The sequence below is a fragment of the Centroberyx affinis genome, unplaced genomic scaffold (genome assembly GCF_046629955.1).
Source record: "Centroberyx affinis isolate AG114_WGS23_722 - 3 ecotype Tasmania unplaced genomic scaffold, CSIRO-AGI_Caff_v1 ptg001952l_1, whole genome shotgun sequence".
Taxonomy (NCBI): Eukaryota; Metazoa; Chordata; class Actinopteri; order Beryciformes; family Berycidae; genus Centroberyx; species Centroberyx affinis.
In genome coordinates, this window is record NW_027280309.1 from 19,022 (window position 1) to 143,107 (window position 124,086).

Genomic DNA, 124,086 nt, shown 5'->3' on the forward strand with positions numbered 1-124,086 from the left:
GCAGCTGGTATGTCGGCTAATCTGGGTCCAGTATTGTGACTGTTCTGCCTGTGCGGATTTAGTCTTTCAGTTCATTCATTATACACCCTTTTAAATCAGCTAAATTTATATGCAAAACGTCATGAAGAACATTATTGTTGTGCTGAGCCATAGTATATTTGAAAATAGCTCCATAAAAATTTAATAATATAGGACCTGCCAGTGTGGCTATGGGACAAAGCTAGTGTTCTGTTGGCTTGGCAGAAGATGTTTTGATGTTTTTTTCAGATTTTTTTTTTCCCTTTTTTCTTTTATCTAATGCAGTTGGTCTCAGAGCCAAACAACAGATAGTGCTGATGTGGCAATATTGTTCTGGTACTATCTCTTCACAGAGAAACGGAGATGAGGAACTCTATATTGGCTCAAGTTCTAGACCAATCCGCCCGTGCCAGATGTAAGTACGCTCTCAAATTTGTTATTGTTTAGGTTATCAAAAGGGGAACACTTTGGAAATCAGTGCTACTCTTGTGGGAATACAATATGTTAGAAAACACACTGACATACAGCGTAAATGCTCTGCTAGGTTGTAGCATCATTACTGTATAAAGCCAACTCACAGAACCACTACAAAATTTGCTGCATAAATAAATGTCCTATGACCCCATTCCCTATGAGTTTTGCAAAAATTGGCTGATGTTCCCTTCAATTTATATCATGTAACATCAGATAGAAGGTACCTAATCAGTGTGCCTGTTCACAATCACAAGTTGGTACAATTATCTTCTTCCCTTTTCAGTGAGCAATCTTGCTTTGGTGAAGCCAGAGAAGGCCAACGCAGTTGAGAACTATCTCATTCAGATGGCTCGTTTTGGGAAGTTAGGAGGAAAGGTGAGAGAATAGCCTCTGATGCTTGGAATATGTTTGTTGATATTCCTCCATATACACTCGATGCAATGAATGGATTTCCTCCTCTGTCAGATTTCAGAGTCGGGCTTGATCGAGATCCTAGAAAAAGTCAGTCAGCAAACGGAGAAAAAGACAACTGTCACAGTAAGTACCACGGGAATGTCACATTTGATTCATTATCGTTGACTAGGCCATCTTGCATCATTTGACGCTCTGTACTTTTCAGTTCAACAGACGGAGGGTGATGGACTCAGACGAGGAGGACGATTACTAGCACTCTGAACGGGCGCCTTGAAGTGAGCCAGGCTGGTTGACAGCAGAATTCAGGAGAGGAGGTGCTTTAGTGGGACTCTGTTGATAGAATATTTGACCAGTGATTTCCCCTTAGTTGAATCCTGGGATGCCACGCCAGCTTCGGTGTGGTTCTGGAAACTACATACCAAGAAGGAAGAACAATTTGGGTGGGGTTGATATTGTGGCAATGAGTCATGGAGGGGTATAATATGCACAGTGCGATAAGTGTGCTTTTGCAGTCTCTTTTCAAGCAAGACGCTACAAATTTGCACTGCATGTGTTGTACCCCTGACTGACCGTAACAATCCTTTAGTGCTTCTCTATAGTTAGCTACTCCTTTTCTTTATTTTCACCATGGTTGACTTTGGTTGTTCAAACACAAGAAGCTGGACAAAATGCAAAACAGATACTGTTGCAGATGCATTTTATCTAGACTGCTTTGTGAATACTGTACATTATTTTCTGTTCAATGCTAGCATCCCATGAACCTTGGATGTTGCACTTTGATATGTTCCTTTTTTTTGCTGGCATGTATCTTAAAGGTTTACATAAAAAAATAAAAAAAAGCCTTAAATTCAAATGTTTGTTTTTACACTGAACCATCACTAAAGTTACCGATTGTTTTAAGAATAAGGGTTCACTCCTCTTGAAAATTTTACAGTTTTTTCATCTTTACACAAGTTGGTGTTATATTTAGTCAAGGCACCGGTTTCTTTTACTTGTGTCTATGTTCAATGCAAGTACGGGACAGCTGTGCCACATCATCAGACATTATCCTCAGCACCTCGGGAAGAGTCGGCTTACTGCGTCTGTATGAAGAATTTCCTCCATTCTTTTTTTTTTTTTTTAAAGGAACCACAATTTCAATTTTTTGAAAAAATAACAGTTACTGATTTGCCAAATGTATTATATCCACCCAACTTTAAAAATAAAAAGCATAAATGAGAAACACGATTTTATTTTCACCTATAAATAATGCAATGCCTTTTTGTTTATCTAATTGAGTCACCATGTGTGTTAAATTAATATAGTAGGCCATCAAGGAGGTTTTTATAGTCTCAACTTCTCTATACCAGTGGTTCATCAACGTGGGGTCCGGGGACCACCGGCGGTCTTTGAGGGGGTTCCAGGGGGTCCCCAGCAAAGTGATGAATTGTTATATCACCATTATTTAATTTACAATAAGTTAAAGCAATTCGAGAATGTAGAAGAATGACTATTTTGATAATAGTTTCACTGTTATCTCTCTACCAACAATTCAGATAGTGATGGAATTCTGGACAAAATCATATCTAGCAATAAAAATGTTCTCAGATTTGGGTCCGAGAGACAAAATGTCATCAAATGGCGGTCTGTGGCTCTAATGTGGACTAAATTCGGGGTCGTTGATTTGAAAAAGGTTGAGAATCACTGTTCTGTACACTCTGTATCAGCTCTGTACACACTCCCTCCATGTGGGACGGTCCCCTGACCTTGCCCCATTTTCGCACGACTGTGGTCAGATGGTTTCTTATTGGCTATCGCGATTCTTTAACAAAGAGGGTTTCGCTCTGATTGGCGGTGGGCGTAGCCACATGTTCAACCCCAACCAATAGGGAGAAGCCTCGGGGAAGCGCTACGGTTGTGTGCAGACATTACTATAGTTAGCCATACCATAGCCACTGAATACTACAACAGGGTCGTACGGTGTATTTCAGAATATCCAGGTATCAAACAATATTTTTATCAGCTGCAATAGACAACTATGCCTGAAGACAATGTCGACAAGCCAAACATGGCTACATGCACCGCTCCTGTCAATATAGCTGTCATCAAATACTGTGAGTATCACCTAGCCACACTTTAGCCTTGTGTAGGTGGTGAAGGTAAGGGCTTAAGGCAAACCAAATAAGCCTGTTAAATGGATATTACATGCACTTTTTGTATGGAGACATTATTGCCTCCTCATTGAACACTGGGCAGTATTTAACGCGGTTATTTAACGTTAAGTGTCGTGTATTTAATCGTAGTGTCGTGTCGTTGAGGATGACATCTTTAACAGTCATTGATACTAGTTGGTGTCTACAAATATTATTAACAGTATCAGATATAAAGAATAGATAAATGGAAGGTGTAGCCTGTTTATGAAACTTGTTATTATTTCTCAGGGGGGAAGAGAAATGAAGATTTGATTCTACCCATCAACTCTTCTTTGAGTGTCACATTGCATCAAGACCAGGTATACAGCTTAACAATATAGTCAGTCTTTTGTTCCTGTCCACGCTTGTTGTATTGTCAATTTTGTGTATGCAATGGCAAATGTAAACAGTAGAGCCTGCTTCCTCAACGTCCTTGATTTTCAAAATAAAATCCCTCATTTGCAAAGCAACTAAACATTTGTGAGCAATTTCCTGCACTGACCCTCATACAAAATACCCCAAAAACAGAACTGCTAATGAAATGTAAATGAGGCGAAATTTGGTTACAAGCACTGGTTTTCTTTGCATGTTTGAGCATATTTTAAATGAAGATAATGTAGCTGTGGCTTCACATCTGCTGCAACAGTTCCTTTCAGGAAAACGTGATGCATAAACATTGTGAAATAATACTAATAAAAACATGATGAGAATTATGTAAAATATTGTCAGTTTGTGGTTCTGATGCCTGGGATGTGCAATATGGCTGATAGCTATGGCTTGACGTAGATCTGCCTTGTCCCCCTCTTTCCATTTAGCTGAAAACAACCACAACAGTTGCATCTAGCAGATCATTTCAGGAGGATCGAATATGGCTCAATGGCAACGAAGAAGATATAAGCCATCCACGACTACAGTCCTGTCTGAGAGAGAGTGAGTCTTTATGTTTTTTCCTCACAAGAGACACAAACAGCAGCAAAATAACGGGGAGTCAAAGAGAGTGTGGGCCAATATGCCAATATCATTCTTTTGTGTTCTGCGATGTCCCGCCTTAGTTCGCCGACTAGCGAGGAAGAGACGCAGTGATGGGGAACCTGGTGTGGATACGACCTGTTTGTCTCATAAAGTCCACATCTGCTCCGTCAACAACTTCCCCACCGCTGCTGGGCTGGCCTCCTCTGCTGCTGGCTTCGCTTGTCTAGGTGAGTGTATGTGTGTATATGTCTGTGTGTGTACGTGTGTGTCTATGAGAGGTATGTCTGTGTGTGTGAGAGGTATGCACCTGCTGTAAGCTGTTGTCCCAATGCATGACTGAAATTATACTGATGGCACTTTAGTACCAATATAAAATCATTATTAGCCATAACAGTTGCTTTTACACATCACAATAAGAAAAGTTTGAACTGTATGAAGTTGCGTGAAACAGCCAGTACCTTACTGTTTATTTAAGCACAAATACTAAATAATAAAACAAAAATTAAATGGTCTACTAAAAATGTTTGTCAGGAAACAATGGTGTGGCCCTCATTAGCTTTTGGGGCTTTAGAATAAAAATGCAACTCTGCAAAAATGGGTTTCCTGCTCTCTCCATATCTCATGTTTGATATACAGTATATCCATGCTATCCCAATCTTCCCTGGTCTTATTTCCTCTGTCCTCACTCTGTTGCAGTGTACACACTGGCTCGGGTGTTTGGGGTAGAAGGGGAGTTGTCTGGGATCGCGAGGCAAGGCTCGGGCAGCGCCTGTCGGAGCATGTACGGGGGATTTGTCCAGTGGATCATGGGACGCAGAGAGGATGGCAAGGACAGTCTAGCCCAGCAGGTGGAGCCAGAGACTCACTGGCCTGAACTCAGGGTCCTTGTGCTAGTGGTAGGTCTGTGTGTGTGTGTGTGAGAGAGAGAGAGAGAGAGAGAGAGAGAGAGAGAGAGAGAGAATGACATGAGTCAGTTTTATTCTGGCACTTGTGCACTCTAGTGTGAGAGTGAGTGCATCACATACTTTAAAAATATATATAAATGTAATTTTCTGGGGGAGAAAATAGATACATATACAGCAGGGGTCTTGACTTGTGTACAAGAACAGACTTAACATGCTGTGCTCTGTTTGTTATAGGCCAGTGCTGAGCGGAAGCCAGTAGGCAGCACCTCCGGCATGCAAACCAGTGTACAAACAAGCTGCCTCCTGAAGGTACTTTGTTCACCCTCCAACATGCATGATTCACCTGTGATTACATATGAACATTGCTTTTAATACTGTAAAGTATTGGGCTGAACACAACTGACTTTCTGAGATTGGATGCCTCTGTTGAAGCTGATAGATCGTTACTAACCTCAAGGCCTGTGCCCATCCTCCCTCTCTCTGTGTAGCACCGGGCTGAGAGCGTTGTCCCAGGCCGAATGGAGGAGATGATTGAAGCAGTGCGCAGGAAAGACTTCACTACATTTGCTGAACTGACCATGAAGGACAGTAACCAGTTCCATGCCACCTGCCTCGACACTTATCCTCCTATCTTCTACCTCAACAGCGTGTCTCGTCAAGTCATCGGCTTGGTGCATCGGTATAACAGGCACTACGGGGAGACAAGGGTGAGCAACATAATGACAATATACTTCAGTGGTAGTTCCATTTCTGTACTGATGCTTATTTGCCTTGCTTTTTCCTATTTCCATTTGTCCCTGGAAGTGTGCGTCCATCTTTTATAGTGTGTAGCTGTGGCCTGCCTACTTCTGTTTTACTAATATCGAGAGTTCTTTCAGGGGTCTGTGTTGGAAACTTGCAGCTGTTCATGTCATTGAATTTCTGAGATGGTGTAATGAAGATGTGAAACTTGTGAGGTGGTTTTACAACAGGAAATGTGTCCATCTTGGTATAACAGCGGCAGTTGGTGTGTCTTTGTTTCCCTATAGGTGGCCTACACTTTTGACGCAGGGCCAAACGCTGTGATCTACACTCCGCAGGAGCATGTTGCTGAGTTTGTCCAGGTGGTTCGCCATTTCTTTCCCCCAGAGACCAATGGAGGACAGTGAGTTCATTCACCAGACCTACTCAGCTTTTATGCATAGTCCTCTGCAAAATGTTGCTGGTATGCAAGCTAATAGGTATATCTGAAACATACAGTACATTAAATGGATATAAATAGGTAGTTTATGGCTTGAACTACATTCCAAGTAAACACTATTACAATATTTTGTGTTTAGGTTTGTTTTTCTCTCAACCACCTTGTAACATGTCTCTCCCTCCTCTACAGGTTTATAAACGGTCTTCCAGTTAATAATGCTGTTCTTTCTGAAGAACTGAAGCAGGCTGTTGGTTTTGAGCCCATACCCAAAGGAATTAGCTACATTATCAGCACCAAGGTACACACACACACACACACACACACACACACACACACACACACTCGTTGGCACAGAGTGTGGGAGATTTTGACTCACCAGAAGGCCCGTGTAGGCCTGCATGAATGTTTAATTAGTATGATAGGTATACGGGAAGTTGATGATTATAGCAAACAAGCATATGATGTCAGTGTTCATAATGAGAATTATATTGACACCATTATTTGATTGTGTACATATGTCTAGATTAAAGCTTTTTTATTGAATGTTTGAAATCATGAAGACACCATTATTTTTATCAGAATTTGAGGTTACGTTGACACCAAGCAGAAGTAGCAATTAAAAATAATGGTGTATTAAGATGAAGGAAAGTTAGGGGAGTTTTTGAAGGAGGTATCTGTTATTAAGCTCCACAAAAGGTGGAGCGTATTAAAGAATATAAAAGGATGTACAACAGAAACCAAATCAGTTGCACCATGGTCCAACTCGGATTGTTTGTATCTGTGTTGATTTTTCAGTAAACTTTTATCATATTGAACTCTACTGCACTTGTTTGAATTATTGGATGACAGTATTTGAGAATTGTGGCTGAGGACCTGAGGACATCTGGCCCAACTGAAGGTTTTCCTCCCACAAGAGCTAATGTCTCCATGAGCCACTTCACCAGCGACTCGAATGAGATGCAAAGGACACAAACTGAACTATTTATCGCAATGACTTTTACAGGAGTCTATCATGGACATTCTCTCCAAAAAATGATGTTATTTCTTGCTCATATAACCCAGTAATATCTAATTTTCCTCTACGTACTGACCCCTTATTCTTTTATGGCTTTTTAAGCTATAACTTGATTATATCTTAGCCTGTAAATTGGTGATTTTTGTGCAGCAGTTGTCTCGTGAAATGTTATTTTAGCTGGAGAGCGGCTCTTCTTTGTTGAGACAGGTATTTTTGTGTCTATTTTAGGGCTACGCAGTATGGAAAAATATGATATGGCAATTGTTTTGTGAGATTGCAATATAACTTGCAAAATGGGTCTCCATTTCCTTTTAACATGGTTTTACCTCACATTAAGTTGCCCTACTACAATTGCAGATTGCAGTGAATATTATCACATAGTTTCCTGCTGTGCTAATCTAGATTCTGATAATCTAGATCATTATTATCTAGATCTAGACAAATTTAGTATATCTGAGGTATTTGTAGCTGTGCAAATGGCATGGTAAGCATGGCAGTAGTGCAAAAGAGTCATTAAAGTGCAGAAACGGGGGAGAGGGGGCAGAGGGGAGGGATCAGGGTGTGAATGTTGGTAGGTGAGAGAACATGGAGGAAAGTGTGTATGGTGTGTGGTGTAGGGTTCAGGGGGGGCTCAGCTTGAAGAAGAGAGGTGCGCTGCGTTCCAAATCGCATACTTTTTCTTTTTACTACACTACGTACTACATCTGCCCTTAGAAAGTATGTACTGTGCATGTAGTAGGCAGACAATTGGGACATACTATTTCGTCATCACATTGCGTCTTGAACTTTGACCCTCTTGCTTATATATCCGTCGCAGTAATACGGTTGCAGTTTGTTTGTTTTGTTTTTTTGTTTTTTTTTGGCGGCTGGTAGTGCGATCTCTGAGACTCCTGTAGCGCCTCCCAGAGGGCAGGAGGGAGAACACGAGATTGTTGGAGGTGCAGCATGATGTGAGGTGCAGGATCTCGTCCCTGTAGGCCGTCTCATCGTCGTTTGTGATTTGGCCTACAACTGTGGTGTTGTGTGGCGAACTTTACTATAGAGTTTGAGTGGTGAATTGGCAAGCAGTCGTGGGTAAAAAGGGAGTAGAGGAGGGGGCTCAGAACACAGCCTTGAGGGGCACTTGTGCTGAGGGCCAGGGTGGAGGAGGTGAGGTTACCTAACCTGTTGGTCAGGAAGTCTAGGGTCCAGTTACAGAGAGAGGGATTAAGGGCGTTTTCACACCTATAGTTTGTTTGCTCTGGTCCGAATCAGTTGATGAGTTTGTAAACTTGGAGCGTTTTCCCCTTGGTTCGGTTCTTTTCACACGGAGAACAATCCAAGCGAACCAAAATGCATCAGTACAAACCACGTGGGAACGTTCACTCCGCTTATTGGTCAGATGTGTCTGGGGCAGGAGCAAGAAAGTAAATACAGGAAGAAGGTCCTGTGTTCTGGACTAGTGCACATTGCTATGCAACATGTAGCAACGGCAGAGTTGGCATTTGCTCATAACTGTTGTAATTATCTGGGCAATATACCAGGCAAAACTGTACCAGCAGAATGCCGAATGCACTTCGAGGAAACGTCTTGAAAATGCTATACTGGCTATACCTACTATACCTACTATACCTGCTATACCTGGCTATACCTGGCTATACCTGGCTATACCTGGCTACAGGAGCCGTTTAGCTCAAACTTGCGGAGTAAATTGAGTTCACCTGGTAGTTGGGTCGGATCGAGGTCAGATCACGTTCCCACCACAAACGAACCGCTCCAGAGTTTGTTTGGGACCGGACCGAGACCACCTCCTCTAAAGGGTCTTGTGCGGTTGTTTTGGTCGGCACCCGAGTACGATTACTGTTCACACCTGCCCAAACGAATCGCACCAAGGGGGAAAATGAACCAGAGTCCGATTTAACCGGACTAAAAGCGCAAGTGTGAAAGCGCCCTAAGTCCAAGGGAGAGGAGTTTGGTGGTTAACTTGGAGGGGATGATGGTGTTAAAAGCAGAGCTGGAATCTATGAACAGCATCCGGATGTATGTGTTTTTGTGTTCCAGGTGGGTCAGGGTAAAGTGCAGGGCAGTGGCAATGGCGTCCTCTGTAGACCTTTTGGGACGGTAGGCGAACTGATGTGGGTCGAGTGTGGGGAGGATAGTGTCTTTGATGTGACCCAGGACCAGTCTCTCAAAGCACTTCATGGCAATAGTGGAGTGCTATGGGTCGGTAGTCATTCAGACATGTGGGTGATGATTTCTTGGGGACGGGGATGATAGAGGTGGTCTTGAAGCATGTAGGGACTGTGGACTGGGACAGTGAGAGGTTGAATATTGTAGTGAAGACCTCAGCCAACTGGTCGTGCAGCCAACTGGTCATGCAAACAAACACAAACACACTTAACAAGGGATGAGTCTATTCTTTGGCGGTAAACCTTAAGCTTGACCCTGACCTGATCCTTTCTTGTGTGCTGTTCCAGGCTGGCCCAGGCCCTCAGGTTGTGGACAACCCCGACCAGCACCTGCTTGGATCTGATGGGTTTCCTAAGAAGAGCATCTGATGCCTCTTGGCCCCCGAAGGGACAAAGTTCCCTTGAGCAATGGGAATCTCGTTTGGCAAAGATATAATTGGTGTTAGACATTTGTAACTTGGCTTTTATAAATCATAGTAAAACCAGGCACCTTTCTTACCGTTATTGATTAAGAATGCTCATATCTCTCTCTCCATTCCTCAATCTGTTTTGGTCTATCTCTCTTTATATCAATCTCTATATCTCTCTCTTTATATCTATATTTCTATATCTTTATATCTAGCTCTCTACATATCTTGAAAACTCTATTTCTCTCTATAAGCCTACACCTGCCTCTCTCTTGAATAAACAAGTGAAAAGTGAAAGTAGAATGAGTGTGAACAATCCAAAAAGTGTCCAGTGCTTGAGGTAGGAGGCTGATTAATGGGTTCAATCCTCAACATTATCGGCAGGAACTAATCCAGCTGGTGACAGAAGGGTGCAAAACACTGGCAATGTGCCCTAGAGCAAGGCACTTAACCACAAAAACGGGTCACTGCACTGCAGCTGACCTTGTATTCTGACCTAACAGAAGAAATGCATGTGTATAGGAGGTTATGTATCTATGCATAAAGAGGTATATGCAAAAAGACCTATTACATTTTCCTGGTGAAAAAAGGCCAATTTAGTAATTATCATTTCCTCTTGTGAAAATGTACCAAGAGATTTCAAATGTACCTATCGATTACATTCAACTTCTGTATAATTTAATAAAATATATTTTAGTCTATATAACTGATGTAAAGTCTTGTTTTGTGGGTGGTCATTTGGAGATATTTCTAACAATGTAGGTTATCTGTTGCTTTTTGCCAATGACAGATTAGAGTTTTATCTTGGAAGATACATTTTTCAGGAACAAAAGTTTATGATCAATGTAAAGAAATTGGAAAGCACATCAAAAGCAATTTACCCAACTTTTTAGTTGTGTAAAAGTTGACCTAACTTTTTAGACATGGATGAGCAGTATATTAGTATAAATTTGTTTATATATGTATGTGTGTATTTTGTAATGGTGGTGGTAATGCCTTATGATGATCACCTCCTGTAGGTCATAAATTACCCACCTTCCTATTCATCACTGCACCACCGCTTAGCACCTAACAACCAGTTGTGTGTCCATCACAGTAGGAACTGAAGGATTAAGCCCCGCCCCCCTCGCGGCAGCCCTTCACAGTTCGGAAATGACGAGTGATTTGGGGACTGGCCAGCACGTCGGCCCGGCCTCCCGTGCACATCTTTGTCTTAAATACATCTTCTTCCTGGTAATAACAATCAGATTTGACAGTCGCTGTCGCGGAGTTTCAGCAGTCAGCAGCAGGGCTGTTCAGGTGAAAACACTATGGGGAAGATAGAGTGGGCGATGTGGGCCAATGAACAGGCGCTGGCGGCGGGACTCAGTGAGTACAAAACTTTGTCTACAGATATGCATGAACTGAGTTTTATAGTGGAGTGAATGTTTGGGTAATTCACTGGAGTGTCTCTTTATATCTATAATATTTTCAGTTGAAATTAATCTGTTCTGAACTGTATTCACCAGTTTGTCAACGGAATAAAAGCAGTTCTTATTATTTATTTTTTTATTACTGAAATGTTTGGGTCATTTCGACCAACTGTAAATTCAGCTGACGAATAGAAATTAATGTGTGAAAATGATGAAGAACTGAAAGACAGTGTTATAGCTTGACATGGGCTTGTCTCTTGTAGCTAGGGACTGATGTTTGTTTTTTTTTCTTCCTGCTTCCTTCTTTCAGTTCTCCTTACTGGTGGCATAGTGGGGGTGGCTGGACAGTTCAGAGGCTGGCAGTTTGCTGCTTATGGAGTGTATCCTTTGATCTTCACATATACTTCACAATAACTACAAGACTTTTTGAACTAAAGAAACAACACTCAAGCTGTCAAAATTTTCATAATGTAATTTCTACCAAGGAAGCCTCTGAGTAAATCTTTGGTATGAGATTTTCACTCAAATCCTCATCTGTGTGGAAGCAAATTGTAGCTAAACACTTTGCTTTTGTTGTTACATATACCTGACAGTCTCAAAATACAGTACTGTGCTGTGAAAGTATTCATAAATTCCAAAAATGTATACTTGAGGTTGACGGGCATTCATGGAAATTAAAACATTTTCTGTAGCTAATACAGTTTTAGAAGTATGACACATTACACAATGTAGGGGTAAGTTGAGCATGGCAAGGACATGGCAAGTTGACACTTAAACCTGACCTCATATTGTACCTTATTAAGCCTTAAACTAATATATAATAAAGCTTCACATGTATATGCTTCCATTTAGATACAAGAATTACAATATCTTTACCATGATGAAATACTTGACATACTAGAAATTATTTTTTTGACCTGGCTCTCTTACCACTTTCTCCATCTGCTCTCCTCCATCACAGATTCAAGGAAATGAATTATTCTTTCTGAATCTGTGATCACATGATTCATTTTGTGTATGGTTGCCTAGAAACAAGGGGTGGCTCATCTTGCCCTGTTTCCCCCTACTACTTCCATTTATTTTGAGTAGCTTTGATGCCCTGTCGGTGTTTATATTATGTGACTTAGAGAAACCTGTGAGCTGTGTTGCAGCCTTGACAGATGCTCAGAGCTGCTGGGGTGTTTGTGTGTCTGCTGGAGTATCCAAGAGGCAGGAGGAACAAGGGCACCAGTGTGGAGAGGACGTAAGTGATGCCATATAAGTCAGTGCTTTTGTAACAAGCAGTAAACTCTGTGATGATCACCATTATACTGTTCAGTCAAGACACGGAAGCTTCTATCCACTCCTTGTTTCTTATCTCCCTCAGGGGTCAATACTGTTTCACTGTGTGTGTGAAATCCTTTGGGCCACTGACCAGGAACTACTATGTCAGAGCGTTTCTATATGCAGGGTGAGTTCATTAGAACCTGCCAGTTTTGTTTGCTAGACAGCATTCTTTTCATTCACCCAGTCTCTGCGACACACTGGCAGCTAGATGTTTTTGTCTTTTGTTCCCTCAAAAACATTCTTTCTTTCTTTCTTTCTTTCTTCCTCAGGGTCTGTGTTCCTGGGGGCTTCATGCTTGCTACTGTCCTCGGGTGTGTCTGCCTGGGCATCGCCAGCCTCATCTACCTAGGAGTAAGTTAATGGCCTTCTCCACTATAGTTTCCACCCTTAGTATATAATACATCATGTTATATATTAGCCACAGTAATTCAGTTGTTAGCTATTGGAGGACGTGAGCAGTTGATGGAAACAAGGAAATGGTAACAAGGAAGGGTTTGTTCCATTCCTGGTATCTCTATTGAGACATTGAGACACTCTGTAGTTATGAAATCTCACCAGTCAGAGGTATGACTTGGGTATTTTGAACTTGAACCAAGATTATATGCTTTCCAGGCTGCACAGTCTGTATAATTATGATTATGGATACAATCATGATTCTACAAGATGAATTAAACTGATTTAATTAAACTGATAATGTTTACTCATCACTCCTCAGTTGTTGGGATTTTAAGGTGAAGGTACTGGAGGTAAAAGATAAAATTGGAAAGAAAGTTTCCACACACTATCTCCATTTCAAATTTCACATTTATTGGCAAAACTTTGTCCGTTCAGAAATGAACAACAACAATGATACATCTTTGGCAGACCAGCCAACTATCACTAACTTGTATTCGTGGTCATCTGCTTGCTTCCTAGGCAGCTATCCGAGGTGAACAGTGGGAGCCCATTCTTCCACGGAAGGAGACCCGAAAGCCAGTTGGAGAGAGTATCAAGAACCCGCCTCAGAATCCTCCACCCAGACCGCCGGCAGAGATGCGCAGGAAGCGGGCAGAAGACCTGGAGGGAGCCGCCTATGTCAACCCCATCTCTGTCACTGCCAACGAGTGACCAGTCCTCTATACCCCCCCCGCCCCAATTAAAATGATAGAGGGAACTGAAGATGGATGCAGTAAATTATTGGTAACTGTTGCCAGATAATTTGATGTAGTGAGTAAATATGTTTTATTTGTGAAAAAGAAGTTGTATTCAGTTTTTGCACAGCTGCAGGTGATAAATGGAACTCTGTTATATCCGTAATTCACACAAATTGACTTAACTCTTGAATAATCTAGTATCTCTAGGTCTAACTTGGAGTTACTGACTAAAACAGCATGTTGTACCTGCTAGGTGGCTGCAGGATACCTTAGAAACTAGCAAAGTCTATGAGGAATGTGGGTGCGGTCGATATTTTTACAGAGGGCACAGTAATGGGTGGAGGTCAGATTTTGCTATGCAAAGTTGTTAATGCTGTGATGAATGTCTTAATCAAATACACTCAATGTTTTCTACTGTCCTCTCCAATGCACTTGATGCCATTTTTCAGTCATAGTGGAAAATAAAGCATGAACACTGTAACCTCAGATTATATGGCTTTAACCAATTTAGGGCGGACATGACAATCTTAGCAGCTCATGAGTTAGTGTTCTGTTACCCTATAGGTCTTCAAACTGTATTTGTTTTCTTACTTTAAGTCAACTGATTACATTGCTGTAGACTACATATCAATGGCCAATATTGTACATGTTTGCTAAAACTGATTAATTGGTTTTACACTGAATTTTGGTTTGGTTTTTCACATTATTTTAGTGCTTCATTTCAATGTAGAGTTGTGCCAACAATAAATCTCTGGGGGAAACACTGAATCTTCTTAAATTTTGAGGAGGAATTTTTATTTTATTTTTTGCCATGAAAAAAAACATATCAGTCAAACCCCAATGTTTACCTTTAAAATTGACAAATTGACCTACTTACCTTCTGTACTTTTGATGTGTTGTAAATAAATCCCTTGTGCCCCAGAAATGCCATTATCTGTCATTGATTTATTGTCAGGCATGTAGATGTGACACGTTGTCGGTGTCTCTGGTTTGCATTTTGGAAGATTTTTTTTATGTAGTGGTGAAATTCAACTTCCTTCTTACATCTAATTTCGATACATTGGATTTCCCTCTTTCATCTCATGTTCATCTACTTTTGCTTTCTTTGTCACACTACCCTACATTGTATTATGATGGAAAAATGTTCACTTAATAAATCTTACATAACTGTTGGTTGTCAGACAAGTTCTGCTTGTTGGTGACTTGAAGAGACATCTTTATTTTCCCACAGCTATTTCTCCTTGTTAGCCATAGCTGACCTGTTCAGCAGCTGGACTTGGTGTGGAAACCACAGAAGTGGCCTACACTTCCTTATTTTAATTTGAACCACAACAGCAACAGGTCACAGTGCTTCCAGATTTTAGTGAGACCTAGTGTTAGACCTTCATGTATCTTATGAATCGTTCCATGTAACATTCCTGTAGTTTCACATCACAGTCAGATTACTTACCAGTGACTAAAACAATAAGATCTAGCATATATTTTCTAACTAGTTCACTGGGGAAGTCTTGACAATAAATATTACAAAGGCTTGCCACTCTTGTTCAGGCGGTTGTACTTAAGCCACTGCTGCCACCTCCTGCTGGATGACAGCACTACACACTGTAATATAAATATAATCACTTACCCAATGTATAGCATTAACTTAAAATGTGTCAATTTTCAGGATTGCCTATGACATACAAATGTTAATCTTGAATCATGAGGGTTTTGTTACTTGTGTAACAAAGTAAGTTAACCTGGTTGTTAACCTATCAACCTATTGAACATACTATATTGTTATTGTGTGTGCGTGTGTGTGTGTGTATGTGTGTGTGTTTGCAACACCAATGTTAGCAAAAAAAATCATTTGAATCATTTAACATGTTAATGACATCACAGCTTTAAGGAATTCTACTGGTTTCTGGCTTTTGGAGTGAGTGGCTTATGTTCAAAATATTGATTGGAATAGGAATAGGAATAGGAGGAACAGAATATGAGGAGGAATAGTCGGTGGAAGATGAGGAGAGGGTAGGCTATACAGTTAAATCTGAAACAGATGCTTTAGAGGCAGTTTTTAAATTCTGCAGGATTGGAAAAAAAATATTTGAGTTTGTTTTTCGTTTTGTTTTTTTGTTGTTGTTTTTTTAGTTTATTTCCTCGATTCATACTCCTATCCAGTTTGTGGCAGTAATGCACCATAAAGTTGTTTGCCAACCGCCGTAAAAGAAAGAAGAAGAAGCAGGAGTAGCAGAAGAAGAGTTTTCAGCCAATGAAATTTACCCTCACTCTTGTCGATAGCCTACTGGTTTCACAAATTGTCAACATTGCTCTCCGTATCGTCAGCTAACTGACAACTATAACGACAGCTATTAGCTAACTAGCTAACGTTAGCTAAATATTAATCGCAAGTAGCTAAGTGTGTGGACAATGTCGAGCCGGGCTCTGCGGAGGCTCAAAGGGAAACAGCGGGGTCAGGAGGCTCTGGACCTCGGGGAGCTAACTTTAGGTGACGGTCCGGAGGAGCAGGCTGACGCGGCTAACGTTACTGTCCAGTCAAACAAGAATAGCAGCAGCCGAAAAGCAAAGAAGAACAAGGCTCAGAAAGACCTCAGCAACATTTATGAGCTGGTAAAGTAACTTAACGTCACGACTTTGTAACAGCATGCAACGGTAACATGTAATCTGTTTCTCACTGACAAGTCTATTCAGTGTTGTTAATGCTCTTTCATATGAATCGTGCTAGCGCAAGTGAAGCTAGCTTTATGGCATTAGCCCATTGCCTCGGTCATGGATCATTCTTGGCTTATTCAAGCCCCAGGTAAACCCAGGTACACGTTATAACGTCACGGTGCTGTCGAAGAGAAAACCACTAGGAAGCAGCTAACAGCATCAGTTGTAAGACTCATTGAGAGAAAATTGCACAGCTCGTCTTCTTATTTGTGTCGTCGATATGATATGTATGGAAGCGTAGGCTATTGCATTCATCTTGGGGAAAAACGCGAGGTTTTCTAGTAATATCGAGATCCTTTCCCATTAGTATGAGATCTCCGGAGGAAATTATCACGTAATATCAATACTTTATCTCTTTATTATGAGAAAAAGGCTGATGTTTGTTTCGATTCGCCAGCTCCTTATTCGCGAGCTAAATCGTAAAACCTAGACTCCAAAAATCTCACTCTAAAGTTGCTGCTACTCAACGTTTGGGAATGACATTTCATTCTTTTGGTCACTTTTGGCACTGCTTTATCCAACAATATGTCTTACCAATTGTTCAAACGCATTTTAACAGATATGTGATGCAGAGAATGAGGCAGAGAAATTGTCAGCTGATGAAGATGCAGAGAAGCCAGATGGGAGTGAAGATGTTGACACGGGGAAGAATGACAACAGAGACATTGAGAAGACTGGTCAAAAGCAAGAAGAAAAGTCTGCAAAGGTAAAGATAAAGACAGTGAGAGAGTGTGGAGGATGTCTATATGTCTATTGTCTATATTCTGTTAATGTAAATGTGAATATTCATCTTTGTGTTCTATATCAGTCTTTGTCTGGAGACAAGGTTAAAAAGAAGAAGAAAAAGAAGAAGCCAAAAGTGACCTCAGAAGATACACAGGTACAGCTGAGTAGGGATTTTAGATCTGTCTTGGCAATACAGCTGCAAAACTGTGGCCAAAATGATAATCTCAATTATTTTGTGAGCTGTTCTGAATTAAATTATTATTCATGCTTAATAGTTTTGAGGATCACATGCATTAGTCATGAGGATCAAAATTATTATATTGCCAATTGACAATATCTAGCTCTACATGACAAACATCCTTAAAGTGTTCAAGTATGGCAAGTAGCAACATCTTGCGAGTTAAAAACTAATGCTGGTACTTTTTTGGTACTGTTTTCATACACTTTACACCATTAAACGACAACAGTGATGTTTTGTTTCACTTAATTTGCTCTTATTCTGTTAACTGACTCCTCTGGCTGCAGGAGGATGCGGCAAATGATGATATTGATGCATTGCTGGAGACCCTAGAGCAATCCAATGGTCTGACGTTGCAGAATGAGGGTTGTGGTGGATCAGACAGCAGGCCTGTGATATATGTGGAGCACAGGTGAGGAGGAGGAGGCCCACAGTTCGCAGTCAGATAAGAGCAATAGCACTCTTGTTGTTGTTTTTGTTGTTGTTTGTGAGGAGGAGGATTTTGAAGGTTGGTAAAGAGTTACCCTCTAGCCACATCCGCTAAAACAAAAAAAAATCTGTGATTCCAGATTGCCACCATGTGATGGCGCTAGGCTCACATAAGAATGGCTAATCATTTGGAGGCTGTTTGTCTCAACCCTCCCGGTCACATGACGGGCAGAAGCCAGCCAGGGCAGAGCGTTCTGTAATAATCGAGTGTATAAATCGCTTGTTGTGGCAGCAAACAGCCCGCCTCTCTAAACATGACAGATGGAGTGAGAAGAGGAGGAGTGGTGTCACTCATTGATAGTGATGCAGATGCAGAGTGGGCAGGTTGGGCGCCTGCCAGCGGGAGGGCTTGTTTTATACAGAGTGCAAACTCCACCCAGCCGGGATGTCATTGACCGACCAGGGGCCCATAAACAAGTGCACCCAATGAAAATCCACTGGGATGTTTAACACTGAGATGCACATTCCTACCTCCCAGAATCTATAAGCGTGGGATGACTGGGTACCACACTGGTATGTTTTTCCCACTTCCCACATCACTCAGTATGGTTACCAGCCAACTTTTCAAGACCAATGTGCGCTTCAAAATCATAAGAAAACAATATCAGACTTTCACTCTCATATTCTGGATTTCTATAGGAGAGCCTTATTAACAGTATAGGACATCCTAAACTCACTTTACTTTCTGCTGTTTATCCATGTTCATGGTAATCTTATAATTAAACACATACATCCTAGTCATAATCTTGACATTGTACTGCATAATGTTTGTTTTCTGGATTTTGTGTGAAAACCCCAGCTTTGTATTGCCATCTTTTGGATTTTTCGAAATTGCGCAGTAGGCGGAGAAAGGCTAAAACTGACAATGGCTTATCCCTTTAAGGCTGACTTGCACTGTGAATCCAACCTAAATCAAACAGACCTTATGGGTTCCTTGGAATGCGTTGTCTTAATTGGTCCACATTATCATTTTGCCTCCCGTGATTTGAAAGACGATCTGTATTTATTCATTAGGAATCTGAATCCAGAGACGGAGTTGAAGAGGTATTTTGGGGCTCGAGCTGTTCTTGGAGATCAAAGGTAAAGGGGATTTGTTTGTATGATTGTTTGGGTTTCGGTGGCCCAGGGCCTGTGTATGTATGTTCACGTGTGTATCTATTATTTTTTGACAGACCGCGACAGAGACAGAGGCAGTTTCATCGTAGCACCTGGATGACTATTCCTAAAGACACCTGGCCTCGCTTCAGCCGCCCAGGTAGCCTCTGCTTCACACTCATTTGTGTTAATTCAGTGTTTTCATTTTCAGCCGGTGACTAACGTCTTTGCCTGTTTTGACATTTGGGAACTGTCCTCACTGTACAGACTACCCTACATGTTAACAGCTGACTGCTGAAATTTCATACTACCTAGGGCTATTTAAATGTCAGTTGTTGAATGAAGACTTTTATTCCACCATTTAAAATATGACACCCGGTTTGACACAATGACCGCTCTCATTAAAGTAAAACTAGTATATTTTGAAGTTATTAGATATCTTTAGCCTTTCACTCAGAAAGTAATAACATTTTAGAATAAGTATTCATCTGTAATATTTATATGTTGCGGAATGAATATCCTTGAATATTTTATATTGAGCAATGAAAAGTGTTTTGGAAAGAAACACTTCAAAAGACCCCCCCCCCCCCCAATGTACAAATATTTGCAGGATATAATTGCACAGTTATTTGTTTGTTTATTTATTGAGTTATTGTTCAACGCTATGCAATTGTCAATATATGCCAGTTCCACATGTCGGATTTTCACCAAAAGTTAATAATTTCTTGCCACATTACCAACTTGTTTCACATCAGGAGATGCACACATTTTCATGACTGGACCTGAAATGGGACATGAAATCTGCCTGTTTAAATTCTGGCCACTTTTAAGCATGGTAGCAGATTATCTTAACACCACATGGCCAATCAGCTCTATATCTGTTCAGTGGCCATTAGTGCTGCCCTTCTTACCACTGGACCAAGTTTTGGAAAAATTAGCAGTGCGGTTATGTCTAAACTGGAAGTGAGCTCTCCAGTGCCCCTATGTTGTTTGATTGGGTCAATAATGGAGGGTTTACCTCTTCTTATGTCTGCTGATTGGCCACAAAGATTGATGCTGTTACCTGAATCAGTTTGTAAGTTATAGCCACTGCCAGGCCCCCCATTGGCCAATCGGTGCGAAAAGTTAATCAGTAATTATTTGCCCCATGACCAACATTTCCATAAAGTTTCCTTGTGTTTCGTGAATCCATTCGGAAGTTATGTGCCTTTTAATGAGAAGCCACACCCCTCTTTGGCCAATCTGTTCTTCCTTGTCCCATGACCTGACTTTCCACAAAGTTTCATGCAAATCCGTTCATAACTTTTGGAGTTATCCTGCTAACAGACAAACGGACAAACAGACAGGTGAAAATATAACCCCTCCGTTGGCAGAGGTAATTAAATCTGGCAAGTACACAAACAGCCCTTAGCACTGCTGGATGTTTTGCACCTTGTACTGAGGGGGCAGCACACCCAATAATGTATCATGTAGCCTCAAACTACTTTAGCAGCTATAGATATATTTGGAGCGATCACAACAGAAGATACATTCAGCCTACATTACATTTCCTGTCATCATGATAAAGACCGTCTAATCATCCTGTTTGCACCAACTGAAAGACACCATTGATATATTTGTTTAATCCCTCTGTTCGCTGTTTGAACTGTGGTTGAACTTGATTTTTCCTCAAATTTCCTCTTAACTAGTTTTAAAAGTAACAAATCCAGCCATATCTGTACCCAAAGTACAGCGTCACACACATTTATTGACTGATTCTGACTCTTCATAATATATTGAGCAATATATTCAGACCTAAGACACCGTTTTTTACAGCCGTGCATCTCACTTTTACATCACCACTAAAAATTAGGATGTCTTACAAGTTGTGTGAAGGCTCTAGAAGTACTAGTGTCTGTTGTATCAGCTGTTTTATCTACATTAACACACTGGCAGCTGACTGAAACTCCTTGTTGTTCCCAAGTTGTCCCAGATGGCACAGTGGCTTATAGTCTACCTTAATCATATATCTGACATCTATTCTGTTATTTAAGCAATAAGCCACCAAAAGCAATGCTTCAGAGTGATTTTAGTACATCCAGGAGGCGTTGTTAGGCACAGCATGAAGAGGAATATATAATGGTCGTCTTTTATTTTTAATCTATAATAATTAAGTAGCAATAATTAAATTAAATTCTTATGCCAAGCAGTGTAGTTCTTGACCAGTAGCTAAAGAAAATGGTTGCTAAAATATCACAGAAGCACTGGTATAAGTGGTGATTTTCAGTAAACGCTTAAATGTTAAAATTATTTGAAGCTGTGCAGTGTGCGTTTTACAATAGCTGCAAACATGACAACTGAAAACTGGAACTATCAGTTTTATAATTCAAACTTCTGTACACGGATATAGCATTTTTTACGCTATGATATGGGATGCTAGGGCTTGTTTAGGAATGAATTGCCTCATTGAATCATCTTGTTATGTAGTTTAGCATACTCCTCACGTAATTCTCTAAATATCATAAAGATCACACCTTCACACTATCACACTAGTATCACACTAGTTGCTTTACCTCTGAGACATGTCTCTGCAGGAATCTCAATGACCCTCCTGCAGTCAAAGGACGGCCTGCAGCACTTCACCTTTGAGCATAGTCGGGACTACCAACAAGTACAGTTCAAGTTCCTGGATGCGGTGGAGTCCTTGGATCCCAACAACATTGTGGTAAAAACTTCCAACGTGATCTCATAAAATTTTGTGACATGAGCACCAAATCTGAAATGCAGATTACGTGTTGTGCACGCGAATTATGTGAAGATTTCATTCCTCCACCAAGAGTTGGCGTCTGTGACAACAGCACAAATTGGACACGCCATTTTCACCTGAAGGTTGGCTAATGTTTAAGTTTAGGCAAATACAATAACTTTGGGTAAGGTTACGGTTATGTTTAGGCAACTGAAGCAACTTAGTTAAGGTTAGGGAAAGGAAAAGGCTTTGGTCATGGTTAAATAAGAAAAACTTAAGATACAAATTAAAATTTCAGTCACAGTAGAAATTATTGTTTAATGAATATCCAATCCCTAATATTTGTGAGTTCATAATACCTCTTTGTCCATCTGTGTCTCCCTCACCCTCCTTCCTTCTCCGTGTTCCTCTAGACTCTGCTGCAGATGAACCCCTATCACATTGATTCCCTGCTGCAACTCTCTGATGTCTGTCGCATACAGGAGGACCAGGAGATGGCCAGGGACCTCATTGGTGAGGATCAGTGGCTACTTAAAGAGATTAAAACTCATTCTTACCTGAGATGAGATGGATCATTTGTTTTAGGGCCCAGCAGTGACCCAGCTGTCAAATCTGTAAGCAACGTCTTATCAGTGTATCCAGAATAAAGACTACTGGGATCCACTATACTTTCCCATAACTGCACTTCCCCTATGTCAAACTTCCATTTCCTGACATTTTTGTCTATATCTGAAAAAATAGTACCTAAAAACGGTTGCCAGATAGCTGGTTTAGGCTATATGGATTTTGAGCTGAATGCAGGGTTTTTCCTGGCTCAGAAAGAGGCTTAGGTGGGGCCTCAGTGTCGTCGTTCTGGCTTTGCCATCGCAGCCAACTTACCACCCATACCCCCTCTGTTTTATGCCTTTTATAGACACCAGTTTCTGGCATAGACTAACATACCACTGTCCTGTTTGAGACATTCTTTAGCTTTTTAAATCCAATGTTATTCATTTATTCATGGCTGAGAGAACCAGAGCAGGTACATAAGTTTGTCAATATTAATATATCACTTAATTTGTTCCCATCAGGGATCTTTGTAAGTTGTTGGGATCTCTTAATTTGATTACTTGGAAGATAATTGGCATTGCCTTCCCTTCTCAAGCATTGCTTATTTTATGACAGGTTTAGCCCAATTTGTTAGCTATGATTAATACATTTTTTAGATTAAATTAGATTACACTATTCATTAAACTATGTTAAATCAGACGTATAAAATGTATAACATCTTTTAACCAAAAAAAAAAAACAACAAACAAAAAAAAAACAAAGTTGAGAAATGTGATTGTCATTGAACTGGAACTTTAAGACGGTGGTTTTCAATCGGCGCCCTGCTGGTCAGGAGATTTTCTGTGAGAAGAACATGACTGGCGCAGCCATTTTTGCATTCAATTCTTGGTTTGTATTGGTCTGTAGCTAGAGGCATTGTCTTCGTGCCATAACTACTTTGCCATGGGGTTCTGTGGGGACAAGATTACTTTCCTGTTGATGTGGACATAAATTAAGTATTTAGGTTTGGTTTCTTTTTCAGAGAGGGCCTTGTACAGCTTTGAGTGCGCTTTTCACCCGTTATTCAGTCTGACCTCAGGGACCTGCAGACTTGATTATCTCAGACCAGAGAACAGGTTGGTCTTTCCTACATCTGCCAGACTCTAGGCGATGGTTTCTAAATTAAATTGTGGTTTTTGTCTCTATCAGTATGCTGTAGTAAAGAATAACACACAGCACGCTTTAATAATCTCTGTTTGCAGGGCATTTTATTTGGCTCTTTATAAGCACATGATGTTCCTGGAGAAGAGAGGATGCCCACGGACAGCGCTGGAGTACTGCAGACTGATCCTCAGGTACACAGGGAGACACACAGCCAAGCTGATCAATAGCATAGCTTTGCCCTCAGAATCAGTCATTACAATACAAGGCAAACAGACACAAGGCTCTCTAAGACTCAACTGTGCTGCCATTATCTCAGACCGCCGCTCTGCAGGCAAACAGGCAAGAAAGGAGGCAGGCAGTTTTCACTCTCTTGTGTCCATTATACTGTGATCATATTTTCTGATCATGGCCTAATGAAAACTGTAAAGTGGATACAATAAACTAGTTGACTGGCTAAATCACCTGCCTGTATAAAATATAGTATGAAACCTGCATCTGCATCTTTAATTTCTTGTAAAAAGTTATTTCATTGACTAAATATAAATCAATTCATGAAGTTACATATTTCACTATTTACATTACTCCAACCTACACTGACAATATGGTAAACTACGCTGCAGATATGGTTCATTGAGGCACCGCACAAAATTCTTGGTAATTCTTGGTGGTAAAAAAAAATCTCATGTATTTTGAGTTCAGTGGCTCTATTCCCAATCCCAAACATATGCTCTGCTATTGACTTTGCCTTAAAGTTCATCCATTATCTAAACAAACAATACAATAATCAAATTTTATTTGAAAACAAAATCTCTACCAGTTTAGCAGGAGGTTCATATACTATTTACCAATTATTAATTGCACAACAATGGAGTAGTGTAATACACAGAGTACAACATGTGCAGTACCTACTATTATATAATGTATATGACCAATATAGTGTACAGTAGATGACCGTAAAGTCCAGAAAAGGTCTGATCTCATTACAGAATATAAAATCGGACATGAAACCGAACATAAGACCGGTTGTATGTTCTGTAATGGCTTAGACACACTAACATGGCTGCTGATCACACTCGCCCATCACTCTGCCATGGTTTATCTGTAATTTTCATCAAGCTCTGGCTTCCTGACCTCATAACAGCTGTGCTCTGGTCCTTTTATGAACAGCAGTGCAGGAATACGCTCTGACGTCTGCCGCCTTCCAACTGACTGTGTCTAAATCACTGTCAGCTTAACATGGCAAGGTAGTTGATAACAGAATCATAATAAGCACTGACTGAAGCAGTGTTTCACGCATATGATACCCTCTTAATACCGTCAAGCCATTTTACAGCAAGGAACCAGTCATTATATTGTGTCACTTACTGTCTTGAATCCAGAAGATATCCAGTCTCACTGTTAGTCAGATTGTAGCCATCGCTGGGGTATCTTTGGATAATGATAAAGTTGTGGTAGGTAAGTTTGAAGGAAACCAGGAAGACAAACGCTCTTACCCCCCCTCTCCCCTCCCTCAACTACACACTAGCCAATACTAGCAATCGGCACACAGCAGGTTGACAACTCAGAGCGATGCCCTTCAGCTCCACGGTTACTTCAATTTGTCAGATGCCTGAGCTTAAAAATGTACATTGAAAGCAAATAGCAGAGCTATGGCGCTGTCAATATAGGCGGGATTTTGACATATTATCTTACTCATTTGTGCTCACCCAACATGAGGATTACTTTGCTGAATTCAAACAAAATGTCAACTGATAAAACCTACCTACACCGGCTTTAAATGTACTTACAATCACATATTTGGTCTGTTTTTAGGTCAAGCATTTGTTATAGTAATCTTTTTTTTGGTCTTCTCCTCCATCTCTTTATCAGTTTGGACCCAGACTCTGATCCACTTTGCATGTTGCTGCTCATTGATTTCCTGACACTGCGCTCCAGAGAGTACCACTCTCTCCTCCGCTTATACCAGGACTGGGAGGTGAAGTGTGCGTGTGTGTGTGTGTGTGTGTGTGTGTGTGTGTGTGTGTGTGTGTGTGTGTGCATATACATGTGTTTCTGACCTGAAGTTACTTTAGGCTGTTTTTTTTGTTATTCTGACAAAACAAAGCTTACTGGAATGGATTTGTTTTTGTGTCTCAGGAGCACAGAAATCTATCCCAGCTGCCAAACTTTGCATTCTCCATTGCACTTAGCAATTTCCATCTCAGCCAGCAAGAAGACATGGATCCTGAGGAAAGTGATAAACATAGACGCAAGGCTGACCTGATGCTGCAGAATGCGCTCATCATGTTCCCTGGAGGTTAGACACATGCATATCAGTGCATGAGCGTTTAAACTCTACTATCACTTCACATGGCTTATCATGACTAAAAGCTTTCCACAAAAAGTAGTGTTTGTAGTCCAGACATAAATATGTGTTTTCACCTGCTGGGTGTGCTGTTTGTGTGTTTTCCTCAGTGTTGATGCCTCTACTGGATCTGTGTACTGTGCAGCCAGATGCCGCAGTCTCATCACATGCCTTCTTTGGCCCAAAGAGTCAGATGGGGTAATGTATCCTGCTGGGGCTGGAAGATACTGGCAAAAAATCGAATTTGCGGTTTAAACTGCGATTTATATCATCACAAGTTTTTCTTGTTGTAAATTTTTTAGAACGTTATTATTGTTTGAAGAAAAGTGATTTTGTTAAAAAATAGATGTCAGTGTGCACGATTTACTGAGTTTTAGTATGGTGAAAGGTTTTTACCTTTTTAGAAATCCATTTTGGACCCTTAAGCAATTAATTGCAGCCTCTGCAATTTGGAAATTACATAAGTTCATATTGCGATTTCAATTTTTATTTTTTTGTTATTATTTATTATTATTAATTGTTCAGCTCTATATCCTGCCTTTATTCTCCCATCCAAACAGTTTTCTATGTCAGTCAGGAAAATAAAAGTAACTTAGCATTTATTGCCATGAAATTGAACTCCACTGTACCAATGTAGCATACCAATTTAATTAACTAAGACAAATGGATAAATCTTTTTCTGGCCTGTATTTTTTTCCCCCATTGCTCTTTCTTTCTTCCCCTCCCCTCCCCCAAACTTGTATATTCATCCTATCTTCTCTGCCTTCTGCATCCCTCTCTCTAGACAGTCCCCTGCCCTGGCTGAGCTAATTGGACTGTATGTGGGGCGGACCCACGTCCTGTGGAGAGAGGGAGGAGTAATGCTCTGGCTGGAAGAGTGTGTGAAGCAGGTGTTGCATCGAGTCGATACCAACGACCCTCTGGTGGAGGACTCCCAAAACAAGTAAGATCCCAGTGAGCTGCTCTGCTACCTTTGGTCCAGATCTCTGGTAAACTTTGTTGGTTTGCCAGCAGTAGTTTCTAGAAGACAGTTTTACGTGTTTCTTATTGAGACATTAATGACATTGAATATAAGCCAACTAAAAAATGGTAAATTAAGGAAGTGTACTAATTTATGAAGACTTTTGAGTTGAACCTGGCAATAAGTTGAAATAAGGGTGAATATTTACAGTGCATTTGAATCTTCATAGACTGGACTCAAATACCATCCATAAGTGAACTACATATCTTATAATGTACTTGCGTGTCCTGACATAGAGTCCCCTCCCTTTTCATTAACAAGAAAGATAGATAGAAAACTCCTGAAATGGAAATATTGCTCAAAACGTACAAAGGCAAGTCTGGGTAACATTTTCTATGAAGGTCGTGTTTATAGGACATTATAAGTATAGCTATAATACTCTGCAGATATTTTTATAATGTCTTATGGCATTATCTACACTATCTATCTTTACTTAGAGCAGCTGGGAAGAGAAAAGAGGAAAGGTTAGTTGTAGCCTGAAAAGACTGAAAGAAGAACTGGAGTGAGAGCAGGCAGCAGAGAGCACAAACTGTTCCTTTATGCAGACGATATTCTCTGGCTCGCTTCGGACTTCGCCTCTTCTGTTCCCATTTTGATATATATAATTGAAATATGTTCACAGATATCTGGCTATAAAATGAACTGGCATAAGTAATGCCGGTGTCCAGAGTGTGTCATCCTACAACTGTTAGTGCACTTCAGTTTAAATGGATAGCATCTGACATGAAGTATGTAGAGGTAAAACTGTGTCCACACATTGACAACATAATGCAGATTAATATGTTTCCATTTCTTCAGAAAATAAAGAACAATCAGGATAGGTAGAAATCAATTAATCTCACCCTCTGGGGGAAGACCTGGACTCTGAAAATATAGTAGCTAGTGAAGGATGGCCTCTTAGAGATGCATTGGGTAAATGTATGCATTATAAACTCATCCATGCACAAGTTAAACTAAGAAAAATGGGAATACTACATAATAATTTATGTTGGAAGTGTAACATGGAGGCACGTACATTCCTACATGCAATGTGGAATTGCCCATTTGTTCTTTCTTTTTGGAAACAGCTTATCAATAAGCTTGGAGAATAGTTAAAAAACCTTTGCCAGAATCTCCTCAACTCTATCTATTCATTCATCATTTCATCACTGCAGCTACAATTATCCTTTGCCATTGGAAGAGTCAGGGCAGACCAGAATACAGGGAGAGGGTGAAATCAGTGACAGATAATGCATCTTTTGAATTAATGATTGCCAGAATACATGATTGTAGGGGAAATTTTTACCAGGTATAGCACCATCTCCTGATCTATATAGTTCTGTATGCATTTGGACAGTTGGCATTGCTCTTTGTTTTGGCTCTATACTCTTATTGGGATGTGGAATTACACACTAAGACGGGTATAATTGGGGAATTTTCCTGTACTATGTAATGACAGCGATTTCATTACCACCAAAGATGGTGGAGACAACAGTTAACAGTGCTTATGGGGTAGGAAAGGATGGACTAACACAGGACTTACTGTTCTCTCTCACTCTGCATTTTGCATGGAGAACAGACACACACAAATAATGTGTATGGCAAGAAAAGCCTCTATCAAGATCAGCATGTAATTTTCTTTTTCTGTTCTAGTATATAAAGGTCCTTGTTATAATACACATGACATGAATTGTTGTGCAATTCTAATATGTGCAAAATGCGAATAACATTCATTGGTCAGGGCTGCTGTTTTGTATAGTTTTAAAATAGTACTGTGACTCTGTCTAATGTCATAATTTAGACACCCTATATTGCTCTGCAGATAAATATCATGCATGAAACCTTGCAACATTGAATAAATTAATTCACCCAGTATAAAGAAAGATGTTTTACTTATTTGTTCTTAGCTGATGCTCTTGTCCAGAGCGACCTAACATGACTCAGTTTAGTGGTCTCAGTGTCTTTCCCAATCACACTTGCATAGCCCACATGGCTGCTGATGGACACACATTGGCTGTTGGAGGGATCAGTCCTGTGACCTTACTATAATGGAGCGGTTTCCCTGACCATTGGGCCACCTTGACACCCAGGTGTAAATGTCCTCATCAAGAGCCAGCTGCAACCTGCATCATGATATGCATGGTTTACAAAATAGTTGAACACTGACTGAAATGCTAAGCGTTGATTAAATGTACAATATCATACAACAGCTCTATAATTTACAGATTCAGGGCTAACATCTTATTCAGTTGTAATACATACTACTGATCATCATGAAATCCATTTTACATTATCCATTTAAACTTCCTCAGTATTGACTACACCACTCTAATGTGTATTTTTCTTTTGCTCAAGGCCATGAGATGCATAACCAATCTGCAGATTTAATTATAGAGTATATTAGACTATAATATTATAGACTATAATAGTTAGATCGACATGAACCACATGACTAATATGGCATATCATTTCTGTGGAAACTCAGAATAGATATGTTGACTAGTTTGTTCCACACAAACTGATGTGGCCTGAATTCTAGGCACATGTCCAGTTTACCCCAAGGGCAGTGTGTGATCTTTATTTTTTTATTTGATTTATTTTTATCTATATTTGTTTTGACCTTTTGAACAAACTGAAGATAACTGGTGAAGGCCTGGTGTATATTCTGGAACCACATGCCTGTTGGCCTGTAACCTGGTTACAGGTTACATATCCACAATCTCAATAAAGAAAATAATTATTAGATTTGGCCTGCCTACTCCCCTTTAAAAATACTAATTTTTCTAGATTTCTGTCCTCAAAGCCTTCACCCTGAACATGTCATTCTGTCACAGGAGAAAGCAGAGGTACCAGAGTGCCCCGCGGAACATCCATCGCCACGTCCTGCTGTCTGAGATCAAAGAAGCCACCTCCACCCTGCCTCTAGTGAGCAGCCACACTTTAACATCCGCAATGTGCTCAATGCAATCACCAATAAATTCTACAACAGTGATGGGTGATCCAGTGATGCATCAATAGGATTTTATGCATTTCAATGTCAATTCTGATTCTTCTAGACAAATTCTTGATAATTCTCTAAGAATTTCCAGTCTGATATAGTGTAACTATAGTCTAATATAATAGTTCTCAATCCTGTTCTGCGTGACACAGAATACTGCTAGTTTTCTTACTTACCACGTAATTAAAGGAAGAGTTCGGTATTTTGAACCCTGGGCCCAAATAACATGTTTTCCGTCATGATGAGCAGGCGGCTAGCGAAGTTATGGTTTCTACAAATAACACCTAACTATCCCTTTAATTCAGGGTTCCTACGGGTGCTGGAAATCCTTGAAAACACTTGAATTTTAATGTGGTGTTTTCAAGGTTTGAAAGGTCCCGTTTATTTCCACTAATACTATCTCTGGTATTAATGGTCACTACATAATCGTTACAGCAGGGGGCGCCCTGGTGGTTCACCGAGTAGAGTGCGTAGCATAAGGCTCAGTCCTTCCTGCAGCCACCCGGGTTAGAATCTGGCCTGTGGTCATTTGCTGCATGTCCTCCCCTCTCTCTCTCCCATACCTTCCTGTCTGTCTCTCACACTGTCTCTATCAATAAAGCGTAAAATGCCTAAAATAAATCTTTAAAAAAATAATAATAATAATCGTTATAGCATTGCTGTCACAAAACATAATTTTGGTTGTTTATAGCATAATAACATCTGATTTAATGTGATGAAGAAGTGAAATAATCATTTTGAGTGTATATATATGTATATAAATATGTAATTTACCACAGCTGTAAGGTGCTGGAAAATGCTTGAAAAGTGCTTGAATTTGACTTTGGAAAAGGTGTAAGAACCCTGTTAATTGCATCACCTGGCATCCCAGGTGTAAAGCAGCCCCTGATTACATGGCTGATTTACACCTGCTTAAAACTGAGGGGCTCATCAGGGATTGTCTTGTATGTACATTACCTATAGCAACTATTTACTATGACAGCTTCATGGGACGTAAAAGAGTGAGCTTAGGTCAGGTGACCATTCCCCAGCTCCTGAATATGTGGCAACCATAGCACCTTTTTTGTTGAAGGTTTTAAGGTCCGTAAATGAAGATAACCATGATGATCAGCTCTGGTATCTGAAGTCATGCATTCCTCAAGAGGCCTCTCCAATCTTGCTTATTTGTTGTGTCCCCTCAGGAGGTGACCACTCAGCCTGTGATGGGCTTCGATCCTCTCCCCCCACTGGACTCTGTGACATCCTACATTCGACCGGAGAGGTAAAGGATGACTTGCAGATCTCAGTACATAAAATTGCATTGTAAAGTCATTGTACAATTGTCTGAAACATCTACATTGTATAAACAAGATGCAGATATCGTGTTTAGAAAAGAAAGGACGTAAATTACTCAATTTACTTTTATACTTGAATAATAATATTTGTGTGTGTGTGTGTGTGTTCGTGTGTGCGTGTGTCTATGCATGTGTTTATGGCCAATCTGTGAATGCGTACAGGCAGCGCATCGGAGCCACCAATGAGAGTACATTGTCGCTGTTTTTCCGTTCTTTGCTGCCAAACTTCAATCTCCAGGTGAGCTGAATGGAGCAGGAGGGTAGTTAGTGCTGGCAAAATGGATGAATAGATGGGGGGTTGTATAGTGCATGAGGCAGAAAGTGAATAATTGTTAGGCCAGTTACAGGTGAAGAGACTTGCGCTCACACAAATAGATCAGATAGTTACGTAGTTGTTTTTTTCTTTTTCTACGAAATCAGATTATGCACATTTGTTTCAAGCCAAGGCTATCTAGCACAAGTTGTCTTGAACAAATGATTTGTTGTAAATAAATAAATAGCACACACACACACCAGACAAATAAGATGGTGGTGGGATGTTACAGTCCTCTGACTGCCCTATTTCAAGACAGTAGTGCTGTTTGTGAGAAAAAGGCAGTCAATGTGAGAATGTTGAAAAGGAGGACACTGCTCAGGGCAAGAGCTAGAAAGGCAGAAATGGGGTATTCGATCAAATTCTCCAAATTTGTGCTGTCTGGTTGGATCTGATTAAAATCTCTTTCTAATTCTAATTTCTAATTCTTGTTGTTGTCCATTTTAAAAAAGCAACACGCCGTCCTCCAGCATTACCGTCCCTGAAAGGGCCTCAGAGGTACATCCATATAATAGCAGGGCCTTCCAGGGCCGGGACAGATCAAAGTGTAAAAGGGAAAACATCTGAACATTCCCTCCCCATAAGTCCCCATAGTTCCCTTTAGGGGATGACAAATGAAGAATATCAAAGCTGTGAAGGCATATGACCTCGTTACACATGGCCATGTAAAAAACAGTTTAATTTCATCCACCATTTTCCATTGGCTCAACAATGACAACATTCATGAAATGTGAAGAAAGTCGTCTGCAGCTTTGGCTTTGCTGTCTCTTTCCCAAGAGCAATGTTAGACGCTTAATATTATACTTTGCTAAAAGCAAAGCTTCTAGGACCAGTAAATTATTGTAACCATTAATGTGAAAAAACAGGATATTAAAACATCATAAATATAATTGGTAATAGAATACAGACTTCTGACTAGTATTCATTGTTTAGTTTATTTGTAGAGATCCATTCTTTTCCAGTGAATTCAATTCTTCATTTTTATGTGAGATAAGTGGGGGCAGATTCCTCAAAATATCTTAAATGAGATAAAACTGAAGCTTGGTCTCAGCGCACGCTTTTTCGGGAGGGTCGGTGAGGCATAAATTAAACTATTGCAGTCCTTGAACAGGCGCTTGACTCATCCCTACTCCATATCATCCTCAGCAACAAATGAGTGTTTGCTCTGTCCGCTTCATTACCCCACATTATTCCCATACACCTTGGTCCCTCAGAATGGGCTGTAGTTTGCCCGAGATTGTGAGACTGAGGACAAAAATACAGAAAGACCATATGGCAACACACCTTGATATGGAGGATGACAGCTGAGAGGCAGAATTCTCATCAGTCCAAGTCTAATGGTACCTGATGGCTTCAGTTCAGCTTGGGTCAGAGAATACTTTGTACATATTTTATCTCATCCATATAATTCTTTGCTATCTCAACCTCCCCCTGCATAAGTGCCTCAGACTGTGCACAGTCGATAATCATAACACATTGGTCTGGCAGATAAATTTATGTTTGAGTTTTATATGTGCAGCTTATTTAGGACTTTACATCCACTCATAACCTAAAAATGGACTATGAGACCGACAGAAACATTTCATACCATATACATACAGTAAATACTTAGGGTATGTATTACAGTGTACTAAGCAAAGTAATAGATGTGGAGGCATTTGACCAGGTGTTTATTAGAGACGGAATATTATTGGAGAGAAGATTGTATTTAATCTAGACATTAAAACCAAGATCCACCTGAATAAGACCGGCCTTTAACATTGCAGATTCCTGGTAAAATATTTAGGTTATGACTGCACCAAATTGACTATTGAAACTTCATGACCTGCAATGTTTTACCTGTAGGATGCAGTTGCCATGTTGCATGTTTTGATGGTTGTGCAGAGACGGGGTGAAATGACAAAGCAGGACACCAGGTGCAGTTTTCAGGCAATGGGTAGACTTGTACAGAGTTAAGGGGGTAACTTATTGTGAAATTCTCTGGGAGAAGAGAGGAAAACATTTTGAATTGTAAATTACTTTCTAATGTGTTCTCACTAAATCCTGGTTTCTAAGTACATCACTGATGTGCAGCACTAACCAAGTGCCACCACATTAAGACACAGTTTCAGGTACGCCCACAGATGGAACATTTTGTGGATCAGCTATATACACTTAACAAATGGGCCCCATGCATCTTTCCAGCAGGACCGTTCCAACCATCTTGATTATGTTATCCAGTTATGGAGAGGAAGAGATGTAGTATCGATAAAAACAATATGGGAAGAGATGCTCTCATTTTTTACTGTTAAAATCAAGTTATCTGGGGCGTCTTGTTGGCTCAACTGGTGGAGCACGTACCATTAAGGCAAAGGCCTTCTCACAGCACCATGGGTTGGAATCCGGCCCTTACCCTTCGCTGCATATAATCCCCCTCTCTCTGCCCTCACTTTCCTGTCATTCTAAACTAACCTGTCTAATAAAGGCAAAAAGTTACATAATAATAATAAAATAAATAAATAGAAGCAATGTTTGTCTATGCAGTTGGCATTGTGGCAAAAGAAGACTAAACCTATACAGTAGGTGCGTGTTGTTTGTAATTGACACAAGCTAAGAATTCAGTTGTCCAGTTATAAAAATACAAGGCTGTCAGTTATTCTGGTAACTAGTGTAAAATGTCAAATAATAATAAAAATAATGGTAAGATAAGTCAAATAGCAGTAGTATTTTGGGGTAGCCATTTTTGGAGAACAAGTGCAACACTAGCAATTAATTCCGCACAGGCAAGAATGTCTTAAAGATAAGGATGTTATAAAGAAAAAAATCAACATCACATCAATGTGTTTGAGCAGCCCGAATATTAATATAACACCTAGATTCTAGGCATTTGTAGATTTATTGATGTCTATCTTTCGCTGTTAAGGGTGGACAGAGGCAGGAGGACGACGACGACATGGAAGTGGCTCGAGCCGGTCGGGAGCTGAACCAGGAGGTAAATCGTCTAATGGTGGCAATGAGGGACATGCTGGCCAACATCCAGTTTCAAGAGCCACCAAGAGAGGACAACCCCGACAGAGATGAGGAGGAGTGGGACTGAGAGAAGAGGGGGACAGAAATAGGTGGGAGGGGAGGAATGGGTGCCGAGGATGAAGAGGAATGGAATGAAAAGGATCAAGAGCAAAATGAAGAGTGATGTTAAGTACAATGGAATAAACTTAAGTTTAAGATAAGAGATGGAAAAAGACAGCAGAATAGTGTATTTTTGTTCAATTGTAACAATTACAAACACGTATGATATATTCCATAAAATGGATAACATGGTATTATGAGTTGTTGTCATCCTCATGGTTTTGTCCCAAGCCTCTCCTCAGCCTTAAGAAGGTGGTTATGACAAAGGGGAATTCTACGAAGTTTAAAAAATTCATATGTTATTTCTATGGTCTTCGACAGGCCAATCAACATTTGTGAACATGAGCAATTTTCAGAATACAGATACATACAGATATTGATGTTATTCTTAATCAAACATTGTGCGGGTCCTAAGTTTTTCATGTTCACAATACTGAGCGGACTGCAGTATACAATAGGAACAACATGAATCAATTCTTTTATTGAGTGGAAGTCACTTAAAAAAATACTTTGCTTGTCAACAATTTTACACAGGTTTATTACCACAAAAACACTGCACTTTTTTATAAAGGAAGCTTTCATTATGATTGACATAGACCAACACTGCTGGTTCAAAATGATTGTTGTCTTTGGAAAATGTCATATGCTTTCAGAATCAATTCACTACAGTGGACTGAAAGAAGTTCAGGTTAATATTCAATGTGTTCATAAGGTCAAGGTGAATCACATTTGATCAGTAATGAATATGATATAGTAGAGGCACACAGTCTTTGCTTTCCTTTGATAGATTCCTATAACAAGATTGAATATGGAAATCTTTAATGATTAAATTCTGGAGCCAGCCAACCATTGATTTTATCGCTTTGATCTGGTTTTGCAAATGAAATCATATTAACCAATTTTATACTGGGGTTGTTTTGTGTTAAGAGCAGACATTCAAAGGTTGTGCCCAGCCTGCCCAGTTCATACCCCACCCTCCAGAACTGTAACTGAGCTTATTTTAAAGAAATAAAATGTAATGTAAAAAAGAAAAAAAAATCTTGATTTATTAAATGTCACTCAAGTGGACCCACCTAACCAGTCATGAGTAATATGGTTCAGTTTTTTAGACAAACTTTTTCAGAGGGACACTGCAACAATAATAATCTTGTACAGAATTTATTATATTTTATAACAAACCATCAGAATACCTGGGGGCCTGAAGGAATATAGCAGCAGGGATTCTGTAATGTAGGCCGGTCCTAAGCCATTGAGAGCTTTGTACACAAGTAAAAGGACTTTAAAATCGATTAAAAGGATACTGGGAGCCAAAGCAATGTAGCTAAAACTGCAGTGATATGCTCTCGCTTCCTTGTTTTTTTTTTTTTAAAGGTCCCATATTCTACACTTTCCAGTGTTTTATTTTATGTCTCGAGGTCCATTCAAAGCTGTTTGTGTGGTGTCATGAACCAAAAACACACTCAAAATACGATATGCTCTCGCTTCCTTGTTTTTTTTTTAAAGGTCCCATATTCTACACTTTCCAGTGTTTTATTTTATGTCTTGAGGTCCATTCAAAGCTGTTTGTGTGGTGTCATGAACCAAAAACACACTCAATCCATTTTTACACGTTCATTTTCCAGAATATCTCTGAGCCTTGCCAAGAACAGGCTGTTTCTGTTGGTGTGTCTTTAAGGCTCATTAATATTAACGATCCCTCTATTCTGACTGCCTAACAGCTTCAAGAGTGAAATATGAGACACCGCAGCCCAGCAGCTACATACAGAAGCAGGAAAAACTCTCCGGTAATAAATAATAACAACCGCTCAACTGCTGAGAAAAAAACACTTTGTTTGCCTATTATTTATTACAAAAATGATAATGAGCGAACCTTTGTGACGCCACAAAGTTACAGAAGTCCAAACGGCTCATTTAGAGGCTGGTTTACTAATATGGATTGTTTGGATTTAGTTGGCGAACGTTGGTTTTTGGTACTTTCGCTAACCCTAACCCAACTCCTGTATAATCAGAGACGCAAGGGAAATTCTGTTTTACACGATATGGGACCTTTAAAAAGTCTAGCTGCAGAGTTCTGGACAAGTTGAAGCCTCTCAATAGACTTTTTAGGGAGGGAAGCTTTCATTATGATTGAGGGCATTGCAGTAGTCCAATCTACTTGGAATAAATGTGCGAGTTAGCTTGGAAGGGCCATATTTTGGCAATATTTCTAAGATGAAAGAATGCTGTTCTGGTCACCTTGTTTATATGGGAATTAAAACTTAAATCAGAACCTGAAATAACACCCAGCCTTGTTACTTCTGATTTGATCTGGGGATGCAGGTTGCCAAGTCTTGTGGAGAGTTCTTCCCTTTTGGCTTTGGGGCCGACCAACAGGATTTCTGTCTTAACTTCATTTAGTTTTAAGAAATTTCTACTCGTCCAGTTATTGATGGCAAATAGACAAGTATTGAGGGAGGTTAAGGCATCTGCATGATTTGGCACTACTGAAATGTGTAGTTGTGTATCATCGGTTTAGCTATGGAAATTGACATTATGTTCTCTGATGATATCACTTAATGGAAGCATGTATAGTGAGAAAAGCAGGGGACCAAGACAGCTTCCTTGTACAAGGGCCCCCAATGTCAATAGAGGCTATGACTTGGGCCCCCATAATCATTCTAAACTGTGGCCTAGGGTTAGGGACCTGAGTAAGTGTGTGTGTCACCTGGCTGCACATTTCAATTGGAATTAGTGAAATGTTGCAAAATGCATTGAACACGGATGCAGGACTGAGAATCTTTTGGGGCCCCGGGGTATGTACCATGCATGCCCAGTCTGTAATACAGGCATGCAGTCAACAAGCGCAAACCTAAGGATATTAAGGAACTTGAAATGTTCTGCATGGAGGAGCAGCCCTTCCCAAAGTGTTCTCCAACCACATTACAGTAAGAGGCTATTGTACTAATTACTGTCATAGCGTTGCATTTTTTTGCAGTTTTTATTTTATTTGGCAAATACTTGTTCTTCTAATTAATCAAGTAAACAGAAGTAACGTAAATATAACTACCCTGCACTACTTTGATTTGGTCGCGGTTCACTGTGTTATCAGAGCGTGGAAAAAAGTTGAAGCCAACTGAACTTCAGTTTGTAGCTGCACTCGCCCGACGCGCTGCTACAGTTTACACTCTGCCGTTTGTAGCATTGTGTCTGCGGCTTCCATTGAAAACGAATGAGTTCCTGTTGCTTTGTAGTCCATAGTCTGAATGCACCATTACTAACAACTAGCAACAACTGTATACAGTATGTCTAGTGCTTTTCTCATTAAAGTGACAAAGGACTAAACATTTGCACTGCTGGGTCCGATAAGGCCCACTCAGCAAAAGAGAAATAACAGTAGGTAAAACAGAAGTAAAATAGTCATAATCATACAAATTGGTAAAAAAAAAAAAAGTTGAAGTACACTCCATGAGACCACTGAGTTCCTCCATCACAGTGAAGCCTAAATGGACAGAGCACAATGGAAACCAGTGGACCTAACTGCCCATTTTGTAGTTTGACACTTAATAAAACCTGTGCAATACATGAATCTTTAAATCATGAAAGATGAAACAGCTGAAGGATTAGATCAATTAATTTCCAGTCCTTTTTAGATAGTTAAAAAGAAACATCAAATAAATGAATGGATAGAGCCCATAAAGAAGAAGAAAAAGCATTCCTTTGTCTCGCATGATTCATTCAAATTGCATTTTCCATGAATATGAATTTAATTTTACTTAAATAGTCTCACCTCTATTTATGTAAACATCTATTAAATCTATTATCTTAAAGCTTTGAATCTGCTCTTTGATCGTTTTCAAGGGAAGAAAAGAGAAATACTGGGCAAATCCTGGTTAGTTTACTGACTTCTATCACATAACATCAGCATTGCAGGGGAAAACTGGAAATTTGATCAGGTCTTTTGTACTCTTATGTTTTCATAAAATCATTTTATTCAGTCTAGACTAAGCCTTTGAACCCTCCCACTGTTTTCCTTGGACTACTAACCTATGCCTAAAGAGCCTACATTGTGTGTCAGTTGGTTATACACTGTCAGGCATTACTGTCTCTGCTCTCACACCCATTCTGTTTGGCACTGATTCTCACATTTCATGTTCAGTTCACTTGCCAAAATTGAATTCAATATTTGATTTATTTTTGGTTTCCTACACCCAAGAGGACAGGATCATTTTCCCAGTGGTTTGCTGCGGTCCCTGTAGTTGTATTTAACCCAAGAGACTAGCAAATATTTTCACAGTATTGTTGTGATTGTTTTTATTTATTCCTTTGCAGCTTCAGTAAGATTCATCATGATCTCACTCTGTGGTAGCTGGTTAGCTCTACACCACAAAAACAAACATAGACGACAAATGTATATCTGGCAACACTCCAACAAAATATTGATCATTCCCAAAATACTCCTCTTGATATTTTTCACCATTCCCCAATATTTCATGTTTGTGTTGCTGTTTCTTCCTCATAATTCTAACCTTATAAGCTCAACAGTGAGATGTTGAGATGTCTCTTGGCAGGTTGACAGTCCACAATATCCTTACTTGGTTTTCATCTGGCAGAAAGAAGGATCTGTCCCATGACACACATAACTGAATTTTTCGTAATGCCAAAATATCTCTGAAGAAAATATGTTGCGTAGGCATACCAATTTGAACTCTCTCTGTGTCCACGGATCTGGCTCAGTCTCATCTGTTTTTGTTTTTATTACCTTTTAAACACTGACCACAGCAGCTTTATTTTCATTGAAGATAGAAACAGCTAAACCACAACCATCCAAGCGTCTTCTTGATCACAAAGAGAACATGAACTCAGGAGACGTGGAACAAAACACCCTCCACACCTAACTGTCCCCACACTACCCTCTGACTCAGGGAGCCACATGATGGTGCAGCGCTCTCTCTGCAGAAAGACTGTGCCTCATGGTCAAATGACGTCCTTGTTCCTAGTTCACCTGGAGCTATGGTTCATGTGTTGTTTTCATGTGATCCATCAGCAGTATATACAGGCCTTCATATCAGTGCACAGACTGAGCTCAGTGTGCAGATCAGAGGCTCACTGAATTTATTACAAAATTCCCCTGACTGGAAAGATGATCAGTCACTATATTGTGATTTAACTAGCTAAATGAAAGCCATTGTGAAAACCGCAACAGCTAATGGCAGTTTGAAGAACTGATGCTGGGAAAAGGACCTAGAGCACACCTAAGTCCCAATAACATAATTAATCCCATCCACCACTACAAAGAAAGGAAACATAGACAGACATTTCTCTGTTTTGAACATAAGCAGCTCCTGTAACTAGATGCGTAGTGATAAAACAGCTGTTCAGAGAACACATGCACTGTGCATCAGAGAGAGAGATAATATGCACTTGTGTCTACTCACGTGTCAGGTCAGGAGCTTAGTTTGGGTGCGGTTTACATGACCACACATATGAAGGGCATCCTTTGCTCACAGACACAACAGAAACATGGATTATTCTGCACATTTTTTCTCCAGGTTAATAATATTGCAAATGTCACAAGTTCTAAAAGAGCAGTTCACTGTATGTTTGCCATGCTTTGTTCAGCTGAAAAGGACTTCATTTTGAGTCACAAACACTTCTTTGTTCCAGATTACTTTGACTTGTGCATGACTTAGGTCCTTGCAGAGAAAATTTAACAAGAAGAGTCAGGCTCAACACTATTCTTCCTGCTGAATTTGACCCCTTGACTTTCCAGACCTCACAAATGTTTCAGCTCTTTTAAACACACAGTCTTCTCTAAGAGGAATCATCTAAACGCTACTGAAAAGAAATCTAAGAAAATTAAGGTAAAATTTCTGCAATCTCCTTTGTGGTCTAACCATCACCACTTCCAAAACATAGTTTCAAAATTTAACACACAAGAGTTTAGTTCCAAAGCACTACATTTTAGTAAAAAACGTTATCTGACGACTTCAGTATTTCAAAAATAAGTCAGCTGTTTCTATTTTTGTAAGCTTAAGGCATAACTTGAATAATAATAAATAGTGAGTTGGACTTTCATGCCAGCAATCATTTTCTACAGGTACAGGTGTCACATTTCAAATGGTGCAGATCTCATTTTGGAATAAAATACTTCATATATAACTTCTTAGTAGAATTACTGTTGCTTATTCAATATGATGGGTCATATATATCCAGTTTCCCCACAGAGGTTAAGTCATTGAATATTATTTATTTTTTTACAGTAAAGGCAAATTATTAAACTATAATGTTCATTTTTTTCCTATGTTGTTCTACTCCTCTGTGTATAAGTATGCAGAGGGGTGTTCTCGTTTTGCACGCTGTTGTCAGTACATTGGGGAAGTGATGCATGTTAAATCATTGCCAAATATTCAAATGACCACAAAACATTTTTTAGAAGTGGCAGCTTGTTGGCACAAATTGAGCAAGCCATTAATTTGCTAGTAGTTTTCTTAATGATTGTTTGCAATTTCTTTCAAAGATGTATGTATGCATGTAAGCCAGCCTTCCTCGAAATATTATCTGTGTTTTTGTTTTTCGTTTTTTTTTTTTAATCAGAAGACCAGAAATCAAAGAAGGGGTCAAATTCATCCAAAATTTGTAACTTAATGTCCTCTTGCAACAGTCACTGTCGTGTTACCACCATGGAAAGGGATTCTACCTTGGCCGTGGAAGCAGGCTCTGATCAGAGGTAATTCGTTTCACAAATCTTATTTAGGCTACAGGTCATGCACCAGGTTGAATGAGTCTACTGTGCGTTCGTTAGCAAGGACCGAGCAGAAGTCTGGCAGATGTAATCCTGACAGTGTTGCGTAAAAGTGTCCATAACCACGACAGAGCAGTAATTTGACCATTTAGCCTAATGTAAAATGATGACCCGGACTTTTGTTCCGTCAAAAGCCATTTGAAACATCATGCTCGATTAGACAGAACTGACACAACGGTCGTGGACTAGCCTACATCAAATTTATTTCAGTAAGAGAAAAAAGAATAATCAACGTTCAAACCAAAAAATCACCGTTCTGCATCACCAATATTCACGATTTTATTTATTCCGAGAGTGTGTGCGGGTATTAATTAGTAGGCTAGCTACATTAATTTGGCAGTAGCCTGTCTGTGACCATGGGCCAGTTGACATTTGAATGAGAGGAGGAGTCATATAACCCCTGAAGCCCTTAAGCAGCCACTGTCACTTTGTGAGTTGGAAAAGCAGTTCACAAACTCTGATTCCCTAGATATCACCGTTTCTCCCGGTTACTGTCAAGCAGCCGGGATATCCCACACTCACTGAAGGAGCTCTAGGGATGGAGGCATAACAGGCGCATTTTAGGATTCAACAGATATTATGTAATTTGAGAGCGATCCCTTGATGGGGAAGATTTGTATGGATCTCCGTGCTGAGATGAGTTGTGTCGATCGGCAAGGAGCAGCTTTGTAGTGAAGAGACTCACAGGGACAAACTTCCCGGACTGCGAAGGTGCGTTAGGCTCATTTAGGGCAGTTTTCCCTGACAGTTGAGAAGTTATACATCTACTTCGTTGCTGTATTTCTCCGATGGCTGAATTGATTTTTAATAATCAAAAGGATTATTATGGTAATGCTTCATGGACATTTCAAATATCACCCGGAACGGTCAGCATGTTAGTGGGATCAACAACTAATTCAATAGCTGCTCAGACAAATCTCTTGATATCAGACCCGGCTGTGGTGCAACGTCAAGTGTGATCGTTGTGATTGCAATAGTTAATGGTAAAGACTCAACCGAACCACAACGAAAACCTGATAGAACGTTTATTTTTGCTGCACCCAGTTTATCACTGTGCTGCAGTAAAGGCCAAGACAACCGCCCCGGAAACCAGGGAGTCATCTACAAGTCAGACAGGGACATGGACTTGGACATTTTCAACGGGTCCCTGCATGACCCCATCATGCACCATATGGAACTGAGCTTCCAGACCATGTATTCCGGGGAGAACGGGACGAATTCCACAGCTGGGGAGCAAAACTCAATGGACTGCGTGCAGATCCGCATCCCTCAGGAGCTTTTCCTGACGCTGGGGCTGATAAGCCTGGTGGAGAACATCCTGGTGGTGCTGGCCATCATTAAGAACCGCAACCTGCACTCGCCTATGTACTACTTCATCTGCTGCTTGGCCGTCTCCGACATGCTGGTTAGTGTGAGCAACGTGGTGGAAACAATATTCATGCTTCTCAACGACCACGGCCTGCTGGACGTCCACCCGGGCATGCTGCGCCACCTGGACAACGTCATCGATGTCATGATCTGCAGCTCCGTGGTGTCGTCGCTCTCCTTCCTGTGCACCATCGCGGCGGATCGCTACATCACCATCTTTTACGCGCTGCGTTATCACAGCATCATGACCACGCAGCGCGCCGTGGCCATCATCGTGCTGGTGTGGCTGGCCAGCATCACGTCCAGCACGCTCTTCATCGTTTACCACACCGACAACGCCGTTATCGTCTGCCTCGTCACCTTTTTCTGCACCACCCTTGTGTTCACCGCCGTGCTGTACCTGCACATGTTCATCCTGGCGCACGTGCACTCCCGGCGCATCATGGCCTTCCACAAGAGCCGCCGGCAAGCCACCAGCATGAAGGGAGCCATTACCCTCACCATCCTGCTCGGGGTCTTCATCTTATGTTGGGGCCCTTTCTTCCTCCACCTCATCCTCATTCTCACGTGCCCCACCAGCCCGTTCTGCAACTGTTTCTTCAGAAACTTCAACCTTTTCCTCATTCTCATCATCTGTAACTCGCTGATCGACCCGCTCATTTACGCCTACCGGAGCCAGGAGCTGCGTAAAACCCTGAAGGAGCTGGTTCTGTGCTCCTGGTTCTTCGGTATGTGACATCGTGTACATTCAGGAAGAAAACGCCGCAAACAAGATGATCAACGATGTCATCAATCTCTTCTTCCTGAATGTATACTGTGTCAGAAACTGAAGTGTTAAGTCGTGATTGATGTAGCCTATGCATGTACCGGCTGATGATGTCCACATGCCCATGAGCGACATTATACATTAGGCTACATAGCAGACCTGTGTGTATCTAAATCTTTAGGATATTGACATTTGTTTAATGACATAACTTTAATTTGCAGATTTAGATAAAGTTGCATAACCCCCAGTGGAGCACATGTAACCGCTGCATTCACAAGTTCCTGCACTGTAACACATATCCATCTCGGCAAGTCATATAACCTAGTATTGACTCTTACTATCTTGATCTTATTTTCTTAAAACAAGTGGGAAAAAAATACCAATAGGGTGAAAAAATATCCATTGCTCCCATTGAAAATCAGCTTACTTTAAGAAATATCTGAATTAGGCTATATGTCATTTTCTAAATACTACTGAAAGTGATCTTCCTTTACTCTGCCTTGCTGCTCTACGAGTGAAGGGTAGAGCGGCATCACTCTTTAGTTTAGACTGGATTATTGATTATTCCCGTGGGGAAATCTTCTCGATGCATCTGATTCAGCACGGGAAGAGACAAGTTGAATACCCGCACGTGCACCTACAACAGTAGGCTAAGCAACGCATGGAAGAGATGATGCATTTAAGCACAGTTCGGTGTCAAGAAAGGTAGAAAAATAGAAGAAATAGTGGAAAAGGAGCTGCTAAATCTGGTAGAAAAATAGAAGAAATAGTGGAAAAGGAGCTGCTACATCTGGTAGAGAAATAGAAGAAATAGTGGAAAAGGAGCTGCTACGTCTGGCCTTAGAATGATGTGGAGCCAAATGAAAAGTTTCTGCCTGTTCTGCTGTAGTCTAGTGGGTGACGTTGGGTTACCGGTCCTCCAATTCAGATATTTCACCGCCCGGATGACTGAATAAAATTACAGATGGGCATGGGCAAAATCAAATTAACGACCTCGCCTGGTAATATCCTACTAATGCAGTTACATTTTACTACTGTGGAATTTCTGGTTCTCTGAAAAAAAAAGAAAAAAAAAAAAAGATGTAGTATCCCTATGTGTATTTCAACAGCCTGTGGGACAACCAAGAGAAACAACCCGCCTGCTGGCTTGTGGAAAGGTGCAATGTGAATTTCAGGTATCAAATAGGAATTTCTTTTTACTCGCTATCAGGCTTTTTCATCGTGAATAGCTTCACTGTGACAATTCTCACGGTTATTAGCGCAGCCTACTTTCTTTGAGATAGTCCAATAAAACACTAAATCGTTGAAAGAGAGTAGCCTATGATAAGATAACCTAGATCTATTTTTTTCCTCATTATTTCAATAAGATAAATTAAATTATCATAAAATTAATTATTTAATCTGTTAAAACCCTGGCAATGGTTCTGGATTTTTTTTTCTTTTTTGCAATTTTACTGTAGCCTACTTTATTCCAATGTATTTGTATGTATTCCTTTTTTTTTTTTTTTAACAAAAGGTAATCTAATCAAACATGCTATACCCTCCATTCATTCAAAACCCATGTTTCTCTCAAGGGCCGGTTTCAAAGAAATCAGTTAAGCCTCCTGCATATTTTCTTTTTCAATTCAGATCTCCGTTAAGATCTTTTCAGTCTGGTTTAGTGTTCCGAAGCCAGCCACATTGTCTTCAGCACAAGCTTTAAATGCATTTCAGACTAGCCTAACTGGCTGTTTTGCCTTTGGAAAAACTGTAATGCAGCTGTATCTGCATTTGAGCTAGTATGAGAAAGTTGAGAAATATTTATTTCTCAAAATACATATTTTATTAACAAAAGCCTACAGCAGGGATTTCAGAGACATGCTATGGATTAAGCCAATACTGGACCTTTTTCTTTTCATTCCATTAAGCATCTTTTCAACCGACTATGATTAATCCATGCATGAAACTCACTTATTGTAGCTGTTAAGATTTCTATGAATCTGTTTCAAAATGGAAAAAAAATCTACAATCCCATGGTTTGGCTTTCTGCTGAGACAAAGCTCATTTTTATTGAGAAAAGGGTCTCAAAATGCGAGGGACTGTTCAGTCATTGTTTATTTTTCCAATACAAAACTCCCTGCATTTTACAAGTTTAGATGGTAGGCTACCAACCATGCAGTGTGAAATATGCAATCTAATGTTGACAAAGCTATAATGCAGGCTGCTGTTGCTGAGTTTAACAGTGCTTGACAGTTTTTTTTGTTGCTGAGTAATTTATAATGAATGAAGAAATTTCCCTTCCTCTCATTGAACTTGGAAAGTCTGAATTTCTTATTGATATTTTGCAAGATCAATCTTTATTGTTTTGTGTTTTTTTCATATTTAAACAATATAGGGGCCATCAAATTGTAGATATCTTAACTCTTTTTAAAGTAAAATTATTTAGTTTTTATTTCTATTTTACTCTGTGTGTGTGTGTGTGTGTGTGTGTGTGTGTGTGTGTGTGTGTGTGTGTGTGTGATATTGAATGTATTGTGAAACTGGAATGTATTGTTGTGTACTCTGGTATCTGCTACACAGATATTTAAAAACAGGCTAAAAGGTAGGATAATTATAGGGACAAAGTCATGTTTCATAACTCCTTCATATCCACCTAAATCAACCCGAATCTACAAATAGATTAATTTGTAGCTGCCATCTGTCATCACCAGAGAACTAGAGCATGCATCCCATATTCACGTGGCTCTAATCGCGCTCTCGAGCCAAAGAATCACCTGAAGGTCACACAAACAGGATTATGTTTTAAAAATGTTGTATAGGAGGTACAGTGTATTACAGAATATATATTCTATGTACTCCATTGTAAAATTGTTTACATGTTGACTATGTGCCTGAAATAAATAGACCAAAACAACAGTTGGTGGAGTTGGTGGTGCATGAATAATGAAAGGAGAAAAATGAATACTGTTTTTAGCAGTTTTTGTTATAAAGATATGCTTTTTATTAAGTTATTAATCCAATTCCCCTCCAAAATATTTTCTTTCTTACTTTCTTTCCTTTTGTTATTACATATGCCTGTGTATCATATTGACTCATGATAACAGTAACAGCTACTCAAGCTAATCAGAAACCTAAAACTTCAGTCAGAATGCATATCTACAGTAAGCCTAAATCAGACTTTCAGTCATCCAATGTTTATTGAAATTGAAGTGCTGTGATTTTTTTTGTGAGTGTCTCTTAAAAACCCTCATTCATTCATTATGGACTGCAATATGTTTCAGATTTTGGAGGGAAATTGAATGAAGAAAGGGAAAATGTAAGGAAATGGGATGAGGTGGGTTATCAAATTAGGCACTATCTGTGGTTTCAAATGTCTTAATTGCCAGCTAGACTGTAGCAATCCACCATCCCCAGCACTGTTCTGCAGGGATAGTTTTAAATTAAGTCAGTTAGAAGTCATTCATTTGATTAAACCTCCTGTCCTGGGGCTGAAACATTGATATTGAATATGAATAATCTGCTTAACAGAGCAATTTCTGCAGTAGCAAAGTTGCCCTCCACAAACACAAGGGCCATTGATATCAAAACACAGCAGACATTTTTTCAAAAGTTCTGTTTTTAAACTCATGCAAAAGTTAATTTGCTCAAAGCCATGTTAGATCCTTTCATAATCTGTAAAGCACAGCTAAGGGCAAAAGGGGATTTCTAACCGGAACCGGTACAAATTCCCATCCTGTCCTCAAGGGAGAAATTCAAGATCTTCATCTTTGTCTTTCAGTAAGTTATTGGCCTCATTTATCCACATGAGTGTCACTTTTCATACCTTCGTCTAAACAAGACCAAATTTGACCTTATAGTTTTATCATTATAATGGAGAGCAAAGATCACCAGCAAAGATCAATGTATAAGTTTGCCATACATTTATTTTGAAGTCATATCTAAAAAAAAAAAAAAAAAAAAAAAAAAAAATCAGTGGAGCATTCAGGGCCAATGATCCATTTCTATGTTCGCCCTGCGATAGCGACCTGCCACGGTGTCTCCTGGCCTTCTGCCTTCTTCAACCCAAGAAAATGGATGAATGATCCCTCTAATCTGATGGTTTGGTGACCTGTGACTAATAGTAATCACTAATACAATGACCAAACAATAATAAATTGTCAGTCGTCAATAATTGTTCCACATTTCCCCAAATATTTAGTTGATATAAGCAGGCTTAGAAATTTTGGTGGGAAATGATATGAGGTGCAGGGACTTTGCCAAAGCTTAGCGTTTAGTGAATCAATGCCCCTGTTTATCCAACACAGAATTACCCTGTGTGTGTGTTATTGTGTTATTGTCTTGTTATGGATTGATCTCCCTCAGTCAGTTTGTTTGTACGTTCTTTTGTTTGTCTGTCCATCAGGCGCTCTGTGACCAGTGCTAACTCAGATAGCACTGGTCCAATTTTGACGAAAGTTGGGGGAATGGCAATTTGTGCCAGATTTGTCCATGCTGGCTATTAGTGGGAAATACCAATTGGATGCTTGGACGGGACTAATCTGGTCAGCAAAGATTATCCAGTAGTGTGAGGGGGCTACAGATTCAGTCTTAAAGGTGCTATGTGTCTCATTTTAACATAAATAAACCATTACCACATTTATTTTGAGATATCAGTATAATTTCTGTAAACAAACAAGACAAGACCATCGCTGAGATGATCTGGCAGCCTCTACAACACTGTATTTTACATTTGCCACTGTCAGATTACCAAGAAATCTGCTGGATTGCTTTAGAGCACAAAGGGAGATTGTTTTATGGCACAAAACAGGAACCGTTTTTACTTTGCAAGTAATACACAATTTTATTCCAGTTCCACTATTCTAACTGTGTAGCTTCAACTTCACAATAGCTTCACAATAGTTGTTCAATAGCTTACCAGGTCTGAATGAATATTTGCTGTTATCCAGGGCTGTGATCCGAATTTATCCTTCTTCTTGCTCTTCAAACAATCGCACACAGATCAACACCAGGGAAGGGGAGGGATGAGACATAGCAAAAGGGCTTATGGGAAATGTTGTCTTAGTTTTGAGAAACATGCTACATGTAGCACCTGTAAGAGCCATTTATCCATTTGTTTGCTTTAGTGTTTGTTTTTGGGGTAATACACTTTTTGTACAGCCAGGTGGCAGTTACCTGTAATGAGACCACCATGGCCACGGATTTTGGATTCATCAGGACCGGGCAGGACGCTGATCAACATTGATTTCTTCATGAGGTATGAGTAGCACTACTTAACAATTAATGGCCATTTGACTTTGTGTGCGCACATTTTTGGCCGTAAATCCAAGCTTGGTAGCTGAAAAGGAAACAAAACCTTGACTTTGACTTGACTTTGTTGCGTTTCTGTGTTTGTGTGGGATTGTTGCAATGGCAAATGTGAACAATGGTGATGATTTGTTGGACTTGCCTACCGAGGCTACTGAGGCTACCGCTAATGATTTGAATGACAATGGGACGTTTAATGACTCAGATGACAATGGGGAAACCAAATCAGATAGACCAAAGCGGGCTGTTAAACTAACTAGCAAGGCACTTTGTGAAAAATTGGAAAGGCTACAAAACACAAGAAGGGCTAAGTTAAACAAACCAAGTAATCTAAGAAAACTTTTGCAAAGTTTCTCTAACAAGAAACGTTTGCTAAGTTTCTTGCTTTGTGTGATGAAGCTAAATCATTGCATAATTCATTGATGGATTTGTTGCATAGTGATTAACTTGAAAGGTAACAAACATGGTTTAAAGCAAAAATTATTATAAATAATGACTTCATTATTGATGTGCAAAAATGGTTGACACACACTATCAAAAGTGGTGATAAAAATGACGATAAAAACAGGTCGTCACAAGTTGAAAACAATGAAAATGAGGTCATTGATGATATTCTCCCTGAGGACAGTGTCTCAGATGTTGTCAGCAAGCATTCTAGCAGACAAAGCTCTGGCAGCAGGAAAAGCAGTAGTTCCACAGCATCTACACACATTAAAACAGAAGCTGAGAGAGCTGCACTTGTTGCCCATGCAGCAGCTCTGAAGGAGAAGCATGTGCTGGAGGAACAGGAACAACAGCTACAGAGAAGAAGGGAGCAGCTTGAGCTAGAAGCTGAAATAGCTGCATCAACTGCCAAACTAACAATCCTCTAAGCTTCAGACAGCAAAATTGTATCCAAAGCCCCATCAGATGGCATGAATTCCTACCTGTAAAGGCAAACTCAACAGCATTCAACTTCCAAATCTCTCAACCCCATGGCAAAGGAGTATGAACCTCTTTCAGGAAACTCATTAAAGCACAGAAATGAGCCAACACCAATGCAAAATGATCCATCCTCACTGGGCGCACGTCCCAAGGAGACAAGTAAACAACTCACAATTAAACCAAGCCAAGACGCTCATGTCAACTACCAACATGGATCTAATGTGCATGAAACAACACAACATGCTCTCTCTGTTCCCTATGTGCAACCATCACTGGATTTCACACAACCTATGCCGCAACCTAACCGCAAACCAAAGAGGAAGAATTTGGAGGCATCTACAACATAATGCAAAGACTGAATGAGATTTCAGCAGCTCTTGTTCAACAGCAATGCTCACTGTCTTTACCAGCTAGAGACATTCCAGTATTTGACGGGAATCCTCTTGAATACAGAGCCTTCATTCGAGCATTTGAGCATGGCGTGGAAGACAAGGCCATCAAAGATGATTGCTTGTATTTTTTGGTGCAGTTCACTAGAGGGCAGCCAAGGGAACTCGTACGCAGCTGTCAGCATATGGTTCCTGGCTATGCACTGGCAAAAAAGCTCCTACATGAACATTTTGGAAATGAATTCAAAATTGCTGCTGCATACACTGAAAAAACTCTGGCTTGGCCTGCAGTCAAATCTGAGGACATGCAGGCATTGCAGGCCTACTCTTTGTTCTTGCGTGGTTGTTGTAACATGATGAAAGAACTTGAATACATGCAAGAGCTGGATACACCAACCACCATTAGAACAGTAATGTCAAAACTGCCGTTCAAATTAAGAGAAAGATGGAGGACTGCTGCACATGATGTTTTCGAGAAATACAAACGCAGGGCACAAGGAACTTGTGGGCATACAGGGGCCAGAAAGGATGATTGTGTCCTGTCAATACTGTCCGTCAAGGTTAAGTCCAGCAAGGGAGACAAAGTGATACATACTTATGCCTTTTTGGATCCTGGCAGTTCTGCCACATTCTGTTCAGAAAGTCTCATGCAAGAGCTGAATATTGGAGGATGACGTACAAACTTTCTCCTATGTGCCATGGGACAGGAGAAGGTTGTTCCAACATACACGCTTACCGGCCTTGAAGTGTCTGGTCTTAACAACGAGTGCTATTACCAACTACCGGATGTACTCACTCAAAGGAAAATGCCTGTAACAACTGGCAATATCATTACACAAGAAGACATGGCACAGTGGCCATACCTATCAGCCATCCAAATTCCTTGCATAAAAGCCAATGTTGACTTGTTGATTGGTAGCAACGTTCCCAAGTTACTGGAACCCTGGGAAATTGTCAACAGCGGTGGAGGAGGGCCATATGCCATAAAGACAGTGTTGGGCTGGGTCATTAATGGTCCCGTGCAAGGCAGCGACACCACTAACCCGGAAGCTGGATTCGCTGCTGTGAATAGGATCTCTGTTTGCAAGCTGGAGGGACTGCTGAACAACCAGGACATGCATGATTTCAATGAAAGGACTTATGAGGACAAGAAAATGTCGGAAATTGTAAGTGATTCTGCAAAACTGTTGCCTACAGCCTAAAAATGCCTTTTAGGAAAGAGCAGCCCACGCTCCCTAACAATCTCTCTATGGCCAAGCAAAGGATACTTGGACTTAAGAGGAAATTTGAGAAAAATTAGCAATTCCATCAGGAATACGCAAATTTCTTCACTGACGTCATCAGTAAAGGTTATGCAGAGAAAATACCTCAGCACCAGTTGGACTGTGAAGAAGGAAAGGTCTGGTATATCCCCCACCACTGAGTCTACCATCCAAGGAAGAATACTTTGTGTGTGGTATTTGACTGTGGGGGAACTTTTAAAGGAACATCACTGAACAGTCAACTCTTGCAGGGTCCCAACCTCACTAGTAGTCTGCTTGGAGTGCTCACACGGTTCAGGCAGGAGCCTGTGGCTTTGATGGGAGATGTACAGCGGATGTTCTATCAGGTCAAGGTCGCAGAAACAGACAAAAACTTCCTTTGTTTCCTGTGGTGGCCTGAGGGTGACCTGAGTCAAGAAATTGTACCGGATGACCGTCCACTTGTTTGGGGCCGTTTCGTCCCCGAGCTGTGCTTGCTATGTACTTAGGAAGACAGCCGAGGACAGTCAGGCATTCTTCCCAGCTGATGTGATTCAAACAGTGAAGCAAAACTTCTACGTGGATGACTGTTTGAAGAGCACATCATCAGACGAAGAGGCCATTCGTATGATTAAAGATCTTACAGCTGTCTGCCAAAGAGGAGGCTTCCGTCTGACAAAGTGGGTCAGTAACACCCGCGTGGTGCTGCGGACAGTTGCAGAGGAACACAGAGCCAAGGACTTAAATGAATTGGATCTGGATAGGGACAATCTTCCCTTAGAGAGAGCCCTTGGTCTGCAGTGGTGCATCGAGAGTGATGCCTTCCAGTTCAAGATGCTAGTGAAAGAAAGGCCTTACACTAGACGTGGCATGTTGTCTCTGCTCAGTTCAGTGTATGACCCTTTGGGGTTTATCACACCAATTACTCTACCTGGCAAATTCTTGCTGCAGGAGCTCTGCAGGAGAAGCTGTGGATGGGATGACAACTTACCCCATGAGATACAGCAACAAAGTGGCTGGAAGAGTTTAGCATGTCAGAGTTCAAAATGGGGAGGTGCATTAAGCCAAAGGATTTTGGACAGCCCACACTTGCCCAACTGCATTACATTTCCGATGCAAGTGAAGGTGGATATCGCACCGTCAGTTATGTAAGGATGGAGAATAACAGACATGATGTTCACGTCGCCTTCCTGCTCGGCAAAGCAAGAGTTACACCGCTAAAGCAGGTCACCATTCCACGTCTGGAGCTTACAGCTGCGGTTCTTGCCGTTCATGTGGACAGGATGTTAAGAGCAGAGCTGCAGCTACAGTTGGAAGAAGCAGTCTTTTGGACAGATAGCACCTCGGTGCTGAAGTATATAAGGAATGGGGACAGGTGCTTTCATACCTTTGTGGCAAACAGGGTTTCAACCATCAGGGATGCTACAAATGTGTCACAATGGAGGTATGTCAATACCAAAGACAATTCGGCAGACGATACGTCCAGAGGTATGAAAGTTGACGACCTACTGATTGGCAGCAGATGGATTGAAGGGCCCAACATTCTTTGGAAGCCAGAGAAGTATTGGCCAGAAAATATTGTGGAAATCACCATTCCATCGGATGACCCAGAAGTCAAGAAAGACTTCACTGTGAATGCTGTAATTGCCAAGGACTCACCTAATGCTATTGATCAACTAATCACTTATTTCTCAGACTGGAGGAGGCTCAAGGTTGCAGTTGCCTGGTTCCTCAAGGTAAAGAAGACTCTTTTGAAATTAAGCCAAAAAAGAAAGGAGCTGCAGGCCTCTGATGCAAATAACCCATCCATTCATATGCAGTTGGAGATGAAGAAGGTCAGAAGTGCATTTGGGGGTCAGAGTGTCTCATCAGATGACCTTTTGGAGGCAGAAATTTCCATCATTCGCTACACTCAGCAGCAGCGGTTCAAGGAGGAAATTGATGCACTCTCATCTGGAAAGTCTGCAGTCAGAAAGGAAAGTCTTATTTACAAACTGGATCCATGCCTGGAGGATGGTCTGCTTAGAGTTGGAGGACGACTGAGTAGGGTAGCACTGCCAGAAAAAAACAAGCATCCACTCATCCTTTCAAAAGATCAGCATATCTCAACTCTCATCCTTAGGCATATTCACCAACAACTGGGCCATAGTGGAAGAAACCACACACTATCCAAACTAAGGAGGAAGTACTGGATTACAAAGGCTAATTCAGCAATAAGGAAAATCATATCTGACCGCTGTACTTGTAGACGCTACACTATAAGAGCAGGTGAACAAAAAATGGCGAACCTGCCAATGGAAAGGATTTTGCTTGATCTCCCTCCATTTACGAGTGTTGGAGTCGACTATTTCGGGCCAGTTGAGGTGAAGAGAGGGAGAAGCCTGTGTAAACGCTATGGAGTGATTTTTACCTGTTTGGCAAGCAGAGCTGTTCACCTAGATGTGGCGAACTCACTGGACACCGATGCATGCATTAATGCTTTGCGACAATTTATGAGCAGAAGAGGCCAAGTTTTTCATATGAGATCCGACAATGGTACCAATTTTGGTGGCGCAGAAAGAGAACTAAGGGAGGCCCTTGCAGGATTAAATCACAGCAAAATACAGGGAGCACTACTTCAACGTGGAATTAAGTGGAGTTTCAATCCACCATTAGCGTCACACTACGGTGGTGCTTGGGAACGTACCATTCGCATGATCAGAAGGGTGCTCAGCTCCATTTTGCGTCAGCAGACACTGGACAATGATGGACTTCATACAGTTCTCTGTGAAGTTGAGGCCATATTAAACGATCGGCCCATCACTAAGCTGTCCGAGGATCCCAATGATCTTAAACTTCTTAACACCCAGTCACATTCTCCTCATGAAAGGCAAACCTGCCTTTCCACCCGGACTGTTCGTGAAACAAGATCTTTATGTGAAAAGAAGGTTCAATACAGGTTCAATATATCTCAGATCTGTTCTGGAAACGATGGGTGCAGGAGTACCTTCCTTTGCTTCAGGAACGGCAAAAATGGAACCAAGAGAAAAGAAGCCTTGTTCCTGGTGATATTGTCTTAATAGTGGATTCGACTGCTCCTTGAGGCTCTTGGCTACTCGGCAGAGTGCTGGAATCCTTTCATTACAAGAATGGTCTTGTACGGTCTGTTCGTCTCAAGACAAAGTGTAACATTATGGAAAGAACTGTAACCAAACTTTGCTTATTAAAGGCAGCCTCAGGCCCCCTTTACACCTTGCATTGAAATGCGTCTCGTATCCAGATTGTATCTAGATATGATTTAACCTGATTACATTTACACCTGGTATGAATATGTGTCTCCAGTGTCCACATTGAGAGCCGATTGAGATCCGATCTCTCTGTCCAGCTCAAACAACCGAACGTCACATCCTCCTCTCGTTTGCGCGGGTCCAAAAAAAAAAAGAAAAAAGGATGATACCCATCTGTGAAGCTGCGCTACTGTATGGACTGGTTTCTGCGGTGTGCCCGGTGTTCGTGGTGTTCACAGCAAGATCGTTCTCTCCGCAGAGCCACAGCATTTTATGGTAAATGCGGTAGCAGCGCGGTGTTTGCAGACATTGCAGAATCTCCTCCAATGTCAATTTTTGCCGGTTGTCAGCTGTCAGTTGGCTCGATTAGACTACTTCCCTGGTAACCAACTAACATAGCAACCATTAACCAATCATAGCCTCTGAACTGACTGCGGCGTTTGCGGAGGCCTCCGCAGAGTTTCATTCTTTGAGAGGAGCACGGAGCTCGGTGCGGACCCTCCGCAGACCCCCTGCGGAGCTCCGCACTCGCCGCATAGACCCTCCGTTTCTCGAACACCGGGCACACCGCAGAAACCATAAATTTGCCTTTATGCTTGCTTTTGGAAGCGGGGGAAGAAGCCGTCCTCAACAAATGGAATGCCGAAGACGAAAGTCGCGCGCGATTACGTATTTCCGCCCACGTAGTTGTTGTATGTGGATTGAAAACACAATTGCATTTACACTTGTGTTCAATGTGGTTACAATGTGTCCCTGACCACCTCCAGAGGTGGTTTGGCCGATCGGATCACAATCCGTCCTCAATGCGTCTTGGGTGCATTTACACCTGTACTTTCATGTGGTCAAGCACTATCCGATTGCAATCCGATCACCCAAAACGTATTTTAATGCAAGGTGTAAAGGGGGTATGTGATGTCTAACTGATGCTGATGCAGCATGTTTGTGTATACAAATACTAGTTACCTCTAACCCTAAGAACATTATGTGTGTTTAATGGCTCTTTGTTTGTATTGTTTAGAATTGCTGTGTCTGCCTGCCATTAACAATTAGGGGCGAGTGTAAGAGCCATTTATCCATTTGTTTGTTTTGGTGTTTGTTTTTGGTGTAATACACTTTTTGTACAGCCAGGTGGTAGTTACCTGTAATGGGACTGCATTTATACAGGAAGGGTAATGCAGCCAGGTGTGCATGCTGAGTGAGGCATACAGTTTTTTGACTGTGGCCATGGCGTCTGCAGGTATTGTAGCAGTAGCTCAAGTTTGGTTAGGCTACCTAACTGTGTGAGTAATGATGTTTTACCTGGATGCAAGAAACTTTGTAAATATTCCTGAGCAATAAATGGAGCAGCAAAAGCAAAGGTAAACGTCTGGACATTGTAATTGGTTTGTGCGTTACACAGCTGATGCCTACGGCACGCGTCAGTTAATTTCGCCGACATGCAGTAATAGTGACTTATTGGAAAGCCACTATAACACCTTTAACCGCACCAGTCGACTTGCAGACTCATCTGAACCTGCCTGATAATATCAAACATGTTTGATATTTACGACTCCTGAACGAGTCCTGAACAAGTGGGATCAGAGATGTGTTCCATGTTTCTATTGATGATAACAATGCATATCTATTTAAGGTCCTTGAATTTAAAGACTTTGGGAACACCTGTCCTACAAAGAATGTGAGCTAATCACCTAGGCTGCGGTCGAATAGTCAAAAAAATATGTCCTAACTCCTATTCCTAACCACTTTTCCTTGACCTCGTTGGAAAACGTCATGAGGTCAAGGAAAGATGTGAAGGAGAATTCATAAGGGCTTAGGAAAAGACAACCGCGGTGCTAAGAGAATCTGACTGCACTTACACTAGGCTACGTAATTATGCGACGGCGGATGTTAATGACGTGGATCTGCCGTGTGAAACTACAATGTGCTGAAGATGGACTACTAAAAGCGCATCCTAGATAAAACGTCTCATATCCCTTTTTCTTGAAAGACAGACTTCTGTGTTCTGGTTAATATGCTGATTATGATCTGATTATAAGCCTATGCATATAATAGCTTAAGAACCACCACACAACTTAGTAAACACCTTGAAATGTTGACAATCTTTGAATTTGTTATGGCTGATACAGGCCTTTATTACAGTAATGCAAGGGTTTCAGCATCTGTGACTGAAGTAAAATTAATGAATGATATTCCTAAAGGCTGCAGTACAACAACGCTCAGAATGACGAAATAACGAATACAAACTGAGCATAGGTTACGCTACAACGTTAACTTCACTTTGATCATATTACAACAGCAACGTAGCGTTTATAGTTTATATATTTGCCTCTGGGTTTAACATATTGTTGAAAGTTCAAAACATATTAGCAAGTTATGGCATAAGATGGAAAATGCTTAATAAGCAACGGTAACTTGCATGATGATCTGCGTCCCTTGTCGGTCATGATCGTTTGTTTTCGTGAACGGCCGAATGGTGCGTCGCAAGGAATTGTGGGGCGGTACTATCTCCTTTCCTTTCGTAAAGGATGGTCCAGTGTCTCCTATGCTAAAGGAGCTAAGTAAGGAAGCATTGAAGCACCTTTCCTTAGCATTTAGAGAATTCAAACAGCTCTTATCATGGCTGCCATTTAGGTACTTCCGGGTCATTTCACTCAGTTAGGAACCTTCCTAAGCAAAAAGACTATTTGACCACAGCCCTGGATAACATGACCTTTTATCTGATGAAGCCGACTCACCTCCTGGTCTATGGAGCCCATAGCCCATGTTGACCGCGTATGTCCATCCAAATGCACATACAAATTCTTTTTTGTATTATGACTCTTTCCTTTGTTATGGTTCAGCCACACAAAGCAGCTCTGTTCACAGCAAAGGGGAAATCCACAGCTGCTGTGTAAACTGTCCAAACACAGTCAAGCTGCATTGATCCCAACGCTATCCATATGACCAGAAACCAGGGCTTGATTACATGCAATCACTATGCATTATGAAGGGAAGATGACGATCTCATGTTGTCATGTTCCTATCTGTGATGTGCTTTATGCATACAAAGGCCGTTGCATGCCAGTGAGGCCACAAATATAGCCTAACCAAGAGTTAGGATTTATGTCACAAACCCAACCAATATAGGCTAGAAAAAACAAAATAGTCAGGAATGCACAGTAGTCAACCAGTTATTCACTGATTGTGTTAACTCATCTTTTCAGAGTCAGACCAACTGAGAGCACACACATCCAAATAGAAATCAAGAGCTGCCACAACGAGAGCAATGTGGAGAGCAAATTGAGTTGAGTGTAATAACCATGAAATTGTCACAAAGTACCTGTAAACCAATAAGACGGTCAGCTTGACAGACATCTTATCTGCTGTTTTGAAGAAACTACTGTATGACAGATTACATTACACAGTAGCCCACAGATAAAGAAGTTACAGTAGCTGTACAGTATATCAGATTGACCAAAATTGCCAGTTCATTAATGACACTGATTCACATCAAACAGATGGTATGTCTAACCTTATGGTTAGACATATAAACATGAGATCAGAATCTTAAAAAAGACCCTTTAGGGTCGAAACGTCGGTTAAATATCCTATGGCATCGGCATGAGTGTGCGATTATCTTCCTTTTTTGGTCTCAGCTTATTCCCATAGCCAGCACCTGATAGCCATCTTATGTAATTTGTCAATCGAACTGCCTCTGTTTCCTGTCTCTGCTGAAATAAACAAGACACTAATGGCTTGAATCGTCTATTGACTCATGAACTTGTCACAATAAAAGCTCCATTTTCCTTGCTTTTTACAGCTCAGGCTACTGATGATGACTAGATGGCTATAGTGCTTTTGCACAACAAAGGTCAATGTGTGCAGTAAACACACATCATCATGTACTATATGTTCTCTCAGAGACTGCTGCATGAGACACATTAAAGTACAAGTGGACTTTTAACTCAGGATTCCTATGACCAGTTCAGTATGCATGTTGTAAAACATTCAAATACCAAGCAATTATGATTAAAGGATGTCACAGGAGCACTGCAGTATATGTTGTTTTAGTACAGATATTTAGCTACCTGAGCGTCATCAACCATCATAAACAGTCACTGTATGTTTAGGGGTCTCTGCCTATTTGGAAGACTGAGACTGAGACCATGTCAGTCTGCTTTGGGCAAAAATCTGTGTCATGGTGTGGTGATGTGATAAGCAGGATTGTCATCCAGTTAAAAAATGTCACAGGCTCATAATGACAGCAACAACTACTGGCAACTGACACGTCTGATTTCAAGCTAAACTAACCTATACAATACAATTGTCTGTCACATATAATGAGATTTTAAGTGGCTGTCAAGTAAAGCCTTTCATGACATTGGTTGTGATGGGTGGGTCCATTAGACTACTCAGCAGATTGTATGTATACATATTTATTGCCCTTACATAGCAAAGATAAAGTGTCCAAAGACAAACTTGTGCTTGTGTATGACTGAATGTTTTTTCTTTAAGAGAAAATATCACTGGGTTCCTCCATTCATTCTCCAATACTCTTGCCAGTGTGATCAAAGCTCTTCAGTCATGATCCCATCGTGGGCGCTTCACTCAACGAGCTACGTACAGCTATGCAGAATGTGTGGTAATTTAGACAGGAGTACATTCTCACTTCACTAAATTCTCCATTAGTATCTCCAATTTAGGTAGAGGTTTTTCTGCTGACTATACTTGCTGACTATACTATACTAAACTACTACTCTATTTTTCTTTTTCAAGTTAAAAGAAAGTTCATGTTTTACCCCTAAAATCTTATTTTTTCCTTATCTACTGGTTCTTTAATAAAGTTAATTAATCATGTGACATGTGTCTTACATTACACACATATTAAACCCATCTGAAGCAAAATGGGGCCAGCACTCACTCTATTTCTGACAAAGAAGCCTTTCTTTTTGAGGATGTAGAAAACAGAGCCTCACTGGATGTGGACAGTCTGATGACCTACTGGAAGCTGGATAAAAATACAATATCTTAGCCCCCAGAGGAGATGGAAGTAACAGTATTCATACATGTTATATGTGTATAACGTTAAATAAGCCTGAACAGATCTTTAACAAATTTGTAAAAGGACCATATGAGGCATGTGTGCAGGCTATTAACAGTCAACATGATCAGCATTCTGCATATCTTGAGAATAAATTATTATTCCTCTGCTTCATCCTGATATTCCAGGTGGATTTAAGGTTTCGGCAAGCATCCCATCTCTATTTATTTATTTTTAAATTATTATTTGTACTATACTGTATGTAAAGCATGTTGTAACACCATTTTAAAAAGTGATGTTGTGTTATGTTGTGCTTATATATATATATATATATATATATATATATATATATATATATATATATATATATATATTTATTTATTTTTTTGTGCTTATATGAGCAGCCTGAGCGTAAGAGGTTGGTCACATGCTGCTGCCAAACACAGCATGTGGAGACAGAAAACAGCGCTGAACAGAGCATCTCTTTATTGAAGAGAACACACTGACCCTTGCACAGTCTCTTTCTCATGAGCGTTTTTTGTTCTCAAGGGATTTTCTTGTTCTTTATCCATGTGGAGATGATGACACCTCTGGCTCTCTAAAGATACACTGTATGTATCTCAGCAGTATATTACTCTGCCTCTGCCATTTTGTCGTGTGAATGGATCAGCACCTATATAGAAATGGGGGTTACCAAGTCGGCACTTCCCACAGATTCTCATTCTGGTTCTGATTCGGCTGCTCACCTCTCCAACAGGAGACTCAGGAGTCTTTGTCTACCCACAGCCCATTTTGATGCCCTGAAGATAAACTCTGTTGCCACAGTGAATACAAAACAGGAGACTGAGCAGCCCACATGATCTCAATTTCCAGACTTTGCCATGCTGTGGTAAATTTGAATGTTATAAAGAATATGTTTTGGTTGGAAATAGGCTTTGGCCAGATGTTTAATGATCTTTGGTTCTCTCAAGAATTTGAATGGAGTCCACGAAAGACAACAGAGTATTGAGCTAAATACATTTGCCACATCCAAAAGTCAGCTGCTGATGAGGATATTTGCACACTAAATTCAGTGTCGCTGACTAGCAGGCACGTGTCCCAGAGTTCACTGATCACGACAAAGAAATATTAAGTGATCAGGCCACACGATTTAACTAATGTACTCATATCCCACTGGAGATGTTGCTCCAGCATCATGTCGTGAACATAATGCTTCCTGCTGAGTCAGCTTAGGGAACTTGAAAAGCTTTGCTTAGTAGATAGAGGCCAGAATGCTGAGAGCCAAGCTGACTTGACTCTTGGCCTATTGGCTGAGACTTCCAACAAGCAGACTTCAGAAAATAGAAACAGTACAGCTCAGAGATTTTCAAAGTGGGAATGGAACAAGTAACACACACACACACACAAAGACACACACACACAAAGACACACACACACAGCCACGTAAGAACACACTCATTCTCTCACACACATATGCATACTGTACAGATGAGAGATATTTTTTTTTAAATCTCTTTATTCAGGAACATTACTAAGGTACATACAAGTTCAAACAGAAAAAAACATAATTAGCTACTAATACTCCATTTTGCTTTTATAGAAGAAACAAAAAAACAAACATACAAATTTTTTTTTGAAGGAGCAGAATATTAGAAGCATTAAGAGGCAGGTTCCTGTCAGGCAGATTAAGCAGGAACAGACCTGGTGTTTTTTCAATTCTAGTTTCTAAAATGGCATTTAATTTGTTTACTGATGACCAGAATTTACAAATGATGGGGCATTGCCACAGGCAATGTATGTAAGTACCAATCTCTGTTTTGCACTTCAGGCAAAAAGGAGATCAGCTGGGGTCAAATTTATTAAGAATGTAGGGTGTTCTATGCTGTCTGTGTAAGATTTTATATTGAGTTTCCTGAAATCTGTTACAGCCATATGTTTCGTGACATGCAAGGATGCACTCAGCCCAATCGTCTGCTTCGTACTTAGTCCCCAGATCTCTCTCCCATACTGACTGAACATGATCAATATTATGTTTATTGCAGGAATCCAATGATTGGTAAAAATATGAAATAAACCCTTTAGTTTTGGTGAACCCTAAGAGGCACTTATCCAGGGGACTAACCACTGGACCACCAGGAGGCAGCAAAATATCCGTTTGTATGAAATGGCGAACCTGCAAAAAGCCAAAAAAGTGCGTACGTGGTATGCCAAACTGAATTTTAATCTGTGTAAAAGACATTAATGAATTTTCTGAATATAGGTCACCAATAACTCTAATCCCCTTCCTGTGCCAGAAATCAAAAACCCTGTTATTGATACCTGGGGAAGGCCTTATTGCCAATTATAGGCGTCAAAGAAGATGAAATGAGAGGATTTGAATTAAATTATTTGCCTTCACTCCCCTCTGCTACAGGAAAGGCCTGCTGGGAACGTCAAGTAGCCCAAAGTCACTGCTACAGGCCAATGTACAGTTCAGTCAAGTCAAACTTTATTTGGATAGCACATTTCATGCACAAGCAAACTCAACATGTGTTAATACAATAATAAAAACAATATAAAAACAATAACATTAGGAAAAAACATGCAAAATTAATGAAAATCCACCATATAAATAAAAATACATATAACAGTTATAAAATATAGGCTACATACACACATATCTTAATTCTGTAGCACCGTGGCACATTTTGTCACTCAAGTTATAACTTAATTTTAGTAACAACAATACTACTCTAAGATACCCAATTATGATGTAACAGTCTTGATAATTTCACCAGGGCAAAATTTCAATCATCTTTTGGGTATTTGAATTCAAAGCTGATTTTCTGACATGCGTATGGGCTACATGCAGTTCACCCGATGTCTTTTTCCCAATGTGTCATCTTTAAAGCGTTAGAGTGTCGATACGACCTTTACTTTCAATGCGAAACAAGCAAGAGTTAGGTTTGGTATGAGATCTTCCACTAGATGTCGCTCCTCGACAGTCTTCCTGTCTGAGGTAAACCTTAAACCACAACACTTTGTGATGGTGTGTCAAGTTCACCAGAGAGAGCGAGAATAAGACCGGATATAAGGCGAGTTTACCTTCAAAATAAAAGCACCAACCATCGCCTCTTGCATAGGCCTATATACACTCACCGAGCACTTTATTAGGAACACCTTACTAATACTGGGTAGGTATCAGCTTTCAGCTCAGTGTCAACCGGCTACCAAAGTGACATCCGCCTCAAGGTTCGACGTGTTGTGCATTCTGAGATGCTTTTCTGCTCACCACAGTTGTAAAGAGTAGTTTATAATAATAATAATAATAATACATTAGTCTTGTATAGCTCTTTTCTAGGTACTCAAAGACGCTTCACATACAGGGCAAAATCATTTCATAGGTGCATTTATAATAAAAAAATAAAAAAATAAAAAAATAAAAGACAAGAATAAAAGTAGGTGGTTAAAACTAGAGGAATCATGAGGTGGACGGACGGGAGAGAGAGGGAAGGAGGTTAGCAGGTGAAAGCGAGCTTGAAGAGGTGGGTTTTGAGGGCTTGTTTGAAAGATGGTAGGGTGTTAGCCTGACGGATGTGGTTGGGGAGGGCGTTCCAGAGGGAGGGTGCAGCAACTGAAAAGGCCCTGTCACCCCAGGTCCGGAACTTGGTCCTGGTGGTCTTTAGAGTGGTAGTGGCAGCAGACCTGAGGGATCGGGTAGGGGTGTGTCGGGGGAGGTGGTCGGAGAGGTAGGGAGGGGCCAGGTTGTTTATGGCTTTGTAGGTGATGAGTAGTATTTTAAAGTCAACCCTGTATTTGACCGGGAGCCAGTGGAGGTTGTGAACAGGGGTGATGTGATCTCGGCGGCAGGTGGAGGTGAGCAGGCGGGCAGCGGAGTTCTGGACGTATTGAAGTTTATTGAGGATTTTGTTGGGTGAGCCGTAGAGGATGCTATTGCAGTAGTCGAGTCTGGAAGTTATGAGGGCATAGATAAGTGTTTCGGCAGCGGCAAAGGACAGGGAGGGCCGGAGGCGGACAATGTTCCTGAGGTGGAAGAAGGCAGTTTTTGTGACCTGGTTGACGTGAGGTAGGAAGGAGAGGGTGGGGTCAAGGATGATTCCGAGGTTGCGAACCTGGGTGGAGGGGGTGACAATGGAGCCGTCGATGTTGAGTGAGAAGGTCTGGGCGGAGCGGGTGAGGGAGTGTGGGCCAATGATGAGGACTTCAGATTTATTGCAGTTGAGTTTGAGAAAGTTCTGTTGCATCCATGATTTAATGTCAGCAAGGCAGGAGGTGAGGGTGGAGTGGGTGGTTGAGGTGATGGTCTTGGAGGAGAGGTAGAGTTGAGTGTCATCGGCGTAGCAGTGGAAACGGAGGCCGTGTTGGCGGAGGATCTGTCCAAGGGGAAGGATGTACAGGATGAAGAGGAGGGGACCAAGCACTGAACCCTGGGGGACACCATGGGTGACTGGGGCGGTGGAGGATTTGCAGTTGTTTATGGAGATGTGTTGATGTCTGTCAGAGAGATATGAGGTAAACCAGGAGAGGGCGGTGCCGGTTATGCCGAGGGAGTGTTGAAGGCATGCGAGGAGGATGGAATGGTTGATGGTATCAAAGGCGGCGCTGAGGTCAAGGAGGATGAGGATGGTGAGGAAGCCAGAGTCAGCAGAGAGAAGTATGTCGTTGGTGATTTTCAGTAGGGCAGTTTCGGTGCTGTGTTTGGAATGGAAGCCGGATTGGAAAGGTTCGTAGGGGTTGTTGGAGTCGAGGTGGGATTTGAGCTGAGCAGCAACAGCTCGCTCAAGGATTTTGGACAGAAATGGGAGGTTAGAGATGGGCCAGTAGTTGTCGGGGTTGTCAGGGTCAAGACCAGGTTTTTTCAGTATGGGGGTGACAGCAGCAAGCTTGAGGGGGAGGGGGACGAGGCCAGTGGACAAGGAGGAGTTAATTATACTGGTGATGAGTGGGGAGAGTGAAGGGAGGCAGGCCTTGACTAGAAAGGAGGGGATAGGGTCGAGGGCACAGGTTGAGGACTTCATGCTGGTGACTATGGAGGATAGGTCGGTTTCACTGATCTGTATCTGTAGCCTTTCTGTCAGCTCCAACCAGTCTGGCCATTCTCCTCTGACCTCTCTCATCAACAAGGTGTTTCCGCCCGCAGCACTGCCACTCACTGGATGTTTTTTGTTTTTCGCACCATTGTGTGTAAACTCTAGAGACTGTTGTGTGTGAAAATCCCAGGAGATCAGCAATTTCAGAATTACTCAAAGCAGCCCGTCTGGCACCAACAACCATGCCACGGTCAAAGTCACTGAGATCACATTTTTCCCCATTCTGATGTTTGATGTGAACATTAAGTGAAGCTACATCTGCATGAACTTATGCATTGCACTGCTGCCACATGATTGGCTGAATGGATAATTTCATGAATAAGCAGGTGTACTGGTGTTCCTAATAAAGTGCTCGGTGAGTGTCGCTATAAATAGATGCGTTTTTTTTTAGGAAAAAAACCCAAACAATTATGTTTTACATTTACAACAGATTCCTCTTAAAATATTATATATTATATACCAACCATATATTTGCATACACCATATTATTATATTGTATAGTATACAATGCTATAGGCTATCATATACCCTACAGATATATCCTGCATATTGGTATTGCATCAATTTTATGTATGCTATAGCTCTATCTTAATCCAGATTTTTACATTATTTACATTATATATTTGTAACTACCAATTGTAGACCTACTATATTAGGCTAGGTGACCGTATTATACAAATATTATATTCACCCAACATTTTGCACAACTGTTATTACTTTGCACATCTTATTTATAGGTTCATGCCACTTAACCTCTGTTTGTATTCATGCACAACGTTCATGTATACAACGTGGAAGTTATACTTTGATAATGTTTCCTTTGCTTTTAGGCCTATTGTAAATATTTTGCTTAAAAATCGTTAATTTATATTAGTGTTTTTATATTTACTATCTTACTTAACAACCTTTTGTTTAATTTGTTTAACGCTATTGACAAGAAGATTCGCAAATAGGCTACGCATAGCATTTCATTGCTATTGGATTGGAAATACGGCTTTTATTTTGAAAACGCTGAGCGGAAATAGCATGTTTTTATTGTGGGGTGCTTTACATTCCTTGCCTTGTGATGTTGCTGATGACAGACACAACAACACGGGCAGAACTGTTCATCTTTGACCACAACCGTCGACCATTACTGTGCAAGAATTATCTGCTTTAACGCACGAAAGCCCATTGCCTTGTGATAAATAAGGCCGACAACGGGGTAAGCTCCCAAATAAGGTCCAGCTGACGCCAGTGAGCTAAACGTTAGCACCAAAATAGATTGACGCTAGTTAAAACTGCTAGCTAGCTAGTTAGCATTAGCTACTGACATGCATGGGTGTTGATTTTTGCTCCTTTAATGATGCTAACATGGTCTCTGTCATCGATAATTAACATTATCCTACAATTTTAGTATTAAAACCATTGAAACTTAATCAAGCTTACCACACCACTGATTAATTAAGTAGTTAGAGGGCTCTCCTATTTTTACTAAATTAACTGATTGTTTTTAATTAACGTTAACGTTAGTGAGGCCCCGTGCTTTGTTGTAACTCTCAGGCTTTTTCAACCTTGGGGTCGGGACCCCATGTAATGTCCCCGATATTAAAATGCTAATATTGTAAACTAAATTGACTAATATGTGACCATTACTTGATGCAGTGTAACAGCCATGCAGCTTATAGACAGTTGTCATCGTCTATCTCAGTAGAGCAGACTGATGCCCGCAGGGATACTGTGTTTTTAATTTGCATAGCTACCTCCTCTAAACACAGTACAGTGTTTTTGTGACCTCAGTATGGGATCACCTGCCAGAGTAGTTGGAAACCCCAACCTTAAAAAAGTTGTAAAATTGAACCAAATGGATTGAGTTCTGTAGAGGCTTCATTTTATGGTTTACTTTACATCGAATAAGGTTGCAGTCCACTTTGCATTGGTAGCTCTATCTTTCTTGAAAACTCCACCCCTTATCATGGTTATGAAGGGTTAGGGTTAGGGTTAGCATAGCTGCTAGTCAGTATCCACTGAGTGGACTGATAACGTTAATATTAACTTTTTAACTCTGACTCTGAATGTTTGCTCCCTCAATCCAGATTAATATTGAAAAATATTTTCAAAGAAGGAAAAGGACTCGTCCTGAGGAGGATTAGGTTAGTTATTTGTTTGACAAATGGAACTATTTAAAATGGAGTACATTAGATAATTTTTCAGCCATCCAGGTAATGGGATCCTTTATTGATATTAGCCTTTATATTGACAATACAAGAGAATACAAGGATAAAAAAGGCACTCAATCCCCGCCTTGCCAACCCACCTACCACCACAAATACATTTGAATGTGGGAAACACTGTAAGAACTAACACATATTGAATTTGAGCAGGCTAATGGGCTCAAGCTGAGTAACTCTGATATGTTTAGAGGCAGCCAAAGCAGCAAAATGAAATTTGAAAAATATTATATGCTTTTCAACCAATCTTGAATGAAAACACAACTTGGCACGCAACATGTATTTTGTGCATTTATTTTGCCGCAACCTGTTTACTGATAATATACCCTGAGTTGAGATTTAATTTCATAGAACAACTCCCTAATCCCTAACAAACCTCACAAATGAATTGGCATCTGAATGGGGACACATTGCACAACAAGCAACAGCCAAGCCAACCGTCCTTCCAGTTAAAGACGGCCTCCTTACTCACTTCTCCTCCTAGCTGCCCCAATTCATAATCACATAGGAAGAGAAATTACCTAACTCTCAGTGTGACTGTTATGTATTTTTATTGCCTAGATGTAGCCATTGAAATGGAGTATGATGAGAAACTTGCCATTTTCCGCCAAAGCCGCCTCAACCCCTTTGATCGTGGAGAGGAAGAGGATGGTCCCCAAGGGGGCAAGACGCCCCCACAGCACGGTGAGCTTTTCAGAAGTTCTCTACAGGCAAGTCATGACAGAGGCATCCTAAGTGTAAAATGTGACCTCACTTTAGAGGATCCCATTAAGGATTTTTTCTTTTTTTTCTTTGCAGAAAGAAAGTTCCTCAATACAAGACAGTTAGGATTTTGTGTAGTATTAAATATGGCTCAGTTCAGAAGTTATGTCATGCATCCCAGAAGTAGTGCTGATGTCAGCAGTGTGTTAGTGTTCATTTCAACAGCGCACTGGAAAACATTTTTATCCACTGACAAGCAATACAACAGGAATAACAAATTGGACCACAAGAACTCCAAGATCTGGCATGTGTAACGAGCCTGAAGTATTTGACACAAAGTAATGGTTCTCTCTTGTGACTCCACTTATGAAGACACAGGGGGCTGGGTATTACAGAAGCATCCCAAATTGTAAAATTCCTAAATTAAGCAACCTAACTCCCTGACATGCAAGGGGCAATCCTAGCTGGTTACTGAGATCATGGGTTGTGCTTTGCTGAGACTCGCTTATTTGCAGAACCTGTACCCCCTACAGTGTCAAATTCTTACAGCACAATGAAGAAATAACCAAGAGAGCACAGTAGATGCTGAGATGTAATGGAAGTCTGCCTCATTTCACGGGAAAGTCAACTGATTCTGAAAAATACATTCCCTTCCCATGATTTCATAGCCTGCTCTGTTTTCAACGGATCTAGGACCAATCTTCATACACTTATAACATCTATATTGAAGTAGTGTGAATAAATCTGAGCTGGAAGATAAGGAAGTTGAAAGTAGCTTAACCAGAGGAAGTGAGAAACATGATTATAGACGATGCTGTGGAAACACTTCCTATATTTGAGGATATGGGAATTAAAAGAAGTCTTTGGTCGTTTGGTTACAATAATCTTGACAGGCTGGTCCAACCCACACTTAGCCGAGCTCAGTTCACTGCTGTGCATCGGTGTTTTCTGCTGTGTGTCCTCTCTCTGGCTGCCACTGAGAAGTTATATTCACTCAGCATGTTTTGTTCTGAGGTGTACGCAGGTAACAATAACAGCATTTGTTTGCACTTTGTTTCAGTAAGGTGGCGAGTAAGCACTTATTGAAATTGTGATTAGCCTGATTTCTCACCTTGTGTCGTGGTTTTGGTGTCATTTGTTGGACTGTTCAGTTTAATTTCCCCGCATTCTCAGATTCTCAGTTTTATTCTGCTAGGTTTTGGATTTAATCAGGTTTTTACATTTCTTCATTTCATGTAATTTATGCATAGACGTCCTGACGTGTACCTTTTTTAAATGTTAATTGATCACAAATATTATTTGACTTGTAGATTTGGGTTGGTTATTTGTATTGTGTGGCCATTTTTTTATTTTGTTGAACTTTCCCTAATATTATCATACAGGCAAACAAACCCTCCAAAAGGACAATTTATCTAACTTAACTGGAAGTGAACTAAATTTGAGTAAAAGATAGAAGAGGTAAAACTCTGGCTTTGGGAAAGGGTTGCAGGTATTTAGGAGGTTTGAATTTTGTCTCATTCAATCTAAACCTTGGGCAAAACATGATTTTGCAGTACAAGTTTTATTTGAGGCAAGTGTCATATTTCTGTGTGTTTGAGCACCTAGCCCACCTATTCCTATTTACAATGGTGTTTAAATCAGTTTCTGTTCATTTTTCCTGTCACCAATATTCAACTAACATAGTTCAGTTTTCCCCCCCCAATACCTCCCAGTTCCATGTAACAGCATATTTATCTCTGAATTCTGCTTTTAATCAAAAATGTTGTTTTACTGTCAATGTTTTTTCACAGATGAAAACACTAGGTCGTACATGTCCCAGTCTGTTGTGCCAGTCTGTGGAATTTAATAATAACTCTATAGTACGCATCCCGCACAAACTATGCAACAGTGACAACAAATAATATTTCCATTATATGATTCTATTATGTAAGTATTAATTCTGAAAAATCTAATCAGAGGAGTTTAATGATCTTCATGAGGAACTGCACATATGCACAAACAAAAATGTTGTTCACCCAAACAAGGAAGTGGATGTGTTCAGTCAGAGTTTTCAATTAATTTGGTAGATGTCAGATTTCACTGGCAAGATGCATCACTTACTCTATTGTCATCAAATACATTAGAGATATCACATTAGAGATACCACTAGTTCTGGTGGATTGAGGCATGTGCTTATTCTATTATTGTTAGACACCACGCATATAGATATGTAGAGTACCACAAATAAAACACATTTTTACACTGAAGAATACAGTATATACAGAAGAGGAATGTTCACACAGTGGAATTGGTGTAGTAGAAGCAAACAGTTGAGTAACATATGGACTATGAACATGTAAATTTTAAGGTTATAAAGCGAGGTGAGCAGCAACCTTTAGTGCCTCAGTAAGACAGTGGGCCTCTGCCTTGTCAACTGGCCTGGCTACACATTACCAGAACTGATAAAGACAATTACCTGTGAATACTCCAGTTGTCCATTTTGTGCTGTTGCCCTTGGATACCTGTTGAACCATTGGTCGGAGTTCAGGAATCGCCTTCAGTGACCACAGTCATGTGTGTGAAATTAGCATGCATGACTGAGTGCACTTGTGAGAGCACAGTACGCATGCTTACAGGGAGAACAATGCTTTATGCTATGCTCCTCTCTTGTTAGAGTCAAGACCTGAGCTGTTCTCCTCTGAGACCAGAACCCAGAGCTCAGATCGGACCATGGATCTTGGGCTAGCTGAGGACCACTTCTCCAGGCCTGTGGTAAGAAATTTCCCTGCAGTTCAAGTCAATTCAAAATAATTAATCACAGTATATGAAACAGTATAGATTGTAGAACTAAGAGTGCTTATATAATCCCAATACGTGTCATTTACATGCTTTCTCCTGTTACAGGGTTCGTTTGTGGCGTCGGACATCGAACAGCTGAAGCTGGCCATAGAGGAGTGTAAGAGACTGATCTTGGAGCTGCCTGAACACTCGGAGAGACAGAAGGACACGGTGGTGAAACTGATCCACCTGCGTCTCAAACTACAGGAGCTTAAGGTTTGGGCTAAGGAGGGAATGGAGAACTGAAGAGCATGATGTGAAATATTGTGGTGTTGACTCAGTGGGGCAATCTTTTGTACACAGAAGGGCTTAAGAAATTCTTAATTGACTAATTTCACTAGTCCATTTTGTGGAATGCACAGACAAAGAATTTCAGATAAAAATGTTATTACAGAGTTAGGAATTATTGAGGGGAAAATGGTGGAATAATTGTATATGGACAGCAATAATGTATATGGACAGCAAAAACTCTGCTCATTGTTTTTTTTCGAGTTTATATCAGATCACAGTCCACAGGCTATATATTCATGGTAACAATTATTGACAAAATATGAAGTAAAACAAACTAAAACAAACTGCAGCTATGGAGGAAATGCATCCTATTCTGCCTATTGTGATATCAAAGCAATAAGCGTACATGGAGACATAAACACCACTTCCCAGACATTGCAAGACTAGGAAGTGGTGTTTATGCCTCCATGTACACTTATTGACATTGTGCACATTTTGAGGAGTAGTCTATGGATTTGAAACTGTATTTAAACTGTACAGTAACTATGTTGCTGTTCTGAGATTATGTTGTTGCATACAGTTCTGATTGTACTTTCACACACAAATGGTTGGCTGTATTGTTGATTTTGCTTTGTCCCTTCACAGGATCCTGAGGAGGACGAGCCTAATCTGAGAGTCCTATTGGAGCACCGCTTTTCTAAGGAAAAGAGCAAGAGCGTGAAACAGACTTGTGACAAGTGTAGCACTATCATCTGGGGCCTTATCCAGACCTGGTACACCTGCACAGGTGAGACACACTATCCATAGTATCAGTCTAAAAAAGCACATTAGATTTGCTTCCAGGGAAAATTGTCAAAGACGCAAAGTCATAAAGAAAACAACTATGAAAAAAGATCCTGCACATTGCTCTTGCAATACAACACTATAAACCTTTTTCATATTGATGCTTTCATACTGTGATGTGCAGGTTTTTTTCCTTCACAAAGAAAAGAACAAAAGGCACAAAATAGACAAAAGGCAGGCACTTGGTAACACTGTTGTAAGTTGTAACATTGGACTCCAAACCAGTGAGTTTGGCAGGGTTGTGGTGGTGATTCTAGTGTTAATGGCGCTGCACAAAATAATTTTCAATGCAAATGCTTCTTCCTTCTTGTTTCAGGTTGCTATTACCGTTGCCATAGCAAGTGTATGAACCTGATCACCAAGCCCTGTGTGAGGTCGAAGGTCAGCCACCAATCGGAGTACGAGCTCAGCATCTGCCCTGAGATAGGACTGGACCGGCAAGACTACCGCTGTGCAGAATGTCGCACACCTGTGTCACTGCGTAAGTGTGGACACGCTGTGTTGGGTGATGATGTTTTGGAGGGAAGGTGAACATGTTCAAGAATATGTACATATGTGTCATATATGTGTCATACGTTCAAATACACTGGATTATTTTGTTGGACTGTTAAACATAGTTGACTGACCATCTTAAGCCATATTTATGTGCACAGTCTTTCATTCTGCCTTATAAAATGACCAAAATATGGACTTTGTAAGATACTGTGTGAGACACTATATTTCATGCCTTTGAAAGACACTGAAGTTCATATATCTAAATTTGCTGTATAGTGTTTTTGGAGTTAATACAGTTAGACCAATTTTGTACTTAAAGCCCCTCTATATATTCTCTTCCTTTCCTTGTCCTTCCATCTCCTCCTCTCTACATCCCTATCTTTTTTTAAACTTCTGCAGTATTATGTATTCCACCAGTATTTTGTGCAACACCTACCCATGATCATGGTGTTTTGAATTCTGTGTAGGCATGTCTCGTCCAGAAAGTCATTGGGGTTAATAAAAGCGGTTCCTTTCCTTGCCTCTAGCTTCAGGAATTTTCTCAATCCAAATTAAAATGTTAGGGGATTGATGGAGCATATTGCTTGACCGTTTTTGATATTTCTCTGCTTCCTAAGGCAGGCTGAAATAGGGAAACAGAAGATCTTGTAGCAATATGTAATTTCAGCTGACTAAATTTGAGCTTAGCATTACATTTTGACCATTGACTTTCAAGTTGCATTTTGATATATGACTCAGCTGATATGCGCATATGCACACAATTATAAACGGGCTTTACAGCCCATCAAGAAGGAGCCTGTGAATGTGCTACAAACATTTTGTGTGTACTGACTCTTTTGACATCATTTTCAGGGACTTTTTGCTTTAGATAGCTTTGTATCATAGTAGAGAAGGTTAAGTAATTTATCTACTGCATCTTTAATCTAGGACGACAATTACAAAGTTTGATCTTTTGTTTTATAATTTGGCTGTACTGTACCATTTTATCACCTTTAGGGGGCGTCCCTAGTGAGGCCAGGCAGTGTGACTACACAGGCCAGTATTACTGCAGCACATGCCACTGGAACGACACCGCCATCGTCCCGGCACGGGTCATCCACAACTGGGAGTTTGAACCGCGCAAGGTACCCCGGCCTGCCACAGGGAACTTATGCCCGGCCTTATGCTCTGAACTCAACACGTAAAATCATCCCATCATCTTTCATATATCGATCTAAGACATTTCCTGTCAGTTGTGTGCCTTCATGTGTGCGTATGCAGCCAGTCTGTGTTCTGACAGTGTGTCTCCTTGTCAGGTTTGCCGCTCCTCGATGCGTTACCTGGCCCTGATGATGTCGCGACCTGTACTGAAGCTGAAAGAGATCAACCCGCTGCTGTTCAACTTTGTGGAGGAACTTGTGGAGATTAGGGTGGGTAGCTTCACGTTATTTTGAGGCAGTAGTATAGATGCTATAAGAAACAAACTGTGTAGTCAAATTACAATCCACATGTAGTGTTTTCACCATTTCCCCCTGAGCCCCCACCAAAATAATTTAATCATTTAACCTTTTTTTTCTTTCGTTGTTTGTATTACCACTACAATTGTTTTCTTCATTCAGCCCAGCCCAGCACTTTTGCACTGTTATTAGATTTTGTATTGTCATTAGAGACTAATGAAGTGGAAACCAACCAACCTTTTTATAGACCGACTGCGAGCACATGCTCCACTCAGAGGTGAAATAACCTGTCGGCACTGATACCCATCTCTGCACATGGGTTGAGACTGATGGCACAGTGTGTGTGTGTGTGTGTGTGTGTGTGTGTCTGTCTTTGTGTGCGGGTGCCCCCCTTACAGAAGCTTCGTCAAGATATCCTGTTGATGAAGCCCTATTTTATTACCTGTAAGGAGGCCATGGAGGCTCGGCTACTACTGCAGGTCAGCAGCTCTTTACAGTATCTACTGCAAATTAAAATGATTTGGGATGGTGCAATCACAGTCTGATCTACAGTGGCATGATCTTTCTTTGGTTAAGCCTTATGTGAACTATTTTCTGCAACAGCACCCTCATGTGGATGTGCATTAGCAACTATCCTGGTCAGTATCAGCTCAAATCTGTTTCATAATTTGGCCTCAGATATTTCAAAACTTGTACTTGCCCACGTGTTCATCAACTTTTGTGAAGGTGTAAAAAAGATTTGCAAACATAGACCCAAATAGATAACCTTATTTTCACAAATGTTTTGTAAAAACTTGCATATCTGAATGAAGTTACTGTAATTTCCAGCACACTTAGATTTCTGGCTGCAGTTTGAGTCAGTGTGATTGTCTGTGATTGGCTATGGCCTGCTGAGACAGAGTGAGTTCTTAACAAACATTTATTGTAGTGTAATGTAAATAAAATGTATAGTTTATAACATCTACTAAAAAAAACTGTTCTGGTATACCTGCTGAAAAATTGTGGAGTGATTGTAGAGAGATGACATTTGTATTCATAAATGGGAAAATGAGATGGTTTTCACTTTTCCAGCTCATTTTCAAGAGTGATAAAAACCCACAAGCCAAATTCCCCTTTTTATTAATAGAACCAGCAGCCATGTTCTCTGCTCAGGCAACACCGCTCTCTGATTGGATGGTGAAAAAGGATGTCAAATCCTTGTTCCCCACTGGCTGATCCCATGAGAGCATCAAAAGTCTGTCAAAACTCCATACTGTAGATGTTGTTTTGTATGTAGCGTTGCACTTATCAACAGCAAGGCACATATAGAATTTATTTTTGTGTGTAAAGGTTGATGTGCAACAACAGATCTTTTTTACACATTCACAAATATTGAGATACAACTACAAATTTTAATTTGTAGTTCGTGAAAGTCAGTTCACATATTTGGGTGTATTTTTGCAAATCTTTGTGCACTTTAACAAATGTTGATGTGCAAGTTGCAATGTACAAGTCTTGCAAAATTATTTAATGTGGTAAGGGAAAATATGACATCTGCCAAACAAACTGCATCGGCAAAGAGGAACAATGGTCGCAAGTTGAAGCTCACTGACAGCACTTATTGGCATTGTGCACACATACTGCTAATTGGAACTGAACCTAATAAGAGTCGCCTGTGAAGCTGCCTTTGGGCTTGTGATTTAGTTACTTAAAAGTCCTTTTTCATATTGTCTTTTCCATTATTTTGTTCATTCCCTGTAAATGGAGTTAATCTTACAAAGTGAAAGTAAAGGCAAAAATCTGAATGTTGTGTTCCTGTATTTTAAACTTAGTCAATGCTTGTACGGTATATATAAACATCGCACAAAAAGTTCGGAACTTTGTGTTTGGTAGATTATTTCTCTGTTGTAACAATGCTTCTTGGCAGTACATTTTATACCGTTGGAAAGCCTGTTTATTTCCCTTTTAAATGGTGCCTCATTTGTAAGGAACATGCATTTGTGGGATGAGCAGCACAGCTGAGTATATGGGTTGCGCTCATGTAAAATTTGCCAAATCTTCTCTGCCAATGCCAAACAGCTTATTCTGCTGTTGCTATTGACTCTTGTTTGGTGTTGTTTGGTGGATTGGATGATTGAAGTCTATCAGTAACAAGGAAGAAACAAGACATATTGGCAATTTTACAATTTATTCATTTAACAAACAGTCAGGAGCCTCAGTAGCGTGTGGAAGAACCATACACAGCCACAACAGCCTGGCACCTCCTCCTCATGCTGGTCAGCAGCCTGGTCACACACTGCTGTGGGATGGCATTCCACTCCTCAACCAGGATTTGTCGCAAGTCAGCCAACGTGGTTGTGTTGGTCACTCTAGCACGAACAGCACGCCCAAGCTGATCCCATAAGTGTTCAATTGGGTTGAGGTCAGGACTGTTGGCAGGCCATTCCATTCTCTCTACTCCCAAATTCTGGAGGTAGTCTCTGATAAACCCCGCTCTGTGGGGGCGAGCGTTGTCATCTTGGAGGATGGAGTTCGGTCCCAGACTGTGGAGATATGGGATCGCCACTGGTTGCAGAATCTCATCTCGATATCTCTCTGCATTGAGATTGCCTCCAATGATGATAAGCCTCGTTTTTCCAGTGGTGGAGATGCCGCCCCACACCATCACACTGCCTCCACCAAAAGGTGTTACTCTATCGGTGCAGCGATCAGCATAGCGTTCTCCCCGTCTTCTCCACACTTTGACCCTACGATCCAACTTCCGTAGGCAGAATCTGGACTCATCGCTGAACATAACGTTCCTCCACATGTTCAGGTTCCAGTGCAGGTGCCAATCAGGTACCTGACTGTCAGCACCTGGGGGTACCGGAAGCTCAAAACAAGAGTCAATAGCAACAGCAGAATAAGCTGTTTGGCATTAGCAGAGAAGATTTGGCAAATTTTTCATGAGCGCAACCCACATACTCAGCTGTGCTGCTCATCCCACAAATGCATGTTCCTTACAAATGGGGCACCATTTAAAAGGGAAATAAACAGGCTTTCCAACGGTATAAAATGTATTGCCAAGAAGCATTGTTACAACAGAGAAATAATCTACCAAACACAAAGTTCCGAACTTTTTGTTTGATGTTTATATATTTTTTTACATATATACCCATAGTGTCACAGAAACATGAAACAAGTAAGGTAACATCTTGGTTCTCTTACTGAGCTGTAAATAAGAGCTAACATATTAGAATAATACCAGATGCTCTTGTTTTTTAAACCCAGAATGGTTCACAGGATTACTTCTGGTGATGTGACAAGAGAAGCAATATGTGATTAGAGAAGCAATATGTCTTCATGAACCCTGGTCTCATGAAAGGATCAGGGACTAAACTTTTTAATAGTCATATAAGTGCTGTGACTGAAAAGGCTTTCGAACCCCTATCTAATCAAACACCATCACAATACTTATGCTTGCTTGAAATACCAGTTTTTATTAGGAGACACAAATTTGGCTAACAGATGGTCCAGTGATGATACATACTGTTGGTGCCTGTTTTCACAATATGCAGCAGGTCACATACTCTTTCATCATGCAATAACAATCTTTAATTAACAATTTCCCCATTGCATTTGTATGCCGCAGCTCCATGATCGCCAGCACTTTGTGGAGAACGACGACATGTACTCACTACAGGATCTGATTGACATCTCCAGTGGAAGACTCAGCTGCTCCCTTACAGAGATCCACACCACATTTGCTAAGCACATCAAACTAGACTGTGAGGTGAGCTTTGTCATACATTAAGCACAATATTAATGAACTCTCTTTTACAGTAAGCTTAATGCCTGTGTTTGTACTCTTAAACGCTCTTAACTCACTGTGTTCTTATATTGGGATGTGATACTGAGGATAGTACTGTATATTTTGCTTAAGGAATAGAGATTGTGTCTCCTCTCTGAAACTCTGACTTTCTGTCCCATTCTGTGTGTGTATGTACATGTGTGTGTGTAGCGTTGTCAGGCCAAAGGGTTTGTGTGTGAGCTGTGTAAGGAGGGAGACATCCTGTTCCCTTTTGACAGCCACACTTCAGTGTGCCACGACTGCTCTGCTGTCTTCCACAGGTTTGTCACCACCAACTTATTTATAGATTACATTCAGTACCACACATATTTAAAATGAAAAACAACACATTACCAGAATGGACATTCTTGTACAGTATATGTAACAGAAGTTGTTGGCAACTGTGCGTCTGTTTAGAGATTGTTACTATGACAACTCCACAACTTGTCCGCGATGTGCCCGAATGACGGAGCGCAAGCAAGACGAGCCGTCGGATGTGAAAGATGCTTAAACCCTGGAGCGGACTCCGCCTGATGTTACTGTGACTACTACTGGATGTTGCACTTTGCCTGATGTTGTATTCTACTCTATCAAGAAAGTCAGATACAAGTGTTTTTAGCTTTTCGTCTCGGCCTTTGTGTTGTTTTGTGTGGATGTTTATGGTGTCTTTCTTCCTGTGCACTACATAATGAAGCAGGGTACTTAGAGGCCCATCTGAAAAAATATAAATATATATATTTTTTATCTAAGTTTTTAATTCATTCTCCGAGATTGGCTGTGAGCACTGTTGTGTGTGTGCGCGTGTGTATGTGTGCGTGTGTGTGTGTCAGCATCTGTCTGTATAAATTTACTAAATAAATATAAATGCCCTATAAAGAGAAGCCAGCTTACCAGTAGGTCTTTTTGCATGCAGGAGTTGATAATAGCCATGAAAAGCCTCAACTGACCTATACTGCCAACCTTGCTAAATCTTAACCTTTACGGTCGCCATAAATTAAAAATGAGTTTTGAGTTTTCAAGAATTATAACTTACTCCAAAGAAATTAACAAAATTATATTAATCAAAAATGTATCTTCAAAACAGCTGCAATTTTGTTTTTTTTTGTTTTTTTTATCCTGTAAACGTGCTATGAAGTCATTGATCTTGCACTTGAGGGGCAACATTTTGATTGACATCTTTGAGGTGTTGCACTAGTGGCCTGTTTCCCAATTTGCATAATCAGTCCCATCAGTTTGCCTTTAGCAAACGTTAGTATGCTACAATTAAGAAACAGGACGTTCCAGTAGGTTATAAGTGTGGGATCAAGTCTTTCTTGACCATAATCATATTCAGTATAGCTTCTTTTTCATTGCCTTCTCGCACATTCCGTAATCAGTTCTACTATTGGATATTTTGCACGGTCAATAACGCAGTGACCACCCCAGCCTTCAACTCATGTAACCTGCCCATATTTCCTTTCAGGGACATGAATTGATGTCTGTTTTCCATCTCATGGGGTCTTTAAGAAAACAGACACTCACTTCCAGGCCTTAAAGCAATATTTCAATTCAACAGACCATTTGCACCTTAACATGTAGCCTATACTTCCTATTTGACCCTATTATTACCCTGGATATCAATAGTGATCACTCACTTATTTTGACATTGTACCAGAAAAAAGTATTTTTTATGGTCTGTAACTGTTTTCAGCAAGCAAGTTTGTGTGTTTACAGTCATCAGTAATATGAGTTGAAAAATAAATAGCTGTATTGCTAGAGATACTCTCAAGGTATGCATCTGAAAAAAAAAATTATGTTCTACTAATGAGAAATATTGCTTTAACTGACCAAGAATGGAAATTGGGAAGTTAAATGTATGTAAGGAAAGAAGAACAAAAGTTTGCCTTTTTTTTTTTTTTTTTCAAAACTGACCTCATTTCATACAGTTTGATGTATGTTTAATGCAGATAGGTTTAGTGCACTGTGTAGCAAACGGACAAATGAACGTGAACATACACTCATGAACCATATCTTAAGTTTACATGGTGTGGCCAAGATTGTAAGCTACAACTTTATATACATGTGCTAATATGTTTTATCCAAAAGTCTTAATACACTTACCATCGCATTATGATTTCAAGTCTCCAAGTGTAGCACCTTTGTTTCAGAAATGACAAAACTGCAAATGTTGACTTAAAATTATTTGTTTTAAAATAATTTTGTTTTCTTTCAGCATGATATAATGGTTATTGTTTTTTCTCTGACTAATGGACATACATAGCCTACAAGTTGGTGTTGGTGAAAACCATAGCCTATGATAATTGTAAAATCATGTGAAGTAGTGCATGAATAAAGTAATGAGGTACATTAAGGTTGTAGTGTGTTAAATTCATGATCAGCAGACATGGGTGGGTTGTGTGGACAGGATTGTTGTCCTGTGTCGAGCAGAGCAGATATCTCAGCTGATAAACTGGCACAGCGAAGAAGAATCTTTGACAAATCCAAATTAAGACCTAATGTTTACTGCGATGGATTATCTCGCTCGGGCTCAGTTTGTATAAATTGTTTTTCATACTGTACAATAATTAATGCAAGTAAATGTCTTCTGAAGTTAGGAACACGAGCCTTGATCTTTCCAACTAAGTTATGCTGAGTGTGTACAATCACCACCAGGAATAATTTAAAGGAGAGAGGACAATTGGCACAAACTAAAATAAAAAAACGGTATTATCCTTCAGCTGGCTGGGGATTATCAGCACAGAATGAAATCAGGTTTTATCTGACAACAGCTGGCCCTTTGAAAGGACAAATCAAATCAAAAGCGACAAATCAAAGCTGATCAGTCTTATCAGTCAGTCGATCTCGCACTGCTCGTCCATAACGCAAGTCTCGCGAGATGATCGAGAGTTGGGGGGGGTGGGGGTAGCAGGGTTCCGGGGTCTAGCAGCTGCATGGTAACCGCTGATGCTTTTAGGACTTGGTCTATATGATCCAGCCCTCAGCAGCAAAGGGGCAGTAGCTGCATGATGGGGCTGCTGGGAGTGAGTGTCGGGCCCTTTCGGAGCCGGGTCCGGGCTTGGGGCAGAGACTTCTCCTCCATATCCACAACTTTCCGCAACACTGGTGCTATAGCGTCGGTAGGGTGCCATTGTTTATGTTTTTCTATTTACGTAAACTTGCCATGGTCTTCTCAAAATTGATGAATGCAAGCTTTTTTCATTTGCAACTGCTATTTCCAGACGCATGGACTCGTAATGCTTTGCAGGTTTTAGACCCATGTCGCACTGTTTGGGGATTTGATGCATCTATAGGGGAAAGAAGGCTACAGCCTATAAGGAAAGAACACAATGTTCTGCAATGCATGCAGCAGACGCCGACACCATCTGATCAAATTGCATTGTTTAGATATCATATGCATGGTAGCTGACCCCTTTCTGTCATGTTGTCTGGTTGTTGAGATCAGTTTAAGCCAGTTTCCGTCAGTTTCATAATGTTTATTTGGAGGGGGCGTGTCTGTTAGTTCGGTGGTTAGGAAGCACGTTGCAGATCTTTACGTTTAGGTAACGTTATAGCCTATATGCTGTTACATAAACTTATTGTTTGTGAGGCAGGCGTGTTTGTTGTTAAATTAAGTCACAGTTTATTGCATTTGCTTTTCAAAATGTGCGACGCAAAAATAGGCTACAGGTTGTGGACAATGTGCTCCACGAGCCGTAGGCTACGTCCATTGAATGTAAATGTAAACATAAACCTGCTTGTATGGCTTGTAAGTTGGGTTATTGACTGGCATGTTAGCGATGTGATTGATTGGATTGTCCATGATCCTGCGCACATGAGCCACGGAGTGCACTTTTATAAGAGGGAGCTGAGGTTCGCTGACCCGGTTGAACCGGGCCGCCATCCAACCCTCCAGTCAAGATGTGTTGGGACGTGCCGCTCATCACGTTCAGTCGACTACTTTCTAGGCTACTTTGCACCTCAGTGGTAGATCTAAAACCAGACAGGCTGTGTATTTTCACATATTGAGATGGGAGGGAGATGTTTTTTTGAGAGCTGGACTTACCATCCCTAACTGAACAGCACGTACACATAACTACAACTTAAAAGTAGGTGTGACATGAATCATGATATGAAATGAAATCAAATGAAACAATATAGGCTACTTTTGCCCATTTGTCTCGTTTATTTGATCTTTGTATACCTTCACAAGTTCACATACAATTCTATGATTCTCTTTTCACTCTGAATATAATACTCTGTTTAAACCTTTGTAAAATGCAAAAAACAAATTATGCAAAAAAAAAAAAAAAATAGCAATTAGGCTATACCTTTGACATGCACACGTCCTAGAAATGTAATACCATTTTTATGTTTCCTAGCAACTGTCTGTCCAATATGTCTGGTATATGTCTAGTATATGTGGGTTTTTGGAAACAATATAATAAGGATTTCTTGGAACTGGGCCAACTGACCAGAATAATAAAAACAAGCTGTACTGGGATTCCAGTGAATATTGTTTTTGGAGTTGTTTGTATAAAAACCTGTGTCAGGATATTTCTCATATTAACATGAAAGGTAGTTTGTATCACTTAATATATAGAAGCAACAGGCACCTTGTGGCTGTGGATTATCATGTAGAATCATTTGTATTGCCTGCCCACCATTTCACATTGGACTTAACATCCACTACAATATTGCACGATGACCTAATGTCTCTCTGTCATTATTGCTTCACTACAGGTCTATTTATAGTTCATTTATTCATCATCTCTTTATTTCAGAACACTTCACTAATCCAAAGGAAATCTACAGGATTAAATCAACACAGTTTCACACTTGCTCGGTTGCTTAGCTCAAACAAACCACCAAGAGGTAATGTACCTTTCGCATGTTTATACTGTATAATGTAATTGAATGTGTAGCCTACACATTGAACTAAATCTTATTTCCGATGTTGCATTTGCATTTTGAATTGCCTTAGGGTTTGAAAAGTTTTTCCCAAAGAGTGAGGAGAACCCCAGTGTCAACAAATCAGCTGAAGACGAAGGTGTGAATCATCATCATCATCATCATCATCATCAGAAGCAGCATTTGTACATCCTGTCTATTTTTCTTAGTTCCTCTGATGCAGCACATGGTTGAACTTCTGCTGTGTTGTTACTGTTTAGATGAAAACACCAAAGAGCAAGAGTCTCAGGGAAATGGAGGACGAGACGCAAATGATGAAGAGGACAGAAGAAGGCAAGGAGGAAAAAAACAGGAATCAGACTGGTGGACACGTTTTCAGGTGCATATCAGCAGCAATTCTTTTTTTATATTAATAAATGTCACCTTTCTGGCTTGTTGATCTAGTTAGATAAAAGTGACTATAGATGAAATATCCCCTTTTTGTAGTTTTGAGTAAAATCTGAAAATGATCTGATTGGTTTTAGTTCCAGTTTACGTTAAAGTTGCATTCTTCATAATTTGGCAACAGTGTCACATAGATGCATGCAATAGGCTATTTAACCTCTTGGATACCAAAGTTTCCAACACTCATTCCTATATGATGGATTTATGTGCATAAGGTTATCAATATTGAGTTTCACCTTTCCATTCCTCTGTGCTTTAATGAAGACAGTATAAACATTGATACATGCCTATTTGACAACTTGTTACGTAGTTTATAAATGGGAAAGCAATATTGTCGGTGGATATTTATATAACTGTAACTGGACAAAAGTCCTCCGTTAATCATGCTGTTAACAGGGTGCTCACAGTTGGTATGAGGCAGGCATGCAGCAGCCAGAGGGCAAGTGGAGTGGCTTCTTTTTCACTGGAATGCTGACACGGTCCTTTCTGTGATCAACTGGTCCAGTCCGTCTCCCCTCTCTGATGCCCGTTCTGTACCTAACAGGATGATTTTCCTTGGGATGAAAAGACACTGCGCAATTTCGGATTCGCTGCAGCAGGCATGGCCTCAGCTTTTCTCTACTTCTACTTCCGAGAGACGGGGATGGAGATCTCCTGGAGGGACTTTGTACATCACTACTTGGGCAGAGGCTTGGTGAGAGACAGACAGTTTTAGTATTGGTATCTCCTTTATCTGAGTTTCTCCTATGTGTTCCTCCTGTGTTTGAAACCATATTACTTAATATGCATGTTGTGCTCTCTACACAGGTGGATCACCTGGAGGTTGTCAACAAACAATTTGTCAAAGTAATTCCTGCCCATGGAGTGAAAACATCAGAAGTGGTTAGTAGCAAGAAAACGCTGTTGTGTCTTTTTGCTGGTATGGCTGGATCAGACACAGCCTGACACTAGATCATGGAGGCTTTTAAAAAGGAAACCTGTTAGCATCTAGAATAGCATATTCTATATTCTATCTGTTGTCTGTATATTTCAGAGCTACTTATGGTTCAACATTGGTAGCGTGAACACATTTGAGCGTAACCTGGAGATGGCTCAGCAGGAGATGGGTCTGGACCCCACAAGGAGAGTACCTGTGGTCTACAGCAGTGAAAGTGATGGGTGAGTTAGGAAGGCTTAAGGCCTACAGGGAAAGGCATGGAGAGTCACCAGAACTTTCATGTTGAAGTGACTGGAATATTGCCAATGCTGATGTTGGCATAATTTAACTTCTCTCTGTCTTTATAGGACAATCCTATTCAGTATTCTCCCAACCCTGCTGTTGGTTGGCTTTCTGGATTTTGCCCTGCGGCGAGGACCAATGCCAGGAGGCCGTGGAGGCAGTGTGCGGAGAAACCCCTTCAGCATGAGTGAGTCCAAAGCCAAGATAATAAAAGGCAACGTCGACATGCGTTTCAAGGATGTTGCAGGCTGTGAGGAAGCCAAACTAGAGATCTTGGAGTTTGTCAACTTCTTGAAGAACCCTCACCAGTACCAGGACCTGGGAGCCAAGATCCCTAAGGTGTGTTAAAAGATCAGGGGGTAGTACTGAAGTTTATTTATATAGCACCTTTCACAGAGCAAAGTCACAAAGTGCTTCACAAGAGCAAAATAGAGGTAGAGGGGTGGGTGGGGGTTGGGTGTGTTTTGAAATTCCAGTGAGTGGGAAGGTGTTGCTCCAAAACAGACTGTGGGCCGGAATGTTTTGCAATTGTTTAGATACTCACTTTTCCAACGTGAATGAATACTAGACACCCCTCTAGACTAATGTAGCATTGTGTCAGGGTGCAGCAGATTAAAAAAAGGGTGTGGCCAACCAAAAAGGAAGAGCTCCTTTAAGGTAATGCATGGCCTTGCTGTTTTCAGGGTGCAGTCTTATCAGGCCCACCTGGAACAGGCAAGACTTTGCTGGCTAAGGCCACTGCAGGAGAGGCTAATGTCCCGTTCATCACTGTCAACGGCTCAGAGTTCCAGGAAATGTTCGTTGGCGTTGGCCCAGCACGGGTGAGTACTGGGCTGGATGCGGGAATCTATCAAGCAGCCGGGATAGCTGATCTGGGGGAATGATAGAGCATGTACAGCTTTCTCTTGATGTCTATGCCAAAGACGCATAGATATATTATTCCCCTGTTTTGCTGTCAACGTGTAAATATTAGCACAAGGATCTGTAGGGGAGCATGTGCTGACTTCTGTGGTGAATTACTGATTGATAAAGTAAAGATTTATCAATCACAGAGGTGCTCAATTGATTTCTCTTTGCTGTGTCCTATGTAAGATAAGGGATACGTTTGCCATGGCTCGAAAGAACGCCCCCTGCATCCTCTTCATTGACGAGATAGACGCTGTGGGCAGGAAGAGAGGCAGAGGGAACTTTGGTGACCAGAGCGAGCAGGAAAACACGCTCAACCAGCTGCTGGTGGAAATGGATGGTAGGCGATGATCTGAATCTCCCGTTGACACTCGGTGTATATGGACTTTTCTCCCAGTCCCTGTGTAATATTTCCCCTGAGATCACAGCAGCCAACCTGCCGATGTTTTTCATTGCAGGGTTCAACACCAGCACCAATGTGGTGATTTTGGCTGGCACCAATCGACCTGATATCCTGGACCCAGCTCTGATGAGGCCCGGACGCTTTGACCGACATATATACATAGGTAAAGTTTAGTGCTGTTTCTTTACTGTGGTCTTCCTCTATTGCTTTTCAGCTGCCTCCTCAATTTTTTACTCTCACCTGGATTGCTTTACTTCCAATAATGCCATTCATCTTTTTTCTTCTCTGCCCCATCGTCGTCAACAATATCAAGTTTCTCTAGTCTATTTTTAACTATTCCTTTTAGTCTGTTTATTAACTTTTCCAAATCAGTTTTGATAAATTTAAATTCCTTTGGCTGTTTCGCTCTATGTTGTCTACTCATTGTCTCCATTGTTGGTTTCCTTGACCAACTGCCCTCTTGACTCTGCCTTTCAGTACTTATGTGTGACTACTTCACTGAAGAGTGATCTCCTGTAGATTTTGATTTGCATCTTGCCACAGGACTTCATCCAAATGACATGACTGACTTTTCAAGAAATGTGAGGTCCCTACATGCCCCCTATCAAGCACATCTTATTTCTGTGGTGTGTGTTGAGGTCCTTTAGTCACTTTCTTCCAGCCTCAGAAGCAAACCTTGAGTTTAATTCTTTCCGCTCCTATTCTGCCAGTCTCTTGAATTATACTCCCATGTCCATGCCTGAATTTGTTACTGTGCCACCTCAGTAGTCTACTACTGCACATCAGTCCAATATTACACATGAAAATAAATGGGACTAAAATACACATACAGACCCAGATTTAACTTTGTAACTGTTCTTTGTATCTTGCAGACCGGATGTTAAGCTTGACCTTATCAAAGCCCACATTGGGTACTTTTTTAAACACTTGCGTAGTCTATTAGATTTACCACTGGTCTTTTTGCACCTGTTCACTTGTTATGTCATTAGGAGTGTGTGTGTTTTGTAGTGTGTGCTTTTATCTTTGTGGTTAAAATGGTTGATCTGTTTCTGCCCAACGAGATCTAATTCACTTTGCTCCAGCAGTGCTGTACAATGGGCAGGACAGTGTTCTCTCTGACAGAGAAAAATGGAGCAAAATGAAGAGAGTTGGCTCTCTAAAAACAGAAGGATTATATAACTGGAGGCAGGACAGGAGGGACAGGACACACAGCTCCTCTTTGTGGTGTTGAGTTTTTTTCTGCCCCCTTTCCTTTTAGCCTTGACTAGTTTATTCAACAGTTGAAATCTGATTTTGCTTATGCCTTGTTTTTGTGATCTCTGCTGAAGCCTTCATGTCTTCTCCTCTGTTTTTTTTCTTCTGCCTTGAAATGCAGTAGTCTTGAAAATTAGTTTAAAAGCATGGGATATAAAATTCATGATCTGTTCATCTCCCCTTCCTACAGGCCCACCAGATATAAAGGGCAGGGCATCCATCTTTAAGGTGCACTTGAGACCGCTCAAGTTGGACTCCAGCATAGAAGCAGAGGCTTTGGCTAGGAAATTAGCTGCACTAACTCCAGGTTTTACTGGTGAGTACATGAGATTTTGTGCAGGCGTGCTCACAGCGCAGTCCCTGAATTAATCTATAGTGGTCATGCACATTTGACTTTCATATCTGTTGCTGTGTGGAATGTGTCATTATATTACAGTCTAACCTGGTCATGATCTCTCCTTATGCTTCCCAGGAGCTGATATTGCTAACGTGTGTAATGAGGCGGCTCTGATAGCAGCACGCCACCTCAACCAGAGTATCAGCACCAAGCTCTTTGAGCAGGCAGTCGAGAGGGTTATTGGAGGTGAGTTAATAACCACATTTCCATGCCTGCAAATAATTTGACAGTAATGGGATTATGACAATACCCATAGAATGACTATTGGATATGGGTGAAACACCTTAATCATATTATTCAGTGACAAAAGCATTGGTGCAGTCTGAAATTAGTTATTTTTGCTGTAAACTCTGTGAGACAAAAGTCCAAATTGTCAGTTATTGTTAGGAAAATTTCCACAATTTTAGCTGTGTGGAAAAATAAGTTAAGTAAATTAAAGTAATCAAACCTCAATATTTTATATTAATCCTTCAATATCACCAGGCTCTTGTTGTTTGTAGGCTGTAAATGCAATCTCTTTTATCATAATACATCTCAGTGAGATTTTACTTTGAGCATGGATTCTATCCTGCAGTGCTTCACTTCAGTGTGGACTTCATAGGTTACTCAGTGACTTGGCCCTGGGCTTGTGTCCCAGCCTAAAGACATTCCCTTCTCACCTATATATATGCCTGAAGGGGATATCTAGCTGTCTAACTCAGCTGCCCTCGACCCTGCCCCTACCTTACTCCTTCTACAAAACACACACGTGTGCACAATGCTGCTCGGTAACACATCCTCCTCGTCCCCAGGTCTGGAGAAGAAGACCCAGGTACTGCAACTTCAAGAGAGGACTACTGTAGCGTACCATGAGGCTGGCCATGCTGTGGTCGGCTGGTTCCTGGAACATGCAGACCCCTTACTGAAGGTGCTCAGACCGTCTCCCACCTCTTCCCTTTTCTCTCTTGCTGTTGCTTGACTTTCAAAAGGCTTCTACAGCCCTTACATCATCACTTTTTTTCACCCTCTACAGACACATATTTTCTGGAGGCTCCACTTTTTAATATTGCCGGATCAAAGTGTTTTGAGAAGGTGGAAAGGGAGAAAGTGTTATGGAATGATTGAGTTATTTTTGAAAGCCCTCCTTGGTTCAATGTGCATCCTTCTGCACACATACAGTTTTCCCTAAGATTTCACCAAATGATTATACTGACCGTCTGCTCTCCCAGGTGTCGATCATTCCCAGAGGGAAGGGTTTGGGCTACGCTCAGTATCTGCCAAAGGAGCAGTACCTGTTCAGCCAGGAGCAGCTGTTTGACAGAATGTGCATGATGCTGGGCGGTCGTGTGGCTGAGCAGGTGTTCTTTTGCCGAGTCACCACCGGGGCACAGGACGACCTCAGGAAAGTCACACAGTCCGCTTATGCACAGGTAATCACCTCACTTTACGACATTACTCTGGGTACACACAGTTCTTCCATTCTGAACATTTAGGCTTTCAGGTTTGATTTTCTGCAGAATCCTAGCCACAAGCTGAAAAACACAGGGCAGATGGTTGCTATCACTGTTCATTTCATTAATATTTCGCTAGAAAGAAGTAGTTGCTTGCAGACAAATTGCTAACACCTTGAAGATTAGAGTATATTGCTTTAACAACCTGAGGTGCCGAAGAAAAACGAAGTGTATCATTCTAGGAAAAGGGAATTCGAATGTAGAACGTATATAATTGGTAAATAGCTAATGATGATGTGAAAGCACAAGAAGGGGAGTTCTCTGCATGCAGATACACATGGAACTCACCCAGGTAAGAAATTGGCTGATTTACAATGTGACACTGTGATTCCTCTAAACACAAGTAAAAATGCATGAGATGGCTTTAAAAACTAGAGGGACAAAAAAAAAACGGAGAATAAATATTATATTGTTCACCATATATTAAATGTAATCAAGTGAAGTTTGAGTTTTGGCGAGAACATACTGTATTACTACTTTTGGGGATGCTTCATGTAAAGTTAACATATTTATTCACCCACACAGCTCCCTCACATTCTACCAGAGAATTGTGTTGCAACCAGACTTGACTTTGCCCAGATATACAGGCACATAACAAATGCTGTGATTGAACCAGAGCAGCACTGTTTGGCAATCATTTGGCTCATTAGTAAAAACGGTTTAGGACTTAACACCAGTACTTTTTCCTCTCAAGCCCTCACATGGTCCTCATTTTCCCTTCACTTTTAGGTGGTACAGTTTGGAATGAGTGAGGCGGTGGGTCAGGTATCCTTCGACCTCCCGCAGCAGGGTGACATAGTAACTGAGAAGCCCTTCAGTGAACCCACAGCCCAGCTTATAGACCAGGAGGTCCGCTCGCTCATAGATGCTGCCTACCAAAGAACATATCAGCTTGTCACCGACAAGAAAGAACTGGTGGAGAAGGTGAGGAATGTTATCAGTGAGAGCGATTAGAAAGAACAAAGGGCAGTAAAGATGAAAAGTGACTTTCTCAAAGGCGGCTCACAAGAACAGTAACCAATGCTGCGGCAACTGATAGTCCATTCATGGTGACTTCTGCTCTTCTGAAGTGGAAGGAATTTCGAGAAAGGTAGCGAAAATTAACTTCCAGCTTTGTTACTAGCACCAGCTAACTAGCTAGATAGCTAGTCCTTTATAATAATACAGATCAATGAGTCCCACAAAATTTTAATAGATAACTTACTGATCCCTAATGTACTCTCGCTGTATAAAACATTGTATTTACTCCTACTACTAGCATGTTGAACAGAATACTTCAGCTGCCATAGTGAGGAATAGAGCAGCCACAGAAAAGAAATCAACACTGCCTACTACTGCCATATGATCATCTTTTTAGATTTTAAAATTAAATAAACAAATTGCAAATAGAAGTGATGTTCTGGGGCTGCATTAGACTTTAAGTTTTAGTTTTAACAAACAGGTTTTTCCTAAAAGTTCTTATCATACTTGCTCATTACTTTGTCTGCTGTCTTGCGTTGCAGGTGGCAAAGCGTCTTCTAGATAAGGAGGTTCTAGACAAAGCTGACATGCTGGAGCTGCTAGGACCTCGTCCCTTTGAAGAGAAGTCGTCATATGAGGAGTTTGTTGAAGGGATGGGAGCGCTGGAGGAGGACACCTCTCTGCCTGAAGGGCTGAAAGACTGGAACAAGAGCAGAGGGGATGAGGAGCAGCCGCAGAGGCAGCAGCGCAAACAGGCGCTCTATCTGTAGGAGGACACACAGCCCCAAGCCAAATACTAACGTGGACTAACGTGAAGACTTCAGAAGGGCGGGGCCATGTGGCCCAGACTAACGCCTGTCAGGGCCCGGCTTTACTGTTATGAAAGAATCCCTCGTTCATCTCACCGAGAGTTGCAGGAGGAGGGATGGTGATGTAGTGTTTAGGTCTGGAATGACCTAGATTATGCAATGTGCAGTTTTTCTTTGTAGCTTTTATATTCCAATGGGAATGCCAAAAATTGACTTCTCATTTTAATTTGAGGGAAATGTGAAGTTGAGAAGCGAAGTTGCTGTGAAGGGTGACTTCTATGGCTTACCTTTCACTGAAGATGCCTTAATCTGCCCAGTTCTCCCACACTCTGATGGCAGGCCTTGAATGCGATGACACTGGTAAACATACCATACCATAGTGTTAATATGTAGTGTTGGGCAATACATTTACTGATCTCAAGTTTAAAAAAGACAGTAATATTTATATTTAATTTCAGGTGAGATATACCGTCTGAGGTTGAGAATGTGTTGGGACATAATGGCCCTCATTTATGAAACGAACGTACGACAGAAAACTGGGCGTACGGTCATTTCCACGCAAAGCTCGGCATTTATCAATTTGGACGTGAGCGGAGGCTAGGATCAAATCTCACGTCAAGTCTCAACTCGTGTACGCAAGTTTTGGAGTCAGCGTGGACTTGCGGTGCAGCAGAGTAAATCTGGCTGAGTCGGAGAATTGTTATTAGACCATATTCTGACTGGCATCTAAGCATATGCAGCCACATATTCATCACTTAAGAATATGTAGCCTATGGCAAAATATTCTATTTTGTAAAGGCCTGTAAAGGCCTGCAATTAACGGTGTTAACAGTTTTCTGGTGATTAATTAAGATTAATTTCTCTTTCATTTTGAGATAGCCTACTTGTTTGAGGTCTGACCATTTTTTTCTTCACCTAAATGTAAAGAATTGCGATACAAGCTTTATATTAGGCTACTATTATATATATATAGGGTATAAATATCACGGATGTATAAATTAAATATTCAAACCTCAGCTGGAGTTTGATTGTTGATCGCTGTTGACCGCAGCAGTGATTTCTTTCCATACTGCATTTTTCCGACTTGCTTTGATGACTTTTCAGGCTGCCAAATAGAACTAATTGGGTCAATTGGACTTGGGATGTTAGAGTTTCTATTTCGAGGTTGGAGAAGTTTCTCTTCTTGGACGTATTACGCCTCTCCATGTCGTAAACTCTGGGGGCGAGGCCTCTAAACCGAGAATATTTAGGGGCGTGATATTTAAATGACGATTGTTTTCAGCCTCCACATTTATCAACGCCCGATCATTCTTACGCTGTGATTGGCGAGATACGAACGTTTCATGAATCACACGTGAACCCTGTCGTAAGATGATTTCTGCGCTCGGATCTGCGCTGTTTCTACGTTAGATTGATAAATGAGGGCCAATGTGTCTGCTAAATACTTTTCTGTTTCAGTAACATGTTGACTGGCACCATGTTTTTATATGAGCTACATTTCATTCTGAGGTTTACTGCCCTCGTCTAGCCTCTCTGAATTGCAGCAAAAAAGTGTTTATTCTCCCCCAGGCTATATAGTCTTTGGTAGAGATGCTCATAAATCCATAGGAGGACTATCAGAGTGCACTCCACTCCAGCAGCCATTTTCCAAATGTTGGCAGAAATACAGCCAAAATATCTCTCCCTAGTTTTCCTGTTAAGTAGCTGTCAGAGAGAAAGATAATTTTAAAATGTATGTTCCTTGAGCGGGGAACCTAGGATTCTTCTTTCTCAGATCTCTGAGATTCAAAGGCACTCTTGACTGTTTTTAATCTTTTCAAAAAAAATTTTAACCTCAAATCCTGCATATCGGATAGTTTTACTCTGTGGTATGCTGGTTGTTTCTGATAACACACTAGTAGTCACAGGAAAAAAAAAACCTGGGACTTTTATCTCAACTGAAAAGCAATAATACCTCTTCTCTCTTCACAGACTTCAAACAAATTTCGACCCTCTCCAACCTTGTTACCATTCATTTATCACCCAAGGCAGCTGATAGATGAGAACTCAATCTTTGTGCAGACATTTTTTTTCTGTACATATATGATGCATTAAGTGTTATTGGGTCACACTGAATGTAGGTTGTTTTCTCCTCCTCGGTATCCCATAGTGATAAGAGTCTTGTCATCTCTAGTATAGAGATACAATGAGAAATCTAGTAGTGGAGTCCAAGTTGGACTTTTTAGATTTGATCCTGTATGTACATCTGGAGAACCCTGGGTCTCTAAAGCATTTATGTTGCTTGTTATTTTATTACTAGGGGTAAAAATGGGACTGGGTGAGAATCAGCTGAAAGGTAATGAGATGGAATTACACATAGTGCCTCAATGATAGTTTTGCTCTAAAAGAGATTTTTAACTGTTCGGTGCTCACACACTATTATGAGTATCATACACTACTCACAGTACCTCACAGTCTCACTGTTTTTAACTCTCTCTGAAACAATATCTTATAGACAAATTGTTGATCAGAATAGTCACTCTGCAGTAGGGTTATACTGAGTTTCTTGTAGTTATTTGTATAGAAATGCAGTAAATGACTTCCCCTGGATGATGCTTACTGCCCCCCCGGACAATTACTGTGGTTATTTCTCCAATGAACAAAGGGATAAGCGCTCAAAATGAGTCAGGCTTAATTGGTTCTTTCATGTTTGCCTCTCCCTCTGGATACCTTGTGATCCTCCTCCAACTTTGAGACACACATACTATATGACAGCCAGGGAGAGAGAGGAGACGAGACATTTGCAAGGCATTTACTTATTACCTTGATAACAAATTGCTGTGGTTCAATAAATCAACCTTCCAGTCAGACAGGGCTTATGTTTGAATGTTTTATTATGAGCCTAGCAAGCTAGGCTAGCCCATCAAATCACAATTATTGTCAGATTTTGTTACCAAAATTGATGTAATTCATTTGACATGGGACATGGGCATTGGATAAGCAGCATAGCAACAGAGACAAAATGTTCCGTTGAATTTCCCTGCATCCTCATTTTATTAGGAGCAAATTATCATTTTAATAGGAAACATTCCTAGAAGGGTTAGGGTTAGGGTTATTACTGTTGCCATGAAGAAATTAATCTGTTTGGTTTGGTGGCACTCCATGTTTTTGAGCGAGCTGGCAAGTTAATTGTTCCTGCGCTGAGTGAAGAGGTTTGTTCAATGTAAAATGTGCTCATTCAACTCAAATCTTGCTGTATGAGGATCACAGTTTTCCATCAGATTTTTCAACAAAACATCACAGGACCCCATCAGGCTGACATAACGTAAAATTAACCCTACAAAAACAGTGAACAGGATGATGGCATATTCCTGTGTTGGTGTGAGCTATTTTGTGTTATTTTGTTGCCTGCTTGACCACATACTGTTTTGGATTTTTCTTAATGAATATTTCTTTTTACAAGTCAGTGAGCATTCTTGATTGTGCATTGAGATGTGAAGACAAAAGAAACATCTTGTGTTGTGAGGCTACTGTGGTAATGCTTCAACTGCACACCAATAAAAAATAGTTTTTTATCCCTCAATAGTCTGTGTTTATATTTTCAGAATTTTCATTTTGCTGCATCAGACCCAACATCTCTGAAAGGACGATGTCACTCTCTAGGATTCTATAGCCACATTCTATCTGTCAACAGTAATATATTACACAGCATTTTATGCTCTGTACATGCCTGCATCAGTGTGTCCCCTGCACTTCTATATGTGTGATGGTGTCAAATAACAGGTGTTGGTACATACTGTATGTACTCCTCTTGACCTCATAACATGATGGCATGGTGTGGAGTTGTATAAGTGTGCTCATATCTGGTTGAATAAGAGTTGACTCAGTGGTCAAATGTGTAGGATAGATAAATGTCTTCCTGGGTCTCTATCAGTTACCCATAGTGACAACTGTACATGTGAAACATGAATCATCTTACTATTTCCCCTTTTCTAGACCTTTTGGGCTACATGCATGAAGAATGTGGGCTTCTAGATTTGGTCCTCCTATCCCATCTCACAGAGCACAGCAAGCTTTTTTCAAACTTGCAAGAAAAGAGTCCAACATGGTTTGGGAAGGGATTTCTAACTGTAGGACACTAGGAGAGCTAGTTCTGCAAAACACTATGGGTCTCCTTCAGCTACTGGTATTTTAGAGTATATAATTGGTGGCAAACTTTGAGGTTGAGGTGGGATGTTATTGGTTTCTTTGCCAAGTCAGTAGAGTAAATGCTGATCATCACATGAACAGGAACAATGTTAGATACTTTGCATCACGTCATTAGTAATGATGTGAGGCGGCCATCCTTATGCACCCATCTCAATTAGGACTGAATGTAAACTTTACTATTTGGAGCACTCAGACAAGGCTTGGTTTTCATTGGCGTTGTAAAGACAGAATCCACAGTTGCCATAAAGCCTTACAACTTTAGCCATCAACCTTTTGCACCCTATTATGGAACTAAAGCAGTTTCAGCAGTTTGTGCCAATTCTCTGTTCCAGACTTTTGATAGTGGATCAGTACACTGGATGGTGAGACACTATGGACCTGATATACTGTAGTACTGAATACTGTCTGACCTAGGATGTGTATGCAATAAATTGATTAGTGAGCTCTGAATGTTTGCATCACATACTGTAGAATGAGGCTGGTATTTCAGACCATAGTTGTAACTTAATAAATCACACTTAAAGAAAAAAATACTTTTTTCTCCAGACTTTTCTTTATTCTTCTACCATCCCAGTGTCACTTTTGATCCATAGTGTTACAGCATTCAGAATTATTGGCACTCTTGGTATAGACAAGCTAAAAGTGAGATAAATGAAACAAGTGATAAGCTATAAACTATGCTTAGAAAAATAAGAAAAAAATGCATCATTTTATTTATTGTCTACAGTTAAATTCATCTTTTAAAAGATGATTATAAAATTGTTGGCACTTTATTGTATTTTTGGCATTCATGCAAAACTTATTAAAGTCCATCTGACTGAATTCTACTTCCAGTTCAACTGCTTGTTTACCCATCTAGATACTAAATCAGTGGAATTTGACCAGCAATGTAGTACTTTGGATGACTTTAATTAGCTTAGCAACAGTAATTGTGTCAGCCATCATTTTCAAAATGAATAATAACATGAAAAAAAATCTAAACATTTTTTCTAAATAAAGAAAAAAAAAAGAAAAAAACTGAGCATGGAATATTGCTAAGAATGTTGCATACTTGTTCTGTTTATCTTTCACAGCCGTTTGAGCCATCTGTACCAAATGTGCCAATAATTCTGGAGGGCAATGTAAATTAAATTCAGTGAGAGAAGTGCAATCTTTTCCCAGGCAATTGTAATAACACCACACATTTTTTTATAAGGATGGAGAAGGTGTGATGGAAGAGATATAAAGTTAGCGAGTGGCCTCACTGAAACCCAATTCCACTGCTCACGTTACCAGTCATTCAAAACAGACAGGCAACAGACAGTCCTGTTGACACACTTTCAGGCAACACATAACGTAATAGCCTCAGCTTGATCTTTAATTTTGACTTACACTCTATTGCTTGATGTTTCAACTCGTATCCTGTGAATTCAATGTGAATTCCAGTGCCTGACCTTTGCATGGGAGGTCTGGCCCCATGCTGTGGGCCAGCCTCAGCCTCCCGGCTGCATCTTCCGCTCCTGAGAGGCTGTAAGGATGGAGGTGCCGCTGTTCTGCTGGCCTCATACCCTGTTTGTCATCCAAAAACAAAGCTTAAAAGTTCTGGCAGCCCAGAGTGCAACAAGAACCCCTTGCATGGAAAACACAATGATTATGCATGTGTGTGTGTGTGTTTGTGTGTGTGTGTGTGTGTATGTCTGTGTGTGTGAGAGAGAGAGAGAGAGAGAGGCAGAGAGAGAGACAGGGAGAGAGAGAGAAGGAGAGTATATGTATTGCACATTTTCTTTAGTTACAGCGTCCAGAGTTCAGTCTGAACTAGTCTATTCAGCACCAAGACACACTGTGTGAGTGTCCAGTGGCAGATGGGGGCCTCTTGGTCTGCTCCTGGTCCGTTCCCACCCTGGCTGCGTCTGCTCTGGGTTTTCTCTCTGTGTACGGCCTGGGTGCTTCACATCGGATTTCACGGCTGCTTCGGCCTCTCCAGCTTCATTAAGGGCTCTGCGGTGTCCGAGTCGCTGTGGTGCTTTCTCTCTCGCGGCGGCTCAACCTTGCTGCAGCGCGTCCATGAGGGGGAGCGCATGTACCCGCCTCTAGGCAGCACAGGCTGGTGGGGACCTGGGAACCAGAAGCACACAGACCCGCATTAGTCACACTGCGCGCCTCTCACGCCTCACACAAAATTACTTGCTTGCATAAGAAAATGTCTATTGCATGTTTATTGGCTACAGAACACATAACTCTATACCTGTTCCTTCAGAAAACCACAGCTAAGAGTGTGTCTGCAATCCATCTACAGAGTTCAGCTAGGTTAAAGCTATGTTAACACACACATACACACATGCGCCCACACACACAAAAACAAGACAACAGATTGCACAGGCAACAGATTGTTGCTTATTCAAGATATGGAGACAACACTTGGCAAGTTATTGTACACGATGAGTCACTCCATGCATTTTGAAACGATACTAAACAGGGGATTTGAATATTATGGAAAGTGAGGGGGCGACTGATCAACTCAATAGGGGTAAGAAACCAATTCATGTGTAAAAAACAAACGTTGCTATCCTATCAGATGCATATAAAATAACATACAAAAGAAGCACTTAACATGGGAATGAGTCATCCCTCACAAAAACTTGTACTTTCTCTTTTTGTCTCCTCAGCTAAAGAATCTCTCTGCCACCACTCTTTAATCTTATACTGACTCCTTCATCTTCTTCCCTCTTTTTCACAATTGGCTTCAGTGCCACTTCAAGAGACTAGTTGTCATATGAGAGAATTTTCCATGTATAAAGCAGGAAATTTTGACATTGGCCATAGAAAGACATGATTTTCCAGTTTAGGAATGTAATGTCATCGCTACTTCACACCACTTGGTGGTGCTGTCCGACCTACCAAAGAGACGATCATGCAACAATGGAGATGAGTGAAAGAGAGCATGCGACTCACTCTACCTTTTACTGCACATAGTATCAATAAAAAGACGGTTTAATGGTAAGTCAGGTCTTTCAGGTCCTCTAAGGGAATGTTATATTCACTACCTGGCTTATGTATCTTCCCAAAGCCACACCCATATTCACAGAGAGAGAGAGAGAGAGAGAGAGAGAGAGAGAGAGAGAGAGAGAGAGAGAGAGAGAGAGAGAGAGAGAGAGAGAGAGAGAGAGAGTGAGAGTAAGATGACATTATTGATCTCTGAAGATTGATGGTGCCTCCACTGGATTTTAATGAGTGGGACAACAACCTCCTCAGCATCGTGAAAGGCTCTGCTGGTGGTTGCTTGTTTTGTATGTGTGTGTGTGTGAGTGTGTGTGTGTGTGCGTGCGTGCGCGCGTGTGTGTGTGTGTGTGTAATGTATATCTGTCTACACCTTGTTTCCTCTGTGCATTATTCACGCGTTCTGTTGACCCACCCTTCCCCTGTCATTTGATTGAAAGCATGATGGAGGAAAATTATTCAAAGAGAGACACAGAGGAATGTTTACACACCTGATAAGTCAGGCGATATAATTACTTAACCCCTCACCCCAACACACACATAAATGGATTTATTTCTCTCTCTCTCTCTTTCTCTCTCGCTCTCTCTCTCTCTCTCACACACACACACACACTGCACCCCAAGCTACAGCTTTCTCAGACCCTCCCTCTTCCTCCCCACCATTTGTGCAGTATTCCTTCTGTGCTGTTGGCTAGCAGCCATTAGATCCTACAATCAGTATGTTGCTGTGTATCTTCACATCTCAGAAACACTAGACTCTCCTACAGAAAGGTTGGGAAGACACAGGGAAGAACAACAGTTGCATGGCATACTGTATGTGTGTTTTTGTGTGTATGCATTACATGTGTGCATGTATGTGATGATGCCCGTCTCTTTCAACCAATTTAAGGGGAACAACACTCATTTTATTTGTGCATGCTACTCCTGTTGTCTAGCACAGTGCATTCAGTGGTTGTGAACAGGAACAAGTATTTTTCAAACACGCTAATGTGTGATGTCATGCTGATTTACAGCCTGGAGCTGCCCCACTGGCAGTGAAGGAGACTGAGCTGGAATCTGACCTTTCACATGCAAAAGAGCTTTCATAGTAGGACTGAAGTAGAAAATAACCCTTAAAAACAACCTAGGTGCTGACAATGTCACCTTTTCTCTTTTCCGATTCTTTCTCTGTGGAGACGTGCATCATTACAGAGTGGGGCGGAAATGAATAACCTTTCTCTTGTTTGTGGGTATTAGAAGTGTAATAATTGTTCACTAAAACTGATAACAGCATCCTAATGCATAACAGCATAACATATAAATTCTGAGTTGTGTGGTGTTCCCCTGTAAGATGTGCTAATGTGACTAATATCTGAATGAATGTTATGCTGTTATACCTGATAATGCCATAGCCTATAATGTGAAAAACTATGCAAATATTACTGCAAGTAGTAAATCAAAACAAATCAATAAAATACACTGCATACAGACAAGTAGCTACAAAGTAGCTAATAATTAAGCTAACAATTAGTTAATTAGCAAAGGTAGCCAACTTTGACAATGATAAGATAAACACAAGTGCCAATATCTGCATGGATTTGATTCTCATTTGCTGTGTTTCCATTCAACTGTCAAGCAAATCTTTACTTGAAATATAACAAAAAATAAAATTAGAAGCGTTTCCTTCATCTGGGTTGAAGCAAGTAAACCATACCTTCCTCAGGCGAGGGTAAAAACAGTTTAAAAAAAAAAAAAATCTATTTTATTATATTTATTAAATATTGAGGAATTTGGATTTCTATTAAGTTTTTATTATTTTATACTGTACATCCTAATGTACGTAAAATACCTGGGAGGAAACACAGCTACTGATAAACTACACTTTACCCAAGCTGATCAATGCCCTGATCAATAAGGGATTTATTTTGTTATATTTGATGAGCAAGTATATGTAATTTGTAACAACATATATATACATATAATATATAAATGTATATATAAATGTATTTTTGCCCATGTCTGTCTCATGCTATATTGTTTGTCATACTGTAGACTTTTGATGTCCTCCCTCTGTCCTCCAGTGCCAGACTGTCAGAGACGGGACCCTCTTGGGACCCTGCAGACTAGATGAGTCACTTCTGTCAATGTGAAGCGGTCAATCCATAGCATCAAAGGATTTAAGAGTGATAATGGTACTTTAATATGAGGTGCTTTGGTGTAAACTGACTATGGACTGTGGAGCTACCCTTAGATGCAACCTGGATATGATTAGCAAATCTTTTTTCCTCTTTCTCTTCTCCCCTTGTCTTCAAACCCACTTGTCCCTTTCTTCTCTCTTCCCCTATTTGCTTGCATCACAACATCCATTTCTCTTCTTGGGAAATATATTGTTCCACCTTGGGCTGTAATGTTAGACCATGGTCAAATGCTTAAAGTAATAATTCTCTCTGAAACATAGGTCACATACACTATACTTATACTATTGCTGATAGTTCAGTCTTGATTTATATAAAAAACAGGAGGCCAACTTTGGCACCCAGTGTAGTTTTTCAGGGATATGGTTAAATGTCATGGTTCATCAAGCTCATTTGAGTATAAAACAATAAGCAAACATGCTGTACAAAGTCAGCACCTTGTTCATTGTCAATGGAGCTGCTCTAGAGTCGCTTGATCAATCACTAATTACTTTATTGGTTCTCTAGATTCCAGCTATGGTGTAGAGTTGATTATATTCTCTAATTTTGATGGAATTTCCCATGAAAGAATAAAAAAGGTGAATGCTTTAGGGTGAATTTTCTTTAAGTGACTACTACTCAGCAACCATATAGCAGAAAGGGAGAGGGAGAGAGAAGGGAATGGGTAAGGAAGAATTAGAGTTGGGACAGGAATGAAAGAACATTGGAAAAGTGGAAAGGGAGTAAAAACGGGGCAGAACAGGGAAAATGGATGAGACGAAAAGCAAGCAAGAAATGGCATATATAAGTAATGTGTTAGTGTAGTTGTTCAGATTATGGTAACAGTTTAAATGACTTTTGAAGGACCAAGCCTTGTATCCAGCAGGGAAGAGTGAATTATTCAGGAACCTACATTTAGAATGAACTCGCTCACCCAGCCGGCCCTGCTCTCTCTCTCTCTCCTCAGCCTCCCACTGCACTGTCATCCCTCTCTTCTTCTCCTCCCTCACCTCTTCCTCACCCTACTTCCTACAACCTTCCCCCTACCTGCCCCCCCACACACACACACACTCAGCAACTTCCCATAGAATCTACTGCTCACTTCCTCCACCTTCAACACTTTCCTATGCACTGACACACACACGCACACACACACACACACACACACACACACACACACACACACACACACACACACACACACAGCACAGCACAGCACAGCACAGCACAGTTCTGTCTGACCCACATTTACAATTGACTTTGACACAGTGTAATTAAACAGGTCCCTCCCTTTCTCTCTCTTCCTCAATGGAAGCCACTGACGCCTCTATAGACAACATCCAAGCTCAGCAATCCACCTTTCCCATCTGTTAACAATATAAGAACCATGTTATGCAAATATAGGCACATTAAAAATACACCTCTTTTATGAGACTGTCTTTGTCAGACTACAGCCTGTAATACATGCCACTATTATAGCTTTCACCAGGGTTTTCCAAGACCTTTCAATAATTGCCTGGTGTGACATCACAGAGGGTGGGATAATGAGGGAGGTTTTAGGGAATCCAGATGTAACAGAACAGCTGGGCCTCACAGCTGAGATTTGTGCTGTAAGTCGCTCTTGGGATAAATCCTTTTCTCACATGCACTATCTGTCATTGTCTGCACAGCACACAATCCGTATGGCACAAAAGAATATCTCTGTTTAAGTATATCACCTTCTCATAGATTCTTTTGTGTTCTTGAAAGTAGTGCTATAGGGAGATATTAAAACCATAATAGGACTGCTGGAATTTCCAGATCACAAAAAGGAAAGGTGTTTCAGGCATCTGAAAAAGATATGGAAAAGAGCCACAACGCACAGCTCAATTCTCTTTTTGTTTGACATGAGCACTTCCTAAGCATTAGCATCTCATTCTCTCTTCCTCACCATATACAGATGCTATTTGATGGACACACACTTTTATCCAAAGTGACTTACGGTACCACAAGTACATACACTGTTAGCATCAGTGGCCCCAGTGGTAATCAAACCCCTACCTCACATAGCACATTTGGCATCCGTCAAATCCACGGACATGTATGTGTTGAAACCATCTAGGTTGTGTTGTTGTGGGCGGGTCTTGAAACCTTTGGATCAGTCTGTGCAAATTCCATTGGCTGATGAAATCCATTAGTGGATAACATTTGAAATACATGGGATATTGTCGTTTTTTATTTTCTGTTTTTTGACTGAGCTACAACAATTTTAAGCACTGATAAGCACATTATGTAGAAAAAGCTTGGTGATGTGTTACATTTCATATCACAATCATAATACTCAGGAACAAAATTTACAACATGAATTTTTGTAAATATTGTGCAGTCCTACATGCAAAACACTCAATCCCATTTATTCCGCAGTAGTAAAGTACCCACTCAGGCCCAAACCTGGCCTTGTCTACAGTCACTCAAAAGCATGTACAGCCATCATGGCATCTATCTGGGATTATTATCCTTCCCCTGTACTGCTGCCATCTCTGAGGCAGACAGGCAGTGAGGCGGAGAATAATGGATCAAAGCCAGCTAAGGGACAATAAGAGGGGGAAAGGCGCTCTATAATGGTTTCTATGTCTAGTGTGAGATAAACACAGTACACAGGTAGAACAAAGAGATTGTTAAAAGCAGGATGAAGAAAGACAATCCACGAAAAGATACAGCTATTAAAGATATTAAATCTGGCAAATTAACAGAGTGCACAAGACTATTCATGTAGTGTATAAGTCTAGTCTAGTCTAGTCTAGTCTAATGTTTATTTACTATAGCCCTTTATCACAAGCATGCTTCAAAGGGCTTTACATACCATCATATACATACATCACTATATACCAAATTACATTATATATAGGCCTACATACTACATCATATACAGCTTATACTATATCAAAATATAAATGTATACAAGCAGTTATATACAACTCCAATAAGGAATAAATGTTTGCGGCACACTCAGACCCACTTATTCAGATGACTGATCTGTTTTTATTCATAATTCATGCAAGTAAAAACACAAGAGCGAACGACAAGTTTCGCATCACTGCTTTTTCAGGTTCGCTCATCAAAACATGTCATTTGCTTTTATGTTTTTCTTGCATAAATTATGAATAAAAACAGATCAGTCATCTGAATAACTTGGTCTTTGAGGGTGCAGCAAAACTTTACTCCTGCACCTCACAGATTTGGAGCTGTGCAAAGGAAATCGTGCCCTTACTTTTTAACAGTTTATAATAACTTTCTATCTCCTGAGAGTGAGACTTAAGCTTGATTAGTGGAGCGGGACTCCATTTGGCATTAGAAAGCGGAGCAGCGGATGTGTGGCCTTGGACGGGAAGTCTCTTGGCTGTTGTATCTCCTGCACCTGTACTGTCTGGCTATTGAGAAGCAGCTGTGGTGTGGGGCCAAGAGAGGCTGGGAAAACTTGGGTGGGTGTGGGGGGGCTGGGGGTGGGGGGTACTCTGAAAAGGGGAGGGGATACATTGTTTAGTCTGCTCAGCTCTGGGAACATGGGGTTATCTAGTGGGGAGGTGAAGAGAGGGAGGCGATGGTGAAGGGGAGTGGGGAAGGGAGAAGTGAGGGACTGAGATGGTGTGGTTGGGATTAGGGAATGACAGAAGCTTAAAAAACTTTTAAAAAGTAAAACCTGGGCTCCAGGGGGAAATATATGAGGAAGACAGGAGAAGATCCAGTGGACAGAAGTAGGGAGGGTCGTTTGAAAAACTGTAGGAGAGCAGAGGCTCCAAACAAAAAATAAGGGCTCCAAAATGGTTCTTAGTTATGTGGTTCTACTCAATAACCCTTTTCAGAGTTTTCTGAAGGTTCTTCAGGCTACAGGAAAAAAATTTTTCTCTCAAATAATCATAGTTAGGAAGGCTGATTGAGTGAGTAAATGGTGATAACCTGCTCAGTGACTTTAACTTCCAGTATTGGATCTTTTTGAGTATCGTAATCATGGTATAGATTCTGGAGGGCTAATTGGAAATTAATGCTTTTTGCGTCTTTCATATTCCATCTTAACCCAGCAAATTGAATAGATTAATCAATCTAAAAATGAAACAATATTGTCCCTTGATTTCACTTTCTAAAGGAAGACAACCCTCTTTACCTGTTCATCCTAACATTAAAGCCTGGTCATTTAAGTGATTCTAAATTGTTCTGCGACAGTGAGTCTCAGAAACTAGTAAGCCAGAAAATCAGTTCTCAGTTCATTATTGATGCTGCTAAGTCACACTATTAATTATTGTTCCATTATGTGTAAGAACATTTGCTGCTGTAAGCCATTCCTTAAGGCTCAGTTGGTAACTGCATCATTGTGACTGTCCAGTTAAGGACTGGGCAAACCACAAACACTAGCAGTAATTACAGTGGGAAGTGTGTAGGAATCCTTCACTCCACAGTGTATATAGTAAACTGAAATACATGAACTTGTTTGTGTTTTTCATTTCCTTTTCTTGCACAGAGAGTTCTAGACCGAACCATGCATGGGTTTCTGCTGCGAAACTCAAACTGAAAAATGGTTCTTTGTTGCACCTGATGGTGCTCTGCAGTACCGCTAATAGGTGCCAAGCAACAGCTTTAATTGAAAGTATAGGCTGTGGAGCTTCAGGCAGCAGCATATAGGACAGATGGCTAATAGGGACCATAACTCACACATAACAAGCTGGGCCATCATACACATTAGTAATGAACAGAAAAGAGAAAGGAAAGAGGGAAATAATGCTACCGAAAAAGGAGATGATGCTATAATAAGGAAACTGAGAGGAGAAAATAAGATGGGAGTGGGATGGGATGTCCTAATGGCATGTAGAAAGAATTGGAGGAGAAACCTGTTTTTTAAAGGTTTTAAGCTGAAGTGCTGACTCTCTCCCTACTGGATTGAGAAGTGTCTGTCTATTCATAAAAAAATCAGTTTTTTCTGAGCATTGTGTGCTGAGCCATGGCCAGAGTGAGTCAGCCATCCCAGAGTTAAGATCTCTCATCCTAAAGTGAAATTTTCTTCATAGTCTGGAGCAGTCAACCTTCACCATCAGCTGCTCTGGGAATCTACTGGCACCACCAGTGTGGATTTGGTGACATATGTCAATGCAGCCTGGTTTTGTGGTAATTTGTGGGAAATCATATAAAAAGCAGTGTACCCTGGTTTCCTAAAAATGAAAATTTGATCAGGAAAATCTGCTGCACAATCTGTGCAAAGCGGTTTAAAAAAAAAAAAAGGCTAATTAGGAATGATGTCCATAGTCATGACATCAAAGGTATATGATTCATGCATCATGTCAAGAATATTACTTTTTAGCCAATAGTGTACCATGTTGTTTTTAACAACTGAGCATGTAACCAATGCCATCACCAAAATGTTTCCCTAGCCTTGACAACAGTGCTTTTGCCTATATTTTTGTTGTTTTTGTGCAAGTATTTTGCTGTCATTTTGATTCTTAGGTGAAAATCCATGAAAAAATAAAATAAAATAAAAATTGGGGGTGTTACAATTGCCCTGAAAGATTCCTCCATAGTGCCATAATAGGCAGCAAGGAAGAGCATCCTCTCGGTCCTCTTTGGATGTTGTATGACACCAGAGGCTGGCATGGCACTTTCATCAAATCAAGTGATTTTTGTGGGTTCGCAAGGTGTTAATCAATCTCAGAGTCTTTCATTATGCTTGAATATGTAGCTTTAATCAGCAATTGGAATACCAATACCAATGTGCTCAAAATATTAACCAATTGGGTGAATACAACAGAATGTCATCCAACCAGTGAAAAAAGACCTGATCCAGCCAAGTCCCTTCAGCCTCTACACACTCCAACCAGTGACTAGACTTGTCCACATAATGGTCTCAGTTTCTAGAAATAAACTTCGGGTGGCATAGTCTGTAGTTACACTCATCATTGGATGTGACTTTTTTCATCTGGATGCACAAAAATTCGATTTTTTGCTCACTTTACTATAGGATCTTCAAAGTCAGATATGAAAGCTTGCGTATTGATCTGGACTGTATGTAGTCTGGATGCAATCTAGCTGCAATTCGCATATACTGTAAGCAATGCAAAGGAATGCAGGGGGAGAGCGGAAAAAGTAATGCAGACACAGATTTAAATAAACACAGCCACAGGAGATGCATAATTGCCATCAGGCTAAGTGTGGACATACATACATGTAATCTCATAAAATCCAATATTTAGAATCAGATCTCAAAAATCCCACTGAGGAGTGTAACTGTAGCCACAGTTCCTGATGTCCTCCATAGCCTCAGCTTCATGATCACCACTCTGAGACTAGAGCAGTGGACATTAGTTTTCTTCTTTCTGCCGGTGGGATTTTATGGCCAGATTAGCCACTGAAATGACTACAGCCTACTATATTACAAACTATCTGGTTTATGGAACTCTTGTAGAAGTTTTTCAAGGTTTTTATGCCACTGCTGTCCTTAGAGAAATTGCCATAGGAGCCTGGATTTTAACTGGAGCTCGGAGGCTCATCAATCTACCTGAGAGTACAGGATAAGCTCCACAATCAAAACAGACTCAGTCACCCGCCATACACCAGCCTCATTTCTCTGTGTGATGCTTCTTCAACATCTCTCCAATTACACCCCCTGTAAGATAACATAACTACTAGTAAAGGTATTATACTGGAGAGAGTGGATGGGGGGGAATCATAATGTCTTTTTACAGTAAGGAGAAGTCATAAAAGTTTATGCACAAGGAGGAAAAAGGGAACCCCACTTATCACACCTGACCTGTTCAATAAAAGTCTGACTACTGGGTATACTGAGTAGCCTACAGAAAAAGACAGAGTAGCCATCAGAGTAGTGAAGCAGTCTGGAGGTGGATAGAGCTGACATAAACAGATAAAGTGAAAATCTTATCTAACTTATATATCAATTAATGTGTTTAACGTTGCATCATTTATCATTAGGAATTAGGATTGTCTACCTTTTAAAAGACATCAGACATTATGTGTAGGCCATAGGCTTAAAAATAGTTAGGGTTTATCAAAGTAAAACTACCCTAATATTATTAGGCTAATAAGGAATAAGTTACAGCTCTAATATGAATACACAGGAGACTTGAGTGACAAACTCTGGATGATTTGTTATCTGTGATTGAAGGCATCAGTTTGGCATCTGGCTTGTTCATGGTAGCTTGAGATAATATGATATAGTATTTGCACTACTATTGATATCCTATGAATGCTGTGTGTTAAAAATAATACAGCCTCCAGATTTTTTTAACTGCTAAGTTATTTATCTGCAGTTACTGCATGAGACACTGTGTTCACATACACGTTTACTCTGCTTCACTCCTCACCCTGAATCTTTCCCCCCTTAAAAAAAATGGGAGAATGTAAGTTCTCTTTTCTTGCTAGTCTCCAGAATTTCATTACAACCGCCCATTAATCCATTTTGACACATATAGACTAAGTCACTTAAGAACTAGCTGGAAAGGTCTGAGCTATCTGTCTCACTTTCCCTATGAGCCAGGCCCTTTGCATGCTCTGCACAAGTCAGCAAGAAAGAGACAACTGAAGGTGAAGGGGAGACGTATAATTCTGTGCATCAACTTAAGAGACTGTATCTGCTTTGAACTCATTATATATTCATAGCCAAACAAAGCACTTGGATTTGGTTACACCCCTGGATGATGCCAGTGTCACTACTGAAACTCTGACATCTTTATCAGGGAAAGTGTGCTGTTTTCAACATTTGACTATTACAGTTCATCGTCTGGATATTCAATATTTGCATCACTAAGAAGTTGTGTTAACCATGTCAGTGGACCTTTAAATATCGAGCTGGCATGGAAGCCTGTGTGACTGCAGAGAGGCAGGGGGAGGGAGGCGTAGTGCTGGAGGAGAGTTTTCACTCCCAGCATACAGTATGAGGCTCCCAGGTCATAAATAAAACATGGGAGAGATTGTTTTGCTTCCTTTGGCAAATTGAGAGGGAGGTGGGTTAGCCGTTATGCCGTACCTGCTGCTGTGACAAACATGCAGGTTAAACTGTTTCCCCTCTAGTTTATGCAAATATGCAGTAGGCCAGTCTGCTGCATTTGAAGAATTTGGCTCATACTTGGCTGGTATGGTGCTAATAAGTAATCACAATGGACAGTCTCAATTGAATGCAGCTTTGTTTTGATTCATTCCAGTTTTCCAGAATGAAATTCCCAATTGTTATTTTGGATTTCATATTCATAATGCAAACTAGAAATAACCGCCTCGCGGTTGTATGCCTCCGCCAACAAGTCAAGTTGCAGTTTACATCCATGTCTGTCCAGACTCATAAAATATATGTAGTGAAGACTTTGAAGGAATTTAATAAAAGGTATTACATGTATTTTTTGGCGAAATGGAAGTTATCACTATATTGACATATGATTCCAGTGAATAATTTCCAGTGAGAAACATGCTGTCTTCACATACAGTACAGAGGACTGATAGAGAGCTTTGTCACATGGTGCAACGACAATCACCTGAAGCTCAATATCAGCAAAACCAATGAGCTTGTGGTGGACTACCAGAGGAACAGGACCCTTGACCTTTGACCTTTGACTACCAAAATCTAATCAGTTCATCCTTGAGTCCAAGTGGACGTTTGTGCCAAATTTGAAGAAATTCCCTCAAGGGGTTCCTGAGATATCGGGTTCACAAGAATGGGACGGACGGACGGACGGACGGACGCACGAACGGACAGACGGACGGACGGACAACCTGAAAACATAATGCCTCTGGCCACGGCTGTCGCCGGCGCGGAGGCATAATAAAATTGTTCCTGATAAGACTAATCACCATGTAATATCTGTCCCATATGAAAAGGAGAGTGTATCTAGGAAACTGTGAAATGTGTTTTTGAATAGTCCCTAAAGGAATCTCCTGAGTATCATCATAGCCCACAATAGGGCTATGATTTCCCTAGGCTTTTTTGTTTGTGGGCTCACACACACACACACACACACACACACACATATGTCTATGACCATCTTATAAACTGCTAATCAACATAAAATTGCTCGGTGAGTTTTAGCTTCTTATATAGTGTGTATAGCTACAGAATGGGAGCAGTATTATAATTCCCCAGGTCATTACAGTTTGAGAGCAATACCACAGACACAAACACAGAACTGTTGTTTCATGTTTTCCTGTGTGGAGAACAAATTCTCACCCCTAAAAAAGTCCCTGTGTTGAGCCAAAGTACTGCAGAGAGGAAATTTAATTTGGGTAATGCTTCCCTCAGACAACCAAAGAGTATGTGTCAGTGTGGTATAACGTGTTATACCGTACAACACACAGGTTACTGTCTCGCATTTTAAGTAGCCTACAGCTGTGAAGGATCTGGAAAAGGGCAACGGTTTCCCTAGGAGACAGAACACTTGAAAAAAGGGGAAGGAATTGCTTCTAATTATTCAATCAGTCACAAATATGAAAATGCATACATGGGCCATGGGACAACAAATCTGGCTACAACACATGCACACTTCATTCAACACACTTTGAATGGATACACTATTACTCAGCAGCAGTGCATTTACTGTTTCATGGCCTATGCATGCATTTTTCGCATCTTTATGACTGATAGCTTTAACATATACTGTATGTCCAGGTTCACTAAGATTGCGTTGTGAGGAAAATCTGTCTCATTAAAGGTCCCATATTCTACACTTTCCAGTGTTTTATTTTATGTCTTGAGGTCCATTCAAAGCTATTTGTGTGGTGTCATGTACCAAAAACACTCAATCTATTTTTACAACCCCTAACCCTAACCCTAACCCTAACCCTTTTCCAGCATCTCTCTGATCCAAACAGGCTGTTTCTGTTGCTGTGTCTTTAAGGCTCATTAATATTAACAACCCCTCTGTTCTGATTGGCTAACTGTTTCAAGAGTGAAACATAAGACACCACAGCGCCGGCAGCTACAGGTAGGGAAAACTCTCCGGTAAATAAACAATGGCAACCGCTCAACCGCTTTAAAAAAAACCAAACACTTTGTTAGCCTATTATTTCTTACAAAAATGATAATAAGCAAACCTTTGTGACGCCACAAAGTTACAGAAGTCCAAATGGCTCGTTTGAGGCTTGGTTTTCTAATATGGATTGCGTGGATTTAGTTAGTGACCGTGCGTTTTGATACTTTCACAATGTTTAGATAGCACATCCAACTTTTTAACTCTTTATAATCAAAGAGGCAAGGGGAATCCAGTTTTCCACAATATGGGACCTTTAACTAAGAAATATGTGCATATCAAGTTGTGGTGAAAACAAGCCCTCAAAAACAGCATTGCACAAGCAAATAGCCTCCTTCATCACCAATTGCAACTGAAAATTGCTTCAGATTTGAGACTAATTGACGAAGGCTGGCGCTGTAATGCGCCCTTTATAACTGGAGCGTTCTCTGATCTGATTTCAGATTCTAGGACAAATACCCTCTCCCTTGCTTGCTCGACTTGCTGCAATGATGTCTGCAACTTGTAGCAACGATAGCAGCCATTCTGAATGGCCAAACCTTTGGTGCAAAGTAAATACAATCATTTGGGGAAGTTGGTGCTGCGAAGTGTTTGTGAATTAGGTGCAATCTCGATTTGTATGACCTCGCCTAAAAATAAGTATTATGTGTGCAAAATAATGAGATTTACATATAATTTACATACATATGACCGTGACATACACAAACCGGCTTTATTTTTGACCAGTGCTATTAGACACGCTTTCCACTAATTGTGCATGGTTTGGTGATATAGCGCACACATTTCCCTGCACAAAGCTTGAGTGAATCTGGACCAAGGTGTTGTTTTTGCATTGAAGTGGTTCCCCTCTCCCTATTTTTCTTATTGTAAGAAACATACGCAATTCAGAATACAATCCAAAGAACATGCCATAAGAGATGAGAGAGCGTTCTTGGCAGGACTTACCTGCTGGAGACTCGTTGTGGTTCTCCTCATCAGAGTCAGCAAAAACTTCAGCCAGTTCCTGGTCAGACATGTCAGTCAACTCTGTCAGATCCAGGAGGTCAAAGTGCACCTCCAAAGAAGACACACTACTCAGGGGCTCTAAGGGGCAGAGAAATAGAAGATGGCATGGTTATAGTCTGGAATGGACTGGGGAGCTTTACACTATCCGCTCATTTTTGCTGACATCACAGAAGAAAAAAGCGGTTCCTTAAAAAGAGGCGGGGGATAAATTACATACATTGTGATTACACAGCTCCTCACCGCATCATGTAATGCCACTCTTGAATCTCAAGCGTACTCATAATCAGATCAGTAGCCGTCCCTGGTGGTACTAAAATCGATTTCAACAACACAGAAGACTTTGAATCTTTCATCTAGTTTTATCTGTGCTTCTCTTGTAAGCTATGCGCCCTCTACTTCAGAAATATCGAAAGAGATTGCATTCTTTAATCTTCCTCCCAGACAACCAGCTGGTCTGTGTGCTGAGCTGTGTGTCTCTGTATCAGCATGACGCCAGCATGTTAACACAGGCAGCTTGACTGCAGAATCAAGACAAGAGCTAAGGTCAGTGGAGATGAAAATAGCATCTATAGCCAGTGCCACGACGTGCTTTCCTCTCTGTCTCTGTCCTGGGTGTGGGACACCTGTTCCTTTCTGCACAAGATCCTATACCCCAGCCGGGGCTCGCATGGCTTCTGTTGCACACAAGATGCACAGGTGTGTTGTTAATGTGCTGTACATCAACGTGCCAGGCTCGGCATTCCAATCAGACTGTCTCCAAAGTTGTAATGGATCTGACTCTGTAACACATTCTTTGTTGAACATATAGCCAAGCAAGCGTCCCAGTAAACCTGTTAAACCTATGTCTCCTTTAAGAACCATGTCTGTGTAATACAGGGCTGAACTAACCCAGCATTATAGACAGGAAGAAGATGCTTAATGCTGTGCTGCTATATAGGGACCACACTCAGATACTGTAGGTGGAGGTGTGTTTGTGTTTCTTTGTGAATCAGTGGATGCTTGTCTGAATTTGTGCACACGGCGTCTATGCTGTGCAACCTCAAGTAGGATTGAGAACCTCTGTTTGAGTTAAACACAGAGTGTGCTTCGCTGGTTGTGGGTGTGCCTGTGCAGAGAAAAAGAGGGGGTGCATGACAGGTTGAAAGCTGCCATTATCCCATATCGTCCGTGTGTCCGTCTTGGTTTTCCAGGCTGTTTAAAACAATCCTTCAGGGTGAATCCCACTGTTCTGCTCCTCTTTGTCTGCTGCTGCAGAGATGTTTTTTCCCTTTGTCCTCATGACAGAACACACATTGATTTAAAGAAAGAAAAATTCATCCATGTTACAATAAATCAGAGAAAACTAATTATCATGCTGGAGCAGTGGCCTGGCTGGTGACTGTGCTACATTTCAAACATATTAGATGTACTCAACAACAGAAATGCGAGAGGAAACTTGTGTGGAATGAAACAGAGAAAGGAAGCAGTGAAGATGAGAGAATAGAAATAATAAGAGTGAGGGAAATACAGAGACTTTTGGAGTGGCATGTTGCTGCTGTTTGAAGTCTTTTAATGAGCCAACTCTAGCTGCAGGGAATCAGAGGCAGGATAAACAGCCAGTCCCGTCTCACCTCTCCTTTATAATCCATACTATCTCACCCATTTTAGTCCTTTTAGACCTTAGAGTTGCATATGTTGCACTGTTGATCATATATACAGTTCTACTTGACTGCTTTGAGCACTGGATGGGAATCTCTGGCTCAGCACTTAGCTCCGATCTTACCTCTCAGATAGAACCTACTCTGTTACAACAGGCAATTCCTCATCTACCTCGGCAGACATCACCTGTGGGGTCCCTCAAGGCTCCATTCTAGGCCCCATCCTTTTCTCCCTCTACATGCTCCCGCTTGGAAATAAGAACTGCCTGTCCAGGTTAACGAGTAGTGCAATCTTACTTTGTACAATCAAGTTGTTTTTATCCTTCACAGATCTAGAGAAGGTCACACATGCTTTTATTCCTTCTTGTTTAGACTATACTGCGACTTCCTCTATTCCTGCCTCAGTCAAAAGTCAGTCTCATGTGTTCAGCTGGTTCAGAATACAGCAACTATTTAACTGGTGCCAAACAAAGACACCATATATTCCACCATATATAGAGTTTTAGCATCTCCCCACTGGTTGCCAGTTAGTTATAGAATTGATTTGAAGATTTTACTGATCATGTTTAAAGCTCAGTTAGGTCTGGCCCCTAGCTACATTACAGACATCTTAGTTCCCTATGGGACAGAGCATAACCTGGGATCCTGTCCCTCAGTCTAAAGACTAAAGGTGACTGTGTTTTTCCATCAGGACTCAGACTGTGGAACAATCTGCCTGAAGAATTTAGAGTTGCTAAGTATCATCTTTTAAATCACTTCTTAAAATGCATTTTTACAGATTTGCTGTTATGTAATTGTTTTTGATCCTGTCCGTTTTAATTTGGTGTTGTGTCTTGTGTTTTCTTTTGTCTGATGTTATTTTAATCTCCATTCTTCTTTTAAAGTGTTCTCTAGCTGGTGCTTTTTATTTGTATCGGCTATGTATTTTACTATTCTTGTTTTATATCCCCTCCTGTAAATCACTTTGTAAACAATTATAATTATTGTTGTTATTATCCCTTTTGAGGCTGTAGAGCTAAATGGCACAGAAAGGGTTAAGCTAACCATTCTTGCACCACTAACTCTTCCCTGATTAGGGCAACAACAGCATTTTATTATTTTTGATTGGAGAAACACTAAAAGGCTACATGTAATTAAAATAAACAGTAGTCAGCAGTCTCACACCATTTCACATCAGAAGCTTTGCCCATTTTTAAATGTCTGCTGCCCTGGTATTTGCCCATGGGCTTAGTTATATCCAGCAGAGTACAACTGCAAGCACTTATCGGTTGCCAAGAAAAGTATAGTACCTACTTCTTTAAACATTTTTTTTTTACATTTTACATACATTGTCAATACCTAAGGTTGCTTCTTTATGATAAGATATGTGTGTTGGCATGTGTGTGTATATGTGTAAGAACAGATTGTGATGAGCTTTCCCAAGAGGCTGGAAGATGCTCGCCCACGGCTATCAGTCTTTTTGAGAGGAGAAACCAAAAGTACTGAAACAAGGGGGTGGGGAATTGTGGAGGAGGAGATGAAGAAGAAGAAGAAAGCGGGAGAGGCAGGATGGCATGGAGGGAGAGATGAAGCTGCTGTGTGATTAAAAAGCAAGGTACAGTCTCTGTGGGTAAGGAGGTAAATGTATAGAGAGAGGGAGAGAGATGAGATGAAAGTACATGGAGAAATGAAGGGGTTATGCAAAGGAAACACTCCCTGCGTTATTTTCCTGCCATCATTTTCTTTTGGTTACTAGTTTATTCCTATTCTGCTGCGCTTGTTTTTCTTAACACCTTCTCCCCCATCCCTCTTTCCTCTCCCACACCCATTCTCCTTGAATAATTGATCAGTACGTTTTCCCTCCCAGTGTAGTTGGCGACAGGCAGACAGACCGAAACAACTGCCTCCATCGCAACACCAATCAGGGCCGTTCCGAGACGCCAGCGGGGAGAGCTGACAAAGGAGAATTCACACTGGGACTCAGAAATAGAGGAGACTTTGTGCCTCGGCAGATGGACAATGTAGAAGACCATTACCCCTCCTTAAAGCGAACATCCAGTCCTATGGCTGAGCGTGGCTTGTAAAATCAAATTTGGACTTTCATAGTGTGCTGGCCCATTTTGACATCTCCGTAATCACACCTTTATTAACATTATGCTAACATTAATTCATAAAAACCCAGGAACTGCTGTCTAACCGAATGCCATTTGGTTAATATAAAATATGTAAAATAAAGGTTTGCAGGTATCAATTAAATTGTGTTATATAAATTTCCTTTCCTTTCCTTTCCTTTCCTTTCCTTTCCTTTCCTTTCCTTTCCTTTCCTTTCCTCATGCAGGGAGATACAGATGGATTCAATTGAAGGAACAAAGAGACTAGAAAGAGAGGGGGGAGTTCACATTTGGGAGAAGGGATGTGCCTGGTATGCTGCATCTGTGTAATCCCCTTCCCTCTCTACCATCCCATCAGGGCTCTGAGGTCATTAGTCCAGAGTGAGCAGCCTGTAATGAGGACTGGGTGGAGTCGGATGGGTAAGATTGTCAAGTTATTATTATTAAACACACACAGGCAAAAAAGAGGTTATCCAGACAAGCCCAAGCATGTCTAACAAATCAATTTATAATATGTTTTTGCTGGTGTTTTTTTTGGGGGGGGGGATTTTGAGTACACAGGCACTTGTCAATATCATCGCAATTGGCAGTAACCAAAGAGAATGGGCAGAGTAACAATTTAAAACCTAATATTTATTAGCAATAACAATAAGTTTTCACAGAATATGTCACACCTGCATTTCAATTCAATTCACTTCAATTCAGTTCAGTTCACTTCATTTCACTTCAGTTTAATTAAATTCAATTCAAAGAGGTTTTTTGACATGACAAAATTTGGCATGACATACCTCTCTCACTCTGTATGTCTGTATGTAAAAAATACTTTACTGAGAGAACCTGATGTCAGCTTTGCCTATCAAAACAGGAAGAATTATTAAACTTCTGAGAAGAAAATATTGTTTAAAATCTTAACAACCTACTAATGAAGTCTAAGTAACATGATATGAAGTCTTTGAGGTAAATTAGCTCAAATTAAACAAAGAATAATTATTCTTTTGCAAATTACATTTTCTTCAGGTATTTAAATGGAATTTTGTAGCACAGCAGTGTGCAAAAAGTCAAAGGGTATATATTTTTTTTGTTTTCAATTTTAACTATTTACTATTACTATTTACTATTTAAATGCAGTGTTTGGTGGCACCATGCCCTCTCACCACCAGTGCCACCACTTTCTCATAGCTTGAAGAGAAATCCTTCATGCCGAATTCAATCAACTTCATCATCTTCACCTGCTCTAAATTTGAAATTTGATTCACATTCTTCTATGAGAGGATGTGGATGATGGATGTGAATGTAGTGAGAGATTTGATCATTTAGAAACCCAATTTTTCTTTTTTTCAGGATGGTGTTTTCACAAAGAACATTATTTATACTGGCAATGATCTCTCTTTACATCTCTCTTGCCCTCTCTCTTTCTGCTTCTCTAGCCTGACTAGCCACGCACTGTTGGCCAGCCTGCCAGGTGGCGTGGCCAGTGGTCACATTAAAACAGGAGGACAGAGACATTAGCCTCTCTGGATGAGCTGCCTCTTTGAATGAGTGTTTAGTTAGTGAAGCAGATAAAGGCTGCCTTGTAGCCCCAGTATCCTCTCTGTGTTTCTGTGGCCTGAGGCTGTGCCCCGGGCCCTGGGCCCTTGGTCCAACACATACAGGGAAGCCTCTGTATGGGACTGATGCACAATGGATCCTTTCAGGCAAAGCTGTGGAGTGGACTTTGAGAATGAGGGCCAGCATACCTAAAATATGCAATGATCATTCAGTGGATCTCAAGACCAGGCTTAACCTGTAGTGGATGAGAAGGTAGATAGTTCAGAATGTGTGAAATGTGTGAGAGTAAAGGCCCATTCACACCTAGAGCTATAACTATAAAGATAACTATAAACTATAATGATACATTGTTGCTCAAGCATTCACACTACAACGATATCGTCTTATTTCGGCGCGACTATGTTGTTATTTACTTTAGAGAGCGAGTAAAATAAAAGCAGTCAGTAAGTCAGTAAAGTAATCATCCTCTGACTATATATTGCTCTGAATACTCGGCACCAAAATACATCAATATTGTCGCAGTGTGAATGCTTGAGCAACAATGTATCGTTATAGTTTATAGTTATCTTTATAGTTATCACTCACTAGGTGTGAATGCCTTAATGATTATCTTTTGGTTTAGTGTTATGGAGGCTTGTGGTAGAAGTTCATCAAGTGTCACTACTTTCTACTCTAAGGCATCGGAGTAGTCACTGTCATTGATGAGACACGCCGAAATAGAAACAGCCTATCCTCTGTGCTTATGATGCAATAGTCAAGTACTTTCCTGTAACATACCAACTTCGTCTTGGTCATACCATATTTAGGTTTTCCTACCTCCTTCTTCATGGAAGAAATTTGCTGTAACTCAGTTTTGTTGCTCAAGGCATTTTTCATCCATATTCAACTTGTATCCTCTCTTTTCCCCCCAAGTCTGTAGTACTACTTCATATTCTTCAATTATTACCATGTCACACTCTCATTTCTTTCCATCAATCCATGCATCCATCCATCCCCTTACCCCGGTACTCACGTCTCCTCTCAGTGACGTGCAGCAGGCCAGCAGGATGCCCTGAGAGGCCGCCCTCCTCCTCCCCAACTGGGTGGTGGAACAGCTCCTTGGATAGTTCGCCTGAGCTGGAGGGCTTCAGCAGCTTCTGGATGTCTTTGTTGGGCTCTATCAATATACAGAGACAGAGAGAGAGAGAGAGAGAGAGAGAGAGAGAGAAAGAGAGAGCAAAAAGAGAAAATAAGAGGATGTATCAGGTGTTAATCTTTAAGAAAAGACAATATAGGTGGTTCAGGGATACCGACTTATTTTCTCAATTTAACTTAAGGTAGATCTGTTTCCCCTAACTCTAACTCATTTCCCATTAACCCAACACAACTTAATATAATAATTATGCAGTGAAATCTTTACAAAAAAACATCTTTGGCTAATGAAGGGGAACAAGGTAGTCACACATTCCTAGTGCTGGAAGAACTCAATGCTCCTTTCAATTTCTATCAGTCATGTACTGAGGTTATCCTCTTTACATAACCAATGTTATGTATCCCCACTGAGATTATATCTCAAGCATACCAGATCTAAGACTAACATTAATCCCCAGGTTATTGCATCACCTTCCCTTTGTAATCCCTGAATATCTCAATTGCCTGTCTCTCTGTCGTGTCTCTGTGACACATTCTGCACATCTCCATCTACATTCATACAGGCAAGTCTGCACACCTCTCATCATCTGTCAATCCTGTATCCACTATGTGCGTGTGTGTGTGTGTGTGTCAGAGATAGTGTTTCAGATCTCCTCAGGTGTGTGAGTCCCTGAGCAGACACCTAATTTGGTTAATGTGAAAACAACAATTTCATCATGTGTTGTGAAGCAATACAAAATGAAAAATGTATTCTGAGAGCCTTGTCATGTTCTTCACCTAGGTTAATATTCTCAGTCAAGCCAGCTGAGACATCACAAACACATCTCGAACAAGCATTCAAAATAGAAAAAAAAAACAAAAAAACAATCTCACCCAGGCTTTTTTGCAGCTCTGAAAATAGAAGGTACTTTAAATAGTGTCCCTTAAAATGCAGCATGCACAAAATCTCACTCTACAAAACCTGATCAAAGTGAAATGTTTGCCCATACACGTCACATTTCTTTCACACCCCAGACATCACAGTTTTTGTTATTCAAAGTGGGGAAGTGGAGAAATATGTTGGGGTTGACAAGGCTGTAAGAAAGAGGGGAGGATATACAAAGGAGTGTGTACAGACTATGGTACAGAGGTGTATGGAGGGAGGGAAAAGGATGCTCAGGAGAGGCCCGGGGTGTGAAGATTTCTAACCAAATTGCAGGTAGGGCTGCATAATAATAATTGAATTTCATATTTGATCCTAAACATTAGCGTATATTTCCCCCCCAATGATAATGTTTTGACATTTTTCCCAATTGCCGAAAAATAAACTAAGTAGAAAAAGTTGTGCCTGGAAGTATTGCAATTCACACTGGAAATGCAATATTTAGCAAAACACATTGATTTTTACCATATCATGCAGACCTGATGGAAAGTAGTGTGGGAGTAGCTCCCCGATGGGCCTGCCAGATGGCTGGTACCATTTATGCTTGCAGTATGTTCCTAGACAGTAGCATCTCTCAAATCAGACAGAAAGTGTGTGCTACAGCAGAAGGCCTGGCCAGCTGAGGCACAGCCAAAACATGATGGATTCTGATTTCACCCTGGACACCCCAATGTTCTTTGTTGGCTATTGATTTATTCTCCCAGACAGGGTCCAAACAAACCGAAAGACTATATAGCTTTACTTTTCCTGTTATAATAAAATGTCTGTTCAATATTTATACTGTCTACCAGCAGATTCAGTTTCCAGTCCTATCACTTTGTCTGGCGAGCAGCGGTTCTGATGGTCATGCCAAATTACTGTTAAGCCTTTCCAACAATTGCCTTGAGGCGGTTTAATTACGCCCTCCACCCCAACACACACACACACACACACACACACACACACACACACACACACACACACACACACACACACACACACACAAAGAATGCACTGCAGAGACATCCTGAATCAACAAATTTATCATGCTTTTTATAATTATCTATTTCTATTTTATAAGGAAATGTATGTGGTAGCAAATACTATAGTCTATGTGATCAGATTAACCAACAGTTTTACAGGTTTTTTTTGTGCATTGTGTCACATTAAGAACTGACTCTTGTTTCAGTGACTTTACTATATATGTGCCTCTCAAGGCTGTGAACATTTACTATGTTCATGATACTACACTTTTGGCCGATACTAGACTAGACTAGGGCATAAATCCCAGATGAGAATCTCTCTGTATCCCCAGTGAGAGAAAGGCTGTGCTATACTGGCTATCCCCTCACATGGACTCTATGTACTTGACTGACTTCAGCTGATCTATTTTGTTATAAGCTACTGTTGCTCCTACCTTGGTGTTCATTTATTTGATGTTTTTATGCTTTATATTGTTTTATGTTGTGTGTCTGTAACCTTTATCTCTGTCATTGATGCTGCTTTACTTGGCCAGGTCCTTCTTGTAAAACAGATCTTGCATCTCAATGAGGCAAAATAAATAGATGTCTTGTAATATGTTCAGTGTTCTCATGGAAGATCAACCTGGCTCTCAATCAGGATGTTAGTGACTGACTGAATGACAAAGAGCTGTTAGAGGTCACAGGATTACCTGGATGTGGCTCCTGAAGGGGAGACAAGTTTACACAGACGGGCTGATCTAGCTACGACCGTCACATCTGTATATACAGTATGTGTGTGTGCTGTGAAGAGGCCATCAGCACATAGTGTACATAACGAGAAAATCAGTCACTGCTGGTGGAAGCTAAGAGGACATAATGTGGCCTTTTCAGGCCATGGCTAACTCTGTTTCAAGTTATCATGCATGACTCCCTCTGAATCAGCTGACCCTTTGGTTCACAGAGAAAGACGAGACAGAGTGTGCGTGTGTGTGTGTGTGTGTGTGTGAGAGAGAGAGAGAGAGTGAGAGAGAGAGAGAGAGAGAGAGAGAGACAGACAGACAGAGAGACAGAGAGAAAGAGAGAGAGGGAGAGAGAGAGAGAGACAGACAGACAGACAGACAGACAGACAGACAGAGAGACAGACAGAGAGAGGAGAGACAGACAGACAGACAGACAGACAGACAGACAGACAGAGAGAGAGAGAGAGAGAGACACACACACACACAGAGAGAGAGAGAACGATCCATGTTTGCCAACAGTTGAATCAAACTCGTGTCTTGGTTCGATAAATCAATCTACTTTCGCCTGCACAGAGCAGGCAGGAGGAATTAACAAGTTCTCTCAACACCCTTTTTGCCAGTTCATTGTGCTTGCTGCTTTCTCTCTATCATTTGTCCTTATACCGTTTTTTGTTTTTTTTACAGTATACACTCTGCAATGAGATTTTTACATCCATATTGCTCCAAAGATAGCGTACCAAATTACTGTGTACACCAGAATTAAATCACTCCACAGTGAAGGTTTCTAGTGGTTTGTTATGGTGCATGATCTGCCCATGTGTTAGTTCTAATTGTCCCAAAGAGGGCTGTGAATTATCTATTTTCTGCTAATATAATGATTCAGAATGATCACTTTCACCCCATGATACATTTCCTCATCAGTGGTTGCAGGCCGTGTGTTCCAGGATGACAATACCACTACCCACAAGCCACATTTGGTGACCCAGTGGTTTGAACAGCATGATAATGATGTTGGGTCTAATTCAATTTCATCTCCATGAACACATATGCCGATTGAGCATGCACAGAACATTCTGACCACTGGCATGAACATGAAGCACCCAGATATGTAGACAGTGATAAGTTTATTTATTTATTTATTTACTTATTTATTTATTTACCAGGGACAGTGCACATTAATCAACATTTCAGTTTCCACATCAATGTAAATATGCCAGTTTATGAGCTAAGTGTAACAAAACCCTAGCAGAAAAAGCACCTCCCATCAGTAGAGAGCCACTGTCACTCTTAGTGTCTGCTGAGGTAGCAACTTGCAAATGCTGTCAATACACCACTGTTTTACCTTACAGTACAATAGTAAAGCAACATTGACAATACCATGCTGAAGAGTACGAAAAACTAATTGACTGAATGGTTGGAGCTGTATAGGTACAAAGACAGACTAATGGAATATACTAACAGGCTAAACCACACTTTTACTACTTTGCCTTAATTTGTAGGATGCACGTTCTTTCGTTCTTTCATTCAAAGCTAATATAATAAGTTGATGTCCTGCATGACATTTGAAACTTACAAACAATGCTTACAATATCTAACAATACAAACACTTGGAGACACAGGTTTGGTATTGCAATACAATGGTGGCATTGAGGTATTATGCAGTGCAGCCTTACAGTACGGGCTTCTCTGGACGGCCTACACACAAAGGCCATGTGTCCAGCCACCATTCTAATTTGTATTTCATCAATCACAGCTTCTCTGTGGTTGACCTATGCTGTGTGGAAATAAAAAGGTCTACACTGGTAAGCATGAAAATTAACCTGAAGCTCGAATCCATGCAAATAAAACCTCCACAACTCAGGCTGAATGTATAATACACATTCCACACATTCACACTGCCCAAAGACCAGTCACTCACAACAAATATATAATATTGTTTGGCTGTGAGCAATGATGTGTGTCCTCCTGCTTGGGGGGAATTATCACAGACGGTGTACTGCTATATTAACAACACGAAACAAACAGTGAGCGTTCCTCACATCAGTGACCAACTCTAGTCTAGACTGTCAGAAAATTGTACTGACATGGATGTAGAGATACTCCGCTGGTAACATTATTTGAGGAGGCTGTGGTCCAACCAGTCTGGACAGGCATGCAGTGTAGTCTGTAGTGTTGGAGCAGTCACAGTGAATCGAGTGTCAGTGCACACACTAAATACTGGGAAAATCTATTGGTCTAATACAAAAGCTAGACCTTAATAATTTGAGAAAGTGTCTATCTATGTCTAAACATCATGAACATGTTAAGCAGGACACTTCTGTTACTCACAGTGGGCAGGCTATTCACAGCACAAGTCTAAGTTATTCAGAATACAACCAGGCAAGACAAAGACGCCCTGCAACGCTATGCTTCTCATGTAATGGCACTAAGACCAAGGCAGAGAGGAGAGAGAGAACAGAAAATGGCTCTTACCTGGGCTCCCTGCCCCTCCCTGTGCCTCCATGCAGCTCAGCCGAGAGTGCCCTGCTGTTCACCACAACAGCATCGGAGAGTGGAGGAGACAGACAGAGAGGGAAGAAGGGAGAGGCAAGGGGAGAGTGTCTGTGTGTGTGAGAGGGAGAGAGGGAGAGAGAGAGAGAGAGAGAGAGAGAGAGAGAGAGAGAGAGAGCGACCCAGGCACTCCACAGATCCTGCTCCTCCTTTTTTTGTCCTCCGTTGTTCTAGATTTCACAACCAGGTGATCTTGGCTTCTCAGCGCTCAACCTGGCCGGCACTGCAATCAGAGCTCACTGGGTGCTGCGCTGCCACACAGAGGGAGTCGACCAGAAAGAGGGAGATATATGGGAACAGCGAGATCACAGCAAATCGCTAAGCCACTTGGTTTAGTAAGCACAGCGTTGTGAAAGAGCCAGGCTTGGTGGGTACAGAATACAGAGAGATCCAGAGAGAGGGAGAAAAGGAGGAGGGGGGCTAAAAGCTGGCAACCGGCCCAGGCTGAGGGAGAATGGGGTATCAGGGAGGGTTATGGGGCACTGGACGGGGAGGAGGAGGTGTGTGTGTGTGTGTGTGTGGGGGGGGGGGGGGGGGGGGGGGGGTGGGATTGCATACGTGCAATTCTAATTGATAGCATGATACGTTATTGATCCCAGTTGGGAACAATGTGTGTGTGTGTGTGTGTGTGTGTGTGTGTGTGTGTGTGTTCGTGCATGCGCGTGTGGCATAACAATTTCTTTGTGCATGTACTTGTTATGGGCAATTTGTTTTAAAAATTTTTAAGTTTGAGTTTACCTCAAATATAAGCAAACACGCCTTAAGGCACAGTTCCTGGAAGCTGGACTTCCCGATGATGAGAGGAGATGTGGCAGAATCAAACCCTCTGGAAAAACAAAATTACTCCTTTAGCATTTAGGGCAGTTTTGGCAGTGACAAAGAATCATGGGAAATAACGAATACCTGTGGAGTCCGTCATGGTGGAATTTCTTCCTTTTGATATTCCTTTGAAATCTGAATCCCATACCTGTGGAAAAGCAGGAATTGATGCTTCTTTCTTCGGAGATGAGACTGCTGGTAGAGATCGTCCTCTAGCGGAAATATCTGAAACCGCGCCTTCAGATAATCATGTGATGGTGTTGCCATGACAACACATGTTGTTTGCGATAGCAGTGGACTCTGTGCTAACCGTTGTGCTAGCTCTCTGTCTAGGAGCTATCAAAATATTTAACTACTGCCGGTATCTCTATGTGTTTGCGCAATATTTGACGATGGTGAGCAAACTTATTTTTTTATTCAGTCAGTGTATCACAACAATGTAGTGGTAACAAGCCAGTCAGGTAGTAAGTTAACTAATCCTACACTAACATGTTTGAGCTGCATGTTTTGATAGTGTTACCTAGGTAAGCTAACACTGCCTAAAGGTAGGGAAATGGCGCTATATTATGGAAAGGGTTTTTAATCCTCTGAATGATGATTTCTTTTCACTCCAGCCACCCAAAAATAAAGGCACAAGTAAGAAGTCTGCAAAAGGAAAGGCACCTGCAGTGATAGATGGCCTTTCCACGGAGGAGATGTCCAAGGAGCAGGTAAGAAGTGTGATATAACATCCATGGACTCAAAACAATCTTTTTCAAAGTATGTTTACAGTGATAGTGTCATCAGGCAATCAGGTAACCTTAGCAACTTTTCTCTTTCATAAAGTTTTTACATAAAGTCAAATATGTTTTATTTTCGTTTTAAAATAATGGTTTAGGATAAGAATAACCTCTCATGATAGTTTGCAGCTAAATGGCTAGTGCTAATTTATTTACTGAATGAATTTGAAGGCCTAACAGGCAGAACATCATAATATTGGACTCTGACTGTCAGACAGAACCAGCTCCAACCTAGTGAGTCAGTTCAAATATTAAAATCTTGCCAGATTGGAAGGATTTTAACAATGTTTAGAGAAGGGAGCCAATCAAGGTTCAGTCCATTTGATGTGTTGAGTTGAGCTGAGTTGAGTTGAGTTTGTCAAAACTGCCTGTAAAAAAATTTATGGATTTTTGAAAATGCCATAACTTTAAATTTAACCACTCAAACAAAATAAAAATGTCAAAATGTCAAATTAAACATCTTTAATCATGTATGTGCATAAATAGAGCCAAATTTGAATTCCCATAATAGAGGCCCCTGTATGTGTTTGACACCATGACATACATAATATACATATACATATATATATATACATAATATGTCAAATATGGATGATCATTGGCTGGAAATGGCGTGGTGATGCTTGGAGGCTTTATGTCCGATGGGAAGAAAAGTTAAGAGTTCAATGTGATCCATACATTTAGAAAACTGAGGTGATAAGCTACAGTACCTAATTGGTATAGTAGGTACAGTCTACCTGAAAATGGCTAAAGCTACCTGAAAATGGCTATTTCTCCAAGTCACATATGCCTACACACCAAAATGAA

At 40.7% G+C, this 124,086-nt stretch overlaps 8 protein-coding genes across 8 annotated transcripts in view; 7 read left to right on the forward strand and 1 right to left on the reverse strand.

Moving 5' to 3' along the window:
- Positions 1-1,759, forward strand: part of pdcd5 (programmed cell death 5) — a 3,941-nt gene extending 2,182 nt beyond the window's left edge. Inside the window, exons 3-6 of the mRNA XM_071530669.1 lie at positions 372-433; positions 776-867; positions 958-1,029; positions 1,112-1,759. Coding sequence (XP_071386770.1) covers positions 372-433; positions 776-867; positions 958-1,029; positions 1,112-1,159 — 274 coding nt within the window. The 3' untranslated portion in view covers positions 1,160-1,759. The remainder of the gene's footprint in view (positions 1-371; positions 434-775; positions 868-957; positions 1,030-1,111) is intronic.
- Positions 1,760-2,838: 1,079 nt separating this feature from the next.
- Positions 2,839-10,374, forward strand: mvda (mevalonate (diphospho) decarboxylase a). The gene is made up of 10 exons (XM_071530670.1): positions 2,839-2,999; positions 3,327-3,397; positions 3,893-4,007; positions 4,130-4,276; positions 4,746-4,945; positions 5,189-5,263; positions 5,443-5,661; positions 5,983-6,098; positions 6,324-6,432; positions 9,606-10,374. The coding sequence occupies exons 1-10, from the start codon at positions 2,924-2,926 to the stop codon at positions 9,684-9,686; spliced, it is 1,209 nt and encodes a 402-aa protein (XP_071386771.1). The 5' UTR covers positions 2,839-2,923; the 3' UTR covers positions 9,687-10,374.
- A 569-nt stretch (positions 10,375-10,943) lies between these two features.
- cyba (cytochrome b-245, alpha polypeptide) lies at positions 10,944-14,780 on the forward strand. Its single transcript, XM_071530667.1, has 6 exons — positions 10,944-11,092; positions 11,447-11,516; positions 12,305-12,379; positions 12,503-12,586; positions 12,732-12,813; positions 13,378-14,780. The coding sequence occupies exons 1-6, from the start codon at positions 11,035-11,037 to the stop codon at positions 13,567-13,569; spliced, it is 561 nt and encodes a 186-aa protein (XP_071386768.1). The 5' UTR covers positions 10,944-11,034; the 3' UTR covers positions 13,570-14,780.
- A 1,102-nt stretch (positions 14,781-15,882) lies between these two features.
- On the forward strand, positions 15,883-35,432 carry tcf25 (TCF25 ribosome quality control complex subunit). Its single transcript, XM_071530663.1, has 18 exons — positions 15,883-16,205; positions 16,867-17,013; positions 17,116-17,187; positions 17,559-17,683; positions 18,775-18,840; positions 18,933-19,015; positions 21,429-21,559; positions 21,994-22,093; positions 23,151-23,244; positions 23,371-23,463; positions 25,142-25,247; positions 25,409-25,568; positions 25,727-25,814; positions 26,401-26,559; positions 29,451-29,541; positions 30,796-30,875; positions 31,111-31,186; positions 34,164-35,432. The coding sequence occupies exons 1-18, from the start codon at positions 16,005-16,007 to the stop codon at positions 34,335-34,337; spliced, it is 2,046 nt and encodes a 681-aa protein (XP_071386764.1). The 5' UTR covers positions 15,883-16,004; the 3' UTR covers positions 34,338-35,432.
- A 5,596-nt stretch (positions 35,433-41,028) lies between these two features.
- On the forward strand, positions 41,029-43,254 carry mc1r (melanocortin 1 receptor). The gene is made up of 2 exons (XM_071530662.1): positions 41,029-41,075; positions 42,213-43,254. Exons 1-2 carry the CDS (start codon positions 41,029-41,031, stop codon positions 43,252-43,254), a joined length of 1,089 nt encoding a protein of 362 aa, XP_071386763.1.
- A 22,324-nt stretch (positions 43,255-65,578) lies between these two features.
- On the forward strand, positions 65,579-79,375 carry def8 (differentially expressed in FDCP 8 homolog). Its single transcript, XM_071530668.1, has 12 exons — positions 65,579-65,701; positions 67,269-67,391; positions 70,063-70,160; positions 70,293-70,442; positions 71,103-71,244; positions 71,617-71,781; positions 72,792-72,919; positions 73,091-73,204; positions 73,630-73,710; positions 76,842-76,982; positions 77,211-77,320; positions 77,457-79,375. Exons 2-12 carry the CDS (start codon positions 67,283-67,285, stop codon positions 77,548-77,550), a joined length of 1,332 nt encoding a protein of 443 aa, XP_071386769.1. The 5' UTR covers positions 65,579-65,701; positions 67,269-67,282; the 3' UTR covers positions 77,551-79,375.
- Positions 79,376-80,030: 655 nt separating this feature from the next.
- On the forward strand, positions 80,031-90,771 carry LOC139653721 (mitochondrial inner membrane m-AAA protease component AFG3L1-like). Its single transcript, XM_071530664.1, has 17 exons — positions 80,031-80,155; positions 81,800-81,890; positions 82,000-82,065; positions 82,187-82,305; positions 82,915-83,064; positions 83,178-83,252; positions 83,404-83,528; positions 83,655-83,928; positions 84,273-84,410; positions 84,682-84,835; positions 84,954-85,061; positions 86,343-86,468; positions 86,625-86,735; positions 87,341-87,456; positions 87,758-87,958; positions 88,769-88,963; positions 89,542-90,771. Exons 1-17 carry the CDS (start codon positions 80,042-80,044, stop codon positions 89,767-89,769), a joined length of 2,391 nt encoding a protein of 796 aa, XP_071386765.1. The 5' UTR covers positions 80,031-80,041; the 3' UTR covers positions 89,770-90,771.
- Positions 90,772-95,935: 5,164 nt separating this feature from the next.
- dbndd1 (dysbindin domain containing 1) lies at positions 95,936-121,634 on the reverse strand. The gene is made up of 4 exons (XM_071530665.1): positions 121,604-121,634; positions 116,410-116,553; positions 110,063-110,200; positions 95,936-96,090 (listed from the first exon to the last, which is right to left on the reverse strand). Exons 1-4 carry the CDS (start codon positions 121,632-121,634, stop codon positions 95,936-95,938), a joined length of 468 nt encoding a protein of 155 aa, XP_071386766.1.
- Between the last annotated feature and the right edge of the window lie 2,452 nt (positions 121,635-124,086).

What these genes read in the sequence shown, in the direction of transcription:
- mvda (XM_071530670.1), top strand. Translation starts at nt 2,924, where the DNA reads ATGCCTGAAGACAATGTCGACAAGCCAAACATGGCTACATGCACCGCT. An exon ending in TCACATTGCATCAAGACCAG is followed by an intron (nt 3,398 to 3,892) that starts GTATACAGCTTA and finishes CTTTCCATTTAG; the next exon opens with CTGAAAACAACCACAACAGT. An exon ending in AAACAAGCTGCCTCCTGAAG is followed by an intron (nt 5,264 to 5,442) that starts GTACTTTGTTCA and finishes CTCTCTGTGTAG; the next exon opens with CACCGGGCTGAGAGCGTTGT.
- cyba (XM_071530667.1), top strand. Translation starts at nt 11,035, where the DNA reads ATGGGGAAGATAGAGTGGGCGATGTGGGCCAATGAACAGGCGCTGGCG. An exon ending in GGCGCTGGCGGCGGGACTCA is followed by an intron (nt 11,093 to 11,446) that starts GTGAGTACAAAA and finishes TCCTTCTTTCAG; the next exon opens with TTCTCCTTACTGGTGGCATA. An exon ending in CCAGCCTCATCTACCTAGGA is followed by an intron (nt 12,814 to 13,377) that starts GTAAGTTAATGG and finishes CTTGCTTCCTAG; the next exon opens with GCAGCTATCCGAGGTGAACA.
- tcf25 (XM_071530663.1), top strand. Translation starts at nt 16,005, where the DNA reads ATGTCGAGCCGGGCTCTGCGGAGGCTCAAAGGGAAACAGCGGGGTCAG. An exon ending in GCTGTTCTTGGAGATCAAAG is followed by an intron (nt 18,841 to 18,932) that starts GTAAAGGGGATT and finishes ATTTTTTGACAG; the next exon opens with ACCGCGACAGAGACAGAGGC. An exon ending in GCTTATACCAGGACTGGGAG is followed by an intron (nt 25,248 to 25,408) that starts GTGAAGTGTGCG and finishes TTTGTGTCTCAG; the next exon opens with GAGCACAGAAATCTATCCCA.
- mc1r (XM_071530662.1), top strand. Translation starts at nt 41,029, where the DNA reads ATGGAAAGGGATTCTACCTTGGCCGTGGAAGCAGGCTCTGATCAGAG. An exon ending in GAAGCAGGCTCTGATCAGAG is followed by an intron (nt 41,076 to 42,212) that starts GTAATTCGTTTC and finishes ACTGTGCTGCAG; the next exon opens with TAAAGGCCAAGACAACCGCC.
- def8 (XM_071530668.1), top strand. Translation starts at nt 67,283, where the DNA reads ATGGAGTATGATGAGAAACTTGCCATTTTCCGCCAAAGCCGCCTCAAC. An exon ending in GGGAGTTTGAACCGCGCAAG is followed by an intron (nt 72,920 to 73,090) that starts GTACCCCGGCCT and finishes TCTCCTTGTCAG; the next exon opens with GTTTGCCGCTCCTCGATGCG. An exon ending in AGGCTCGGCTACTACTGCAG is followed by an intron (nt 73,711 to 76,841) that starts GTCAGCAGCTCT and finishes TGTATGCCGCAG; the next exon opens with CTCCATGATCGCCAGCACTT.
- LOC139653721 (XM_071530664.1), top strand. Translation starts at nt 80,042, where the DNA reads ATGATGGGGCTGCTGGGAGTGAGTGTCGGGCCCTTTCGGAGCCGGGTC. An exon ending in TTGGCGTTGGCCCAGCACGG is followed by an intron (nt 84,411 to 84,681) that starts GTGAGTACTGGG and finishes GTCCTATGTAAG; the next exon opens with ATAAGGGATACGTTTGCCAT. An exon ending in ATGCAGACCCCTTACTGAAG is followed by an intron (nt 87,457 to 87,757) that starts GTGCTCAGACCG and finishes CTGCTCTCCCAG; the next exon opens with GTGTCGATCATTCCCAGAGG.
- dbndd1 (XM_071530665.1), bottom strand. Translation starts at nt 121,634, where the DNA reads ATGGAGGCACAGGGAGGGGCAGGGAGCCCAG. An exon ending in GGGAGGGGCAGGGAGCCCAG is followed by an intron (nt 116,554 to 121,603) that starts GTAAGAGCCATT and finishes GTATATTGATAG; the next exon opens with AGCCCAACAAAGACATCCAG. An exon ending in CCACAACGAGTCTCCAGCAG is followed by an intron (nt 96,091 to 110,062) that starts GTAAGTCCTGCC and finishes TCTGGTTCCCAG; the next exon opens with GTCCCCACCAGCCTGTGCTG.